At 43.5% G+C, this 144179-nt stretch overlaps 5 protein-coding genes across 11 annotated transcripts; 3 read left to right on the top strand and 2 right to left on the bottom strand.

The window, feature by feature from the left end:
- Positions 1-6683: 6683 nt before the first annotated feature.
- On the bottom strand, positions 6684-20468 carry LOC144607092 (zinc transporter ZIP3-like). Of its 7 annotated transcripts, none has more exons than XM_078423684.1 (3): positions 20290-20468; positions 17665-18069; positions 6684-11166 (listed from the first exon to the last, which is right to left on the bottom strand). In XM_078423684.1, the coding sequence occupies exons 2-3, from the start codon at positions 17869-17871 to the stop codon at positions 10429-10431; spliced, it is 945 nt and encodes a 314-aa protein (XP_078279810.1). In that variant the 5' UTR covers positions 17872-18069; positions 20290-20468; the 3' UTR covers positions 6684-10428. The 7 variants fall into 7 exon arrangements, with proteins under 7 accessions (XP_078279810.1, XP_078279809.1, XP_078279814.1 ...); XM_078423683.1 differs by having other exon boundaries at positions 20337-20468; XM_078423688.1 differs by having other exon boundaries at positions 17665-18064; positions 20337-20468.
- A 3807-nt stretch (positions 20469-24275) lies between these two features.
- LOC144607037 (small glutamine-rich tetratricopeptide repeat-containing protein alpha-like) lies at positions 24276-57434 on the bottom strand. The gene is made up of 12 exons (XM_078423597.1): positions 57343-57434; positions 45726-45861; positions 43828-43934; positions 42414-42498; positions 41523-41622; positions 39768-39872; positions 37236-37374; positions 33229-33291; positions 32772-32809; positions 32578-32676; positions 30737-30859; positions 24276-29530 (listed from the first exon to the last, which is right to left on the bottom strand). The coding sequence occupies exons 2-11, from the start codon at positions 45823-45825 to the stop codon at positions 30748-30750; spliced, it is 948 nt and encodes a 315-aa protein (XP_078279723.1). The 5' UTR covers positions 45826-45861; positions 57343-57434; the 3' UTR covers positions 24276-29530; positions 30737-30747.
- Positions 57435-58691: 1257 nt separating this feature from the next.
- On the top strand, positions 58692-81162 carry LOC144607122 (thimet oligopeptidase-like). The gene is made up of 12 exons (XM_078423737.1): positions 58692-59052; positions 64879-65027; positions 67015-67122; positions 70662-70764; positions 71035-71195; positions 72413-72548; positions 73739-74105; positions 74781-74982; positions 76493-76679; positions 77537-77671; positions 78023-78159; positions 79542-81162. The coding sequence occupies exons 1-12, from the start codon at positions 58830-58832 to the stop codon at positions 79704-79706; spliced, it is 2073 nt and encodes a 690-aa protein (XP_078279863.1). The 5' UTR covers positions 58692-58829; the 3' UTR covers positions 79707-81162.
- A 10569-nt stretch (positions 81163-91731) lies between these two features.
- Positions 91732-103452, top strand: LOC144607153 (zinc finger protein 367-like). The gene is made up of 5 exons (XM_078423793.1): positions 91732-91962; positions 98335-98485; positions 100683-100802; positions 102189-102330; positions 103180-103452. The coding sequence occupies exons 1-5, from the start codon at positions 91732-91734 to the stop codon at positions 103415-103417; spliced, it is 882 nt and encodes a 293-aa protein (XP_078279919.1). The 3' UTR covers positions 103418-103452.
- Positions 103453-126929: 23477 nt separating this feature from the next.
- Positions 126930-136526, top strand: s1pr4 (sphingosine-1-phosphate receptor 4). The gene is made up of 2 exons (XM_078423714.1): positions 126930-127004; positions 134800-136526. Exon 2 carries the CDS (start codon positions 134887-134889, stop codon positions 135988-135990), a length of 1104 nt encoding a protein of 367 aa, XP_078279840.1. The 5' UTR covers positions 126930-127004; positions 134800-134886; the 3' UTR covers positions 135991-136526.
- Positions 136527-144179: the final 7653 nt, after the last annotated feature.

Here is a 144179-nt window from a genome sequence, read left to right as displayed (position 1 = left end):
TACAGCATCTGGAGATATGCATTCAAATTTCTCTACAGAAGCTGGGGAATTTAGGCAGTTAATTAAAAGGATAATATCAGCAATGGCCATCAAGCCAAACAGATTCGCTAATGTGTCAAGGGAGGCAAACTTGCCGTCCTTCCCTGGCGTGGCTCACAGCAATGTAATTAACTTCTAAATGTCCTCTGAGGTGGCCTCGTAAGCCCCTTGGTTATAGCAAAGAACTATGTCTAGAAACAACAAGAACAAAATCAGGCAAATCATCCAACATTGAACTAAATAAAGAATTTGCATCTAGCCCGGTCAACTTTGACATTGTCAAGGTCTCACAATTAAAAACTTTGGATTGGTATCTACCTTGGTGACCAGAACCACAGACTACTCTAAACATCTATTATGTCAGTGATGCCAGGAGTTTAGTTAGCCATTGGTTTGTTCACCTTCCTTTAAGGGTTTGGGTAGATAGTGTCCCCATGCTTCTCTGATTGGAGTATTGTGAATAGTTTGGATCGCCCCTTAATAAGAAAGAAGTAAAGGCTTTGGAAAAGCTGCATAAGAGGTTTACCTGAATCTTGCCTGGTTTAGAAAGTATTAGTTATAGGAAAGATTAGACTTGGATTGTATTCTCTGGAACATTGGAGGTTGAGGGTAGACCTGAGTGAAACATATAAAATTACGGGAAGCATTGATATGGCAGATAGTTTGAATTTTTATCCCCAGGGTGGAAATGTCAAAAATTAGAGGGCATAGCCTTAAGATGAGAGGGCCAAAGTTTACAGGAGATGTGCAGGGCAAATCTTTCACACAGAGAGTGGTGGGGGCCTGGAACGCGTTGTCAGGAGGTAGGTACGATCGTAGCATTGTAGAGGATTCTGTATAGGCACGTGGATATGCAGGAAATGAAGAAACATGGACCACATGCAAGCAGAGGAGATCGGTTCAACTTGGCATCATGTTCTTATTGAGACTTGGCCTTACCATGTCCTATAAAGCTGAATCATGACTTACTGCTATGAGAGCAAGCATATCATATGCCTTCTTTACCACTCTATCTACTTGTGTTTCAGGGAGCCATGGACTTGGACTCCAAGACCACTCTCTACATCAATGCTGTTGAGTCATACGATTAATTGTATATTTTCCCCTTATATTTAACATCCCAAAGTGCAACACCTCACACTTGCAGACTAAATTTACGCCATGTGCCTTTTCTCTGCCCATATCTGTACCTGATCAATATCTCATTGTATACTTTAACAACCTTTCTCACAGTCCACAACCTCAGAAAACCTGGTGTCATCTGCAAACATACCAGCCATCCCGTCTATGTTTATGTCCAAGTGATTTATATGTATATCACAAACAGCAGAGGTCCCAGCAAAGATCTCTATGGAACTGCACTGGTTATAGACCTCCAGTCTGAATATAGTCCTTCCATCATAATCATCTGTCTTTTATCAGTAAGCCAGTTCTGAATCCATACAACCAAGTCACTGTTAATCCCCTGTATCTTAATCTTCTGGATCAGTTTACCACGGGGGACTTCATCAAATGCCTTACTAAAATCCATGTGGACAACATTCACCACTCTACCCTCATCACCTCCTCAAAAAACTCGATCAAGTTAGTATGAAACAACCCGCTGTCTACAAAACCATGCGGACTCTCCCTAATTGACCCATTCTCTTCCAAATGGAAGTAAATCCTATCCCAAAGAATCCTCGAAAAAACAAATGGGAGTAAATCCTATCCTGAATAATCCTCTCCAAGGGTGAAGATCGGAGGGGAGTAGATTTAGCCAGTTAGGCCTCTATGCAACTCCAGGCCCACAACAATAAAGTTGATTCTTAAATCCACTTTGAAATGGCTCAGCAAACTGGGATAATCAGGGATGGCAAATAAATACAGGCATTGTCAGTGATGCCATCTCCTGAAGAAGGGACCCAATCTGAAATGTCACCCATCCTTTTTTTTTAAACAGATATTGCTGAATTACTCCAGCACTTTGTGTCTATCTCCCGACTCTAAACATTGCCTGTCCATTTTCTCCTCAAATGCTGCCTGACCCACCGAATTACTCTCGCACTTTGTGTTTGCTGTAACAGACGCCACGAGGGGTCTGTTAAAGGTCGTTGTTTAATGCTGGAGAATTGGCCATCCTTCTTACGACCTTTGGCAAAAAGGTAGGTGGAATTTTTAGTAGAAATCATTTCACGCTTAATACAAGGATGCAGGCATTTATCTGTATTACAGTACAGAGCTTTGTTCCTCCACAGCAGGTTCATTCAGTAGTAATTACATCTTCTGAATTCAACCACCCTTCCCGTGGTCAAGGCAGGTGTTGGTTTGACATTTACTTATTACAGCATCACCAAGCTTGTTAACTCAGCACAATAGGTAAGCTCATATCCCACCATTTCCATGCCATCACGATGTGTGTGATTAAAAGCAATCCATATTTATGAAGTGCATCATAAAGTATTACGGTGCTAAGGGGGAAAGACAATAACTTCCCTGGAGATTCCTACGTGTGACCTGCAGCAGAATGACTAACTCATCCTTACACCGACACTGCAATTAACATCTGCAGCATCTAATTACAGCTGGCAACTCATAGATCTCCACCATTAAATCAGAGACCACACGTCACTTCAAAGCAATTCAAACGAGTGCCCCTTGAATAGAGGGTCTCAGCACTTAATATAGAAAAATGAACTGTAATTATCAATTTCCAGTTCTCTCCAATTAATAAGACATTAAAGTAGTTAAAGAATTTCTTTCCGATTCATGGTTTCGAAAATGACATCAGCGAGTAGCTCCAAATATCCCAACTCATTTGACTTTCACACTGTCTTTAATCGCTTAATTATCAATGTGCTGGCCATTGGGAGGCTTTATTCCTCTGAAGAGTTGGCGGAATGGTTTCATATTTTGCCCGCATTGCACGTGTCTCTTAATAAGAAAGTGATGGGTTTCATTTTTCACTTCAGAGACCCCAACATGAAATGTGGCTGCTTCTCCAGGGAGGGAGTGCTGCACTGTCAAAGGTGCCATCTTTTAAGTGAAGTTTTAAGTGTCTTAGATGATTGTAAACGATGTCACAGAAAGATACGAAGGGGCAGGGAGTTCAGCAAAACACCCACTCACAATCACAATATTGCGGGAACTTGCAGTTCACAAACAGTAGCTGTGTGATACTTGTACTGAACCGTATAAGGAGATGAATTTCACTGTACCTCAGTACATGTGGCAAATAAAATACCATTGACAGACATAAAAAGTTGAAGAAGCTGTAGAAGGCTCTTGACCGAAACATCATCTTTTCCTTTTCCTGAGATGCTGCCTGACCCGCTGAGTTACTCCAGCTTTGGAGTACCTGGGGACTGAGCGGAGTTTAGCGAAACGATCGCCGAGCCTGCGCTTGGTCTCACCAAGGTACATTCCCCTGCAACCACAGGAGATACCCATGTCCCTATACCTCCTCCCTCGACTCCGCCCAAGGACCCTGACAGTCTTTTCAGGTGAGGCAGAGGTTCACTTGCACCTCCTCCAACCTCATCTACTGTATCCGCTGTTCCAAGTGTGGACTCCTATATACTGATGAGACCAAGCACAGGCTCGGCGATCATTTCGCTGAACACATCCACTCAGTTCCCCAAAACCTACCTGATCTGGCGGTTGCTAAATACTTTAACTCCCCCTCCCATTCCCACATTGTCCTGGGCCTCCTCCATTGTCAGTGAGACCCAGCGCAAATTGGAGGAACATCACCTCATATTTCGCTGGGGCAGCTTACACCCCAGCGGTATGAATATTCGCTAACTTCAAGTAACCCCTGCTTTCCCTCTCTCTACATCCCTCCCCCTTCCCCAGTTCTCCGACCAGTCTGACTGTCCCCGATTCCATTTTATTTCTGCTTTGTTGTCATCTTCTCCTAGCCAACAATGATCTATTCTACCATGAACTTTATCTCTTTTGATGTCTCGTCTTTGCACACTTTACACTTCCTTATTTCTATCTCCCTCTCCCGACTCTCAGTCTGAAGGGTTTCGACCCGAAACATCACTCACTCCTATCCAGAGATGTTGCCTGTCCCGCTGAGTTACTTCAGCATTTTGTGTCTATCTTCTGTGTAAACCAGCATCTGCAGTTTCTTCATACATGCATTATAATAAATGCATTATTATTATTATTATACAGATATGGAGGGTTTGAGAGGCAGGTGGGTGGACATAGCCTGAGATGAAAAGGATGCCAGATAAGGAGAGGAGTGTAATGTAAAGCCAGAGAGATGGATATAGGTGGAAGGGAAAGAGGAAAAAAGGGAACAGCATACTGGGAGAAAAGTTTTGTGTCAGTAAAAATAGTGACCTCCAAATAAGGGTCAAGGGACAGACACATCAACTGTTTTTCTTTGAAGAGATATCCAGAAAGGTTGTTGAGAGCAAAGCAATTCACCTCGTCCATATGGACCTCAACAAGGCATTTGATAAGATTCTGCACAGTGGGCTGCTCTGAAAGGTAAGATTGCATGGGATCCAAGGGGAGCTGGGGCTTCACGGAAGGAAGCAGAAGGTTATGGTGGAAGGTTATGTTTCAGACTGGAGGCATGTGACTAGTGGTGTACCTCAGGAATAGTGCTGAGCCTATTGCTGTTTGGGGTTCATATCAATGATTTGGATGAGAATAAGGTCGGCATGATTAGCAAGTTCGTAGATGATATGAAAGTGTGTGGTATTGCAGTTAGCAAAGATGGTTACCAAAAATTACAGGACTTTGATCAGTTGGGCAAGTGGACTGAGGAATGGTCGATGGAGTTTAATGCAGATAAATGCTAGGTGTTGTATTTTGGTAAGTCAAACTAGGGCAGGGCCTTCCTAGTGAATGGCAGGGCCCTGGGGAGTGTTGTAGAGCAGAGGGATCTAGAAATGCTGGTACATAGTCCCTTGAAAGTGGTGTCACAGGTAGATAGGGTGATCAAGAAAACTTTCAGTACATTGGTCATTCAGTACATCAGTCGGTGTGTTGTGTACAGAAGGTAGGATGATTTTACAGTTATAGATGTCAGTGAGACCGCATTTGGAATATTGTGTTCAGTTGTGGTCAACCTGCTATAAGAAGGATGTTGTTAAGCTGCAGAGAAGATTTACGAGTATGTTATCAGGGCTTGAGGGTAATTTGGACAGGTATATGGATAGGACAGATTTAGAGGGATATAGGCCAAACGCAGGCAGGAGGGACTAGTGCAAATGTGGAATCTTGGTTGGCATGGTCAAGTTGGGACAGAGGGTCTGTCTTCCATAGTCTACAACTCTATTCATGCAAGCTGACATACCTGGGCATTTTCAGCACTGTGTGTTTTTTATTGACAATGGATTCTACTTTTTGCTTTTCAGTTTAAGGCCTTTTCTGTTGATATTTAGCCTGTGTGCCAACATTGTTCTTCTAAATTTATTCACATTAACTACTCTCCCACAGGTTCCTCCATCCAATGAAGGTGCAGGTAAGAAACACATGAAGTGTTTGAATAACCACAACTGAACTTTCAGGCCACACAACTTGTAAAACTGTTCAGTTTCCATTTCACTCGATTTTCAGTAGCATCGTAATTTTTTTTTAAACTTAGAGATACAGCGCGGAAACAGACCCTTTTGGCCCACCGGGTCCGCGCCGACCAGCGATCCACGCACATTAACACTATCCTATACTCACTAGGGACAATTTACCAAGCCAATTAACCTACAAACCTGTACGTCTTTGGAGTGTGGGAGGAAACCGAAGATCTTGGGGAAAACCCACGCAGGTAACAGAGAGAACGTACAAACTCCGTACAGATAGCACCCATAGTCAGGATTGAACCCGGGTCTCCGGCACTGCATTCGCTGTAAGGCAGCAACTCTACTGCTGCGCCACCGTGCCGCTGTAAATGCATAACATTTTCTTATTGCAGAGACAAACTGTACAATATGAATTTCTTTCAAAAGTGAACAATAGATAATGGAAAGATTTCCAGTGAGACACAAGGCTGGTAGATGCGCGTTAATCACTTCAACGGTATACGATGAAGAGCTCAATAACATTCAACATTATAATTTTACATGGATATTCATTGGCATCTGTGATAATCTGAGACCTGTGATAATGTTTACTGGCTAAAATTGCACTCTCAGTGCAGTACTTCTCTTCTGCTTGAGATAGCAGAGAAGAGGACAGTGCAAGTATCAGGCAGAGCCAGCATATGATTCACCACTAGCGGATCATTAGGTGCAAGGTTAGTGCATGACATCATGAGAGGGGAGCACAAAAGTAGGAGTGGCTGTGAAAGCAGGAGAAAAAGAAAAAACTCCAGATCAAATATAATTACTATAAAAATCACTAATATTAAAAGAGATCAAAGTTCACAAAATTTAAAATCAAGATATCAAAGGTATCAAATTTCTCTGGACACTAATGGATGTCTTGATTCGTGTGTCTGGGTTAAATTTTTCCTTTCACAAACTAGTATATCTGCATATTTTTAAAGTAATGGAGAATGTAGTTCAGAGCCATCCGGTTTTCCCATACCTGTTTCCTTCCAAAGGAGGATACAGAGAATAAAAATAACCCGAGTATAAATACAAAGATAAACAAATGAAAAATGCCATAATTGTATCACGCCATTGACAGATTAGGAGTGTTGGGAGAAAGAGCAACGCACTTTAATCCATTAAGAGTTAAGCAAACAGTACATTCACATCAAAACAGTCCCCTTGCCATTAAGACAACAAACGAAGGTATCTTACATTACAAATATGCTGAAGATACAAAGTGCATTTTTCTCTGTAGTTATCTGCAGCCTCATTACAGAGTCCCTGCTCAATCTGTTACTGAAAGCAGGTGGAATTGATTCCACACTTTAGTGTTGGCCTTTACACTCGACTGACACTCCATGATTAGTGTTTGCAATTTTGACTTTGTACTGACGTATTATTAAGATTCCTAGACTGGCAGAAAACTCATTAGATCCTGCTCTGAAGGTGCTGATTCCTGCTGGTTGTTGCTCTGAAGATGTCAGCTGCTTTTCAGTACATTACCAATATGACTATTTATATAAGCCTCTCAGCAGCAAAAACCTGTCGCAGTCAGTCCCATGGCTATCCACACTCAATGGCTCATAGGTGTAGAGTCAGCAACAAGGATCACTGATGGATATACATTTGGTTTTTTCCTACTTTGCTCAGGGAAAAATATTTTACTGTTGAATGTGTGCAAGAGAATACTGGTTACCTGTTCCATTAAACAAATGTGCAGTGGTATACAGAACCATCTAGCAATTCTCTTCCACATGCTAGCAATAGCAACTAAGAGAGGTTTCTCACCCTAAATACACAACTCTTAGATAAAGAAAAACACTGGGCCATGCTAAACCATACTGGTCTGGCACTTTTATCCTTAAATGGTGAGAAATCATACTATCTGTGGCCAAGTCAGTGCTTCTCCGCTGTTAGAGGGTTTCTCTACGAGACAGAACACAGTGTTGGAAAAAAGCACAAGTCTAAGAATCAGCATTATATGCTATTAAATAAACACAAGTTTCACTTTCTCCACTATGGAACAAAGAAATAACTAAATAGCAGTTCTTCATTGGGCATGAAGATGCTGCCAAACCTCCACTAGATGGCAAATCTATCAAAATCAAACTATTTAGGGGAGTCCAGAACAAGGGGCCACAGTTTAAGAATAAGGGGTAGGCCATTTAGAACGGAGATGAGGAAAAACGTTTTCAGTGAGAGTTGTGAATCTGTGGAATTTTCTGCCTCGGAAGGCAGTGGAGGCCAATTCGCTGAATGCATTCAAGAGCGAGCTAGATAGAGCTCTTAAGGATAGCGGAGTCAGGGGGTTTGGGGAGAAGGCAGGAACGGGGTACTGATTGACAATGATCAGCCATGATCACATTGAATGGCGGTGCTAGCTCGAAGGGCCGAATGGCCTACTCCTGCACCTATTGTCTATTGACAGTAAGTGTTCCCCAATGATCATGTATGAAAGTCTTGCATTGATACACACTTCATTGTCTTTCAAATGAAATGGTTCACAAAGAGGTTTCTTAGAATTGCAGTGTCTTTCAAGTGCATTTTAATATTGATAGTAGAATAGGTCAACATAGTAATTAAAAAACAAATCGGTTTCTCTCATTGAATTGACTAAAAGCACTGTTGAATGGTAATCCACAATTCCTCCAGATATAATTTCAGTCAGCACATGCCATTTAAACAGAGCTGGTTTCCATAATGTTTAGCTTCAGTACAAAATAAAGTTGTGCAAAAAAACTACAAAGCAGTAAGGGTTGCAGTAATTTCATTCCAGACACCTCTGTTATAGAGCTTCATATTTACATTCTCGTGACCCAGCTGCTTTAAAAGCATTCAAATCCTTCCTTATCAAATAGGCTACTGACGCACTATATCTATACCCACAAGCCGTGGATTGGTACAAGTTGTGAATCTGGTACAGGCTGTGCAACTCAGCTGCCTATATGTCAGCAACAGTCAGTGTCTTCAAGAAAACAACAGAGGAATTAAAAAACATCAGAAGTTTTTCCAAGCTGAGGATATTAGAGGAAATGGACTTGTTTCTAAATCACTTACTGAGATTTCTCAGAAAAGTTTCACATAGCAGCAGGCTGATTCTGTGAAGCATTGCACAGGCAACAGTGTTTTACCCCAGAGAGCAATTATACTCCACAGAGCTTCTGCCAATCCCTTCCACAGGAAAGAGTGTTCTTCCGTGCATTTGCAAACAATGCATGGAACTCCTGCCACATCTGCTGGGATTATGTCCTGTCCAGCTACCGTTTTGGAAAGCAAAAACCATCGCAAGAAAACGTATTTGAAAATAAGTTACCAGAAAACACTATAGACATTTTCTCTTCTAAAGCATCAATCATTAGTGTGGGTACTTTCACCAACTCCAGATGCCCTCCCAAGTGACTGCACTTTGATGGTTCATCTCTACAGTGCCAATTGATGTACTCTCTCAAAGGTGCTGTTTGCATCATAAGAGGAAAGCTTAAATCTGTTCTCACCTGCTGTGCGAATGTACGAAAGGGGTCACTGAACAGAACTGACTGCGGCCTGATCATCGCTGTGGGAAAAATAGTAAATACACAGCAGAATATGGAGGGCTTAATAATAAGTAGAAATGCTCGGCAAGGTCAATGATCACATCACAAAGGGTAATTTGAGCTAAATTACAAGAAGTACTCTGAACAAGGTCGTGCAAGTTAATTCATTCCTTTCACACTGCTGGTGTTAGTGATCCTCCTTGTCAGCCTCCCACAGCAAAGTCAATACGAAACTGGCTGCTTAAAACAAGTAACACATTTCAAAATAGGCCAGCAGAAAGCTGCAAGTCGTCCTCTCCCTGTCTTCCACTAGCAATCCTTCCAATTTTACTCCACCTTTATGCCATGCCGCCATTTTGCAGCTCCCAAGGTAATGACTGATGAAAGGCAAAGGAGAAGAGGAGAAGGGGAATCAGTCTGATCCCATTTTCTATTAGGCTGCAGGAGTCAGCAGTTTGTATCCAGGCAGATGTTCTCTCTCTCTCTCTCTCGTCCAAGGACACGGAGGCAAAAGGTCGCAGCTACAGCCCTGGCCGAGTTGAATCTGCTAACACGGCTCACCACAAACTGGAGGCAAGATACGAGACTATCCTGCTGTGTGATTAGTTGGGCAAGGTGGAAAATGAATCACTCCTGTAGGTTATCTTGCTTCCAATACTGGCGCACAGCCATAGTATTCAGCAGTACACTATTAGAAATGTCTCATTGGATATTTTATTTTATTTTTTTTAAAACACCCTGGAGTAGTTAAATATTTACAAATAGATTTTGTGCAGAAATGCTATTGAGTTCATAAAGAAATCAACATGCAGACTTTAAAAAAAAAAACCCTATTAATAACTTAAATCTCACAGTAAACATGCACCGTTATATTCAGCAGGCTGTCACTTGGGTTTTAGTAGTGTGATGTGCATGTGAAATCCCTGACTGAACTGTGAAAATTCCCAGCAGTGATAGCACCTGTCCAAAGGAACTACTTTGAGCGGTATAACTTTAGGCTTATCTACAGATGGAAGCAATTTTACATTAATTAAGAACACCACAGGAAAAGTACTAGCACATTATTATAGTGCAATAGCTTAAATATTTCTTTTACAATGCTTTCTGCTGATCTGCAATCAATACATTGATCCCAGTGACAAACTTACACAGTACGCTTGTAGTAAACACCAATCCAGTTAGATATTCACACTAGCAACAGTGGCATTACCAATAGATGGAACTATAGGTTAAAAGATAACACAACAGCAAGAGGAAATAACTAACCACTTGCCTAACCTGGGCACATGCCTTAATGAAACTGCAAACTGAACCAAGACAGATCGTCACCACTTTAGAAAGAAGAGCCCAGCCAGCAGTCCATAGCCCATGACCAGAGAAAGGACTTTCAGAAGGCGGTCATGCTTGTCTTCAAATTCTTTAACCAGAATTTCAAAGAAAGTGACAAACAGAAATGTTCCCGCGGCGAAGCCCTGCAGCAAAACTGACGCGATCTGGCTGCCGAGGCTGTCGGCACTCTGGATGCCCATCCCAATGCCTATCCCCATGGGTATCATTACACTAACCATTAGGGCTAGCTTCAGTGCGTCTTTCATCGGCAGCGCTCCCTTCGCCATGCTCACTCCCAGTGCCACAGCAGCCAGCGTCTCGTGCACAGCCACTCCGATGAAAAGGTTGATCACCTTTGCTGCTTTCTCCTGCAACCCCAGAGCCAAACCTTCAAACACAGAGTGTGCAGACAGGGCAAATACCAGGCCGATCAAGCGCAAGGGGCTAGAGTGGGGCATCTCGGATACATTCAAAGAATGACAGTGCGAATGTGATCTGCGACTATAGTTGGTTTGACCTCGTCCTGGTGAAATGAACGGGCTCTCATATTCTGAATCACTGCCGCCTTCCGATCCAGCATTGATCATCTCCAAGTCAATAAACGATGGCTTTTCCTTTCGAAATGTCAGAATCAACTGCTCAATAAAGATAGTCAAGAAGAAGCCCACCATCATTGTTGTCTCACTTATTGGGTAGTCAGTAGATATTTTTCCAACTGAAAGAACCTCTTGAACCTGCAACAGGAAATTAAAAGAATTTTCTTTGAAAAAAATGCAGAAAAAAGACAGAAAAAGCTGAAAACACTGGAGAAAATCTTCACTTTCTACAAATGCTGTCTGAATTGCTGAGTGTTTCCAGCGTTTTGTTTTCATTATAACAAATTAAGAGATTGGTACAAAATTTTAAACTGAGCAACAAACAAAATGATTTCCAATAATAAAAATAGAAAATAGAGGATATGCTCAGCCAGTTAACAAGAGGGGAAGATGATGTTTCACATCGTCGGCTTTTAAATCAGAACTGGAATAAGTGCTACAGATGTGGCCGACTTAGAGAAAAGTGGAATGAGAGAATAAGTAAAGGATGAAGGGTCTTAATAAAGGAGAGGGTCCAAAGGCAGGAGACTGAGAATGGATGATGGCTCTAAGCAAAACCAATGGAAACGTGTAAAGATGAGTCAAATGAAAAAGAATTACTACACACTTGCTGTCCTACAAACATTTGTGGTGTGATGCTGAACTGTAGTTCGTGCAATTTAACTTTAGTTTATCTTTTAGCAGCATGGCCAACATTTATCGAAACGTATAAAATTATTAAGGGGTTGGACACGTTAGAGGCAGGAAACATGTTCCCAGTGTTGGGGGAGTCCAGAACCAGGGGCCACAGTTTAAGAATAAGGGGTAGGCCATTTAGAACAGAGATGAGGAAAAACTTTTTTAGTCAGAGAGTTGTGAATCTGTGGAATTCTCTGCCTCAGAGGGCAGTGGAGGCCAATTCTCTGAATACATTCAAGAGAGAGCTGGATAGAGCTCTTAAGGATAGCGGAGTCAGGGGGTATGGGGAGAAGGCAGGAACGGGGTACTGATTGAGAATGATCAGCCATGATCACATTGAATGGCGGTGCTGGCTCGAAGGGCCGAATGGCCTTCTCCTGCACCTATTTTCTATTGTCTATTATTGCCTGCCCTCTAAATGACCGCTGAACTGTGGCTAGCTTGGCAATTTTAAAGGGTGTTTAAAGTCAATCACATTGGTGGGTCTGGAGTCACATGTGCATTGAAGGAGACTGAGCTGTTTCTCAGCAAGGACATTAGTTAACCCAAACCACCCCCTCCCCAGGTACTTTCCCCTGCAACAGCAGGAGATGCATCACCTGTCCCTTTACCTCTCCCCTCGACTCCATCCAAGGACCCAGTCTTTCCAGGTGAGGCAGAGGTTCACCTGCACCTCCTCCAACCTCATCTATTGTATCCGCTGTTCCAGATGTCAACTTCTCTACATCGGCGAGACCAAACGCAGGCTCGGCAATCGTTTCGCTCAACACCTTCGCTCAGTCCGCCTTAATCAACCTGATCTCCCGGTGGCTCAGTACTTCAACTCCCACTCCCAGTCTGACCTTTCTGTCATGGGCCTCCTCCTTTGTCATAGTGAGGCCCAGCGCAAATTGGAGGAACAGCATCTTATATTTCGCTTGGGCAGTTTACACCCCAGCGGTATGAACATTGACTTCTCCAACTTCAGATAGTTTCTCTGTCCCTCTCTTTCCCCTCCCCCTTCCCAGTTCTACCACTGGCTTCCTGTCTCCTACTACATCCTATCTTTGTCCCGCCCCCTCCCCTGACATCAGTTTGAAGAAAGGTCTCGACCCGAAACGTCACCCATTCCTTCTCTCCTGAGATGCTGCCTGACCCGCTGAGTTACTCCAGCATTTTGTGTCTACCTTCAATTTGAACCAACATCTGCAGTTATTTTCCTACACATTAGTTAATGTCGAAATGTAAAAAGAGAGGAGTTGCAGCATTTTGTGTCGTTTTGTTAATTATTGCCAATCTACTAGTTTCCTGGTCCCCGTTATTCATCCTAGCTTTGTAAATTCTAAATGTACTAATCTACTTGAATTTAAATTCCCCACCAACACAGTAATTTGAACCCATGCCTTTGGATAAGAACCCAGTAATTTAACTACTATGATAAAATGTGCTTATCTGCAGAAATGAAATATTCTGGTCTGCATGGATTACTGTACTCTCTGTACTCCAGAGTTGTCCAGGCGACCAGGTATGGACCTTTAGCAAGAAGGACCCAGAAGGTTATTATCGAAGATAGACACAAAATGCTGGAGTAACTCAGCGGGACAGGCAGCATCTCTGGAGAGAAGAAATGGGTGACGTTTTGGGGGTCGACACCCTTCTTCAGACTGATGTCAGGGGAGTGGGCAGTACAGAGATAAAATGTAGTCCGAGACAAAATGTATTCGGAGACAGTAAGACTGGTGGGAGAACTGGGATGGGGGAGGGGATGGAGAGAGAGGGAAAGCAAGGGCTACTTGAAGTTAGAGAAGTCAATATTCATTCCGCTGGGGTGTAAGCTGCCCAAGCGAAATATGAGGTGCTGTTCCTCCAATTTGCGCTGGGCCTAACTCTGACAATGGAGGTCCAGGACAGAAAGGTCAATATGGGAATGGGTTAAATGTTGAGCAATGGGGAGATCAAGTAGGTTTAGGCAGGAGGACGCCTACCTGATCTCCCAGTTGCTAAACACTTTAACTCCCCCTCCCATTCCCACACTGACCTTTCTGTCTTGGGCCTCCTCCATTGTCACCCCAGCGGTATGAATATTGACCTCTAACTTCAAGTAGCCCTTGCTTTCCCTCTCTCTCCATCTCCATCTCCTCCCCTTCCAAGTTCTCCAATACATTTTATCTCTGTACTGCCCACTCCCGACATCAGTCTGAATAAGGGTCTCGACCCGAAATGTTACCCATTCCTTCGCTCCAGAGATGCTGCCTGCCCCACTGAGTTACTTCAGCATTTTGTGTCTATCTTCAATTTAAACCAGCATCTGCAGTTCTTTCCGACACCAAAAGGTCGTTAGTTACATAGGCCATAAAACGTCCAGGTTTCTCCTCCTGCTAGGAGCTTTTTAGACTACATGGTTTAGATTTATTGTCACATGCACTGAGGTATAGTGGAAAGCTTTACTTTCCATGCTATCCAATTCAATCAGATAATACTATACACAAATACAATCAAAAGGTTAAACTCAAGTATAATAGGTAGAAGAAACGGGAAGATAGAGTGCAGAATATAGTTCTCAGTATTGTACCGCATCAGTTCCAGTGACAGTGTACTCAATATGGAATTATTTTAATCATCCTTAGTTTCCAGGTGACTAAGTATGGACCTTTTGCAAGGAGGTTGCAGAGGTTTGAATAGTTATATATTCCATAAACAGCCCAGGTCTCTCCCCCTACTAAAGGAGCTTGGTACCGATGGCATAGGGGTAAACGTTATGCGCAATAATGGACTTGGAAGTCATAACAAGATTTGCACCTCTTTAGATTGGCTTTTTGCCTAGTTCATGCTGTGCCTTGGATCACGAGGCAAGCTTATAAACCAACACCGATGGAAGTTTATCTCTCCTTGGAAAGAAATTGTAGGAGGGACGGACAAGCAAATTGCACTTGAATTTTCTTGTCAGTTCTGCACATCCAGAAATCTGACCTACTCTTCCATAGAATCACATGGAATATTCAGTATAAACAAGTTAAATCTGCTCACAAATACTTCTATTCATTATCCACCCCTCATGTGCTTATTTTGCTAAAATGAATCTCCTTGATTAAAGTGCCACATTCTTTGAGTAAAACTGCTGCAAATATGCAAGTCAAGCACCCTTCAGAAGATAGAAACAAAGAACTGCAGATGCTGGTTAATACACAAAAAGACACAGATTGCTGGAGTAACTCAGCAGGTCAGGCAGCATCTCTAGAGAACACAGATAAGCGAAGCTTTGGGGTCAGGACCCTACAATCAGTTTGAAGATGTGGGTTACGTAAAGTTGGAGATAGAGTTGGGAAGATGCCTAGAGGGATTTGAAAATAAGGATGAAATATTTAAAACACGAGTCCAATGAGCACGAGTGTAAACAACAAATAATTTGTTTGCCTTTCCAGGAAAAATGGCAGGACAATGTAAAAACTATAAATTAAAGAGCATAATACTTTCTAGAAAAGATACAAAATGTTGGCGTAACTCAGCGGGTCAGGCAGTATCTCTGGAGAACAGGGATAGCTAACATTTTGGGTCTGGATCCCAGGGTCCCGACCCACAACATCGCTTATCCATGTTTTCCAGGAATGCTGTCTGACCTGCTGCGTTACTCCAGCACTTTGTGTCTTTTTTTTGTAAATGAGCATCTGCAGTTCCTTGTGTCTACTTTCAAGAAAGTTTTAAATGGTCTGGGTAAAGAAGAAGGGGAAGTAGATGGCACAATAATCTTACAATGTTGATTGAACTTCATCCCAAACCCTCCAACAAACCAATAGCTTTATCACCCCTGTTATAGTTCAAATGGAAACCCCAAACTTATTTTAAAAACACACTGAAGACGGCCAAATTTAATTTCACTGATACGGAACAAGCAGTGTATCAGCCAAACCACTGTACCATGGGTTCATCCAGCTGAACCACCATGTTTCAGTGGTTTTTTCAAGAATTTAATAATATCAAATCTTATAGAATCCTGGAAGTAATGGAAGTATTCTAGTTCGCAGAAGATTCTGATCGATCTTTAGACTGAATTGGAAATTTATGACTTGCTTACTACCTTCCAGCACTTGTTTCATTGCCCTGCTGATTATTGTTCTTTCAAGTGCAAAATCAAATACTTTCTTTGCCCATGCCATCCGAGATGCCCCATCTCGACAAGTCCTACCTGCCTGCCTTCGGCCTAGATACCTCTAAACCTTTCTTATTCATGTACCTGTCCAAATGTAAATGGAACTACCCCCTCAGACAGCTCGTTCCATGTACCCACCATCCTCTGTGTGAAAAAGATGCCCCTCAGGTTCCTATTAAATCTTTCCCCTCTCACCTTAAACCACTTTCCTCCCCCTTCGTGAAGGCAGCCATAAAGTAATCATCAAAAATCTTGCCCACATAAGCTGTCTCTCCACAGGTTATCGAATTTGGTTCAATTTTTTTTCTTAATTATCCTCTTAATGTATTTTTGGATTTTCTTTGATTTGACTTGCTAATATTTGTATAATGACCTAAATGTGTTTCAATAATTTCCCATTGTATTTCTACATACACTAACTGTATAAAACTCTCACTCTCTGAAATAAAGTTCTGCTTTGCCTTACTATGCATTTAGTCATGCAAAGGGCTCCAGATTTGGAAGCCTCCTCCTTTTGCTTTGTTGACGTTTATCGTGACCTCTCAAGTGCCTCCCTTCATAGACAGTGATCTACCTTTGTATTTGTTTCTGGTCAACTTTTGCCACATCATTTCTCAGCCTGGTAAGTTTGATTCTACGTAGAAAAAAGGAACTGCAGATGCTGGTTTACAAAAGAAGATAGACACAAAATCCTGGAGTAACTCAGCGGGATAGGCAGTGTCTCTGGAGAGGAGGAATGGGTGACATTTTGGGTCGAGATCCTTCTTTGGACTGAAGTCAGGAGGGAGGGTGGTACATAGATAAGGAAGTACGAAGGTATGAAAACAGGGCAAAGGGAATGGAGATCAAGGAAAATGTAAAATAAACCATTGTTAGCTGGGAGAAGGTAACAACAAAGCAAACAGAGAAAAAATGTAGTCAGAGACAGTAAGACTGGCCAGAGAAGTGGGAAGAGGAGGGATGGAGAGAGAGGGAAAGCAAGGGTTACTTGAAGTTAGAGAAGTCAATGTTCGTACCGCTGGGGTGTAAGCTGTCCAAGCGAAATATGAGGTGCTAATCCTCCAATTTTCATTGGGCCTCACTCTGACAATGGAGGAGGCCCAGGACAGAAAGGTCAGTGTGGGAATGGGAGGGGGAGTTAGTGTCCAGTGACAAAAGAAGAGAGTGCTACAGCAGTTCAGTGACTGTAGAAGGATCCTGACCCAAAACATTGCCTATCCATGGTCTCCTGAGCTACCTTAGACTTTGGAGATACAGCGCAGAAACAGGCCCTTTGGCCCACCGAGTCCATGCCAACCAGCAATCACCCCATGCACTAACACTATCTTACACACTAGGGACAATTTTACAACATACCAATGCCAATTAACCTACAACCTATCGGTATTTTGTGTGGGAGGAAAACAGAGCACCCAGAGAAAGCCCATGCAGTCACCGGAAGAACATACAAACTCCGTACAGACAGCACCCGCAGTCAGGGACAAACCCGATTCTCTGGTGCTGTCAGGGGGTATGGGGAGAAGGCAGGAATGGGGTACTGATTGAGAATGATCAGCCATGATCACATTGAATGGTGGTGCTGGCTCGAAGGGCTGAATGGCCTACTCCTGCACCCATTGTCTATTGTAAGGCAGCAACTCTAACGCCGCACCACTGTGATGCCTCACCCACTGAGCTACTCCAGCACTGTATCTTCCTAAGTTTTATTCTAAATCTGGTAAGTTTGATCTTCACCCTAGTTGCAACCTTTTTTTTTTAAAGCTTTGCCCTTTCCTCTAAGCCCATTGCCAGAGGCATTGCTCTATCAATGACAAAAAGGTAAACAGTCTCACCTTTTCCCTTACAACTGGCAACAAAGCATTAAAGCAGGTAGCCAGAAATATTCCACCGCCAAATGAACTGCAGATTGACAGCAATTTCTTCGACTTCTGTAATTTCTCATGGTCGGCTTGGATGATCCGAACAGGCATCAGGGAACCCAGCATCATCAGGGTAAAAATCACAACCATGCAGAGAAGCTTAATTATCAAAATATTCATCTTTGAGCACAAGCAGCGATGTCTCAGCTGACAGGGAGTGGGCTCGGCAGTGAAGATAGTTGTTCTTGTACTTTTAAAAATGATTTAATTATGCTGTCATCTGTTGTCTTCTGCCATCGTTACTTTCATCAAGAGGGTAGAATAATTCCTTTAAAGGTCCTCTTCGATGCTTTGATAGCATTTCCAATTGCATCTTAACTAGATAAAAACAAAATTATGACAAAAAATATATTTTCTCCTCTTCTATACAATTTATGCTGGTACCGTAACACTCATGTGGGTAAAGTAACAAGAAGCTTTATTTTAAAATATCAGTAGCTGACATTACATTCCTTGTTTAGGTTATATTGGGCGGAGAGCAGTATGACTGGAAAAACATGAAATGTAATTACGAAATGGATTGGCAAGGTTACAGAAGGGAAAGATTTTAAGACAAGAGTCAGAAAAATGAGGAAGTAGTAAGTAATATACCCAAACTGTATTTCAGTTATCAACCATCAAATTAACACACAGGATAAAATCCAACAAGGAAAGTTACTCTTCACAAGATATTGCCTCATTCCTTTCTTGCTGGATGAAGGCTTCTCAGGGAAAGCTATAACAATCCAGGGCCTGGATGCAGTCAAAATGTGTAAGAAGGAACTGCAGATACTGGTTTACACCAAAGATAGACACAAAATGCTGGAATAACTCACTGGGTCAGATAGCATCACTGGAAAAAAGGAATAGGTGACATTTCGGGTTCCTATTTCTTTCCTCCAGAGAGGCTGCCTGAAGTTACTCCGGCATTTTGTGTCTATCCTAGTTACAGTCAGTTGGCTACATTGGACAAATCACAATGCTCATATGCTCAACATACTCCTGAAACAGGCATTGTATTCTGAACTCCACCATGGGGAAATATTACCAGGTAGGCAAAAGAAAAGATTAATGGATACGAAAACAACATCCGTGTTGACTCATGGACATCTTGGCCCCATGACCACTCAAAGCGTAGAGGGAACACTCGGGATGGTATTGATAACCACGAGGTAGCGCAGCGGTAGAGTTGCTGCTTTACAGCGAATGCAGCGCCGGAGACTCAGGTTCGATCCTGACTACGGGTGCTGCACTGTAAGGAGTTTGTACGTTCTCCCCGTGACCTGCGTGGGTTTTCTCCGAGATTGCCCTAGTGGGTGTAGGATAGTGTTAATCTACGGGGATCACTGGGCGGCACGGACTGTTTCCGGCTGTATATATATGATGATGGTGATATGAGCCCATGCACTTGCATGTTACTAAAGCCCTGTGTTAGCAGCAGGATGAGCTCACCAGCTCATCGCCTCCATCTGCCACCCCATTAGGCACCTCCTTCCCAATCTGTAGAGTCGTCTGCAGTTCCCATTTTGGCCATAAAGCCCTTTCAGAACACAGAAATTAGAGTGAAAGTAAGTCATCCTCAATTGCCTAAGAAATAGATAATAACAAGTGTCTCATGAGAGGAATAAAAGGAGTAAATGCAGTCTTTTACCCAGAGTAGTGAAATCATGAACAAGGACATATATTTAAGGCAAGGCAAGGAGGGAAGGATTTAATAGGAACCTGATGGGTAGTTTTTTTGTACACAAAGTGTGGTGGGTATATAGAACGGGCAGACCCCCTCTCTCCACAGCCCCCCCCCCCCCCCCCCCCTCCTCTCCAGTTTCTCTCCAGCACCCTCCCCCCAGACCCCCCTCCCCTCCAGTTCCCCCGCTCCTGGACAGACCCCTAGCCCCAGTTCCCTCCCCAGACTGATCCCGATCCCTTCCTCCTTCCCCACAGACCCTTCTCCTCCGTCCGTCCCCCGCCTACTGACCCATCTCCCCACGCAGCTTCCTCACTGACCTGCCTCTCCGCCACCGCCGCCAGCCCGGGTGAGTGCTCGGCTCCTGATTGGACGCTCTCCGCGCCCCCCACCCAACGTGGCAGCTGATTGCTCTGACCGCCCGTCAATCACCTGAGCGCCCGCACCCTTCCCCGGGATCGCGCTTGCTTCGCCCCCCTACCCGCTCGCGCCTCCCCCTACCCGCTCGCGCCTCCCCCTCCCCGCTCGCGCCTCCCCCTCCCCGATCGCGCCTCCCCCTCCCCGCTCGCGCCTCCCCCTCCCCGCTCGCGCCTCCCCCTCCCCGCTCGCGCCTCCCCCTCCCCGCTCGCGCCTCCCCCTCCCCGCTCGCGCCTCCCCCTCCCCGCTCGCGCCTCCCCCTCCCCGCTCGCGCCTCCCCCTCCCCGCTCGCGCCTCCCCCTCCCCGCTCGCGCCTCCCCCTCCCCGCTCGCGCCTCCCCCTCCCCGCTCGCGCCTCCCCCTCCCCGCTCGCGCCTCCCCCTCCCCGCTCGCGCCTCCCCCTCCCCGCTCGCGCCTCCCCCTCCCCGCTCGCGCCTCCCCCTCCCCGCTCGCGCCAACCTCAGGCGGCCGCGGCCACACAGCCTGGCACGGCTCCGAGCGCTAACCTCGATACGAAGCGCGGAAGGTCCGAGTCACGAAATTAGTTGTAAGACTTTCTCCCGACTTTCATCTGCGTTACTCAGCAGCTGACGGAGGTCTTTAAATTCCGGCGGTAGAACAGAGGGAACAGAAAATGGTTCCGGGCCATCTCATAACAGACCGTGTACATAAACCAGGCTCGGGACGACAGGGAATACTATTGAAGGAGTTCCACCTACTTGGATTTTTTCTTTGGGGGGGGGGGGGGGGGGCATAAATTATTTTACCTGACAGTTCTTTGTCTGTTGTCATAGTCACGTAGTTTGGTTTATTGTCACGTCTACCGAGATACAGTGAAAAGCTATCGTTGCGTGTTATTCATGATTACATTACATTATTGTAAGACTATACATGATTACAATTTAATCATCCACAGTGTAAACATGTGCAAGATAAAGCCCTGTGAAGTCCGATTAAAGATAGTCCAAGGGTCTCCAATGAGTTAGATAGTAGCCTGGGACCGCTCTCCAGTTGTTGGTAGATCGTTTAGTTGCCTGATAACTGGGAAGAAACTGTCCCCGAATCACATCTCTGTAGCTCTTACCTTGCCAATGCAATGTGAAGTGTAAATGGAGCCAATGTAAGTTCATCTTCCTTTAAAAGAGGCATACATATCCATATAAGGTAGGACCTTTCAGAATATCCAAGTGTGTTTTGTCGCTATTGAAGTATTTTTTGAAAAGTAGCTCACCTTTTACTTTGGCATTGCGTGTTTCTCCAAACGATAATTATGAAATAAATATTCACTTATAAGTTAAAATTTCTCCTCTCCTCTCCTCTTCCCCCAAATAGCATCATTTGATTTATTAATCCCACACCAGAAAGCCAAACAGGACTTAATATCTCAACTGAAAGATGGATTGGTAACTTAGGAGAACCGACAAGTTGCCAAATCTGGTTGGACACGTCATTAGATGTTTAATAATGTGACATTTTCTGTTTTGGAAGCAATGTATTCATTAAGAGAATCCAACTACTTTAAATTCATAAAATGTAAATGTACATTATGTTGGACTGGATAATTTGTAAAGTTAAAGTACGATTTGGACACCAAACCTTTGGAATTGTGTAACATAGAAATGGTGCAGCAAAAAGGGCAAAACTAAGGGCAAACCACTTGCAACTATGCAGTGAATACTTAGAATTACTTGGTTTAACCCAAACAAATAAGATTGTGTATGTGTTTACAATGCTTATAATAAAGCATTTTAAGTGTGGTAGCATTATGAAATAACTACACCACAGAAACAGCAAATTTCCAACATGGGCCCATGCTGCTGTTTATGCATCATTCAAACTGCCTCTCACTCTTTTTCATCTCACCCCTTAACACAGGCACAATTTTATGTTTCTTTCTCTTTTGTGCTTATCTCATATCCTTTTAACTACATCGAGGTTGCTTGGCTCCATAACATCTGGGTCTATGAGACTCCAATCCTACCCTGATTTCACTATCAATTCAACTCAATGTGGAAAATTACCATAGTTGTCCTTTTCACAAAAAGAAATAAAATGTGGTAAATTATCAACTAATCAGTTTACTCCCATTCACTGCAAAATGATAAAGGATGTCATCAACAGTGCTCCCACGTGGCACCCACCCATCACTAACTGTCTCACTGACACCCAGTTTTGTTTTGAGGACCAGTAGTCCACAGATCAAAGAGCTTAAGTTCAGAGATGTGATAGTTTCAGTTCAGTTTAGTTTATTGTCACATGTACCGAGGTATAGTGAAAAGCTTTTTGTTGCGTGCTTACCAGTCAGCAGAAAGACAATACATGATTACAATCGATCCTTTTACAGTGTATACTCAGTGTCTCAGGGAATAAGTGCAAGGTAAAGCCAGCAAGTGTGATTAAGAATAGTCCAAGGATCATCAAAGAGATAGATAGCAGTTCAGCACTGATCTCTGGTTGTGGTTGGATGATTCAGTTCCCTCATAAGAGCTGGGACAACTTTTGACCTTGAGATAGCATTCAACAGAATGTGGTATCAAAGAACTCGGGTAAAACATGTTATTGAACTGGAAAGAGTGCAGAGATATGTGGGGATGTAGCCAGGCTTGAGTTATAGGAAGAGGTTGGACTGGCTAGGACTTTATTCCTGCAACATAGGAGGATGAGTGACCTTATAGAGGTGTAGACGATCATGAGGGGGGTTGGGTAGATACACATTTTTTTTACCCCGAGTAGGGGAATCAAGAACTAGAGGACGTATGTTTAAGATGGGAGGGGAAAGATTTAATAGGAACCCAAGGGGCAACCTTTTCACTGTATGTATGGAATAAGCTGCCAGAGGAGGTAGTTGAGGTAGGTACTATAACTATATTTAAAACACATTTGGACAGGTACATAAATAGGAAAGGTTTTGCAGGGAGATGGGCCTGCTGAGTTACTCCAGCATTTTGTGCTGATCTTTGCTGTACACCAGCATCTGCAGTTCTTTGTTTCTACCCTTTTCTTTGTACACCGTGAACAGCTTAATCGTAATCAGGTATAGTCTTCTCTTTGACTGGATAGAACTAAACAAAAAACGCAGCAGGTGGGACGAATGTAAATGGGGCATCTTGATCAGCATAGGCAAGTTAAGCTGAAGGGACTGTTCCTGTCCTGTGGGACTCCAAGACCCCATGGGCAAAGAGAGGAAAATCTAATTTGAAGGAAAATAAATCCTTCCTTTATAAGAATGAGAGGGTATTTGCTGATGACTGCACAATATTCAATTTTATTTGCAAGATCTTGACACATTCAGGCATGGGGTGATGCAGCAGTGAATTTGCACCACGAAAGTATTAGACAATGACCATTCTGAACAATCCTTGAGGGTACACCTTTGATGAGCCCCATACTAGAGGGTACCATTGGCCAGAAACTCAAATGAAGCAGTAGCTGCAAAGGACAGGAACAGGCTGGATGTCATGTAATGAGTGGCTCAAGTAAATGACACTCTAAAACCTTTCCACCATTTATAAGGCAATAGTCTTAGATTGAGTGGATGTGGAGAGGATGTTTCCAGTAATGGGCACGTCTGGGACCAGAGGCAATAGTCTCAGAATAAAATGAGGTACATTTAGAATGCAGATGAGAAATTTCTATGGCAAGCGATGAATTTGTGGAATTCATTGCCACAGATAGTATTGGAGGCCAAGTCACTGAGTATTTTTAAAGCAGAGATTGATAGGTTCTTGATTAGTAAGGGCATCAAAGGTTATAGGCAGGAGAATGGGGTTGAGAGGGAAAATAGATCAGTCATGATCGAATGGCGGAGCAGACTTGATGGGTCAAATGGTCTAATTTTGTTCCTATGTCTTAAGGTCTAATGTAGCGTATGTTGGAATGCTCCCCACTTCTCTGAATGAATGCAGCTTCAGTAATCTTGACAAACCTAATCATCATCCAGGATAAAACAGTCTGCTTGAATGAATAAAACATGAATTGGGTATTAATCGGAGCAACATTCAATAATCATTAAAATTTAGCAGTCTGGCTCAACCAAAGTCTGAAGGTGCTGGATTATTGGAGTTTTACTGTAATGTACTGCAGCTGCATCTAAATTTAAAACTAGGTTATAAGTACTCAAACTTATTGGAGTGAAATTTCAACCGACACTTTCTGACTTGGAGGAGGAGGTAGTGCTACTGTTGATTCGACAATCACAAAGATATTGACAATAATATTGGCAATGCTCAGCAGGTCAGGCAGCATTTGCAGAAAGAGCAACATAATGTTTAAGGCTGGAGACCCCGAGTTTACAATGGTGGACACATTTTAATAAAAGTCTCTTTAAACCAATCCTGAATGTTGTGCAAGTAGCAGGGGCTGGGAGCTCCCTGTCAACAGCCTGCGTAAATAAAATTAAATAATTTTGCACCAAAAAGAGAAGAGCAAGGAATGACTTGACATATCTTTAATATTAAGACTTTGTTATGGTAAATGCGGAAATATTTCGACTTGTGCCTAAAACCAAAATTACGAGCAACAACTCAAAGCCATCAATAAACCTTAATGGCAATTCAGGAGAAACTTTTTCTTAGAGTGTGAAAATGTGGAAATCGCACCCATGGGAGGTGGTTGTGGATGCAGTTAATGTGAAGCTGTTTTTTGTATTCAAGGGAGAAATGAACAGAAGGTAAAACTGATGTGTGCGAATCCCAAATGGAACCTAAATTATACGATATCAGTAAAATTGTCAAATTATAACACATTTAAAGAACAACCAAAAACATAGTTTGTAATGCACTCAAACTATTTGAAAATGTTTTTCCAAAGTGAAATGCCAACTAATAGCACCACCCTGTGGTTACAAAATAATGTGCTTTCAATATTAAGTTAGACTGGTGGAAGGATGCAAGGAAATAAAGCTAAAGATTCAGTACTTCAAAAGTCAGTTCAGTCATCAATTGGACAAATCATGCGAGTTGGGTTAAAAAATTTCATTCCTTCATTGCGTTACAACTCCCTATCTGTAACATTCTTTTGCCCTTCTCCTTGGAGCTGTACGTGCGAGCTCTTTATGCCAGTAATTCTCATACCTGAGTTTAGGTTCCTAAACCTCTTAACCCCAAGTCTTTTTTGCCCAATCTCCTTCTCTATAACACACGTTAAAATACACACCTCTAACCAAAACTCCAGTAATATCTCCCAGGTAACTCAGTCACATTACCACTCCCTAGATCTCATTGGAATATTTTACTGTTGCACATGCCGCAGAAAAAGTTGTGTCAGAATGAACTGTACCTGAAGGACAAAGAAAATGTTTTAACTTCTGTCTATAAAGAACATCATCCCTTTGCCACATTTGCTCTCAATGAAGGTTTCCACTCTTTCTTCATACAGCTATACAGCACAGAAACAGGCCCTTCAGCCCTGCCGATCAAGTTGGCATATTGGGCAAGTCCATTTTGCATGCATTTGGCCCATAGCCTTCCAAAACCTTCCTATCTATATATCTGTCCAAATGTCTTTTAACTGAAGTAGTTGTATCTGCTTTAGAGATACAGCATGGAACAGGCCTTCGGCTCACTGAGTCCACGCCAACCAGCAATCAACCTGTACATTAGCACTATCCCACACACTAGGGACAATTTACAATTTTACCGAAGCCAATTAATCTATAAACCTCTACGTCTTTGGTGTGTGAGGAAACTGGAGCATCTGGAGAAAATCCACATGGTCACAGAACATACAAACTCCGTACAGACAGCACCCATAGTCAGGATGGAACCCGGATCTCTGGCGATGTAAGGCAGCAACTCTACCGCTGCGCCACTCCACTGTTTCTATAGCTTACTTTGGCAGCTCATTCCAGACATCAGATGTGGGCTGCCGCAAGTGAAAAAGTCACTTCAAGGTCCCTCTTAAATCTCTTCCCCTTCACCTTTAGCCTAGGTTCTCTACAAGAAAAGTCCCAGCCTATCCCCATAACTCAAACCTGCAAGTCCAGGAAACATGGCCATCACTTTCCAGTAGATGTGGATGGAGCCCTCGCCTGTGTCTCTTCTGTTCCCTGTAGTTCTGCTCTCGCTCCCCCACCACCCCACTCAAGGAAAATAGTGGTAAAGTTCCCCTGGCCCTTAACTTTTACCCCACAGCCAAATTGTTCTCCAACATTTCCGCTAACTTCAATGTGATCTCACCACCAGGTCACATCTTCCCCTCCCTCACCCCTTTTTACTCTCTACAAACCTCTCTCTCCGTAACTCTTAGGTTCTCTCATCTCTCCTGTTCATGAGCCAGAATGGTTTTATGACCACTGGTTTCATTATCACTTTAACTGAGATCTCAATTCATCACTTGACATCTATTACCTTGGTCTCATCTGGAAATATTAACAATCCTACTGTCTCAAACTCATCTATTTTGCTCTCCACAGCATTTTTGACTTGTACTATGGAAACTGTAGTTCAACTTTCAAAGGATTGTCTTGATCTTACTGCTGCAAGAAACATTCTATTTTCCAATACAGATGTAATACATACCAGAATATAGTCGGCCAAACATTTCCTCTTACAAATGTTTTATTTCCTGTATGCGCAATTTTGTATTTTTGAATGGCAACATATTCCTTTATTAGGTTTGCACTTTCATGCAGGAATCAACGTTCTACATTTATTAGAGCAATACACTAATTTTGACTTCAATTAAAAAGTAATTACATTAAAGTGCAAAACCAGCAGAGTCAAAATAGAAAATCAGGGCACTGTTAAAAATAAATGTTCTATAACCAAATTGAAAGGGTCCCAATAACTAATCTGCAAATTTTATAAAGCATTTGGGAATATCAGATGTCCCACATCCAGGATGGTGACTTTGCTTTCAACTTTACCACTTAACTTGTTGAATGTGTTCACAGTTTATTGCAAGCTGTTCATCAATTACCTGTAGTGCCAAAAGATTGCACTTTAAACACTGAAACCATCCCTAAACCATGCTCATCTTTTGGTGACCAGTGCAAGTCTGCAAATATGGAATTGTACATCCAAGTAATTAATATTTAAATAAAACTGGTGATTCAGTACCAACTTTAGGGATCACCACTATGTATTTTTTCCACTCCAAAGAAAGCTTTTTATCCATGCTGCCGGTGAAAGTTTTATGACACTGGCTTCAATTAATCCTTTCTTTCTGTGTCCAAATAATCAAATACATTGACCAATGTAACACTAATTAAATCACCCCGCAAAATCAAGGAAATAAATACCATTCTTGCAGTATGCCCATATTAATTTACACAGACCAAATGCACTGTACATATATTTTTTGTGGTGAATCTGGAAACACCTTTGAGGTGTTCTATCAAAAATTGAACAGAGCATTCCTGAAGAGGTCTGACTATAGCTCTGAACCACAACTGATTTACACACTTAAAATCTAATCTCTTCACTGCTTTCACTCTGGGAAATAACAGTGGATAATAATAGTACAAAAGAATTAGCCAAAATCCCTGTTTCCGACTTAGTGATGTTTGTGGTAAAGTTTATAGATTTTTACCATAGCAGAATATGATTGAGTTTTGAAAATGTTATGTGTGTGTTACTATAATGGGCCCAGAACACATTTTGAAAGGTGTTAAACTTGAAGGGAAAATGAGCAAGATTATTCATTTGTCATCTTGGGCCAGGATTCAAAGCTATGCATAAAACAAAAGGGCAACACTTTCGACATATAAACACAACACACAGAGTGAACTTCTGTATAGAACTTTATCTGTTATTGTACATAACAAGATCCTGACCGGTGACAGTTTGGTAGTACTGGATTTTTGTGTCGATTAAATGAACAATGCCGCTCCTAACTTTTTTATTTAAATAATACAATGTACAAAGATCCTGCACTTCAAATGTATTAAAAATGTTAAATTAGCACTCTATTCTGGGGGCAGCAGTGTATCATTGGCAAAGTACTGATTTTCATTATTATAAATGGGAGGACTACCAACTATCCGGCTTAAACCTTGCTTAAATATTCACTGTAGGTTGGCTAATAATAACTACTCATAATACCTCATATGTGAGGACTTACAAGTCAGTTTGTGCTGAATCATTTGCAAGTGCCAGGAATAACCTTTTTTTGGAAAAAGAGCATACAACCGTTGCAATTTATTTCTTCAAACATTTCAAATCAAAAAGGGGAGCCCTGACAATCAAAAACTCAATCTGAGTAACTCATGACATTTGTTTTAATGTTTTTCTCCTTTGTTGGTGTACTTTGGCATGGTACCGATATCGATTTGCAAGTAGGCGGGAAACTCACAAATAGAGTTATGGCAATTTCAATTTTCATGGCATATAATTCCAGGATTTTTTTGTTAAATCAGAATTATGTGGATTGCATTCTGCAATGCAGCAAATTGGTGTCTGAAAGCATCCAATTCATACAGGAATTTATCGGCTTTTTGGGTTGGATTCAGTCCACAAAATGGCAAAATTGGTGTCTTATCCACACTGCAAAGGCTGAATTTTATGTTGTCTTATCCACACTACCAAGGCTGAATTTATGCAGTCTTATTCACATTACAAAGGCTTAATTTATGAGCACAAACAGGACATCAAAACACTTACATGAATAGTGATTGTAGATTTTAAAATAAATGATTCCATAAAGGTATTGTAAAGAAATTAAGGGAAATGTTCAAATAATAGAAGAGGACCTTCATTTGTTTTATCCTTTTTACAAACAGGTTAAGAACAATGGCTACCCAAGAAACAGTGCACATGACATTGCTCACAATATGAGGTTTGTTTAGCCTTGGGAACAACAGTTGTAGTCATAAGTGGTTGAGATTACAGAACTGGGGCCTGAGCCACTGCCCATCCCCATTTCTCCTCCACAATCCCCGCGCCATTTGAATTATAAGAAAATTAATAACTTGTTACCTTTTTGTTGCATGCACTCGGGGCCAGACTGTGAAATTATTTCCTAAATTTATCAACTACAGAAAGGAAATTAATCTCAGTTCTGTCAAGCTGGTGATGTTAGTGATGTTTCAAACAATTGTCACAGGGCCAACTTAAGGTTCATGTCCATTTCTTGGTTTAAAAAGCTAATCACAAATCCATGTGACAGTTTCAGACAATTCTATGCACCATTAACGAAAACCTACATGAATGAAAAGCATGATGTTAATCATTCCAGATGCTATATTAGTTAAACACCGCTCCTGCTGGTCCATTCTTCTGAAATGCTGATAAATATTTCAGGCAACAACAAAAAAAATTAAGCTTTGCAAGTTAAACAGTACCAAATTATCAACGAAAATGCCAACTATTGAGAGAAGGTGAGGTATAAAAATCACTGCTCTTCGTTGTGTAGATATTTTTTTTCCAAAGAGACAAAGGAATCTTGCAGGATGACAGATGATGTGGTGATAGTGCAGCTGTGACATTCCTCTGTGACAATTCTGATTAAAAAAACTTGAGAATCACAGAAAGCTCAATACATGAATTCCACAAAAGGTTGATGAGATGCTTTTGCAAGCCCGAAAGCCCAGTTTTGTTTTAATTTCCTCATTTACAAGTTGTTGGCTCTTCGCCCTGAGTATCCACTTGAACATGCAAGTGACAGTAGAAATCATTACTTTGAGTTCCTGATGGCAAAGACAACCTCAACTTGCAGAAGAACTAGTGGTAGTGGTGGTAAGGGATGGACTGGACCATAGCTCCTGCAACATTAAAAACATCCAAAGATAAAATATAAGCAATCTAGATCAAACAAATTCAATTTAATAGAAACTTTGCAATAGTGCTAAAAACAAAGTGTTGGAGAAACTCAGTTGGTCAGGCAGCATCTGTGGTGTGAAATGTTCAGATACAGTTTTGGGTTGGAAACCTTCTTCAAACTGATGGAGTAGAGCGGAGAAAGCTGGTAAAGAGAGATAAGTAGGGGCAAAGAAGGCATGGTATAGGTGGATATAGATGGGAAGGGGTGAATGGCAGCTGGGTGGAGATAGTAACAAAGGCTACAGGTGAAATGGAGACAAAAGGATGCCTGATAAGGAAGGAGTGAATGTAAAGCCAGGGAGGGAGGGATATGGGCGGAAGGGGGCAGGGGAGAGGGCAAAGAGGCAGGGATAAAGGGGAAATAGGGAACTTGAAATAGAGGGAAGAGAGATGAGCGGATGGAAGAGTGGAACGGAACAAGGTGACGGAGACAGTGCAGTTGATGTAGTTCTAATTGAATTAGGCTCTTGCAAGAGGCATAAAAGTTGTTCACAAGCAAGACTAGAGTAGATAAAGCTATGGAGGGTGTTACTACAATGCCCAATGTGCATTTGTTCTAGCCGAGGGATGGTGTGCTGTTTGGGGTGAGAGGCACTGGATATCAATCAGGATCAAGATAGATGAACAGATAACAGATCTCTTAATGTCATCCTTAGCACAACTAGCTGGATCAGAATAGATGTGGGAATCAAAGCTAGAACTCAATCATTAAAAGCAAAATACTGGAAATGCAAGGGGAACCTGGTATCAGGGAACCTCAAAATTCCCAATTTGCAAACTCTGACTTTCCTATTGATTTTTTGAACATGTCACCAATTGCAAATTGCGGTGTTGCAGCCAGAAGAAATGGAAGGATGCAAGGAATAGCAGTTTCAGATAATAGATTTAAGAAGCTTTGTTTTGATTTGGCCTGTGTCTCATTTTAAGATGATTCTTCTGAAATAGATGTAACACCTCCAGTCACTAAATATATTTGCTTTCCTGTAAATCTGAACTTGCTTTACATTCATGTATTAAAAAAAATATATATAATTTCTCTGGCATCACAGTTATGAGAGAGAGGGGAAAAAACTCACTGCAAAACTTTGCAAACAAAATTGCTATCATATGTGTATACATCTCCAGCTAACTGACAAAACAACACTCACCTAGTCTTCTGTTAGGATTGTTCCTCATTGCTGGCACTGGGGGTTCGGCTCCTGATTTGGCTCCGTAACTGTTCAATTAGCTCTGGGTTTTGCTGCTGCATCTGTTGTGCAAACTGCTGCCCTCTGTGTACAAACAGAAATAAAAATAGTCGCATCAGAAATGAATAACGTTTGGTATGGATTTTGTTACCATTCAAATACTCAAGACAACCAAGGCCCCTTCGACTAACGCACTCCCCATCGAGATTTGGTACCAAGGGCAATATTCCCATCAATTTCTGACTTGCAAAGACAGAATTGTAATTTGGCATAAGTGTCCCAGAGATAGTAAAAATGACAACATCTGAACCTACACTATATGACATAAGTTGCTCAAGTTGGTAATGATGCATAATATCCCAAGGCTCCTAAACATGACAACGGGCCCAAAAAGCACAAGGATGGATGTCATCACAGAAACCAAAAGAGGAACTGATTGGAACATAAAGGATCTCAAGAATGTTTCTTTCACTGGGAGAATCTAGAACCAGGGGGTCTCTGTTTATAAATATGGAGCCATCAATTTAAAAGGAATGAATTGATTACTATTTTGTCTTTAGAATTCCCTTTCTCAAATGCTGGTGGTGGAAGCAGGTTTTTGATTATTTTTAGGGAGAGGTAGAAAGATACTTAAGCAAGGGTTGAAAGTTTACCATAGGCTGTCAGAAACTTGGAGTTGAGATTATGATTAGATCAGCCATGATTTTATTAAATGGTCGAGCAGGCTTATGGGGTGAAGTCTACTCCATTTGTAATTTATTCTACAATTAAGTATTTTTTTAAATTAATGACCCAAAATCTTATAGATTTTAAAAAACGTACATTTATACTGCAAATCTTTAGACAGGTCCAAAGCACTTCATATTTAATGAAATAATTTTAGTTTAGAGATGCAGTGTAAGATAGGCCCTTCTGCCCACTGAGTCCACGCCAACCAACGATCACTCTTCTGGTGTTCCAGTGTTCTGATCACTGGTTCTGTTATCCCAGTTTGGCATCCTACACATCAGGGGAAATTTAGAGAAGCCAATTAACTTGCAAGTCTTTGGAATGTGGGAGGAAGCTGGAGCACCCGGAGAAAACCCACACGGTCACAGGGAGAACATACAAATTGCGTACAGACAGCGTCATTGTCAGGATCAAACCCAGGTCTCTGGTGCTGCAAAGTACTAAATCTACTTCTGCACCACTGTGCCGCTCCAAATAATAGTGACTACACTACAAGAGATCACACAGCCAATATTTGTAAAGCAAGTTTCCTAAAATGACAGAAATTTTATTAGCATTGGTTATATGATAAGTGTTCATCAGAGAGCCCCCCAGATCATTTTCAAATATCATGCCCAGCTGAGGGAAAGGCAAGACAGTTTGTATTTCAGTCCAACAATTGCTCAGCATGGCACTGAAGTGTCTAAGAAGAGGGTGACGTCAATTGCTATTGGAGATACCTTAACCAACCTACATAGGATTCATTTATTAATGTGATAACTAGGAACTGCAGATGCTGGTTTATACCAAAGAAAGATACAAAATACTCAGCATTATTCCTGGAGAACATGGATAGGCGATGTTATGGGTAGGAAACCTTTGAACACTTCATAGGGTTCTGACCTGAAATACCGCCTTTCCATATTCTCAGGGATGCTGCCCGACCCGCTGAGTTACTCCAGCGTTTTGCGTCTTTCTTTAGGATTTTATTTTATTTAAGCCGTGGAATTTACCAAAGGACTTGACTGGGATTGAGAGATTAGCAAAAACAGTACCAGGAACCAGGGACATCATTAAGTACACAGAACACTCACGCTTGGATGAGGCCTGCAATGTCATTAGCTCCTGTCCCAGGTCCTGCTGCACTTCCGGACCCTACCGGCCCATAGGATCCCGACATCATTCCAGACACTCTAAACAATAGACAAAGAAAACAAAATCATTAACTGAATGTAGAAATCGTGGAAATAAAACAAGAGAAACCAATCAATGAAATATTGGTACTTACAACTGCTGTACTTGTGAATTCTGCATTAGATTAGATGCCTAAAAGGAAATCAGTGAGAAATTATACCGGTGTGTATTTTGTCGGTACACAATTAACTTATTTTCTATTTCTTGATTTTAAAAAAAAATGCATGTTAAATAATTGCTAAATATTAATTACATGTACATGTCATGCACAAATAAAGAACTCACCTTAAGGCACAACTTCCCTAAATATGAAAATAGCTTTCCAAAGAGCCATTGGCTCTTTATTCATCAATTCAGTGGTGCTGACGGGAGGCCAGCTGACTCGAGAAAGCGATCATATATTGCTTATCTCAACCAAATGGAACACAAATAAAACACTGATTGATCTCTGAACAGTTGTGGGTAAAGTTATTCTCCTATTGGGTTAAATTACATCCCTAGGTAAAGCACAGAGAGATTAATCAAAGCAATGAAAAAGCATGCAATATTACCATATTCATGAAGCCCGGATTATTCAGTAAACCTGCCAGATCAAATCCACCAGCGCCTCCTGTCTGGGGAAAGAAGAACAAATTCTCAGTCTTTTTTGTTAAAAGCCATAATAAAAAAGAAAGCATGTGTACCTCAAGGAACTTAAACTCCACTCAATTGCACGGAGAAACAATCCTGTTTCAGTACTTAGTCATTTACCGAGCTTAGTGCACAAGGTAGACTTATCCTCTGCTCACAATTACTACTATCCCATCTTGGATAAAAAGGACTGTAAACTCAGATTCAAAGAGGTACAAGGTAATTGAATTATATCGTCTCCTTAAATACTTCTATTTCACCTAACGCCAGGGTAACAACAAAATTTGCAAACTCTGCCCTGTATCCAACGGTAATTAAGACTGGAATGTTGCAGGCATTGTATTGTTTTGGAATTATAGAAAAAGGTGCTGCCCATTTTGGCGTGACATAGGCCTAGTACAATTTATGGATGCAATAGACTAGAAGTACTTTGGACATTTGCTCAGGGTCCTTCTTTATGTTTAGGTTAATTCGAGGTACAGCATGGAAACAGGCCCTTCGGCCTATCGAGTACATGCTGATCAACGATCACCCATTCACACCAGTTCTATGTTATCCCATTTTTTGATCCACTCCCTGCACAATGGAGGCAATTTACAGAGGCCAATTAACCTATAACCCAGGCATCTTTGGGATGTAGGAGGAAACCAGAAAAGCCAGAGGCACTGGAAACCAACACAGTCACAAAGAGAACATGCAAACTCAGCATAAATAGCACCCGAGATCAGGATCGAACCTGGGTCTCTGGCGCTGTGAGGAAGCAGTTCTACCAGCTGTGCTACTGTACATTTAGTAAGAAGTTTTAAAATACGCTAGAATATTGCATAACATTGAAAAACAATTTCTCAGCATTTCTACTGGAGGTAGGTGAAGGTGCAGGAGGAAGTAAATAAAATAGATCAACAAGGATAAAGCATCAGAAAAGGTAACCAATAGCAAAATAGGACCGCAGAACATAAGTATTGATACATGTTCATAAGGTCATAAGGAATACGAGTAGAATTAGACCATTCGGCCCATCAAGTCCATGCCATTCAATCATGTCTGATCTATCTCTCCCTCCTAACCCCATTCTCCTGCCTTCTCCCTATAACCTCTGACACCTATACTAATCAAGAATCTATCTATCTCTGCCTTATAAATATCCACTGACGGCCTCCACAGCCTTCTGTGGCAAAGAATTCCATAGATTCACCACCCTCTGACTAAAGAAATTTCTCATCTCCTTCCTGTAAGAACGTCCTTTAATTCTGAGGCTATGATCTCTAGTCCTAGACTCTCCCACTAGTGGAAACATCCACTTCACATCCGCTCTATCCAAGCCATTCACTATTCTGTATGTTAAAATTAGGTCCCCCTTCTTTCTTCTAAACTCAAGCAAGTACAGGCCCAGTGCCGACAAACGCTCATCATAGGTTAACCTACTCATTCATGGGATCATTCTTCTAAGCCTCCTCTGGATCATCCCCAGAGCCAGCATATCCTTCCTCGGATATGGTGTCCAAAATTGCTCACAATATTCCAAATGCGTCATGAGAAGCGGTTATGGGGAGGCTTCGAGAGTTTTAGCATTAGCATGGGTGATTTGTACTAAATGATCTTTCCTTTGATACCTGCTGTATCTCATTATTTTCAGCAGCAGGCAAGGATTAAATAGCAGTTTTAGCATTATTCCATTTTTGGAAGCAAGTATGCAAGCCCTCTTGAAATAAATGTTAAACATTTAGGGAGATTGAGAAGGTAGATGCTGCAAGCAGCTTCCATTGGCTGCATTGTCTTGGGTTGGAGGCACAGTGACAGGATCGGGAACAAGCTATCAAAGGGTTAAGGCAAGGACACATTTCTTTACTCAGGTGCCTGTGCCTATCTGGAATTATCTGCTGCAGAGACGATGGCTGCTCAGATGCTGAGTGTACTCAACACTGGTAAAAAGGTATTTTGAGCATTAAAGGAATGCAAGGGTTAGGGGATAGAGTGGGAACTTGGTATAAAGTTAATCTATAAACTTCCTGATAGTGTAAGAAAATAACTGCAGATGCTGGTACAAATCGAAGGTATTTATTCACAAAATGCTGGAGTCACTCAGCAGGTCAGGCAGCATCTCAGGAGAGAAGGAATGGGTGATGTTTCGGGTCGAGACCCTTCTACAGACTGATGTCAGGGGGGTGGGACAAAGGAAGGATATAGGTGGAGACAGGAAGACAGTGGGAGATCTGGGAAAGGGGAGGGGAAGAGAGGGACAGAGGAACTATCTAAAGTTGGAGAAGTCAATGTTCATTCCTCTGGGCTGCAAGCTGCCCAGGTAAAATATGAGGTGCTGTTCCTCCAATTTCCGGTGGACCTCACTATGGCACTGGAGGAGGCCCATGACAGAAAGGTCAGACTGGGAGTGGAAGGGGGAGTTGAAGTGCTCAGCCACCGAGAGATCAAGTTGGTTAAGACGGACTGAGCAAAGGTGTTGAGCGAAGTGAACTTCCTGAAGTGAAGAGCAGGTTTGAAAGACCATATTGATTAATTCGGTACCTAATTATTATTTTAGTGGGTTGAGGTGGAGGAAAGGTAGAAGTATTTTCACAAATATTTCCAGAGTCTGTGCAGCAGTTTAAAAGCTCTCACAAATAGTATGGCAACAAGAATTCAGATCAAATAAAATCTACCGTTAAATGTTCACTGCAATCAATGTTACCAAATTTCTAATGACATCCGTAAAAAAATGGAATAATGCTAAAACTGCTATTTAATCCTTGCCTGCTGCTGAAAATAATGAGATACAGCAGGTATCAAAGGAAAGATAATTTAGTACAAATCACCCATGCTAATGCTTAAACTCTCGAAGCCGCCCCATAACCGCTTCTCATGACGTGATATATTACACATTTGAAATACACTATACACTAGAATTAAAGTTCTATCGTATCGTACATACTGAAAATCTGAAATAAAAAACAAAAAATGCTGGAGATATTGATTGGGTCAGAGAATGTTTGTGTAGCTTTCAGGTGAATTTCATCGATTCAAAACAATGACACTAATATGCTCAGATTGTGGTTGACGTGCTGAGTATCTCCAGTATTTTCTATTTTAACCCATATTCCTGTTTCCCCATGTACTCAACATGCAAATCCATCTGTCTCAACGACTCTGGGTAAGAATAATTAGCTCCCTTTGTGTACAGAATGTCTTGTAAAACCATTGATTGAACTAGTAGTTATCATGTATTCATTCCCCCTTGTTCAGGAGTGTGTCAGGTGGAAACAAATCTTTTAAACCTGGCTAAAATGAAATTATAACCACAACCAAGTCGTTCAAGCCAACTTCTCATTAAGAAAGCAGCAAGGATACAAAATCTTTCAGGAAGAAAACTGTCTTTAAAAAGAGAATAATATTCTTAAACAAAAATTATTTTCGAATGTAGAAGAGGAATATTTTTACCCCCAGAAACATTCTTCAATTTATCTCAAATTCAAATTGCTGAATTTATTATACAACATTATCTATATACTAAAACTCTCGTTTGTTATCTTGTTTGTGACTGAACTTCAGCCAAAACGGTACACGATAGCGCGACAATTGTAGGCCCACCTTACTCACCATTGTCACTTTAGTGCAAGTAGTTTTATTGAAATCGGTGTTATATTTTTAAGGTTATTCACATTTTTAAGTTTAAAAGGAGGGGAGGGGGAGGGGAGGAGGGAGGATGGGGGGGAAGGGGGAAGAAGGGAGGGGGGGGGGTTAAGGAGAGGGGAGAAGGGGAGGACAGGGTGCTGCACCAATGCAGGAGAGGTTTGGGCCCAATGGGTCCACTTGGTCTAGTAACAAATACCCTTGAAATGTTTAACAAAATACTGTTATTATGTGAACTTTACAAAATCTTGCATTGTCACAGAATGAAACCATAATACATGCAGATATTTATTTTAGCACTTACTGGACTTGGCGCATCTTTAATCTTCTGTTCTGCGACACAGAGGTTCGCTTTGTATGATTCATTGTCAGGATCCAGCTCCAGAGCCTTTTTATAGTAATTAACTGCTTCATCGTATTTATTTAGACTAGCCAGGGCCAACCTGAAATAAATCACATCAATAGCTGTTTCTACTCAGAAAAAACATTTGGTAACTGTTAAATTCAGCACAATCTCTGAAAAACATTATAGGCGTTAAATGCTGCAATTAAGTTTTGGGCAATCTAAGATTTTACACAAAATTAAAGAGCAATTGAATTTGCATGGTACTTCATCAAACCCTGAGCAGCTTGTAGGCAATGGAAAATCTGTGGAGACACAAAGGACTTCAGATGTTGGAATCTTGGGCAAAACATTAAGTGTTGGAGGAACTCAGCGGGTCAGGCAGCATCTGTGTAGGGAAACAGATAAAAAACATTTCGGAGACACAGAATGCTGGAGTAACTCAGCAGGACAGGCAGCGTCTCTGGAGAGAAGGAATGGTGCCGTTTCGGGTTGCGACCCTTCTTCAGACTGAGAGTCAGGGGAGAAGGAAACTGGAGATATGGATGGGCACAAAGAGAAAGTAAGGTGTGAAATCAACAGATCAAAGCAGACTATGGTCAAGGAAATATAGAATGGTTCATTGTTGGCTGAGGGGAAGGTGACAACAAGACGTTCAAACAGTAAAATTAATCAGGACAGTGAAACTAGAGAGAATTAAGGTGGGGGAGGGACAGAAAGCATGGGTTACTTGAAGTTAGAGAAATCAATATTCATACCACTGGCTTGTAAGCAGCCCAAGCGAAATACGAGGTGCTGTTCCTCCAATTTGCATTTGGCCTCACTCTGACAGTGGAGGCCCAGGACAGAAAGGTCAGTATGGAAATGGGAAGGAGAGTTAAAGTGTTTAGCAACCGGTGGAATTGTGTAGACTTAGGCAGACTGAACGAAGGTGTTCAGCGAAATGATTCAGTGTTAGTCAGGAGAATGTACACCGATCAGCCAAAACATTATGACCACTGACTGGTGAAGTGAATAATATTGATTATCTTGTTACAATGGCACCAGTCAAGGGGTGGGATATATTAGGCAGCAAGTGAACGGTCAGTTCTTGAAGTTGATGTGTTGAATGCAGGAAAAAATGTGCAGGGGTAAAGTCCTGAGCGACTTTGACAAGGGTCAAATTGTTATGGCCAGGCGACTGGGTCAGAGCATCTCTGAAATAGCAAGGCTTGTGGGGTGCTCCCGGTCAGCAGTGGCGAGTGCCTACCGACAGTGGTCCAAGGAGGGGCAAACCACAAACCGGCGACAGTTTGGGCGCCCAAGACTCATCGATGCGCGAGGGCAACGAAGGCTATCCCGTCTGGTCCAAACCGACAGAAGGTCTACTGTGGCACAAGTCACAGAAAATTTTAATGGTGGTCAAGGGAGGAATGTGTCACAATACACAGTGCATCGCACCCTGCTGCGAATTTGGCTGCACACGGAGGACCAACAGCATATTAGGCAGGTGGTCATAATGTCTTGGCACATCAGGTCATAATGTTTTGGCTGATCAGTGGAGAATTACCGATAGTTTTCTTGCCAGTAAACTTGAAAGGTGAACTCAAGTATGCCTATGACGCTCTCCCACATTTGAATGATCTACTAATATTTAATATTTGGACTGATCAGTGAATTTTGCACTTGAGAAATATCTTGCCCAGAATAACCCTTCGTATAAACTTTGAGCGACCAACAAGAAGAAACTTAGGAAAGAAGATCCAACAGGATCCCACTACTGGCCACATCTTCCCATCTCCACCCCTTTCTGCTTTCCGCAGAGGCCGTTCCATCCGAAACTCCCTGGCCAACTCATCCGTTCCCACCCAAACTACCCCCTTCCCAGGTACTTACCCCTGCAATCGCAGGAGATGCAACACCTATCCCTTTACCTCCCCCCTCGACTCCATCCAAGGAACCAAACAGTTTTTCCAGATGAGGCAGAGATTCACTTATACCTCATCCAACCTCATCTACTGTTCCAGGTGTCAACTTCTCTTCATCGGCGAGAACAAGCGCAGGCTCGGTGATCATTTCGCTGAACACCTCTGCTCAGTCCGTCTTAACCTACTTGATCTTCCAGTGGCTCAGCACTTCAACTCCCCCTCCCATTCCCAACCTGACCTTTCTGTCCTGGGCCTCCTCCATTGCCAGAGTGAGGCCCAGCACTAATTGGAGGAACAGCACCTCATATTTCACTTGGGTAGTTTACACCCCAGTGGTATGAACATTGACTTCTCTAACTTCAGATAGCCCTCCCCCTTCCCAGTTCTCCCACTAGTCTTACTGTCTCCGACTACATTCTATCTTTGTCCCGCCCCCTCCCCTGACATCAGTCTGAAGAAGGGTCTCGACCCGAAACGTCACCCATTCCTTCTCTCCAGAAATGCTGCATGACCCGCTGAGTTACTCCAGCATTTTGTGTCTACCTGAGGAAAGAAGAGTATGAAAATAAAACAAAAATCTAGTCACCCCATTCTGCCGTAGGCTTTGCTGTAGCATGGGTCAAATGCTATTGCCTTTTCACAGTCTTCTACTGCTCCAGTGTAGTTTCCTAGCTTACTGTATGCTGCTGCCCTGCAAAAGAACCGAATTGGTATTCAGGTGAAATGCAGTTAATCTTCCAGAAGTAAATTTGGAGCAAGGCTTTGCATTCTGCTGTAATTAAGCAAATCAGATATATCTGTACCGTCTTATGCTTACAATGTGAAATAAAACTATAGAATTTCAGATATAACCCAATAATTACTCAACATTAACAGTTTCAATATTGCTGTCTTTGCAAAATCAACTCAAATGCAAGCCTGGCCTTTATTTCACCAGCTTTTTGTCAAGTTAAGCAACAATCAATTGGTGATGAAATCTTTTCACTTTTCTCAAACTTGGCTTAGGTTTCAATTTGATAGTATTTTCTTCTTCTCAAATCTGACATTCACAAATTAGAAATGGAAGAGGGAAGAAATTTAATTGCTTCATTATATCATGTGCTAACTTCTAAAATCATTCCAAATCATTGCTTTTGTGATTCTGTCAGTTGTGGTTGTCCGATGCTGGAGGATGCAAGTTAGGAATTGAGGTTCTCTGTAGACGGACCAACCACTCAAGTGTAGAATTAGTTTTTAGTTTGTCCCATATTTTATAAAACTTATTGCACAACAGAAAACCATACAGCCCACCTCAGTATGCTAATAGTGCAATTATTCTATTATAGCCCCAACAGCTTCAAAAAAGTTTTGAGTAACATCCAACATTAACCTTCCCCAAGTAGGCCCAAAGACCAAATGCTGCCCATTTCAAAGTGTTTTTAATAAGCGAGAATTTTTCCCCCCCATTCATGGAAACTTTTTGCCCAGCTCACAATATGCATACATTTAATGCGTTCAAATATTTTCAAATTACTGACACTGCATGGATAATTGAAGTTTGATTCAAGACTCCAAAAGGGAACAGCAAATCCCTTTCTAAATCTCTATGCATTCCCATGCAGTGATAGGCTTAAATTTGTACATCTCACTCCAGTAGAAACCTTGGCCGCCTTTTGAATGTCAATGGCTTGCATTTTTTCAAAATTCAACCCATTAGGTGTTGAATTAGTTTCTTGCTTTTCTCTATGCCATTTTCTACGCTACCATGATTACAGATGCTGGAATACAATGCAAGAAAGAGAACAATAAATTGTTGTACCTACAAAATGCCCACATACCCAAATTACGTTACAGCCAATAAAGTCCTTTCTGAAGCGCAAGGACTCTTCAAATGGAGGAAATCTACCATGTGCTTTTCAGACTTCTAGCTCTCAAAATAAAACAAAGGCCATATAATCTATTTTAATGCTATTAGTTGAATAATAAATATTAGCCAGGGAACACAAGGAACACTAAAACATGCCATCACTTCAAAATAATGCCATAGAAACTTTGGCTTCCACCAAGACTGTGCAGTTATAGAGGTCTTTCTAGGTTAATAAACAATAATTTGAACAAAGGAGATATAGATCATAACTGCTCAACAGGTAGTCTTCAAGTGGTATCAGAAAGTCGAAAGATCAAAAACAAAATGCTATCTGGTGCACAAGAGACCAGTGCTCATTGATACATACACCTCTCAACCCAAGGTTTTCTTCTTACTAAAGATCATAAGCTCATACGAGTGGCTTTCTATATGTGACGCCCAAAATTTGACAGACACAACTGCAACACAAAGTAAACAAACTGGTTTCCATCATACCTGTTGCAAAAATAAACTGCATTGTTAGGATTCAATTCAATAGCTTCCGTGTAGAACTCCACTGCACTCTCATAATTTTCTACTTTCATCTGTTCATTTCCTGAATGATGAAAAGAAAACAAGAATCAGCGACATGCAGACAAAGGAAACATACTTTCTCTCAAGGCCAACATAAATAATTGCGTAGATTCTGTTTTTTAGTATATATATATGTCCACTCTTTTTTTGCATTATACCCAACATTCAGTAAATCAAAGATTGGATCTTTTTGTATAATAGAGAAACTAATTTTAGGATTATAGCCATATGAAAATTAAAAGCTGAAAATTGAGATCAAGATAATTGGGTGACAACAATTAAAAGTGTATACCAGTAATTAAATACTGTCAAATTCAGGGTGGCATGTTGCTTGCGTCCAGAAAAAATAATTCTTGCACCTATTGCACAAGTTTAATTTCACAATGGGACTAGCAGTAAGGCACCAGAGTCCTGCAAGACTGGTTTAATTAGAAGCAGGATCATTTGGCCCATGTTTGTGCAATCTATTTGTGCTACAAATTGGTCCCATTGCCTTGTCTTTCCTCATAACTTTGTAATTTCCTGCTCAAATTTGTACTTAAGTATCTGCTGCAAAAATACCTGTTAACTAAAGTAAAACAAAACTCTTAATAATTTATGTATTGTTATGGCACACATTTCCTACTAACAGCTCTGTTAGGCAGAAAGTGAAAATTTTAGTCAGCCAATTTAAGATATTTATTCAGACACTAAAAGGTGGCATCCTACTTCAGTGAGAACTTTGCAAAGAATTCTTGGCCAAAAGCCATTGTTTAATCCAGTGAATAAATTAGCAATGAGATGATGCAACACGCAGCAAATTATTATTTTTACCTTCAGTTTTCAATAGTTCAGCTTTTGAGAGATCTTCAACAGTTGGAGACTCCAATGCAGAGTCCACGACCACATCAGGTATCTCCTGTAAACAAACATGGAAAAGGTTCATTGGAAATCTTGATTTTACCTTCAATGATCAAGTGATTATAATATTTTTGGAAGGGATACAAAAGAAAGATCTCATTTTTTTAAAAACCCATATTTAGCAAGTTTTCAACTTAGACATAAAATGTGACGGAAAATTCAAGATTCACGTTAAGGTTTTGTGGTACTTGAATGTTACAGTTGAACAGAGATGCACCCAGTTAGGAAATAAATGGAGAACATAGGTTTCATTTGGTTTCAAATAACCTCTATTTTACAGATGCATTCTTCTCATGTACCAAGTCAGTTATCAACTAAGCAACAGAATGAGAAAAATATAACAAAGAAAAAAGATGAAAGAATGAAATACTGGTAATTTTAAAGGGAATAATGGAGACGTGCAAACATAAAAAGGCAGCTTTTGAAAATTGCTACATGGGGTCATATCTAAAGTAATGGTACTGTAAAGCTAATTGCATTAAGTTCATTCAATTACTAGTATTACTAGTATTTTTAACACATACATATATAACAAATTATTAATTTTAGAATAGGGTACAATCAGCAATATGGAAGTTGATTAAATAATAAATAATATTTTTGTTGGAGAATACATTTCATCTTTCCCCCTTTTCTACTGTTCCAATTGTTAAAACCAAGCATTATTGCCATCAGTCCAGTACATCTTAAGTTGGGAAGATGCTGCCTTTTTTAAAACGAACATAACTTCTGAATTATTAATGGAAATAATGGATGGAAATGTCAAACAGTGAAGGCATAAGGTGAAAGGGGGAAAGGTTTAAAAGAGATGTGCAGGGCATGCGTGGAGGGTAGCTGGAACACTGCAAGGGGTGGTGGTGGAGGCAGATATGATAATAGCATTTAAGAGGTTTTTAGATAGTCACATAGGATATGCAAGGAATGGAGGGCAATGGATCATGTGTAGGCTGATGAGATTAGTTTATCTTGGCATTATGTTTAGCGCAAACTTAGTGGGCTCAAGGGCCTGTTCAAAGGGCTGTACTTTTCTGTGTTCTATGTTCAATAACAGTGTTTGAACTCCCAGCCACCTGTAAAAGGGAATGGGGAATCAACTCGCAATTCTTGATTTCAGTTTGTACTTTAAGACTAGTGCATCAAATGGAACAGATTCTAGGAAGGTTATACTTCAGAACATGTACGTATTGAGTCATGACGAGGACAGATCTTTTCACAAAAAATCTTGCCAGGGTAAACCAATTTCAGAAGCATAATCAAACTGCTTCACAGATAAATAAACAAAACTGCACACTTACAGCTACGTTTCCTCAACAAGTTCTGCTCTTACCTCATTACCTACAGCAGCTGTAAAAATCTCTGGGAGTGTCCGAGACACCGCAAGTTCTTCATTAACCACCGAGATGCCAAATGCCGTCTCCAAACACTGAACTGCAACTGTGGTCAAGACCATTGATATATATTTAAAATTGATATATATTTAAAATGTAATCATACAGTTGTCCAGGTTTTACCCCTTGCATGTTTCCACTTATCACCCATAAGCTTCTGTCTTAAGGTTCCCCCCTCCCCACCTGGCCCAATCTGCCTATCATCCTCACCTCACTTGATTCCACCTTTCACTTACTATGATAGACTCAAAGTGCTGGAGTAGCTTAGCACTTGAAGCACTTGGCAGCATCTCTGCAGCCAATGAATGGGTGACGTTTCGGGTCAAGGGCCTTCCTCAGACGGAAGGGTCTGTGGTTTAAACCAGCATCTGCAGTTCCTTCCTACAGATCCTATCACTTACTCTGCCCAGTCAAATGCATCCCTCTCATCTTTATACTGGCACTCATTCCTGTTGCAAGATCTCTACCAGAAATGTTGACCTTCCCTTTGATCTTCACATTTGCTGCTTGACCCACTGAGTTCCTCCAGCAGTTTATTTTTAATTTTATTTCCGATTCCAGCATATGCTGTCACTTATTATTGTGCATTTAGCAGACAAAACACAATAGCTTTTGTTTCACTCTTGTTCCTCTAATCTCAAATAAAAAAAACTTTTGTAAAAAACTTGAAGAGCAGGAATGGGCTATCAGGCCCATCAAGCTGAACCCGCCATTTAATAAGATCATGGCTAATCTCTGCTAGCCTCCATTCTTCTTTTCTGCCATTTCTCCATATCCCTCTATTCCTCAATCTATCAAATAGTTATCCACCTCCACTTTAAGTACTTTAAATTGATGCAGCTTCCATCACCCCACAAAATCCCAAGTTTCACCACCTTCTATGAGAATAAATTTATACAGTTTTAAATCATCAGCTCCTTATATTGTAGTTATGTCTCCTTGTTCAAGACTATCCCACTAGTGAAAACTTCTCAACATCTAACCTGTCAAGTCCCCTTTGTTTGGATAATCTCCAAGGAATACATGCCCAAACTATTTAGTCTCTAATTCCCAGGAATTAGCCTGGTGAATCTCTTATAATGCTGCTGTAACTTTTGTTTAAATGTAAAGGGACCAAGAACAAACTCAGTGTTACAGGCAAGGCCTCACCAACACCCTGTGCATTTACAACAAAACCTCTTTTTAGACTCTGATCCCTTTGCAATAAAGGCCAAAATGCAATTTGCTTTCTCAACTACCCATTGGAACTGCTTGCTAGCTTTTATGATTTATGCATTAGGACACCCAGGTCCCTCTGTACTTAATTCAATTGGAATCTCTCTCCAATTAGATAGTAATCAACCTTTTGAGTTCTCTTACCAAAATGCACGATCTCCCACATTAAACTCAGTTTCTCAATCTTTTGCCCAATCATTCACCTATTTATATCCCGTTGCAGAATCTCAGTATCCTTATCATAACATGTCCTTCCGATATATTGTGTCCCATTGGCAAATTTGGAAACGTTACATACTGTTCCTTCCTCCAAGTAACTAAACAACAGTGAACAACTGAGGCCAAGAATTGATCTGTGTAATACTCGACTAGTTTCCATTTTCCAGTCTGAAAAGGACTGTTATTCCAACTCTGTTTTCAATCCATTCTGACACACTTTTGATGCCATGGTCTTTTATGCGTCAACTCCCAAGTGGCAACTTGTCAATTTCCTTTGGAAATCTCAATATATTACATCAGCAGGTTCCCCTCTCAATTCTCTCTGCTACATTTGAGTTATAAAGCTTAATTACAGACTTTTCAGTTTATCACACTCATTGCCTCTCCCCAAATAATCACTTACCCTCTAAGCTTTCCTGCGCATCTGAAGTCAGATCCCCAGACTGAAGCTGATCACGTAAAAACTGAATGATGGAATAGGCGAGGCGTTTATTGTCCGTCATTATGGGTTTCTATGCTAAATTTGTCAGATCGATGCACTAACAGAAACAAATACTTCAATTAGTCAAATTACTTAAAAACTTCAATATGTTAAAATGATGAACTAACATGCTTCACCTTCATGGGATGTTTAACATTTGTAGTCACATTGTCGTATTTGAACAGCTATACAATCTGTCAGTCACACTGTTGTACACCTTAATGTGACAAAATCATGGTTTTGTTTAAATAGGATGCTGTTTAATTTTCATCTTTGATTTAATGTTAGCATTCAAATGCTAGCATATTCAGAGAAATTTGAATGTACAAACATAGAATGAGTCAGTCATATTGAGTAAATGATAACTTATAGCTGCAATGTCTCTACAACTTGGAGGAAAATTTGCCAGTGGCAGTGCATGGGGTAGGATGATATCAAGGAATTGTGTGCGGCTTTCTCATCAAATCCATCATTATCACATTTATCTGAAAATGGAAAGCTCAATTCCTCCTAACTTGAGGAAGGACATCCTTGCTATGAGGCAGTAAGTTCACGAGGTTAATCCCCGGGATGGCGGGACTGTCATATGAGGAAAGATTGGAAAGACTGGGCTTCTATTCACTGGAATTTAGAAGGATGAGAGGGGATCTTATAGAAACGTATAAAATTATAAAAGGACTGGACAAGCTAGATGTAAGAAAAATGTTCCCAAATTTGGGGAGTCCAGAACCAGGGGCCACAGTCTAAGAATAAAGAGGCCATTTAAAACTGAGATGAGAAAAAACTTTTTCACCCAGAGTTGTGTATTTGTGGAATTCTCTGCCACAGAAAGCAGTGCAGGCCAATTCACTGGATGAATTTAAAAGATAGTTAGATAGAGCTCTAGATGCTAGTGGAATAAAGGGATATGGGGAGAAGGCAGACACAGGTTACTGATTGTGGATGATCAGCCATGATTCACTGGAGGGGCCACAGTCTTAGAATAAAGGGGAGGCCATTTAAAATTGAGGTGAGAAAAAACTTTTTCACCCAGAGAGTTGTGAATTTGTGGAATTCTCTGCCACAGAGGGCAGTGGAAGCTAAATCACTGGATGGATTTAAGAGAGAGTTAGATAGAGCTCTAGGGGCTAGTGGAATCAAGGGATATGGGGAGAAGACAGGCACGGGTTGTTGATTAGGGATGATCAGCCATGATCACAATGAATGGTGGTGCTGGCTCGAAGGGCCGAATGGCCTCCTCCTGCACCTATTTTCTATGTTTCTATGTCTTTGTTTCTATCACAATGAATGGCGGTTCTGGATCGAAGGGCCAAATGGCCTCCTCCTGCACCTATTTTCTATGTTTCTATGTTTCAAGGCCACTGGGAACGATCACAACAAAACCTTTTTTATGTATAGATTCATTTCATGCCAAACTATTTCCCGAGTGACGTGATTTCCAATATCTTTGAAAGCATAAATGGGTTATGTGGATACAGAATAATGGGGAAGTTATGAATTGTGATACATAGGTGACAAACACCTTAGGATGTTGCAAAGTGACACAGTAATTTTGCAAATGAAGACCAGGCACCAAATTGTTTACTCCCATTAACTCTTCAGATGAAAGAATTGTATCTATATACTAAAACTCTCATTTGTTATCTTGTTTGTGACTGAACTTCAGCCAAAACGGTACACGATAGCGCAACAATTTTAGGCCCACCTTACTCACCATTGTCACTTTAGTGATAATGCAAGTACTTTTATTGAAATTGGTGTTATATTTTTTAAGTTGTTCACATTTTAAAGTTTAAACAGAGGGGAGCGGAGGAGGGAGGGGGGGAAAGGGGGAGAAGGGAGAGGGAAAGGGGGGTTGAGGAGAGAGGGGAGGGCGGACAGGGTGCTGCACCAACGCAGGAGAGGTTTGGGCCCAACGGGTCCACTTTGTCTAGTAATCACTAAAATACTATTTTATGCCATCAGAAAATCCATTTAACGTGGTTATGGAGAGCACATCTCTTCTATTCTGAATAGAGTTCAACAAAAAATTGCTGATGCTGGAAAACTGAAAGAAAACAGAAAATGTTAGAACAAGCAGCATCTGTGGAAAGAAACAATTAATATTTTTTGCTTTGTAAACTGTTGTTGACCATCGCTCCCTGCACACATGCCTTTTGGCCCAAGTGCTAACATTGCTGATTATATAATACAAAACAAAAACTGGTCATTGATGTTACATGTTTGTGAATAATTGAATGTTATGGAGACTATCGCATAGTCTGTTTACCAAATTAGAGGAAAGATGTGAGAGCACTGGAGAGGGTGCATAGTAGATTCACCGGGATGTTGCCTGAGATAGAGCTTTTCAGTTTACAAGGAGGGACTAGGTCTATTTTCTCTGATGCGGAGAAGGTTAAGAGGGTAGACTACTGAGGTAAATAAAATTCTACATAGATTGGGCTGCAGGAAACTTCCCCTTATCAGTGGTATATAAAACTAGAGGATATAGATTTAAGCTAAGCAGTAGGGGATGTAGAAGGGATCTGTGGGGAACCGTCACCATTCAAAGAGTGACAAGTACCTAGAATGCAATGCTTGGGACAGTCATGGAAACAGAACTGTTAGCAGCATTTTAAGAAGCTTCTAATCAGAACATGAATAGTCTACACATAGAAACATAGAAAATAGGTGCAGGAGTAGGCCATTTGGCCCTTCGAGCCTGCACCGCCATTCAATATGATCATGGCTGATCATTCAACTCAGTATCCCGTACCTGCCTTCTCTCCGTACCCCCTGATCCCTTTAGCCACAAGGGCCACATCTAACTCCCTCTTAAATATAGCCAATGAACTGGCCTCAACTACCTTCTGTGGCAGAGAATTCCACAGATACACCACTCTCTGTGTGAAAAAAAAACTTTCTCATCTCTGTCCTAAAAGACTTCCCCTTATCCTTAAACTGTGACCCCTTGTTCTGGACTTCCTCAACATCGGGAACAATCTTCCTGCATCTAGCCTGTCCAACCCCTCAAGAATTTTGTAAGTTTCTATAAGATCCCCCTCAATCTTCTAAATTCCAGCGAGTACAAGCCGAGTCTATCCAGTCTTTCTTCATATGAAAGTCCTGCCATCCCAGGAATCAATCTGGTGAACCTTCTCTGTACTCCCTCTATGGCAAGAATGTCTTTCCTCAGATTAGGAGACCAAAACTGTACGCAATACTCCAGGTGTGGTCTCACCAATGCCATAGATGGCTATGGGATAAATGCTGGAATACGAGATTAATATGAGCGGTACCCATTGGCCAGATTGGTGTAGTGGGACGAATGGTCAATTTCTATGCTGCTCCATGACGTTATAAATAATTGAAATCAAGATGTTTTGCTAATTACACAGAAAGCACAGCAGAGAAATACAAAACCCTCCTACACTGGTCCTCCACAGGAGCTGCTTCGCTATTCTTCAAACCTTCTCAGCATAATTGTTTAGTCTGAAAAGATCTAGCTTTTCTTAAATGCTTCAATAACCTTTACAATAGACAATAGACAATAGACAATAGACAATAGGTGCAGGAGTAGGCCATTCAGCCCTTCGAGCCAGCACCGCCATTCAATGCGATCATGGCTGATCACTATCAATCAGTACCCCGTTCCTGCCTTCTCCCCATACCCCCTCACTCCGCTATCCTTAAGAGCTCTATCCAGCTCTCTCTTGAAAGCATCCAACGAACTGGCCTCCACTGCCTTCTGAGGCAGAGAATTCCACACCTTCACCACCCTCTGACTGAAAAAGTTCTTCCTCATCTCCGTTCTAAATGGCCTACCCCTTATTCTCAAACTGTGGCCCCTTGTTCTGGACTCCCCCAACATTGGGAACATGTTATCTGCCTCTAATGTGTCCAATCCCCTAATTATCTTATATGTTTCAATAAGATCCCCCCTCATCCTTCTAAATTCCAGTGTATACAAGCCCAATCGCTCCAGCCTTTCAACATACGACAGTCCCGCCATTCCGGGAATTAATCTAGTGAACCTACGCTGCACACCCTCCATAGCAAGAATATCCTTCCTCAAATTTGGAGACCAAAACTGCACACAGTACTCCAGGTGCGGTCTCACCAGGGCCCGGTACAACTGTAGAAGGACCTCTTTGCTCCTATACTCAACTCCTCTTGTTACGAAGGCCAACATTCCATTGGCTTTCTTCACTGCCTGCTGAACCTGCATGCTTCCTTTCATTGACTGATGCACTAGGACACCCAGATCTCGTTGAACTCCCCCTCCTCCTAACTTGACACCATTCAGATAATAATCTGCCTTTCTATTCTTACTTCCAAAGTGAATAACCTCACACTTATCTACATTAAACTGCATCTGCCATGTATCCGCCCACTCACACAACCTGTCCAGGTCACCCTGCAGCCTTATTGCATCTTCCTCACAATTCACACTACCCCCCAACTTAGTATCATCTGCAAATTTGCTAATGGTACTTTTAATCCCTTCGTCTAAGTCATTAATGTATATCGTAAATAGCTGGGGTCCCAGCACCGAACCTTGCGGTACCCCACTGGTCACTGCCTGCCATTCCGAAAGGGACCCATTTATCCCCACTCTTTGCTTTCTGTCTGTTAACCAATTTTCTATCCATGTCAGTACCCTACCCCCAATACCATGTGCCCTAATTTTGCCCACTAATCTCCTATGTGGGACCTTGTCGAAGGCTTTCTGAAAGTCGAGGTACACCACATCCACTGACTCTCCCTTGTCAATTTTCCTAGTTACATCCTCAAAAAATTCCAGTAGATTTGTCAAGCATGATTTCCCCTTCGTAAATCCATGCTGACTCGGAACGATCCCGTTACTGCTATCCAAATGCTCAGCAATTTCGTCTTTTATAATTGACTCCAGCATTTTCCCCACCACTGATGTCAGACTAACTGGTCTATAATTACCCGTTTTCTCTCTCCCTCCTTTCTTAAAAAGTGGGATAACATTTGCTATCCTCCAATCCACAGGAACTGATCCTGAATCTATAGAACATTGAAAAATGATCTCCAATGCTTCCACTATTTCTAGAGCCACCTCCTTAAGTACTCTGGGATGCAGACCATCAGGCCCTGGGGATTTATCAGCCTTCAGTCCCATCAGTCTACCCAAAACCATTTCCTGCCTAATGTGGATTTCCTTCAGTTCCTCCATCACCCTAGGTTCTCCAGCCCCTAGAACATTTGGGAGATTGTGTGTATCTTCCTCAGTGAAGACAGATCCAAAGTAACGGTTTAACTCGTCTGCCATTTCTTTGTTCCCCATAATAAATTCCCCTGCTTCTGTCTTCAAGGGACCCACATTTGCCTTGACTATTTTTTTCCTCTTCACGTACCTAAAAAAACTTTTGCTATCCTCCTTTATATTATTGGCTAGTTTACCCTCGTACCTCATCTTTTCTCCTCGTATTGCCTTTTTAGTTAACTTCAAATACCTTTCGTGGTAGATATTTTCTACTTTGATAGGTTTCAGGAAAGGAAAAGTACATATGCAAGCAATCGCAGTTGATTTTGCAACGTGTGGAAAAGACAGGGATATAGCAGCAAATAAAAAGCTGAATCAAAAGAGAACAAGGAAAGAAAATACGTATTTTTCTGATCTAGGCTCATATAAAGAACAAACATGGTTGAAGATTTATTGTTTCTTTGCATTAGATCCAGATCTGAAATCACCCCCCAGATGTTTACATGGCTGATCCAAGAGGATTTGAGAGGGGGGTAATTGTAGCGAATGCTGTTGACCTTTGCCGATTGATTTGATCACACTCTGGAAGAATTACGTTATAGTTGGAGGGAAGCAATTCTTCTGGCTGTCAAAGGAACTATGTTGACCTCCAGATTTTCTCTCTGCCAACAAATACACCTGCAAGCAGTAGAAACAAGGAACTGCAGATGCTAGTTTACCAAGGAAAGACACAAAATGCTGGAGTAACTCCGTGGATCAAGCATTCCTGGAGAACATTGACAGGTAACTTTTTGGGTCAGAACTGGCACTCGTGTATTTCCCATCGCTGCACCTCTTAGGCTGGTACAAGAACAATCCAGATGGCCCTCGAGTAAGATAGCAATGTCACAGCAGAGACCAGGTATCGGGCAGCAAGTGGTCAGCTCTTTGCCTTCGGTCTATCAAGGATTTTAATGATTTTTTGTATGTTTTATTTAGAAACATTTACAGACTATCAGAATTGAAGCAAGTGACAACAAAATTAAAAACTAAAGACACAAAAGTACTAAGAAATAATGTATGACATTAAATTAAACTAATGATTAAGAATTATTTTCCTTCCCCTTTGCCTTCTAATCTGCAGGCCAAGAATACCATCGATATAGTCCACTTTCATATCCCATGCAAAGTGTGAGCAGCCATCAGACGCCAGTGGCACTTTCCCAGCCTAATGCTGAAGTGTCGCAGTCACGTTCAGCTTTAACACAGGGACTTATGGAATCCAACGTTGGGACAAAATGACAGATAAAGCACATCTGTCAATCAGCAAGTCCATAACTTCCACATTCGACAGAACCTGCGGAAGCTCAAGACTTAATTTTCAGAGGCTGACAACTTACTATTCTGAATGTATGTGCCGATTACAGTCAATCTTTGCTCCAGTATTCTTCTGCGATGGAAGGATGACAAAAATGCCATGTTCTTTTTAAAATGGTGACATCTAATAGCGACGTCAATGGAACCCTAGGGAAGTCATCCGACCTGAGATGTTAACTCTGTCCTATCTTCACATATGCTGCTTGAACGGTTTGATATTTCCAGCATTTTGTGTTTTATTTATTTCAAATTGTTTGTTTCTTGGCAAGGAAACCGCAAAATGTAATTTGCCTGTCACTGTAATTTGTTTTTCATTTTATAAGGTCATAAGTGATAGTAGCAGAATAAGGCCATTTGGCCCAAGTCTATTCTACCATTCAATAATGGTTGATCTTTCGCTCCCTCCTAACCCCATACTCCTGCCTTCTCCCCATAACCCCTGACACCCGTACCATTCAAGAATCTATCTATATCTAGTTTTAAAATATCCATTGACTTGGCCTCCACAGCCTTCTGTGGCAAAGAATTCCACAGATTCACCAATCTGTGACTAAAGAAATTCCTTCTCATTGCCTTCTTAAAAAACATCCTTTAATTCTGAGGCTATGACCTCTAGTCCTAGACTCTCCCACTAGTGGAAACATCCTCTCCACATCCACACTATCCAAGCCTTTCACTATTCGGTACGTTTCAATAAGGTCCCGACTCATTCTTCTAACCTCCAATGAGTACAGGCCCAGTGCCGTCAAATGCTCATCATAAGCTAACCCACTCATTCCTGGCATAATTCTTGTAAACCTCTGCTGGTCCTCTCCAGGGCCAGCACATTCATCCTCAGATATGGTGCCCAAAATTGCTCACAATACTCCAAATGTGGCCTGACCAGCACCTTATAGTGCCTCAGCAGTACATCTGTTTTTTTAAATTCTAGCCCTCTTGAAATAAATGTTTTGGTATTTCATCACAGAAAGGCCCAGTATATTATAACTGTTAGTTAAAACAGCTTAAAGTTAAATTAATATCACAATGTGATAACGAAACAAGTTATCGGCATAATATTTGATATTTATCAATAATGTTATAATGGTACACAGAACTGATTCAGATAAAGCCCAAGGTCATTTGGTATAAAGTCACAGCAGGAATGACAGCTGACTGAACCTTTGTAAAATCATAGATAAAGTATTATAATAATGAACACCACAAATAAATGGTAATGTAAATGCAAATAGAAAAGCTTGATTTATTGTGGCAACTACATTGAATGCTCAAATGTAGTATGCAAGTATAGAACTAGCATATAATACCAAAGAAAATGCTCTCCCTTGAGCAGGCTCCTCTATTCAATAAGTTGAGTGATTTAACTTCATAAGACACATCAATTGAGTTTCATAACAAGCATAAAAAAAGCTAATGGCATGTTGGCCATCATAACGAGAGGATTTGAATACAGGAGCAAAGAAGTCCTTCTGCAGTTGTATAGGGCCCTGGTGAGACCACATCCTGGAGTATTGTGTGCAGTTTTGGTCTCCTAATTTGAGGAAGGACGTTCTTGCTATTGAGGCAGTGCAGCGTAGGTTCACAAGGTTAATCCCTGGGATGGAGGGACTGTCATATGAGGAAAGATTGGAAGGACTAGGCTTATATTCACTGGAGTTTAGAAGGATGAAAGGGGATCCTATAGAAACGTATAAAATTATAAAAGGACTAGACAAGCTAGATGCAGGAAAAATGTTCCCAATGTTGGGGAGTCCAGAACCAGGGGACACAGTCTCAGAATAAAGGGGAGGCCATTTAAAACTGAGGTGAGAAGAAACTTTTTCGCCCAGAGTTGTGAATTTGTGGAATTCTCTGCCACAGAAGGCAGTGGAAGCCAATTCACTGGATGAAGTTAAAAGAGAGTTAGATAGAGCTCTAGGGGCTAGTGGAATCAAGAGATATGGGGAGAAGGCAGGCACAGGTTAATGATTGTAGATGATCAGCCATGTTCACAATGAATGGCAGTGCTGGCTCAAAGGGCCAAATGGCCTCCTCCTGCACCTATTTTCTATGTTTACTTTAGAGCAGCAAGAATTGGGCAAGCAATCCCTCAAGGTATTCAATAAAATCATGTCTAATCCCTAATCTGAAGCCTATTTTCTTTCCACACCGTCATGTTTCAAGATAACCTTTAAAAACGAAACTTTATTTCAGCCTTGAATATATTCAAGGCTTGCCGATTCAGATTCCTCTAAGATAGCGAATTTCAAGGTACCACAACTCATTAGTAAAGACATTTCTCATCTTAGAAACAATGTGAATAAAACAGAGAATCAATGAAATATTTGACAGACCAGGCAGCACTTGCAGTGAGATAAAGAGAATTAATGTTTCAGGTAGTTGACACCTTGGTGAGCAACAAGATTTCAATATTACAAGACGGGATCTGGTCAAACATATCATGCTGGAGTAACTCAGCAAGTTAGGCAGCATCTCTGGGGGACATGGATGGGTGACATTTCAGATTAAGGTCCTTCTTTAGATGGAAGACCCTTCTTGAGTCTGAAGAAGGATCCCGACTTAAAATGTCACCATCCATGCCCTTCAGAGATGCTGCCTAACCTGCTGAATCACTCCAGCACTTCGTGTTTTACCAGATCCCGTCTTTTAACGGTAGGTTTTTAAACTGGGGATGGCTGACTTCAACAGCATAAGAGAAAATTTGTCAAAAGAGGATTGGGAACAGCTGCTGCGGCTAAAATGACAGCTGAGAAGTGGGAGTCTTTCAAAAAAGAGTTACGAAGAGTTCAGGGACAGAACGTTCTAGTAAGGGTGAAAGGAAAGACATCAGGATTAGTGGACTTCAAATAACAAAGGATATTGAAGGTTTTGTCAGGGAAAAATAAAGCATATGTCAGGTAGAGGCAAAGGCAAGTAGAATTGAGGGTGTATATTACAGAACATTAAGGAGAGAAATGAATAACGAAATTAGGGCAGTAAAGAAAATTTAATGAGAATTACAAGACACTCCCACTCTCTGCAACAACTCGATAGCCAGGGAATGATTGGGTCTCCTTATGGACCAAAGCAGTGATCTATGTGTAGCATCAGGTAATATAGGCAACATCCTAAATTAATATTTACCAGAAAGTTGAGGAATGCATTCTGGATGGGATATGCACAACGAAGATTATAATCTAAAGTGACTCAGTGTTAAGGAAGGTGTTAAAGGTCGTGGGTTGATAAAACCCTAAGGACAGATAAGATCTAGCCCAGGTCACTATGAGAAGCAATGGATGAGATAGTTGGACCCCACCATAAAAAAATTCCATCTACTTTAGCCACAGATGAGATGCCAGAAGACTAGAGAACAGCTAATGTTCCTTTAAGAATGGCAGCAGGTACAAGTCAGGTAACCACAGGCTAGTGAGCTGAATGTCAGAGGTAGAGAAATTGTTGGAGATCCTTAGGGATAGGATTTACATACATTCAGAAAGGCAGGGGTTCTTCACTGACAGTCTGCATAACATTGCGCAGAGGAAATCCCTCCTCAATTTGGCCGAGTTCTGAGGTGGTAATTAAGAACATTTAAGGCAGGATGGTAGATGTTGTCGAAATGGACTTTACAACATTTGACAACATCCTACACAAAGGTCCAAACAGTTCTGGCACATGGGTTCCTAAGTGAACTGACTCAGAGTAGTACGTTTACATATTCTGTTGTGCTGAATATGTAAACAAATTCACTGTTCTGTTTGTGTCTGAAGAAGGGTCTCGACCCGAAACGTCACCCATTCCTTCACTCCAGAGATACTGCCTGTCCCATTGAGTTACTCCAGCATTTTCTGTCTATCTTCTGGGACAAACACTCTCTTGACTAATTGGATCAAAATTGGCTTGGTGATAGGAGGTAAAGGATTGATGTGGAAGGATCCTTTTATGATTGGAAGTCTGTGACCAGTGGTGTATTGCAATGTTCTGTGCTGGAACCAATGTTGCTCATAGATATTAAAGTAACCAGTTTATGGAATACATGAAGGCTGGTGGTGTAGATAACAGGGGAGGTTTTTAAGACTCCAACACTATATACATCAGATTAAAAATTGGGTAGAACATTGGTAGCTGGAATTTAATCCCAAGTGCAAGGTGATGCATTTTGGGAGGCCGTTGAGGGTTAGTAAATGGTAGGGCAAAAATAAATGTTAATAAATACTTGGACCTTGGAGTTCAAGTCTCCAATTCCCTAAAAATAGCAAAACAGGTTGATAACGTGATGAAGAATGCACGTAACATACTTGTCTTCATAGGTTAGAGCATAAAAAATTGCCATCCAAATAGTTTTATGTTAGGTATCAAATAACACGATTTTCATTTTGTCAAATAAATAGAAATGCAGTCAAGTGTTACTAACTCTTTCAATTATGAAATATTCTAAGTATTTACAGCATTGCCTATCTATTCCTTCACATTTCCAATATCAACTGTATTTTTCGATTGCTCGTCTTTCAAAGCCTGTTGCACTTGAAGAGAACATTTTTTTTCCCAAAACACTCATAGTTACAGGTCTGTTTACGGTGAGCGAAGGAGACCGTGAACAAAATCGACATTTCGTGAAACCTCCTTATGCTAAAGTAGAACCACGACACTAAGAATCCTGTTGAATTATTAAATCCCATTCCTACTTTCGAGGGGTCTGACGATGGAGCAGCTGTGTAAAGGCATCGGCAAGGAATGTGCCAGCTATTACCACATAAATAATCACACAGGCAATACTGGGGCAGAACATTCCAGTTTCGGCCTACCATGTCCCAGAGCCTCCTCAGCTGTAAGTACCAATATAGCCATCGGGGAATAACGCTCCTCGTAGCAGCTCAACTGTAATGTGAAAGTGTGGAACAATCTCCCCCAGGGGCACGCGGCACTTTGCTGGCGGTCCTGCATGTTCCCATTATAAGAATAGTCGCTTAAACTCACCTTTTCCCTGACACTTACCAACACGGACACTTCCACCACCAACACGGCACCTCACTACGCAGGCGCCGGCCGCTGACGCTCAGGAGCGCATGCGCAACCCCTCCGCGTCGCTTCAGCAACGGCGCATGCGCAGCCAACTCATCGCTTCAGCAACGGCACCGCGTTGGCGCAGCGGTCGAGTTGCTGCCTTGCAGCGCCGGAGTACCGGGTTCGATCCCGACTCCGGTTGCTGTCTGTCCGGAGTTTCTACGTTCTCCCCGTGATCAGCATGGGCTTGCTCCGAGATCTTCGGTTTGCTCCTACACTGCAAAGACTTGGTATAAGTGTAAATTGCCCCCAAATGTGTGAACTCAACGACGTATGCACTGCCAACGCATCGCTTCAGCAGCGGCGTGGGCTAGGTGACAACGATTTATACAGACAATGAAACTCAAGAGTGAAACTAGAACGTTGACTAGGATGGGAGAGGGACCGAGAGAGAGAGGGGATGCAAGGGTTACTTGAAGCGAGAACTCAATATTCATACTGCTGGGTTGCAAGCTGCACAAGTGAAATATGAGGTGCTATTACCTATCCCATAGCCAACAATGGACCATTGTTGGTTCCACCTTTCCTTGATCATCGTTACTTTTTGCATATCTTTCATTCATTTGTTCTATATCTCTCTATATCACTGTCTACATCTCGTTTCCCTTTCCCCTGACGCTCTTGTCTGAAGATGGGTCTCGTCCTGAAATATCACCTATTCCTTTTCTCCAGGGATGCTGCCTGACCCGCTGAGTTACACCAGCTTTTTGTGTCTATCTTCGGTTTAACCCAACACCTGCAGTTCCTTCCTAAACATTGCACCTGCAGTTCCTGGTTTTTACAGTACCAGCAGGACAATTTTGTTTAGCCTTTCACTAATTTTTTTTTATTGAACTTTTTTGGTGCTTGTTTTATGTATGTTATCTATTGACTATTGTGTTTACAGACCTGTTGTGCTGCTACAAGTAAGAATTTCATTGTTCCATTTTGGTACATATGATAATATGTACATAAGGCATTATTATTGTTTGTTTTTATTTGGATATGTGTGTGTGTATATATATCTAGATAGCCGAGACTGCGCTGACCAGTGACCCCTTTAACACGATCCTAAACACACTAAGGACAATTTGCAATTTTACCAAAGCCAATTAGCCTATAAACCTGTACACCTTTGGGAAAGACCTTCCACTCTGCCAAAGGGGCGGTGAAATGGCTCTTAGTTCCGTTCAATTGGTCGACGCGAGTGTCAATCACCGCCACCGCGCTCCCTTCTCTGACGACACGTGGACGTGGAGCCAATGAGGAGAGGGGGCGGGACTTGGCGGGCGTCGGTTGGGGCGAGTCCACGTTTGAATCGCCAACGTGCCGCTTGCCGAGCGAGTGTCAGTCAAGCGGGTCGGCGACTCCAAACCCGTCGCGGTACAGCCTCTAATCCGTTCGTGCGTTCGACGACACCGAGCTAGTAGAGAAGCAGCATGTCTCCCACCGGCAAGTTGTTGATCGGCGGCGGGACGGGGGAGACCGCGGAGCCGAACCGCCTGCACTGGAACCTGAGCAAGCAGCAAATCGAGGAGGAGGCCCAGGCCCTGATGTGCAAGACCAGGCGGGTGTACGATCGCGTCGGCTCCCTCGCCCTGGCCGAGGTGACCTACGAGAACACGCTGAAGGAGCTGGCCGACATCGAGGTGGAATACACGGGTAAGGAGGGCGGGTGGCGGCTTGGGGAGGTCAAGGCTTCCGAAGAAGGGTCTCCACCCTTCCTCTCCATTGATGCTGTCTGACCCGCTGAATTACTTCAGCTTTTTTTTGTGTCTATCTTCGGTTTAAACCAGTATTTGCAGTTCCTTGCTGCCCGAGGCTCTCTGTGGGGGTGGAGGTGTGGTGGGTGAGGCAACGACCTCCTGGGGGAATTAACTATCCATTAACTCACCCATTAATTTTGCTTCATATTCGACATCATCATTGGAAACAAAACATCACCAGGAAAACAGCTGGACAGATGTGCACATCAGTCTTTAACGCATCTAAAACACAAAGTGCTGGAGTTACTCAGCGGGTCAGGCAACATCTGTGGAGAGAAATGGGCAGACGATCCATTCCTTCCACAGATGCTGCCTGACCCGTTGATTTACTCCCGCACTTTGTGTTTTACTCAAGATTACAGTCTTTGTAGTTTCATAGGTCCCGATTTATTTAGGCGATGTTGCATACTTAAATGCTAGTTTTTTTTTAGGACAACCCTTGCCGTGATCTGGACACGCTGACTACAAGGCTTGGAGTATTTACTGTACATTCTGGTGGAATCCTGAAGGGTATATTCGGAAAATATATTTTCTGGAATTAGTGCAACTCGTGTAGTGTAGTTATACTCCAGTGAATTGAGTGGAAAATCTGCGTCATTATTAGAGTTGTATTCTCCTGGATCATAAGGATCTGCCTATGCTTGCCTACATACGTAAAATAACCTATGAAACTAATTTTGAAGGCAAATAGGTGTGTCTCTTGTGACCCTGATCACAGCTGGGTTGAAAATAGCTTTGCTGTCTCACAACTTGGTTCTCTCCATAATTACTATCGGTGTAAAGTTTGTACATTTCCCCCGTGATTGTTAGCATTTCCACCAAGTACACAGGTCCCCACCCTGCACAATCTTCCAGGGTGTGCAGATTCCTGCAAATTACTCTTTGATATCAACATGTGGCAATAAAGCAAAGGGGATTTGATGTGTTGTATGAGAGAGTAAATTGCAGTACAAGAGGGACATGAAGGGAATGGGACTGATGAGATTGTTCTGCTGGGAGCTGGTATGGACCTCCATAGACTTCCCATCTTGTGACAAGTATTTATCACTCGGTCAATATTGCAATGACAGGTTTTGAAGTATGATGGAGACACAAGAGATGCTGTGATTCAACCCTGATGTGGAGTCTTGACCTGAACCTCTGACCACCCCTTTGCTTCCACAGATGCGGCCTGACCTGCTGAGTTTCTTTAGTGTTTTGTTTCTGTTTTGAAGTGTGATCTTGATGAATAGAAGAGCAGCCACAAAGGATTGAATGGGTTGCTTCTATTTCTTCTGTTCTTGTCACATTGCAGTCTATGGGATCCTGCTGTATTTTGACCAACTTATGACAATGATTACACCTTAAAAATATTTAACAAGCTGTAAAGGAGTTTGGGAATACTGGGGGCTATGAAAAATGAATATCCTCCAAATTAGATTGCCCTGCAAAGAGCTATATAGGATGAAAGGCTGAATGGCCTCCTTAGCTGCTTTAAGGCTCTGGCTAATTGAAATTGAAAAACAGTTGTTGGGGTAGAGAGAACTGGCTGATGGGATTACTTTTAGATTGTCCATCTCAAGAGCCAATGTAACTTAAGTGGACTTAAAGACCTAGTTATATAAGAAGATAACTGCAGATGCTGGTACAAATCGAAGGTATTTATTCACAAAATGCTGGAGTAACTCAGCAGGCCAGGCAGCAATTCGGGAGAGAAGGAATGGGTGACGTTTCGAGTCGAGACCCTTCTTCAGTCTGAAGAAGGGTCTCGACTCGAAACGTCACCCATTCCTTCTCTCCCGAGATGCTGCCTGACCTGCTGAGTTACTCCAGCATTTTGTGAATAAATAAAGACCTAGTTATGTATTGTAAATTTTAAGAAGTCAGTTGCTTGGATTTCATTGAGCTTATTGTGTCAAGACCTCCCAAAGGATGCCCTTCAGTAAAAAGTTTTCAAGAAGTCTTTAGAGTTAAAGATCAATTAGACTGGATTCAGATACGGGTTCAAAGTTAGTAAATCATTGCTAATTTGGTTGTTTTGTGTGCACATTCATAAATTTCTACCTCAGCTTGGGAAAGAAACCAAACCTAAGGCATACTGTCCATCGTGTCAACCATGACTGATATGCCTCATAAAATGATATCAGATTCTGTGAAAGAAAAAGAAAACTCTCCTGTTGAATTGGCTGAATTCACTTAGACGCTAGTTGGAGTATTACATTCCATTGAATCATACAGCACAGAAGAAACTAGTTTGTGACTGTACCAACTCTTTGACATAGTTCTCAATTTGCTCCCAATCACCTGCTCTTATCTCGTATCCCTGTTTTCCTTTTCAAGTACACAAAATCAAGTTACTACAAAATATGTTTTCATCATCTATTCAGGTATTGAATTGCAGATCATAACAATGCAGCATTGGAAGCAGTCTTCTCATCCATTGCATACATTTCCAACGATTTTACATTTGAGTTCTCCAACAATTTGATAACACTTTTTCCTTGACTGATGCACTAGGACACCCAGATCTCGTTGTACGTCCCCTTTTCCTAACGACACCATTTAGATAATAATCTGCTTTCCTATTCTTACCACCAAACTTTAACTTACCACATGAACTTTAAATTCTTGCAGACATAACCACTGATTTATAATGGTTTAGATTTTTGGGTAACTTTTACTTCTACGTACAAATGTAGTATCTAGGATGGATATTTAACAGCCTTGTTAACCTAGATGCCACCGTCAGAGATTTGTGTGTGAATATCTATGTTTCTGTTTATACACGTATTTAAATTTGTTCTGATTCCTTTATATTGTCTAAATCTTGTGACTACAACAAAATGTATCACTTTGCATATTTTTCCATTAACTTTCATCTGCTGACTACTATATTTCACCAGTCTTCCATCCTGATGTCTACCACACTCCACTCACAAGTTTTGAAGTTGTGCTTGCTGTAACAAAGTGTAGGTCATTAAAAAAAGCTGAGTGCTTAATATTTTACATAACTGTTTACTTTCCTCCAGCCTGGAAAAACAACTGTTTACCACTAATCTCTGATTTCTTAGGAATTGTGTATTCATGCTAGTGCTCTCCTTTAATCCAATGGACTTCAATTTTTCAAAAACAAATCACTAATCGGGTACATTATCAAATTTTATTTGAACATCTCTGCATAATTCCTCATCAAATGTCTTAACTACCTCATTGATCAGCTTGCTCACACATGATGAACATAATTTGGAATTTACATATCGCTGTTGTTTATCATTTTGCAGCGAATTGTGGATGCAGCCCAGACCATCACACAAACCAACCTTCCTTCTATTGACTCTATTTATAGCTCGTGCTGTCTGGCAAGGCCAGCAGCATAATCAAGGATGAGCTGTATCCTGGTCACTCCCTCTTCTCTCCACTCCCATCAGGCAAAAGGTATAGGAGTGTGAAAACGCACACCTCCAGATTCAGGGACAGTTTCTTCCCAGCTGTTATGGGGCAACTGAAATCATCCTACCACATCCAGAGAGCAGTGCTAAACTGTTATCTACCTCTTTGGTGACCCTCAGACTATCCTTGATCGGACTTTGCAGGCTTTACCTTGCACTAAACGATTTACCTTTATTATGTATCTCCACTGTAAATGACCCGATTGTAATCATGTATTGTTTTTCTGCTGACTGGATAGCACGCAACAAAAGCCTTTTACTTTACGTCAGTACACCTGACAATAAACTGAACTAAACCATTTTCTTCCAAGTTACAAATGCATATTTGCGATATTCTGGGTTCTGAAGGTTTTGTCACCACTCAGGACTTGTTGCCCAGCATCTGGAGTGGAAATTGAAAATCCAATAGAAATCATTTCTTAAATAATGGGTGAAATTGCACTTATTATGCAATAGTAGCTTTTGATTTGCGCCATTTTATACTACGGTCCTTCCTAAATTGAAATAGTGTATATTTTTACCTGGGCAGGTGATCTAAAAGTTCACTTATGATTTTTAAGTCATGATCTTAGACCGTGCTAGAGATGAAAATAACAATACAGCAAGTTCTTATGGGAATACTTTAAAAAAGAAGATGAGATATTTATGACACACTGTACTGAATTTACTACCACCTGTGTCTCAGTAGTGAATGCACCTGTGCACACCTGACATCTTTCATGTTGTTCAGACTTGTACCCAAACCAATGTGCATGGAATTAAATATCAGAAAATATATCACATTGATGAAGGGGAAAAGATGTCTGCTGAATATATCCAGGCTTTGACTATTGTGACTGCACTTGAACTAATTGATATTTTCATTCAGCGTTCCAGGTGTCTGGTTATTGCAATAAATCCCCTTTTATTTTAGCCTCAATCCATGGTATTCTAATTGCAAACTAATGCACGCACATTGTGAATAAGAAAACTCCTCTGTTGGTAGCTAAAACATAATTATTTATTCTGAATAGGGTGAACTTTCTCACTTTTGATTTGTACTGTCAATAGCATAAAGACATTTCAATGGTGACCCATCAAATTGATTGATGTCATATCTAGAAAGTACTGCTCAGAGATTTTCGTATTGTGGAAAAAAAAACCTTTGTAAGCAGATGTAAGCAATAGATGAAACATTCAACTGTTTTGTGTGGGAATAGCTGCTGACAGGAGATTTTACCCTTGTCTCTCCATGGCTTTGTTAGACAAATAGATTGGATGTTATATCAGTTTTCACAATATATAGTAGAACCTAGAAGTCACACATCAAATTTAGGAACTGTCCAATCACTTAAATACGGTGTGAATTATAACTGAGTTTTAATTGTGTCACTTTTTTTAAAAAAGTAAGTCAAATTTCAGCATGCATTTTCCTAATGATTGCATTTAGTACCTCAGTAAATGAAGAAGTCCATGATTTTGTGCAGTAATATACAGACAGCATTCAAGCATGGGGTGATAAGTGGCAAATGACATTTGCACTGCAGTTGATGGGTCAAAAGACTGGGACATTGAATGTGTGGGTCGCACAGCTGTCTCGTGGTTGCAGTGATGCATGTTTGATTGTGGCTGTCAACATGGACTTTTCATATTCTCGCTGTGACTGCATCAGGTACTTGGGTTTCCCTCCACATTCGTAAAAGGCATGCTGGTTGTTTGGTCAATCAGCAATTTGGGAATGGCAATAAATGCTGGTCTTGACATCTTCAGAAGTGGGCAATATAGTTAATGAGCTAGAAGTACCAGTTTAGTTTTTTAGTTTAGAGATACAGCGTGGAAACACATCCTTCGAGCTAGCAAGTCTGTGCCGACCTTCAATTGATCACCCATATGCTACTTCTATCCTACACTATCAATTCTATCATGAATTCATTTTACAATGAGGACAAAGCATTGAAAAGGAAAACACACGGTTATGATTTCATTTCTCTGAGACTATCCTAGTTGCTATCCACTTATCCAAGTTGGAGAGGGTATGCTTGTGGATGTCAGGTGAGAAATAGAGTAGGTTATGTTGGTGGCAATCTTCCTACTATCTCTAAGTCCATGTCCTTTTAGTTCAGGTGAATGGATTTCTTGGAATGAGAAGCAGCAATTCCAAAATGTGGAAATTGGGAGCTGTAAAACCACCCTTCCTAATAAACTATACCAAATACATAATAATGGGTCTATTCTTAATATCTGTATTGTATAATGGAAGATTGATCTGTTGAATGTTTTGGAACTAATGTGAAACTTATTGTTTGATATTTCAGTTCAGCGTAATAATCTAGACTTCCCACAGCATGTTTCTCCAAGCAAAGAAGTTCGGGCCGCCAGCACCGAGGCAGATAAGCTGTTGTCTGAATTTGACGTGGAGATGAGCATGAGAGAAGATGTCTACCAGAAGATTGTGGCTCTGCAGGTGAGAATTGATGAGTAAATGGTAGAGGTGCTGGTGTGACAAGAGGAATATTTTTAGGCCACTTTTATCCTGCAAGATTCTGTTGTGATAGTTCTACAACGTTGGTTTCAAAACTATGGTGAGAGCACCATTACATTATTGAATTTGGATTTCTCCCCATGATCCTGCTCAATGGGCTAAGGAGCAAAGAGACACTCAGAATTCCTGCTGCTGATGATAGCTCAAGCATTTTGAGTTGAGAGGTTTTGAAAATATTTTCTGTTGAGAGTTGGGTTCTCCACATATGCAGAGTTTACTTAGATATTTAAGTGCAGGAATTGAGTAAATTTAATAGCCAAGTATGTATACACACAAGGAATTTGGCTTGGAACTTTGCTCGCAAATAACAACACGACCTACAGTAAACAATTAAGAATAAAACATTATAATTTAAACATGTGAAGAATGAAATAAAATACCAGAGCAAAAGGAGGCTACAGACTCCTTGTTGAGTAGAGCTACTGCTCGTGGAAAAAAAGTTGTTTTTGTGTCTGGCTGTGGCAGCTTTGACAGTCCGGAGTCACCTTCCAGAGGGATGTGCTTCAAAGAGTTTGTGGCGAGGGTGAGAAGGGTCAGAGATGATCTTACCCGCTCACTTCCTGGCCCTTGCAGTGTACAGTTCGTCAAAGGGGGGAAGGTTGCAGCCAACAACCTCCTCGGCTGGTTGAACGATGTGCTGCAGCCGCCAGATGTTATGCTTGGTGGCTGAGCCAAACAGACCATGATGGAGAAGCTGAGGACAGACTCTATGATGGCAGTATAAAACTGGACCTTCATTGCCTGTGGCAGATTGTGTTTTCTCAGCAGCTGCAGGAAGTACATCCTCTGTTGGGCCTTTTTGACTGTGGAGTCGATGGTGGCCTCCCATTTAAGGTCCCTGGAGATGATGGTTCCAAGGAACTTAAATAACTCCACAGTTGTGACTGTGGTGTTGTTGATGACGAGTGGGGAAAGTGGAGGGGGAGCTCTCCTGAAAACAACAGTGAAATACCTCAGTTTCTTCAGCATGATCCAGCTTGCATTTAGTTCAGATGATGAGAATCTTTGTTTGTTTTGAGCATGGGATTTAAGTGTTCCCATATTGGGTGCTATAATTGCTCTCTCTTTTTTGAGATCATGAAAAATCGTCCTCACAGGACGATTTGAACTAATTGGTGCACTTCAGTCCCAACAAATTGAAAATCATTTGACAACAAAGGTAGACCCAAAATGCTGGAGTAACTCAGCGGGACAGGCAGCATCTTTGGAGAGAAGGAATGGGTGACATTTTAGGTCGAGACCCTTCTTCCTCACTGCTCCCCCTCTGTTGTCCGCTCCTCCAAATCATTTAACAATATGACTACTTTGATTGCTTCTGCATCAGAGGGTTATTCCTTTTTGCTGCCATATAGGGCATAATCTAGACTGGCGTTGCATTGCAATATTTGAGGGAATGCTACATTGTTGGAGGTGTCGTTCATTAAATATATTAAACTGAAGTTCTCCCTGCTGAGATGAAAAGATGAATGTGAATGATCTGAGTCAAAATATTTAGTTACAGCTTGATTATTACTCCTCCATCATTCCATAGAACCAAAAATAGATTAATTGTTCTTTTACATGATTCCATTGGCACTCCAGGTCTTTGCATATTTTTCCTGACAGATTGTGTAAGTATTTGTCAATATAATAGTAATAAGTGAACCCATTGTTAATTACGCGAGCAAAAGATTTACTCGGGACTGTGTTGTGAAATTATTTATCTTGCAGCTGCCTTCAGAGCAAAATGTTGCTATGTTTGAATGTAGGCAGCTGTTCTAGCTAACAAAACAGTCTAGAGTACTACAAGTTACGCTTGGGTGAAAGACAAATTTTGTTTGCATGTAGCGTATTTATTGGATTTCATGGAGAAGAAACAAATACATTTATGATTATTCCTTGCTCCTCATCACTCTGGTGTTTTTTTTAGAATAAATGTCAAGCTGAAGAACTACGTCCGGAAGCTAAGCGATACTTGGATAGGCTGCTGAAATTAGGGAAAAGAGATGGACTTCATCTGTGTAAAGAGAAGCAAGAGGTGAAGCGCAGTGAAACATGGCATTTGTAGATAAGTTCGTTTAATTTAGTTTATTACTGTCCTGTGTACCAAAATGCTGTGAAAAACATTGTTTTACATGCTATTTGGTGACATCATACATTATGTAAGTACAGATATACACGTGTGTGTTTGACGTCACAATGGGAACCCAACGCATCCGCTCCTGCGCATTTGGGGCCCATTGATCCAATACTTGTGTGTTCATTTTGCATCACAACGGTAAGATGGCCGCCGGTTCCATGCGTGCGCAGTTAGGGGGGTTGACCTTCCACCCATGTTGCAGCGCGGACCTTCCTCCCGTGGTGCAGAGCGACGTCGGGGAGAAGGCAAAAGAAGATGGCCGCCGGCAGGACGAACACACCGCTGCGCCTTGTGGCCACTCTCCTGCAGCTGGCCGCCCGGGGCCTTGGTGAGTGCCTCCCTCTCCCCTTTCGAGACGAGGAAGACGGTCATCGTCATCTCATCGCTTCCCGCTCCTGCCCGGACCATCACTGGACTACCAGCTGGCAACTTCTTCTCCTCTCGCGTCTCCTCCAGCGCCCGCTTCAACCGACGGCGTCGTCGATGACTCGAACAACAATGGCGGCCGCTCTCCCTCTATTCCTGCTCCTCCCGCTCCGCCGTCTTGTGTGTGCTTCCCGCTGCTCGCTGGGAGATGTAGTACCCACTCCTGCCCGGCCCCAGCGCCACGGACATTCACCGGAATACAACCCCCCAGTGGGCAGCGCGGCGCACACGCACACATACACATCCAGAGTACCAATAAAAATAATAATGACATATAATAATGCTTAAAATATAATAATGTAAGAATATAAAATGTTATATATATCTTTTAATATATATTAATCTCTTGCAGGGGAGGGGGATGTGGGGGTCTGACTGATGCCCGGGTAGAGGGGGGACAAGGGGAGGGGGGATGGACTGGGTGAGTGGGGGGGAGGGGAGTGTGCTAGACCAATGCAGGAGAGCTTTGGGGGAGTATTAAGGGGGCTTGAGGAGGGGATGGAGTGGGTGGGGGAGGTGAGGAGTGGAGGGGGGATGGAGTGGGGGGGGGGGGGGTGAGTGGAGGGGAGGGTGCTAAACTAATGCAAAAAAACCCCATTTATTTTAAAGAAAAAACACGGTTTTCATTGAGATTTATTTCATTCTTTTTTTTAAAAAACATTTATTTTAAAGAAAATTTTTGATTTTCCCACATCACAAATGGGAACCCAATGAGGTTTGGGCCCAACTTGTAGAGCATATAACATAAAACAGCACAGGAGCAGACCCTTTGGTCTACACTATCTGCACTGAACATGGTGCCAAGACTAACCCTTATCTGCCTGTACATAATCTACATCCCTCCATTCTATGCACTTATCCAAAAGTATTTAAATGCCACTATCGTATCTGCCTCCACCATCATCCCCCAGCAACACATTCCAGGTACTTACTGCCCTTTTTGTGTAAAAAAAAGACTTGCCCCGCGCATCTCCTCACCCCTTATAGCCGTGCCCTAAGATATTTCCATCCTATGCCTCTCATAATTTTATACCCTTCTATCGGGTCTCCCTGCATCCTCTGGCGTTCCAGAAAAAAATAATCTGTCTATCCAACCATCCCACAACTTGTACCTTCTAATACATGCGCCATTCTAGCAAACTATCTGCACCCTTTCCAAAGCCTCCGCATCTTGCCAGTAATGGGGCAATCAGAACTGCACGCACTACTCCAAATGTGGCCTACCCAAAGTTCTATAAAGTTGCATCGTGACTTCCTGATTCTTGTATGCCCCGACAAATGAAGGCAAACATACCATATGCTTTCTTTACTACTCTATCTACTTGTGTTGCCACTTTCAGAGTGTTATGAATTTGGGCCCCAAAATCTTTCTGTGCATCAATGCTGTTAAGTGTCATGCCATTAATCGTATATGTTCCCCTTACATTCGACCTCCCAAAGTGCAACAACTCACATGTGTTTGGATTAAACTCCATATACTGTTTCTCCACCCATTTCAGTAGCTGATCTATATTCCGCTGGAAACTTTGACAGGTTTCCTCAGTCTGCAACCATAGCAATCTTGGTGTCATCTGCAAACCTACCCATCCAAGTTATTTACATATATCACAAACAACAGAAAATCCAGCACAGATCCCTACGGACCTCCACTGGTCACAGACCTCCAGTCTGAATATTGTCTTTCCACCACAACCCTCTGTCTTCTATCAGTAGGCCAGTTATGAATCCATACAACCAAGTCACAAGTCTCTGAAAAGTCTGATATTGGCCTTGGGAGCTATGCTATTTCATATTTTCTCACCTTAAGACCCGGTGTCCTGGCGACACTGGATTGATGGTGTGGGGGTCGGCAGGTCTCAGCGCGACACTGCCAATTCCTTTCACTGACACACCACTCAGCTGTCACAGGCTACACTTGATCTGCTCGCTCATCCAGCTGCTGCCTCCATTAAATCATGATTTGTGGTCAGCGCCTTCTGTCGTCTCCCATATCTGCCCCCACTATTCCACAAGCTGAGGTCGCCATGTCCCGCTTCCCAAACTGGCCACAAAACTTTAGGGCATTCCCGACGATATGTGAGGTGAATCTGTAAACCGATACACAACCAATAACCTTCCCCTTCACCTTCCACTGCCGTCATCTTTCAGATGACTTATTCAATCAAAATGAGAATGCTAGAAAATTAAAGTGCGATTAATATTAACCTCCTTAAAACTTTAAAATTAAAAACAGGAGAACATATCATCATCACATATGCACCAGATGCCGTTTTTGGAGAGATGAGTGGACTCAATTTCATACGTGATACATTCCGAACAAGAAATTTGAAATTGAAATAATGTGTGCAATATGTTAGCAATTCCTGGTGACTAGGAAGAGCTGATGTGGTCTCCAAGCCCCAAAGTCAAATAATGAGCTTCTCTGTGCTTTAGTCAACTGCCAATCTCTGGCATTCCCTGTTATCAGCCACCTAAGCCCCAACCTTTCCTGTCCTGTCTGCATATTCCCCCTCCTCTCACCCTATCACAACCTTCCACCTATATGGATGAGTGTTTACTGATGTTACTGACTCAGTTAAAGAGTAGCAGGATTTACAGGCAAACAGTACACTTTTATAGGAAATTGAACTAGGTCTAGGTACCCAGAAAATAAACTAATATCGACTTAAGAAGTATATTAAGAAATATCCTCTATAATGGCAACAAACAGACGTGTTGTATAAAATCAACCCAAGTCATTTGCAGTAGCTGATACATCAGCTAACTATTAATTGAACATAGAAGAGATATAGGATCTTGGACATTCTGGTTCCATTGCCAGAGTATCATTTTGCTTGGATTTTCCCACTAGATCCCCAGGGAATTTCAGCTCTTTATTCTGTACTTTGTGAATAGTAGTTTAGTTAAGACTGATCCTTACTGTAGTACCTAATACTTTATTCTGGAACGGTAAAAAAATTCCTAAAACTTTGTATTGAATAGCTGGTTAAAGGACTTAATTTGTGCTTCAGGAGATCAAAACTATCAAGAAGAGAATCAGCACTTTAAGCATAGACTTCAGCAAAAACTTGAATGAAAATACCACGTTCCTAGAGTTTACACAGGATGAACTGGGTAAGAAGATTTTTACTTTTTAGATGGAAATAGGATTAGAATTTATGACAAATGAAAGTATATTCGTATAGGTGGTTCTGCTATAATGCGTGTTTCCAAGAAATTATTTGGATATAACATGAATGGTGAATTAAGTATGAAGTATGAATTATATCAATTGTCTGATCTTTCTTTTTCCATGGAGTAAATAGATGAAATAATTTAGATTTATCATATCAAAGTGATTTATGTGCCTTTGATGGTGATAATATTATTGTATTGTGCTTCCAGGTGGTCTCCCTGATGACTTTATCAATAGTTTGGAGAAAATGGAAAATGGGAAGTTGAAGGTGACGCTAAAATATCCCCACTATTTTCCCTTAATGAAGAAATGTTATGTCCCAGAAACCAGGAAGAAGATGGAGCAAGCTTTTAACTCCCGCTGCATGGAGGTAGGCTAGGCTGTACTTGGTGATCTCTTCTTTAACAGAGAATTCACAGGAAAGAAGCTGCAACTTTATCTCCTCAATATCGGTGTTTATTTGCTTCACCTCCAGTTCATAGTTAGTTTCCACATAAATACAACTATGTCATTAGCCTCAGCCAATGTACCCATGACACTTTCCAATTAACGACCATTCTGTTAAATATAACGTTGCGTCCTGAACTTCTGTATAATCTAAATGTCATTTTCTTTTATCATCAGTATTTGTAATCTTCAATTAAACCCATCTTCCTTTGAAATCCTTAACTATTGTTGTATCTATTTCAATGATGTGTAACATTTGCAAGATTTTCTTTCTTGGATAATTATTACTGTTCATCTTGAATGTCCAAAGATGTACTTGAAACAATGCAAAATTAAGGGCATTCAGTTCCCTGGATCTATGCCATTTCCCAGTATTCCTGCAACTTATTCTCTCTCATACGTGCCCATTCAATTCCTTTAATTCCTTATGCCATTAATCTAAACTAAGAACAAATTTCTGGTTGCCAATTAATTCTTCAGCATGTCTTTGAGGCATGGGAGGTAATCAAAACACCTGGAGAAAACCAAAGCAGTCAAGGGGGAACATACAACTCTGCACGGATAGCAACTGTGTTCCCGGAGATATATGCCAGCAGTCCCTGTTTGAGGAAAGCGTAATTCCCTATCCAGTTTTATTCTTTATTTTGGACACCGTAGTAAAATTATCACAGGAATAGAATCCATTTAAGGATTGCAACTGCACTTGAAATGCTGTGTTTTCCAGCCAGAGTCTCTGAATTGTGACTAACGGGAGCCCAGTCTGATTTTTTTTTAATCCCATCTTCTTATCCCATTGTAATTGTAATGCAGGACCTTCTGTTCTTTATGACATGGTATGACAGCGTCTGAAGGATCCAGGTACTGGCGATTCAGTAAATAGTTTCAAATCATAATTGGAGACAGCAAGGACGTTTGTGGAAGAGCATATCAGAAAAATGATTCTGAAGAGTATAGGCCGGAAAAGTCATCTGTCCCTTTCCCTTCAGAGATGCTGCCTGGGCTGCCGAGTTCCTCCAGCACTTCTATTTTTTTTCTCAAGATTCCTGCAGTTTCTTGTGTCTTCAGAAAAAAATGTTTTTTTACTTGCATTACTTGGTGTTTAAATATGATTCATTTAAAAAAATCCTTTTATCAATCTAGGACAATGCACAGATCCTTAAAGAACTGGTGGCACTTCGTAAAAAGAAATCTGATCTCCTGAACTTCAAGACTCACTCGGATTTTGTGCTAGAAATGAACATGGCTAAGAACAGCAAGAATGTCACTGTCTTTCTCGGTAATAAATGTCTATGAAATATAGATACATTTGTCTCAAGGATGCAGGTTTGTCATTATTGTTGGGTGTTGTGGAGAAAGCCTCTACATCTAGTGGGTGGAGGCACTCGATCTGATTCAATTTGTAATGAGGCCGATACTGCACATAGAACTGCCCATAACTCGGCAGTTTCATACAGTGGGATTGCTGCAACGGCAAAAATAAAGTTATTTATCCTGTTGAAATTTGGAGACCTCTTGCTGCTTTCCAGCAGTATTGCATCAAATTCTGAATCCTGGAATGATCCTGCCTAAAATCTGGACTGCTATTTTGCAAAAGGCGAGTTGAACAGGAAAGAAATTATGTAAAAAATAGACTCAAAGTGCTGGAATAACTCCATAGGCTTACTGGGCAATGCCCTGCCTGAGGTCATTTGTGGCAGGCCCTGGTCGGTCCTGGTCTTTTCTCACCTCCAGCAATTCACCCCTGTACTTTCAGTCTGATGAAGGGTCCCAACCCGAAGCCTCACTCATCCTTTTACTTCAGAGGTGCTGCCTGACCTGAGTTACTCCAGTGCATTATGTCTATCTTGGGTATAAACTGGCACCTGCAGTTTCTTGTCTCTACTTTCTCCTTCTGAAGAAATTATGTTTACAATTTAGGCTACCTTCCCAGTTGGAATGAGTCATCGGCACCATGAAGGATGGGAATTCACTTTCTGTCACGTTCCCATCTACAGATTTTTATCCGTATCATTTGGTCAATTGCTAAATTGAACTATCCCAAGGTCAATAATCGGGCGCAAACTCCTTACTAACGTTTTTTTTAAAATTCTTAATCTTTTGTAAATTTTGTGCACCAGGAGGACCATCTGAACGGTTGCTATTTATCTACATTGACAACAACAAGCAATGAATCAAAGGGTTTTTATTAATTATCTGTTCACAGGGTGTGGTTGCCCCAGTCAAGGCCTATAATTATTTTTCATCCTTGATTGTCCCTGTACCTAAACGGCAAATAAGTGTCAATCCAATTGATGACTCTGGAATCGTGTGTGGCCATGACTGGGTTGGGAGGGCAGATTTTCGTACTTGTGAATGCTGGAACATCTTGCAGCTCAGCAAGGGAAAGTAGAAAAAAGTGGAAAGGCCATTTCTGTTAATCGGACGATAGCATCAATACACCTAAATCTTTTCAATATCACATTTCAGATGAACTAGCACGCAAACTAAAACCACTTGGTGAAGAAGAGAGGGCAGTTATCATTGATCTGAAGAAGGAAGAATGTGCAAAGCGAGGCTTTGATTTTGATGGTATTATAAATGCCTGGGATCTACGATACTACATGAACCAGGTGGAGGAGGTGAAGTATTTTGTGGATCAGAACCTGCTGAAGGAATATTTTCCGATGGAAGTGGTAACAGCTGGCCTATTGGATATCTATCAAGAATTGCTCGGATTGACCTTCAAACTCATTGAGAATAAACCTGTGTGGCATGAGGATGTAAAGATGTACTCTGTGAAAGATGCAGCATCTGGAGAGTTGCTGGGACAATTCTACTTGGACTTGTATCCAAGGTGATTTTTGAATACACTTGTTTAGAGTATTTTAAATTACAGTTCATTCAGGTGACATTATTATCACTGAGTAATTATTATCACTAAATTTAGCTAGGTGAAGTGCCATGCCAATTTTGAGATGCCAATAAAAAATATTAGGTTTGTCTCTGATCTGTACTGAGTGAAGGAAGCAAAGTTTAGATTAACTTAGTGGTTTTTTTTAAGGATAAGTTGTTGAACATAAGGAGATGTGGAATTGCATAATATTGACATCCCAGGTCAAAATAGAATTATTAGAAATTGTGTGATTTAAAAAAAGATTTATTCAGAGTGGAGTTGTAGGAATAATGTGGTGTATGCAATTCTGAAGAAGAATTGAAAGATCAGGGAATTCCCCATTATAGAACAGCATCAAAAAATTAGAGCAGGATAAAAAATAGAGTTGGGGGTCTTTACAGATCAACAATTAGAAAAAAACTAATATTTATCCTTTAATAGGGAAAAGAAGCAATAAGAATTTTGTGATTTGGAGTTGTTCAAGAGTCAGATCACTATATATTAAACTTTTAATCTTAGACAAATCCTACTCAAGTCTATTGGGTGACACTCAAGTAACAGGTATGTTTATTTATACTGGGCAATCTTAACTATCCAAGAAAATAGTAGACAATGCAAATCTGTGTGTTTTCACAGGGAAGGAAAGTATGGACATGCTGCATGCTTTGGCCTTCAACCAGGCTGCTTGTTGCCAGACAAGACAAGGCAAATTACAGTGGCTAGTATGGTGGCAAACTTTACCAAGCCAACTTCCAGTGCTCCGTCATTACTTCAGCATGATGAGGTTGAGACCTACTTCCATGAGTTTGGTCATGTGATGCATCAGATTTGCTCCCAGGTAAGATCTCGTGTTCCCCACACTGGCATTGCTGCATTTCACAGCAATATCAAAGGCATTCTCTCTCAATTTGCTCTCTGCCAATTTGCTATGCATCAGGCGTGGGGCCAGATTATATTCATTGCCAGTTTACTCGATATTTGGATCATGCCGCTTGAATCCGCTTATACACAGTGTTCACTGATATGCTTTCCAATTAAGGCTAATGGATTACAATACAGAATTACACTATGTCTTTATTATTGAAGGTAGACACACAATGCTGTAGTAACTCAGCGGGTCATGCAGCATCTCGGTAGAGAAGGAATGGGTGACGTTTCGAGTTGAGACCCTTCTTCAGACCCGAAATGTCACCCATTCCTTCTCTCCTGAGATGCTGCATGACCCGCTGAGTTACTCCAGCATTGTGTGTCTACCTTCAATGTTAACCAGCATTTGCAGGTTTTTTCCCTATCTATATCTATTATTATTAAACACCGAATCTAGAAATAATATGTGTACTTTACCTCTTTAGCTATAAGCCTTTGCTGCACTCATGGCCAGGTAATCCCAAACTTGAGCAGATTGTGAAATATTCTACCACTTTCATGTCTAAGAGCAATTTCGACACAGAATTCAGCCAATTTAATCCATGCTGGCTCTCCGGAGAGCATTCCAATCAGCATTCCTACTCCCCACCCCCATCCTCATCAAATTTATTCCCTTCAAGTGCCTACCTGATTTAAATTTGAATTGATTGTTCTGTATACATTACAATCAGGCAATAAGTTACAGATTATCACAATTCTTTGGGGGGGAAAAACAACGTCCTCACAAAATCTTGGCTTTTCTCCGAGTGCTCAGGTTTCCTCCCACATCCCAAAGACGTGCAGGTTTGTAGGTTAATTGGCTTTAGTAAAGTGTCTTTAGTTTGAAGGATAGAACTAGTGTATGGGTGGGTGATCGATCGCTGGTTGGTGTGGACTTGGTGGACCAAAAGGCCTGTTTCCACAATGTATCTCTAACTTAAACTAAACTTTTCATATAAATTATCTTGGCCTGTGGCCTATGCCTACATAAATGACATAATGTAGGCATAGATAGGGTAGACAGATTTAGATGGTTACATAGAAGTGTAGGCAATTGAGGGATATGGATCTTGTACAGGCAGAAGAGTTCAGTTCAACTTGGCATCATGTTCAGCACAAACATTGTGGGCTCGTTCCTTTGGGGACTATAATCACTATACTACTAAATCCTGAGGAACCAATTCTGATGTGTAACCATCAGCCTTAAAGATTTACTCCCCATTTCTCTCTCCACAGATGCTGCCTGACCTGGCTATTTGCAACATTTTCAGATCTTTTTTACATTTAGATTTAAAGGAGTCCACAGTGTTTTTCCTTTTGTACTGCCAAACCTTGTTTGCTATGTGCTGCAGAAAAATATCAACAATAGTGACATTACTCGTATCTTCTATATGCTCCCTCCACCAAACACTATCCATTCAAATGTGGCATTTGTTTGACAGGCTGAATTTGCCATGTTCAGTGGGACACATGTTGAGCGAGATTTTGTGGAGGCCCCCTCTCAGATGTTGGAAAACTGGGTTTGGGAGAAGGAACCCTTGCTCCGAATGTCTAAGCACTACAAAGACCAGAGCATGATTCCACAAGATCTCATGGAAAAGCTCCTTAAATCCAGGCTTGCTAACACTGGTAGGTATTAATGCCATGCTTCACACTTGTGTAGTCCTACAGTACATGATCTTAAGAGCTCAGATGGGGTCTGCTCTTCCACACTGTCTAGGCATTCCAATGTAATACATAACATTTTTCTGAATCATAGGAAGTATACATCTCCTAACACACGCTTGTCAAAAAAAGGCATGGAATGTTCTGGCAGGGAAATTTTCAGAAAGGCATAACATACTCCATTTTAATCATCTTTTAACAGTCAGTAAGAGTATCTTGTTAGTCAGGGAAGCTGCATAGAGAAGATCTGCCATAAATGCACGTCGTTGCGAGGGATACTATTCCTGCAATTACATTTCAGTCTGAGGTGAGGTCAACTCAGTGCACATATTCTGCGTCCAATATTATGCTGCCTTTAACACTCCTCCAATGTCGTCTATTGTATTTGATGCTCTCGATTCCCAGGAATACCAAAGGCTGCAGAGAAATCTGACTGCTGTTTATAAAATTATGAGAATGTAGATAGTGAAGAAAGTCAGAAACTTTTTCTCAGGATGGAAAAACCAAATATTAGAGGCATCACTTGATAGGGATGATAGGAGCAAAGTTTAAAGGAGATGTGCGGGGTTTTTTTACACCGAGGGGTGGTGAGTGCCTGGAATGTGCTGACAGAGTTGCTGGTTGAGGCAGATTCAACGGGCTTTTAAGAGGCTTTTGGGTAGGCATATGGATATGCAGGGAACGGAGTAATATGGATCATGTGCAGTTAGATAAGGGATGGTTTTTGGCATCATGTTCGCAACAAACATTGTGAGCTATATGGCCTGTTCTTCAACTGTACTGTTCTATGTAAATCTCTCTCCCATGTTGTTTGTGTACAGGTCTCTTTAACTTAAGACAAATAATTTTGGCAAAGGTTGATCAAACACTACACACAAGCTTGAATGCAGATACTGATGCCAAGGAAGAATATGCCAGACAATGCAAAGAGATACTGGGAGTTCCAGCATCACCAGGTACCTGAAAATAAATAATATTTTTCTGCCATTGATACAAACGGTGAATGTGTGTTCCTCAGCATGGAATAGCCACCCATGCACTGTACCATTCCTGCTGCTGGATTGTCTGTGATACACTACCTCAACATAGATAGGATCATATCTGGGACCCTGCTAGTTGAAATGATTTCAACAATGGCAACCCTTTGCTCATTGATATTAATATATAGTGCTGAGCAAGGTTAATAACTTGTATGCAACCAAGCTAACCTAACAAACTTAACTGGATCTCACCAATAAAAATGTAATAAATAGAAATAATATTATATTATAAAGTACTGACCTGAAGAGATAATACTTATTTTCCAGGAACTAATATGCCGGCCACATTTGGACACCTAGCTGGGGGATATGATGCCCAGTATTACGGTTATCTCTGGAGTGAGGTCTACTCCATGGACATGTTCTACACCCGGTTTCGGCAAGAAGGCATCATGAGCTCAAAGGTATTGACTATTCAGAGTACAGTTTAGGGAGGAAAAACTGATACCTCACATAGAAACATAGAAAATAGGTGCAGGAATAGGCCTTTCGGCCCTTCGAGCCTGCACCGCCATTCAATATGATCATGGCTGATCATCCAGCTCAGTAACCTGTACCTGCCTTCTTTCCATACCCCCTGATCCCTTTAGCCACAAGGGCCACATCTAACTCCCTCTTAAATATAGCCAATGAACTGGCCTCAACTACCTTCTGTGGCAGAGAATTCCACAGACTCGCCACTCTCTGTGTGAAGAAATGTTTTCTCATCTCGGTCCTAAAAGACTTCCCCCTTATCCTTAAGTTGTGACCCCTAGTTCTGGACTTCCCCAACATCGGGAACAATCTTCCTGCATCTAGCCTCTCCAACCCCTTAAGAATTTTATATGTTTCAATAAGATCCCCCCTCAGTCTTCTAAATTCCAGCGAGTATAAGCCTAGTCTATCCAGTCTTTCTTCATATGAAAGTCCTGCCATCCCAGGGTTCAATCTGGTAATGTGATAAATGTAACCACACAGTTGTCTATTATTTAACGAGGCAGGTTATTAATAGTTATTGGAAGCATTTTCCCTCCCTAATGTTGACTGCATTATCCCAAAGGTTGGCAAAAGGACCAGGATAGGTATATGTCCCCGGAGGGAAGAATGCCAATTTGGCCCATCAAACTTGTCCATCTCTTTACTGGAGTAATTCGGAAACAACCTCTGCCCCCAAAATCTTGCATTTTTCTATACTTAAATGTATCCAATATTCTTGTAAAATAACCTACTCTGTCAAAGTATTTGATACTCGTCAAACCTGTATGTGTGGAAATAGCTTTTCATCTTTCTCCTCCCTCTGTGGAAACCATGAACCTTGTGACTGACTCGCCAGCCAGAATATTCCTCCATTCACTCTTTCAAATACAACTTAATTTTCAACTTTTTCTCTTTTATCTTTGTTTAACCTTTAGTTAGTTGCTGTTAATAACACCAAGTTGGTGAACTTCGTTCCTTGTACACTACCTCATTTTCATCTCATTAACATTTCCTTCTCCCTCATGAACTCATTCAGCTCTCTGATAAATTAACCTGTTTACTGCGACCACTCCGTATGTTCTGAGAAACCTGCTGGCAGCCTGTCTAACCCAACATGGGATTTGCTAGTTGCATCTCCCACAGTACAGCTACCATTCCCCACGTACAATATAATTAGAGGCAAGCTCTGATTTTTTTTTCCCATTGTTGTCTATTCTAGTTGTAAGCTTTCTTAATGAAGAAACATGTAGTAAAACAGTACTTAATGGCATTACATGCTGTTCAGTTGTTAAAAAATCTCCCAACCTCATTTTGTGCTTGTCTCCTACAGGTTGGAGTAGATTATCGAAACTCTATTCTTAAACCGGGCGGTTCACTGGATGCTGAGGAGATGCTCAAATGTTTTTTGGGCCGAGAGCCAAAACAGGAAGCCTTTCTTCTCAGCAAAGGGCTGACAGTAGATCAAGATAAACAGTCCACCCCTTCGGCCTGTTGAGGAGGCTTGTTTTAACTGTATATCATGTGTAGCTTTCCACCATGGCACAGTAATCTCTCCTTGTAATACTGATGAACAGCTTTCCAGATGGATTTTGTTTTCAAGCATTAGTGTATTGTTCAACTGCAACAGGCTAATGGGTGAACCATAACTTGTAAAGTTTGAGCAAAACACTTCTGTTAAACCCATTGAACAAGACAAATGATAACTCAAGTGAGATCTTTACAACTGTAATCACGTTGCAATTAATAAGGAGAACCAGGAAACAAGCTCTTTTTACATAAATAACTCTGTCATGCAGTAGATGGAGTGCGGTAATCTCCACTTGTATCACTAGAAAGGGAAAAAATGGCTGAAGTTGCTGCTCTTGATCAGTGATTCAATTGTGTGAGGGTACTGAACATGAATAAGTAAGTCTAGGTTTGGTTGTATTTAGCTATCAGATTACCGTCAGATAGCTGATTGCTATTGCTTTCTATCTAACACACAATGACCAGTTCAGCAAGAAGTACAAATATTGCTAATACTCCAAGGAAAAAATGCCATCTTCCAGTGAAGTGTTGGATGTAAGGTCCACATGTTGTTAATAATAATCAGTTATCTTTTTTAAAGAAAAAATTTTTTTTGAGCATATGTTCTGAACAAACAAATGGCTTCTAATCTGATTATCGGTCTTATTACGGCAAAGAAGAATTGTTTATGGCAATGTGCTTGTTTTCTGAAGTTTTTTTTCTATGGTTATTGACACAAATGACAAGGGTGTGGGATGGGTATCACAAGATTCGGGAAGTTCCAGTTTGGACTCTGTTAACTGATGCTGGACTATTTGGTTTGCACATTTGATTTAAAGAAAAGCAGAGAGGTATGAGGTCACCCTGGCTCTCTAAAGCTGGCCAATAATCTTACATGAAGAATTGTTCCATAAGTAACGGGAGGAGAGGCTCTGCCATCTGGAATTGTATCAGGCTAACAAAATTAGAACATTAAAGAATGGACAAAATTTGGTTTAGTTGTCATATTCTTTTTTGCTTTGGTCCCAGTGCCTCTGTTGCTGGGATAATTAAGTATCATCTGCGCTTTGTAGGGTGATTATTGCTATTACTGGAGTGTGGACATCTCTCTGTTTTCTTTGGGGACATTTCCCAAGCTCTTTATGAAAAGGGCCTCTATGAATAAGTTAATTGCATCCCATTCAAACAATGCTTCTTTCCTGTGTTCACTTGGGAGATGAAAGCTATGGATGTTGACTAGGGAAATCTCCCCGCAGGACTTGTTCTTCTTGCTATTCATTCCTGTTGCTCATCAGGCACGATCTCTTGGCCCCCAGGTTTCCACGGAGACGCAAGGAACTGCAGATGCCGAGATCTTGAGCAAAACACAGTGGTTGAGAAACTCAGTGGGTCAGGTAGCATTGTAGAGGGAATGGACAGGTGACATTTTGGATCGGCACCCTTCAGACATTGTAGGGGGGAGAAAGCTGGAATGAGAAGCTGGGTGGGGGGGGCGGGAAACAAAGCTTGGCAAGTGATGGGTGGATACAGGTGAGGGAAGGTTTGACTGGCAGAAGTGTCCAGATCCCAATGCTGCTCTTTATCCAGCAATAGCCATTGCCTTCAGTTGGACGGGTTGTCCAAAATGCCACACACCATGTCATAGTCTATGCACCTGCTTTCCTATAATGATTCTGGCTCTTCTTCCAGCAGAGCAGTGTGATGTGATGGTGGATGGAAAGTTTGTATCCATGCAATCTTGCCATTTGTGATGTTGATGCTGTTTGCAAATATCCCTGTCAGTTAACATTTTTATAACATTATCTGCAACATTTTCTTGCTAAGGTGAGGTGGAGGAGGTGGATCAATGTTAAATCCATACATTAATGAGATCTCCCAGCTAATGTACCGCATGCAGGGAAGTTCCAATGTAGAGGGGCCTGGATAATCATTATGGCAGAATTGAGTACCAGTGCTGTGCAGTGTAAAGAATAGTAATTACTGTGAAATCAGATGAAAAAGATTTCATGTGCAAGCTGGCTCTACAGCAGGAAAGTGTTTTCTTCAGTAAATTTGAGATTGGTTTTTGACAATGGAAATTTGTTAATGTTTGCTGAAGGGGTGTGGATCAGATTATATTTTCCGTAGGAAAGATGGTCAAAGGATGATATCTTTATTGCATATCATGGTTGCCCTTGATTTACTTCAGCAACTCATTCTGCCCAAACCCTCGCCTTAAAAGACCACATCTGTCTCTCCATCACACACACACATGGTTCTACTCTAAATTATGACATTATGGTTTAACCCCATGATTTTTGAGCACTTCTGAAATATAGAAAATATATATTTTTTAATGGTGTGACAGTCATAAAGAGTCTAAATGACTTGCCGTGTATTAAAAGATGACTGAAAAGCTCAAGACCTGTACACAAAGTAAAACATTCAACTGGATAATTGGCTAAAGGTTTCACACAACTTTTATATTGCTGTTTAGTGTGTTGATTTAAGTTGATACCTATGACCTCTTATAACATAATACTGATGCTGTTGGAGGGCTACAGTTGGATGGGTTGTACAACAATTGTGCCCTCAATTCAATACTGTCAATTTTGATACAATATTAAGATCACACAAGGTGTTACAAGGTGTTTAAACATTACACGGTGTTTAAATGTGCACAATGGGAAATACATAATGCATACAGAAACGAAGATTGGTATCATTCAATAAATGCATTCACAGTCCTTTTTGGGTGGTGTGGAGTTTGCTGCGCATTTTGTGGAGCATATCCTTATGTGAAAGATAATCAGGGTTTCCTTAATATATGACTGCTCCCAGAAATGGTTCATACAGTTTGGAATTCAATTTAATAAAACTGGATAATTTTTTGTGTTATTGCTTTTATTTTAATTTGCAGAATAAGGACTTCGCTGCTCGGGTCAAATTGTATTAACCCTCCCATAGTTGACCTTGAGAATATTGTGTGGTGATGTGCTGACTGCTGAACTGCCTCCAGTCTCAACTCATGATCGTTGAAGCAATGGATCTCCGCCCAGCCTCCTTTGTTTAAGCCTCGGTAAACTTGAAGTCACGCAAATCTCATCTGTACGTCTTGTACCATCCTTTTCACACCATCCCTCTCCCTAGCACCACTCGACTCCAACAATTCTTATGTGATCTTATAACCCGTCTATGTCCTGACCCTTTAATCTGTTCAGCTGCCATCCACAAACCCATGTCCTGGAATGAATATCTCTGTGCCTTATCATTCAGGATCTCTTCAAATGAATTTATTTGTCCAAGTACTGTATATGATCGTACCAACAAATGTTGCTTTCCCTGGCTCATCATTTCTTTATCTTCAATTAGGTTTATTATTGTCTAGTGAGAAGCTTTAGTATACATGCTATCAAAATATCAGATATATCATACATAGATACAATCAGTTCAAACTCATGTACAATGGGTAGAGCAAAGAGAAAGATAGAGTGCAGAATATGGTTCTCAGCATTGTAGCGCATAAGTTCTTTAGGCAAAGGCCAATGTCCTCAATGGGGTAGAGGTGAATCGCACAATAGCTTAGCATATGGATGGACTATTCAGAAGCCTGACACCAGGGCAAGAAGCTGCTTCTGGGCCTGGTGGTGTGCACTTTCAACTTCTGTTGGACAGAAGTGGGGAAAAAGAAGGAAAGACTGGGGTGGGACAAGTCTTTAATTATGTTGCTTGCATGAGGTGTAGAGTCAATAGTTGGAAATCTGGTCTGTGTGATGGACTCGGCTACGTACACAACTCTGCAATTTGCTGCGGTCTCGGGCCGTCACAGTGCAGCTATAGTGAAGCATCTCTGAGTAATTAGCAACATTAAACACACCACATAAATGTAAATTGCTGTTGGCATTTTGTGTTAATGCTATACTTCAGTCTTTCAGCAGAGGGAGTCAATTTGTGATTTAAGGGTAATTCAAGAATCTAAAACTGCCAATGCTGGAGACCTGAGATTTTTTTTTAAATTATGTAAAGCCTCTGCAGATTAGTTAGGATTAGTCATGTCTCATTTTATGTGGGGACTATGTTCTTAAAAAGCAGCGTGTATCTCAAATATTTGGGGATTTTTACCATAGGAATCGGGTCGTCTGCAGAGCGCAGAAGATCATTGTGACAAGCTGCCAGCCCTGGAGGACATCTACAACGCACGCTGCCTCAGGAAAGCCACCAGCATCTACAAGGACTCCACACACCCATGCCACCCTCTGAACTACTCCCATCTGGCAGACGTTACAAAGCCTTCTACCCCCGCACCACCATACTAAGGAACAGCTTTATCATGAGAGCTATAGCTGCTCTGAATCAGTCCTGCTGAGAGCCCGCCATGATCTGTCTCTGCCCCCAGGGTCATCTGGCACAACTGACCCCTGCATGAACCTTTTTTTGCACTTTACCTTGTTCCCCTTTTTCTTTTTCCTTCCCCCCCACCTTTTAATTGTTTCCATTTTTGCCGTGATTTATTTATATATTTGATTTGGGAGCATGGATATGGTACTTGTACAATGACAATAAAGGATATTGTATATGTATTGTGTATAAATGGTACAGGTTAGGGGAAAGATCATACAACTATTTCACACAAGAAAAGGTTCATTTATGACTGATATTATTCTTTTGTCCTTATCAGACAAATAAAGAAAAAAGTTAATAAAGAAAAAAAACAACATTAAGGGCACCTTAAATATTGTTTTATTTTAAATCTATTTTAACATTAACATACTTGGCGTGGGTGGAGGGTTGAGGAGAGATGCTACTGTGAGTGGGGGTCCTCCACATTAGCTGATGATATTGGAGACAGAGATGAGGGTTATGATTGAGGCAGTGGTTTGGTTTACTTTAGTTTATTATTGTCATGTGTACCAAGGTACAGCAAAAGGCTTTTTGGTGCGGGCTATCCTGTCAACGAAGACAGCAAGATTACGATCAAGCCTTCCACAGTGTACAGCAGATAAAGGATACAGGGTGCAATACGTAGTGCAAGATATCCACAGTATACGGCAGATAAAGGGTACAGGGTGCAAGATAAAGTCCCATTAAAGATACAGTAATTTAAATGGCTCCAATGAGGAAGATGGGAGGTCAGGACCACACTCTAGCTGTTCAGTTGCCTGATAACAGCTGGGAATAAACTGCCCCTGAATATGGAGTTTTCAAACTTCTGCACCTCTTGCCTGAGGGGAGAAGAGGGAGTGACCAGGGTGAAACTGGTCCTTGGTTATGCTGGTGGCCTTGCCGAGACAGTGTGAAGTGTAGATTGAGTCAATGGAAGGCCAGTTGGTTTGCGTGATGGTCTGTGCTAAGTCCACATCTCTGCAGTTTGTTGCCTAGACTGAAGTCTGGAGATAGTAGACGTTGATAGTAGACCGAAGAAGGGTCTTATCTTGAAATATCATCTGTGCAATCGCCCTTCCACAGATGTTGCCTGATCTGTTTTCCTCCACCTCTTTGTGTTTTGCTCCAAATTCCAGTATTTGAATTCCTTGTATCTCCATTTTTCTGCTCTTGGTCTACGTGCAGAAGTCTTCATTTCCTGGTTTGTTGGTTTAATTTCCTGGATCACGGGGCAGCAACAGTAAACAGGAATTTATTCACAAAATGCTGGAGTAACTCAGCAGGTCAGGCAGGCATCTCGGGAGAGAAGGAATGGGTGTGTCCCAAGAAAGCAGATGTGGCTGTGGTAGCGAGTCTGGGTCAAGATGTGGTCGTAGAGTAGGAGGGCAGGAGAAATCACAGAGGGGGAGCAGCGAGAGAGCATATTGCTAAACTCTCATCGAAGAGAGGAGGAGAACTTCAAAGTGGACATAGCTTGAAGAGAAATCGCAGTGGAGCAACAAATAGTATAAGAAAATAACTGCAGATGCTGGTACAAATCGATTTATTCACAAAATGCTGGAGTAACTCAGCAGGTCAGGCAGCATCTCGGGAGAGAAGGAATGGAACAGTAAACAGGAACTTGTGCTCTTCTTTTCTTGTCAAGTTAATTTGAGACGTGGTGATCCAGGGCATTTAATTTAAAAATGGGAATGGGGAAAAATGTAGCAAATGTGAAAATTGCCGCTCTACAGCAGTTTAAATGTCTCCAATGAGGAAGATGGAAGGTCAGGACCACACTCTAACTGTTCAGTTGCATGATAACAGCTGGGAACTGTGGAGATACAAGGAATTTAAATGCTGGAATTTGGAGCAAAACACAAAGAGGTGGAGGAAAACAGATCAGGCAACATCTGCGGGAGGGCGATTGCACAGATGATATTTCAAGTTGGGACCCTTCTTCGGTCTGCCCATTCCCTCCACAGATACTGCCTCTAGCTCTTGCTGGTTTGTCCAAGAAGATAATAACTTGTCTCAGTAAAGAAATTGCGCATTGTTCATTGCACTCATACGGAAAGAATGAATACTTCCTCAAGAATTCATCGTTCGATATGCGTCATGATTAGTGGTAGACTGGTATCTGAATCAAATGACTGTGTGTTCAAATCTATATAGAAGGAATTTGTATTAGTTGGTTGACAAACTACTGGGGTATTTCAGGTTCAGCTATTTGGGGTGGGGGGAGGAAGGGAATACTGAATGCAATACACCCTAGTTTGCTGGAAATACAGAACCAGATAATGCATTGTGGGAAGGAATCTGGGAGTGGCTGAAGGACTAGTCTGCATTTGGAGCTCACTGGGAGTGATTGATGTGACGAGTATAGAAGCATTGATAGGAAACTACAACCCTGTCGGGGAGACTCCACCTGCTGGAGTAACTCAGCGGGTCAGGCAGCATCACTGGAGAAACTGGATTTCTACACATGTCGGGTAAATGGCAATAGGTTTAGGTGAGGAAGATACCGCACAGTGGCACAGCTGGTAGAGCTACCGTCTCAGAGTGCCAGAGGCACGGTTTCAATCCTGACCTCAGGTGCCAGCTGTGTGGAGTCTGCACATTCTCACTGTGACCGTGTAGGTTTCCTCCATGGATTTCCTCTCACATCCAAAAGGTTAATTGGCCCTCTGTAAATTGCCCGCAGTGAAAAGAGAGTGGATGAGAAAGTAAAACAATGCATGAATGTGATTGATGGTCAGCCAGCATGGACTTGGTGGGCCAAAGGGCCTGTTTCCATGCTCTATCTCTAAACTAAAGTGGTTTGGTAATGGTGCACTATGGACCAGTTGGCTGAAATGGCCTGTTTTTTTCTCCCAGAAATCCTTTGTAATCCTCTGAAACCAGTTACAGTGTTAGGGAAAAAAACAGGGTGAGCTCATCCCCAGCAGCGACCCGCTAAATGGCTACGATCCACCACCAGGAACATCTGCTTCATCCAATTTGGCAACTTGTGGGTACCACCAATGCAATCCAGTCCAATAACTCGTTGATACTTCCACCAGCACTGCCACCCACTGACAGGAATAACAAGCACTTGGGGATACTGTCATCTCCAACGACCACGTGTTAACCCAGACCCGTTACCACAGCTACGTTTGTTTTCTTGGTACTTGCCTGCGCCTCCATCTTTTACCTTGTGAATTCCAGCTCCAGTTCATTTTGCCGCTGCCATCTATATATATATTCTACTGGAGGAACAGCACCTCATATTTTGCCTGGGCAGCTTGCAGCCCAGTGGTATGAACATTGACTTCTCCAACTTTAGATAGTTCCTCTGTCCCTCTCTTCCCCTCCCCCTTCCCAGATCTCCCTTTATCTGCCTACAGACAGGAAGTGACACGGCTGGCGTCCTGGTGCCATCGTAACAACCTGGAGCTCAATGCTCTCAAGACGGTGGAATTCATTGTAGACTTTGAAAGAGCTCCCCCTCCCCTCCCCCCCACTCACCATCCACAACACCACACAACAGTTACATCTGTGGAGTCATTTAAGTTCCTTGGAACCATCATCTCCAGGGACCTTAAATGGGAGGCCACCATCAATTCCACAGTCAAAAAGGCCCAACAGAGGCTACTGAGAAAACACAATCTGCCACAGGCAATGATGGTCCAATTTTATACTGCCATCATAGAGTCTGTCCTCACCTTCTCCATCATGGTCTGGTTTGGCTCAGCCACCAAGCACGACATCCGGAGGCTGCAGCGCATCGTTCGATCAGCCAAGAAGGTTGTTGGCTGCAACCTTCCCCCCATCGATGAACTGTACACTGCAAGGGCCAGGAAGCGAGCGGGCAAGATCATCTCTGACCCCTCTCACCCTGGCCACAAACTCTTTGAAGCACTTCCCTCTGGAAGGCAACTCCGGACTGTCAAAGCCGTCACAGCCAGACATAAAAACAGGTTTTTTTCCATGAGCAGTAGCTCTACTCAACAGCCAAAAGTCTGAAGTCTCTTTTTGCTCTGGTATTTTATTTCATTCTTCACATGTTTAAATTATAATGTTTTATTTTTAATTGTCTACTGTATATCGTGTTGTTACTTGCGAGCAAAGCACCAAGGCAAATTCCTTGTATGTATACATATTTGGCTAATAACATTTATTCAATTCAATTTAATTTAATTAAATTACTCTCTATTTCACACATATTTGAAGATGTGTCACCATCCTAGCATGTAGTGCCTCAAAATCCTGTCATTCCAATCAGCAATTGCACTGTGGAGCATTCCCATGGTCTTTCTGAGATGCATTGTAGATGGTGGAGACATTTGGAAGAATCAGGAGATAATCAATCCACTTACTGCAGAATACCCAGTCTTTGAGCTATACTCAATGCACAGAGTCTTTTACCCAGAGTGGGCGAATCAAAACCTGAGAACATCGTTTTCAGGTGGGGTGGAGGATATTTAATAGGAACCTGAGGGGCAACTTTTTTACACAAAGGATGGTAGGTATATGGAATGAGCTGATGGAGGAGGTAGTTGAGGCAGGTAATGCCATAATGTTTAAAAAAACATTTAGATAGGTATATGGATTAGATAGGTTTAGAAATATATGGGCCACATGCAAGCAGGTGGAACTAGTGGAGATGGGGCATCTTGATTGGTGTTGGCAAGTTGGGCCGAAGGGCCTGATTCCATGCTGTATGACACTATGACGCTACCTGTAGCCACGGCCTTTGAAAGGCTGATCCAATTAACTTTCTGTTCTGTGGGTAATTTCTACAGAAAGTGAATGAGGATTTGGTTTTCAGAAGGGCATGTGCGCCTTTGTACATGTATCAGAGAAAATTAGGAAAATAGTTAGTTAGCTTTTATTACGAGGGGATTAACATCTAGGAGAAAAGATTGCCTTGGGGAAATCATGCGGGGTCTTGTTAAGGTTGCCTTGAAAGAACTGTGCATACTTTTGGTCTCGTCTGAACTTCGGTTCACTGGAACAAATCCGGGGATGGGTTTGATTACTCCATGAGGAAAGATCATGATTGAGTTTTCCTAAAATATAGAAGTGATTTTAGAAGGTTAATTGGCCTCTGTAAATTGCCCTCTGTAAATTGCCCCTAGTATGTAAGGAGTGGATGCGAAAGTGGGATAACATGGAACTAGTATGAACGGGTGATTGAGGGTGGATGTGCATTCGGTGGGGCGAAAGGGTTGTATCTTTCAAGCAATCAAAAATTTGATAAACCTACAAGCCCACACAGCCACAGGGAGAACGTGCAAACTCCACACAGACAGCACCCAAGATCAGGATCGAACTCGCGTCTCTAGCTCTGATGCAGCAGCTTTACCAGCTGTGCCACTGTGCTGCCCAACCAGGACAATATATTGAAAGGTTAGTTAAATATATTTATCTTCTATTAAGAAGGTAAAAAAACAGCCCCGATTTTACTGAATCTGTCCCAATTTGTATTTTTGTGAAGGAAGGAACTGCAGATGCTGGTTTAAACCGAAGATACACTCAAAAAGCTGAAGTGTGAACTGTGAGGAAGATGCTATGAGGTTGCAAGGTGACTTGGACAGGTTGTGTGAGTGGGCGGATGCATGGCAGATGCAGTTTAATGTGGATAAGTATGAGGTTATCCACTTTGGTGGGAGGAATAGGAAGGCTGATTATTATCTGAATGGTGTCAAGTTAGGAAAAGGGGACGTACAACGAGATCTGGGTGTCCTAGTGCATCAGTCACTGAAAGGAAGCATGCAGGTACAGCAGGCAGTGAAGAAAGCCAATGGAATGTTGGCCTGCATAACAAGAGGAGTTGAGTATAGGAGCAAAGAGGTCCTTCTGCAGTTGTACAGGGCCCTAGTGAGACCGCACCTGGAGTATCGTGTGTAGTTTTGGTGTCCAAATTTGAGGAAGGATATTCTTGCTATTGAGGGCGTGCAGCGTAGTTTTACTAGGATAATTACCGGAATGGCGGGACTGTCATATGTTGAAAGACTGGAGCGCCTAGGCTTGTATACATTGGAATTTAGAAGGATGAGAGGGGATCTTATCGAAACGTATAAGAATATTAAGGGGTTGGACATGTTAGAGGCAGGAAACATGTTCCCAATGTTGGGCGAGTCCAGAACCAGGGGCCAGTTTAAGAATAAGGGGTAGGCCATTTAGAACGGAGATGAGGAAAAACTTTTTCAGTCAGAGAGTTATGAATCTGTGGAATTCTCTGCCTCAGAAGGCAGTGGAGGCCAATTCTCTGAATGCATTCAAGAGAGAGCTCTTAAGGATAGCAGAGTCATGGGGTATGAGGAGAAGGCAGGAATGGGGTACTGATTGAGAGTGATCAGCCATGATCACATTGAATGACGGTGCTGGCTCGAAGGGCCGAATGGCCTACTCCTGCACCTATTGTCTATTGTAACTCAACGGAACAGGCAGCATTTCTGGAGAGAAGTGCTCTCCAGAAATGGTGTCAAGTTAGGAAAAGGGGACGTACAACGTCAAGTTAGGAAAAGGGGATGTACAACGAGATCTGGGTGTCCTAGTGACATGTCAGGTCAAGACCCTTCTTCAGACTGCAAGTCATGGGAAAGGGAAACGAGAAATATAGACGTAGAGAGATGTAGAACAATGAATGAAAGATATGCAAAAAAGTAACGATGATGCAGAAAACAGACCATTGTTAGCTATTGGATGAGAACGAGAAGCTGATATGACTTGGTTGGGGGAAGGATGGAGAGAGAGGGAATGCAGGGGTTACTTGAAGTTAGAGAAATCAATATTCATACCACTGAGTTCTAAGCTGCCCAAGCGAAAGAGGAGATCTTATCGAAACGTATAAGATTATTAAGGGGTTGGACACTTTAGAGGCAGGAAACATGTTCCCAATGTTGGGGAAGTCCAGAACAAGAGGCCACAGTTTAAGAATAAGGGGTAGGCCATTTAGAACCGAGATGAGGAAAAACTTTTTCAGTCAGAGTTGTGAATCTGTGGAATCTGTGGAGGCCAATTCTCTGAATGCATTCAAGAGAGAGCTGGATAGAGCTCTTAAGGATAACGGTGTCAGGGGGTATGGGGAGAAGGCAGGAACGGGGTACTGATTGAGAATGATCAGCCATGATCACATTGAATGGCGGTGCTGGCTCGAAGGGCCGAATGGCCTCCTCCTGCACCTATTGTCTATTGACTTGGGGGGTGGGGGGGGGGGAGGCAAGGGCGTAGCTGAGGAGATACGTGTGAGGGCAATTCGTATTTTGCCGAGTTACATACAGAATATTGATGAGAGGTCACTGCCACTTTGAACTGAAAATGTAATGTATTCCAGATCCTTCAATATTACTGTATGTTAACTGTAAATGATTCTGCTATTTAAGAGCATACTTTCCTTATTACTAATCATCGGGGTGATGCGATGCTTCCGCATTAACCTCGCCAGTGCCTGACTCATTTGGAGAGGTTTTTAAAGGCGCTCTCAACTTTAAAAAAATCAGTTTAAATGCCATCTTTGACACACCAATTCACCAGCTGATTGGGCGAAAAGCGCGGGGACTCCCTCCTCTCACTGGACCGATTGGTTAACGAGATTTCCCAGCAGCCAAAATTACGCGGGAGAGACAAGGGAGTCTTTGCAAGAACTGGACTTACTTTAAAAATAATTTAAACGGGGGGGAAAATCAATGTATATCATCATGTCTGGAGCTGCGGGTTACGATTCGCCCAAGCGAATGGTCGTCTCTGTAATCAAATCCGCGTGCAATGCAGAGGAGGTAAATCTGGGTCAGTTGTCAATGTATTTACAATGCCAATGGCCAGAAAACTCCAACAGCATGAGTCTCAGCCCGACTCCCAGCATCGGATCGACAGGGTCCACCTCGCCCGGAGAGAGCCCTGACTTCCCCGCCTTCAAGGTAACAATTCCCGTCTCGTATTGAATTAATCCCCCCGAGAGATGTTGCAGAAACAAGGGTGTCTGTCAGGGTTTAAATTCCGTACGTGGGGAAATAGCCGTGCCAGAATGAGAAGGACATTTCGCAAATAACCTGTGTTTGTAGTAGACTGATTCGATCCCTTGTATCTGCATTTTAAAATTGTTATAAATGTTTTTTATGTTAGCAACAAACAAAAAAAGTGCTTCCCGCACTTGATGTACGTTTGGTCGGCGGCTAAGCAAATCTGGTGGAATCTTTTGGTTTCACTTCCTCCCCCCCCGAGAACAATGTGCTTTTCAGATGTTTTTTAAAAAGAAAAGGGTAATTGCGTTTCCACGTCTGTCTGTTAACTTAGAAATCTTATTTTGTTGTTTAAAAAAAAAAATGAACGTCTGCAAGTTCGCAGTTTTGTAGAGTCTCTTTATTCTTTATTATCCGATCGTGGCTGTAATTATTGTCAGTGATTTAAAGAGTTTATTTAAAAAAACAAAAACAAACATAAGATTGTCCCTGGATGTTGAGCGGTGGCGCTTTGATCTTGTTTTGTTTTTTGTGAATGACCTGAAGTTGCAAATATCACAGAACCCGCCAAAAATGTAGCAGGCGCCAACATTCTATCGCCATGGAGACGCGTGGCCCCGCCCACGGCCGGATGCCTGTCTGATTGGCTACCGTGGGAGCGCCAAGTTCAAGGCACTGTCAACCTAAAGGAAATCCCGGGACTTTCTGCTGTGTTTTGCTGCAATAAACTTGCTGGCCTCTTTGTATTTTCATTAATTCTAGATGTTAGTAATGGGAAAGCTTCAGTAATATCCACAATCTGATCCCTCCCAATGTACTGAAATAACAATAGTCAATAGACAATAGGTACAGGAGTAGACCATTCGGCTCTTCGAGCCAGCACCACCATTCAATGTGATCATGGCTGATCATTCTCAATCAGCCTGCCTTTTCCCCATACCCCCTGACTCCGCTATCCTGAAGAGCTCTATCTAGCTCTCTCTTGAATGCATTCATAATAAGAATAAGGGGTAGTGTGAACTGTGAGGAAGATGCTATGAGGTTGCAGGGTGACTTGGACAGGTGGTGTGAGTGGGCGGATGCATGGCAGATGCAGTTTAATGTGGATAAGTGTGAGGTTATCCACTTTGGTGGTAAGAATAGGAAGGCAGAGTATTATCTGAATGGTGTCAAGTTACGAACAGGGGGACATACAACAAGATCTGGGTGTCCTAGTGCATCAGTCACTGAAAGGAAGCATGCAGGTACAGCAGGCAGTGAAGAAAGCCAATGGAATGTTGGCCTTCATAACAAGAAGAGTTGAGTATAGGAGCAAAGAGGTCCTGCAGTTGTACAGGGCCCTAGTGAAACCGCACCTGGAGTACTGTGTGCAGTTTTGGTCTCCAAATTTGAGGAAGGATATTCTTGCTATTGAGGGCGTGCAGTTTAGGTTTACTAGGTTAATTCCCGGAATGGCGGGACTATCATATGTTGAAAGACTGGAGCGACTAGACTTGTATACACTGGAATTAGAAGGATGAGAGGAGATCTTATTGAAACGTATAAGATTATTAAGGGGTTGGACACGTTAGAGGCAGGAAACATGTTCCCAATGTTGGGGGAGTCCAGAACAAGGGGCTACAGTTTAAGAATAAGGGGTAGACCATTTAGAACTGAGGAAAAACTTTTTCAGTCAGAGAGTTGTGAATCTGTGAAATTCTCTGCCTCGGAAGGCAGTGGAGGCCAATTCTCTGAATGCATTCAAGAGAGAGCTGGATGGAGCTCTTAAGGATAGCGGAGTCAGGGGGTATGGGGAGAAGGCAGGAACGGGGTACTGATTGAGAAAGATCAGCCATGATCACATTGAATGGCGGTGCTGGCTCGAAGGGCCGAATGGCCTCCTCCTGCACCTATTGTCTATTCAGAGAATTGGCCTCCACTGCCTTCTGAGGCAGAGAATTCCACAGATTTACAACTCTCTGACTGAAAAGATTTTTCCTCATCACCGTTCTAAATGGCCTACCCCTTATTCTTAAACTGTGGCCCCTGGTTCTGGACTCCCCCAACATCAGGAACATGATTCCTGCCTCTAACATGTCCAACCACTTAATAATCTTATATGTTTCGATAAGATCCTCTCTCATCCTTCTAAATTCCAGTGTATACATTCCAAATCCCCCAGAAATTCCACCCTGCAGACCTGCTGTTACGACAGCGGCTAAAAGAAATTGCATTTACTCATATATACACACATCCTCAGCCGATGACTTTAAAACAAAACACATTCACTCGAGTAAATATAACCAGCAACTTGTCCTTCCTGGACTAGCCATATTGAAGCAATGGCCAGGAAAGCACACCATCAGAAGGCTTAGGAAATTTGTAATGCCCCCAACAACTCTCACCAACCTCTGCAGATGTACCCTAGAAAGCATTTTATCGGGATGCATCGCAGCATGGCTTTGGAACAGCTCCATCCATGACCGCAGGAAATTGCACAGAATTGTGTAGGCAGCTCAGGTCATCACACAAAATCAACCTCCCTTCCATTGACTTAATTTATACCTCACCCTGCATCTGTAAAGCCGCCAGCATAATCAAGGACGAGTCTCACCCTCTTCTCCTCTCTCCCATCAGGCAAGAGGTAAAGCACATTTGACACTTTGACATTTCCACCCTGGGATAAAGTTTCCAACTGAAGATAGACACAAAAAGCTGGGAGGGGCAGCATCTCTGGAGTGAAGGAATAGGTGATATTTCAGGTTGAGACCCTTCTTCAACTGTCCACCCTGAAAACACTTTTTTCTCAGAACGTTGAAAAGAATGTGCCTCCACTACCTTCAAGGGTCTCTACCTGAAACGTCACCCGTCCATTTTCTCCAGAGATGCTGCCTGACCCGTTCAGTTACTCAAGCATTTTGTGTCAATCTTTAGTGTAAACCAGCATCTGCGGTTCTTTTTTATAATCCCTAATCATTTGCTGTGCAAAAAAAAACCTAATAGAAAGGAACATAAATGCCAGGCTTGCCATAGCAATGTTATTGTTTTATTCTGCAAGAGTATTTTATTGTCATTCTAGACCAAGTGGACTCGTTGGACCCAAACCTCTCCTGCATTGGTGCAGCACCCTCTCCTGCCCCCCACCTCTTCTCCCCCATCCCCCCATCTCCCCTATCATGTACCGTTTTGGCTGTAGTTCAGGGACAAACATACAAACAAACAAGAGTTTTAGTATATAGACGTCCTGAAACAGAACAATGAAATTCTATCTTGCAGTGAATCTACATCAAGTGAATGTTTATTCACTACATCTAGTTTAGTGTCATGTATGCAAAGGTACTGTGAAAAGTTTTTTTTGGTTGCGTGCTTTCCAATCAGCTGAAAGACCATACATGATTACAATCAAGCCATCCACAGTGTACAGATACAGGATAAAGGGAAAGGTAAAGTCCGATTAAAGGTCCAGATTCAGGGGCAGTTTATTCCCAGCTGTGATTAGACAATGGAACCATCCTATCACCAACTACAATACAATACAATATATCTTTATTGTCATTGTACCCAGGGGTACAACGAGATTGGGAATGCGCCTCCCATTCGATGCAATAATTTAAGTAATTAACAGCAACCCAACGAAACGAAACAATTGTAACAGTTTTTAGACAGGGTAAAGTGCAAGTTGATCTATGCGTTGTGGCCATCCGGCTCAGCAGGACCGGTTCATAGCAGCTATGGCCCTGAGGATGAAGCTGTTCCTGAGTCTGGAGGTGCGGGCGTAGAAGGCCTTGTATCGTCTGCCCGATGGAAGGAGTTCGAACAGACTGTTGCAGGGGTGTGAAGAGTCTTTGTGGATGCTGGTGGCTTTTCTGAGGCATCGTGTGTTGTAGATGCCCTCCAAGTCTGGTAGCTGTGTTCCGATGGCCCTCTGAGCTCTATGGACTACCCGCTGTAGAGCTTTCCTTTCTGCCTCCGTGCAGCTGAGGTACCACACAGGGATGCCATGCGTTAGGATGCTCTCTATGGTGCAGCGGTAGAAGGTCGTTAGTAGCTGTTGGGGTAGACCAGACTTTTTCAGTGTTCTTAAGTAGAACAGTCTTTGTTGTGCCTTCTTGACCAGCGCAGCAGTGTTATTGGACCATGTTAGGTCCTCCGAAATGTGAGTGCCCAGAAACTTGAAGCTGGACACTCTCTCCACACTGTCCCCGTTGATAGAGATCGGGGCATATTCCCCGTTATGTGACCTACGGAAGTTGATGATCAGCTCCTTGGTCTTGGTGGTATTTAGGGACAGGTTGTTATCCGAGCACCAGTCCGCCAGGTTCTGCACCTCCGCTCTATAGTTTGTTTCATCCCCGTTGGTGATAAGCCCGATCACCGTTGTGTCGTCTGCAAACTTGACAATGGTGTTGGTGTCGAATGCAGGAACACAGTCGTGTGTGAAGAGGGAGTAGAGAACTAGAGAGCGGTCCTGAGCATCTACCTATTGGTGACCCTCGGGATATCTTTAATCGGTCTTTTCTGGACTTTATCTTTCCCTTTACCCTGTATCTGCACAGTGTGGCTGGCTTGATTGTAATCATGTATAGACTGCACGATTCAGTAGTGTTGAAGCCAATTGAATATTCCAGCCATGTCATCCTTCCTGGTTCACTGTTACCTACTTTATCTCTTTCATGTTTTCAATTTGTTTCAAGGATTGCAAGCCATATCAAGTCGAGTTTATTGTCAAATGCACAAATGCAGTGAGGTGCAAGTACAATGAGGAATCTTGCCTGACATTGAGTAAGGATGAGCAGAAATATCCTCCAACTAAATATTGTGAAAATATGAAGCTCTTGCCTTTGAACTTTGTGACAAATTTTGTTCCCTGCATACTGATTCCATTCCTCTTCTGGGAATTGTTTAAAACTAATCCAGACTGTTTACATCCTGTGTGACATATTTGATCCTGAGCTAAGGTTAGGACCATATATATCAGGATTATTACCAAGATTGGGTGCATCAGGAAGTCATGATGCAGCTTTATAGGACTTCGGTTTGGTCGCATTTGGAGTATTGCTTGCAGTTCTGGTCATCCCGATTACAGGAAAGATGTGGAGGCTTAGGAGAGGGAGCAGAGGAGGTTTACCAGAACAAAGCCTGGATTAGGGGGTATTAGCTGCAGGGAACAGTTGGACAGACTTGGATCGTTTTCTCTGGAATGCCGAAGGTTGGGCGGAGACCTGAAAGTATATAAAATTACGAGAGGCATAGATGGGGTAGACAGTCAGAATCTTTTTCCCCAGGACGGTGAAATCAAATAGTAGAGGGCATAGTGTTCAGGTGAGAGGGGCAAAGTTTAAAGGCCATTTGCGGAACGAGTTTTGTTCACACAGAGAGTGGTGGGTGCCTGTGGTGTTGTTAGAGGCAGACATGATAGTGGTATTTAAGAGCCTTGTGCATAGGCACATGGATATGAAGGAAGTGGAAGGATATGGATCACTTGCAGGCAGAGTCGATCAGCTTAACTTGGCATGTTCGGCACAGACATTGTGGGCCAAAGGGCCTGTTCCTGACCTGTACTGTTCAATGTTCTCTGGGATGTCTGGCCTACTCTCAACAATCCCTCATAAATTAATCCAAAATCAATGGCCTTGCCTTCAGCTGCCAAGGTTCAAAGCTCTAAAATTCCATCCTTAACTCCCTTGGTCTCATTAGCTCTGTCGTTTTTTTGATCGTATTCCCTAAAACATTTCTCCATGTTGAGTTTAGAGATGCAGCTTGGATCCGGGCCCTTTGGCTCACTACAACCATTGGAGTCCACGCCAACCATTGGAGTCCACGCCAACCATTGATCACCCAGCCAACAGTTCTATGCTGTTTCACCTTTGCATCCTACACACTAGGGGCAATTTTACAGAGGCCAACTGGCCGACAAAACCACATGTCTTTGGGATGTGGGAAGGAATTCGGATCACCCGGAGGAAAGCTACGCATTAAGAGGGAGAACGTGCAAACTCCGCACAGACAGCACCCGAGGTCAGGGTCCAACCCAGATCACTGGCACTGTGAGGCAGCAGGTTTACCGCTGCGCCACTTGTTTTATGTTGCCCCCGAGCGGTATTTTGGGATGGAGAGCACTGCACAAATGGAGATCAATGTGACGCCCCTCGCTTTGTCCAAGCCTGGTGTGTAACCGGGTGACGATGGAGTCAGGGGGTATGGGGAGAAGGCAGGAACGGGGTACTGATTGAGAATGATCAGCCATGATCACATTGAATGGCGGTGCTGGCTCGAAGGGCTGAATGGCCTCCTCCTGCACCTATTGTCTATCGTCTCTCGTCGGTGACGGCCTGCGGTTGTGTGTTGCAGGACGGGACGCGGCGAGGCCGCCCAAGAGCAGAGATAGTCCGAGATCTGATCACCGAAGGCACTCAGTCCACCAGCCGCATCCGCTGTCACATCTGCAATCGGGTGTTCCCGCGGGAAAAGTCGCTACAAGCTCACAAAAGGACACACACTGGTAAGAAAGAGGGGAGAGCACAGGTAACTCATTGCTCCCGATCAATTAGCTTTCAATGTACGTCGTGATTGTATTGATTGCATTTACCACATCACCGTACCAGCTTCTCGAATGCCATTATTGATCGTTGTCAACCATGCCTTCTTTTTGTCATCTACTTGCATTCATAAACGTCTTGGCATGTAATTGAAATCGTACTATATTGCTTCAAAGACACTAAAGGGTGGAGTAACTCAGAGAACGTGGATAGGCAATGTTTCAGGCTGGGTTCTTCTTTCGATAGGTTTCATGGACACAGGCCCTTCCACCCACCGAGTCCATGCCAACCATCGATCATCTGTTCACACTAGTTCTACGTTATGCCAATTTACCATCCACTCCTTACACATTAGGGTCGATTTTACAGAGGCTAATTAACCAACAAGTCCACCTGTCTTTGGGATGTGGGAAGGAACTAGAGCACCTGCAGGAAATTATGCAGTCACAGGGAGAATGTGCAAACTCCACGCAGACTGCGCCCACGGTCAGGATCAAACCCAGGTCCCTGGCACTGTGTGGCGGCAGCCCGACATTTGTACAGCCCTACCTGATGTATTCAAGAGAGAGTTAGATATCGCTCTTAGGGCTAATATGGGGAGAAAGCAGGAACAGGGTGCTGATTTTGGATGATTAGCCATGATCATATTGAATCAGGGGGTATGGGGAGAAGGCAGGAACGGGGTACTGATTGAGAATGATCAGCCATGATCACATTGAATGGCGGTGCTGGCTCGAAGGGCCGAATGGCCTCCTCCTGCACCTATTGTCTATTGAATGGTGGTACTGGGTCGATGCCCTACCCCTGCACCTATTTCTATCTTATACTTTGTTTTCATCTTAGCTTCTGTTTCAAAGGACATCGTGCCTGTGGAGCAAATATTTGCACCCTGAAGCAGTGTCCTGACCAGAAATGACAGAGAAATATCTATATTTCTATATCTATATCTATATTCTATCGTGATGCTGCCGGAGCCGCTGAGTTACTGCAGTACTTTGTGCCCTTTAAAATGTTGATGTTTGTTCATAAGTTCATGTGATAGCAGAATTAGGCCATTCGGCCCATCGAGTACTCCAACCATGGCCGATCTATCTTTCCCTCTCAAACCCATTCTTCTGAGGATTTGAGTATAGGGGTAAAGAGGTCCTTCTGCAGTTGTACGGGGCACTGGTGAGACCACATCTGGAGTATTGTGTGCAGTTTTGGTCTCCTAATTTGAGAAAGGACATCCTTGCTATTGAGGCAGTGCAGCGTATGTTCACGAGGTTAATCCCCGGGATGGCGGGACTGTCATATGAGGAAAGATTGGAAAGACTGGGCTTGTATTCACTGGAATTTACAAGGATGAGAGGGGATCTTATAGAAACATATATAAATTATAAAAGGACTGGACAAGCTAGATGCAGGAAAAATGTTCCCAATGTTGGGGGAGTACAGACCCAGGGGCCACAGTCTAAGAATAAAGGGGAGACCATTTAAAACTAAGATGAGAAATAACTTTTTCACCCAGAGGGTTGTGAATTTGTGGAATTCTCTGCCACAGAAGGCAGTAGAGGCCAATTCACTGGATGAATTTAGAAGAGAGTTAGATGGAGCTCTGGGGGCTAGTGGAATCAAGGGATATGGGGAGAAGGCAGGCACAGGTTACTGATTGTGGATGATCAGCCATGATCACAATGAATGGCAGTGCTGGCTCGAAGGGCCAAATGGCCTCCTCCTGCACCTAGTTTTTATGTTTCTGCCTTCTCCCCATAACCCCTGACAATATTACTAATCAAGAATCTATCAATCTCTGCCGTAAAAAACATCCATTGATTTGGCCTCCACAGCCTTCTGTGGCAATAAATTCCACATATTTATTACCCTGTGACTGAAGAAATTCCACCTCATCTTCCTAAAGGAACGTCCTTTTATTCTGAGGCTACGACCTCTGGTCATAGACTCCCACTGGTGGAAACATTCTCTCCACATCCACTCTATCCAGGCCTTTCACTATTTGGTAAGATTCAATGGGGTTCCCCCCCTCAGCCTTCTAAACTCCATTCTAAATGTTTGTTCTCGTACCAAGTGCCGCAGTGATTGTTGTTAGATTGTGTAATCTTGCTTTAACGTCCCTTTCTTTATCTCCCTCCCCCCCACTCTCTTTCCGTGCGGCACTAGGTGAGAGGCCATACGTATGTGACTATCCGAGCTGTGGGAAGGCCTTTGTGCAGAGCGGGCAGCTGAAGACACACCAACGCCTGCACACTGGCGAGAAGCCCTTCATCTGCTCCGAGCCAGGTGAGCGATGGTCAGGCAGGGGATGCGGGTGAGGATTTTATCGGGTTGCATCATCCCATGGTTCGGGAACAGCTCCATCCAAGACCGCAAGAAATTGCAGACAAATGTGGACGTAGCCCAGATCGTCACACAAAAGCAACCTCCCTCCCTTCCATTGACTCCGTTGACACTTCATACTGATACGGCAAGGCCAGCAGCATAATCAAGGACCAGTCTCAGCCCGCCCGGTCATTCCCTCTTCTCCCCTCTCCCAACAGGCAAGAGGTACAATGGTGTCAAAATGCCCACCTCCAGATTCAGGGACAGTTTCTTCCCATCCGTTATCAGGCAACTGAACCGTCCTATCACCAACCTGAGTGCGGTCCTGAGCTCCCATCTCCCTCAGACTATCTTTAATCCGACTTTACTGGAATTTATCTTGCCCTGATTGTTAATCCCTTCATCCTGTGCACTGTGGACGGCCTGATGGTAATCATGTGTAGTCTTTTCATCAGCCGGAGAGCATGCAAACAAAAGCTTTTCATTGTACCTCGGTACACGTGATAATAATAAACTGAGTTAAAAGAAGATAGAACAGTAGAGCACAGGAACAGTACCTTTGGTCCATGATGTCTGTGTTGAATATGATGTCAAGACCAACTGGTTTAGCTTTCTTTAGAGATACAGCATGGAAACAGGTGCTCCGGCCCACCGGGCCAACACCGATCATGGATCACATGCGTGTGTCCATGCGTGTGTCTTGCAAGGTTCATGTACTCTAGAAGTCGGAGAATTAGAGTGGAGCACGGACATGAGGCACACAGCCGCCATGATCTGATGGGAATGGCAGATACATTCTTCAGGAACGTTCTGGCCTTCTCTTCCTGCTTGTGTTCTTATTGAACTTCACCCACGGCCAATTTTCTTTCCTTTCCGTGACCCTTCTACAGTTTGGAGGTCTCTGGGACCTGTGTGTGGGGAGAAGGCAGGAGATTGGGGTTGAGCGGGAAAGATGGAGCAGCCATGATTGAATGGCGGAGAAGATTCGATGGGCCGAATGGCCTAATTCTGCTCCTTTGACGTCTGGATCCCAAAAGTAACCCCTTGTCCATCCAACCACTGGTGTACACCCCACCAGCCAGAGCCATAAAACCTTCCAAGATTTTGGCCACTGGTCCTAACCTATCCATTGATTCACGTTGAATGCATGCGTGGCACCACTCCTCGGGATGCCCTGGTGCAATGCTGTATATTTGCTGGTCGCGACAAGGCAAGAGGCACCAAAGGAAGTGCTCTCAGTTTCACCCCCGGATGACAAAACTTGACGAAAAACGAGAAAAAAAATCTCATTAATTGAACTTGTGTGTGGCGACGCCGGAAGATTTTACTTCTAACGATTCCCGCCAGGTTGCGGCACTAAGTTTGCCCATGCCAACCGGCACTGCGCCAAGCACCCGTACGCTAGGCTGAGGCGACAGGAGGGTGTGACAAATCACAACTGTGCCCCGGTGACCGAAGAGGATAAGGCGGTGGCGGCCTGGCTTGCAAGGTACGTGGCTGAGGTCTCTGCCCTCTCGTAAACCTCACCATCCGGTGTGACCGTGCCCACTCACTCTCTTTGCATTGTCCTCCAGTTGCTGCCATCCCACCCTCTCTACAATTCACTGCGGTGGCCCATTTACGGGTTGGTGAGGTCTTTGGCTATGGGAGGGTTTGGCTAGCACTCCCAGATGGAACATGGAATGTAGAACAGTACAGCACTCCACCCCCACAATGTTTGTGCCGAACATAGAGTCATAGATTTAATACAGTGTGGACACAGGCCCTTCGGCCCAACTCCCCCCCACTGGCCAACAATGTCCCGGCTACCCTAGTCCCTGCGCTTGGTCCATAACCCTCCAAACCTGTCCTATCCATGTACCTGTCCAACTGTTTCTTAAATGATGGGATAGTCCCAGCCTCAACTGCCTCCTCTGGCAGCTTGTTCCATAAACCCACCACCCTTTGTGTGAAAAGGTTACCCCTTCAGATTCCTATTAAATCTTTTCCCCTTCACCTTGAACCTGTGCCCTCTGGTCCTCGATTCCCCTACTCTGGGCAAGAGATGTTGCGCATCTACCCGATCTATTCCTCTCATGATTTTATATACCTCTATAAGATCACCCCTCATCCTCCTGCGCTCCCAGTCTACTCAACCTCTCCCTGTAGCTCAGACCCTCTAGTCCTGGCAACATCCTCGTAAATCCTCTTTGAACACTTTCAAGCTTGACAATATCATTCCTATGGCACGGCGCCCAGAACTGAACACTGTACTCTAAATGCGGTCTCACCAACGTCTTGCACACCTGCAACATGACCTCCCAGCTTGACGTTCCTCTTCGCCGTGTGACTCCCTCAGGTACTGGCAGAGCCGGGAGCAGAGGCTGAACCCCATGAAGGAAGAGACGGCTTTCCAGAAATCTGACCAGGAGCTGAAGAAGTCGGCGGGCGGTCGCCCACGGACGGGGGAGGGGGAGGAGGAGGAGGAGGATTTGCAGCCCCATTCCGGTCGCCAGTTGCAAGAGCAGAAGGAACGCTGGCACGGAGCCCTGGCACTTATCCAACTGGCCAACCTCTGCTCGGCACGGCCACTGTGAACACTTTTTTACCTCCTCCCCTCCTCTTGCTCGCTCGCTCGCTCGCTCAACTTCCCCTCCCAATTCCCATCCCCTCATCTTCCCCCCCCCTCCCTCCCCCCCCCCATCAATGCGATACTGCCTGCAATTACCCCAGCTCCTCCCGACCCATACATTCATCCCTGCCTCCGACCATCCTCATTCCTACTTGACACCTGCAGTGCCCACTCATTTCCCTTGGCCATCCTCCTGCCATCCCCCTTCTCCATTATCAACTCCTTGAGGGTTCGCAATGAGGGAGGGCTTCCTGAGGGTGTCACAGGGAAAAGCAGCACATGACTCCAGCATGTAGTGTTTTATGTGTGGTCTATCCCCTCTGGTTCGTTCTCGTGATTATTCTGGCCCACCCGCGTCCCCACTAAACTCTCCCCTCAAAGCCCAGATTCCTGTTTGAGTTACTCGTGTATCTTGCGTATGACAGAAATCCAGCAAGCGATCCCATTCCTGGTGTTCCCCACCGAGTCTCAAACAAGTTTCAATTGGGGCTACACGGGTGAAATTTAAAACAACTACTTTTTAGTTTAAAAAGAGAATTTGACAACGTGTGTAATGATGTCATTTCTCTATACCTGCTCCCATTTGCTCCTTAAACCATGAAACTCATGCCCACCACAGCTTGAGTTACCAGGCTATCTGTCTGTTTCCCCTCTTCTCCGAACCTCTCATTTGGACAGCACTTTCATGACTTCAAGTTCTCTTGTTGTGAAGCTCTTTTGCAGAGAAAGGCCACTGTTGTAATCTAGGAAATAAGAAAGACTGTTTGTGCATGACAAGTTCTCTTGGTTGACAATAGCTAATGACCAGATGATCTGTTTTAATAATGTTCATTGGTGGCTAACTACTGTCTAGGGTGCTGGGGAGAACTCTGATCCTCAAAATAATGTCCTCAAAATAGAGCAGCTCTAATCGCTACCTGGAAAAAAAGCAGGGGAGGTCTCTCTAAACCCATTTCCCCCCCTCCTTGCTTTACCTTCTGTCTTTTGAAGTGAAACTCAAGCCCATATAATTTCACTAGGGCTTGAGGGATCCATAAACTAGATGTAACTCTGAGAGGCAAGAGTTTGCGGGAGGAGGGAGTGGGGGGTTGGGGGGGAGATTGTGAAGCAGGGAACTGAGGGGAAGTTGAAATGGGGCAAGGAGGAGGTGTGAAGGTAGAAAAGGGGAGAGTGGGGCAGTGAGGAGGGAGAGTGGCTGGGGAGAGAGGAGTTGGGAGTGGGGAGAGCAAGTGAGTGGGGTCACAGTGTCCGAGACAGGCAGAAGCGGAGGACTAATAAAGAGGGAATAGGATGATGAGGGAAAGCTCTCTAGAATAAGAGGTGATTCTGGACACTGCTGATTTTCCCCCCTGTACATTTGTTTATGATCATGATTATGGCGATATCTATATCTGTCGAACAGCAAGACAGCACTTTTAAAATTAGAAGTTACACCAGTAGATCGGATGAATTTTAATGACAAGACTCGACACAACAGTGGGTTTATTGACAATTTAATTGTAATTCCAGCCAAGCTCATGACGATGTGACTTGCACGGTGAATCACACTTACTGGAACAGCAGTGAGATTTAAGTTCCAAATACTGTGGCCGTGGCAATCATTTTAATGCGTTCGGCCACCGCATTGCTTTGCCTGCTGAACGGTGCACGGTATCTGAGCGGCAAGTCCCTTCGGCCAAGTGGCTGCAATGGAAATGGAACCAAGATTTCAACATCCTTGTAGAAACAAGGAACAGCAGATACTGGTGTCTATTTTTTTGTTTTTAGAAGGCGACACAATGTGCTGGAGTAACTCAGCAAGTCAGGCAGCATCTCTAGAGAATGTGGAGAGGTGACGTTTCAGGTCGGGAACCTGCCTCGGACTGTAGGAGTGTCCCGACCCAAAACGTCACCTATCCATCTTCACCAGAGATGCTGCCTGGCCCACTGAGTAAGTCCAACACTCTGTGTCTATTTCTGCATCGATCCTTGTGTTCGATGGGGATAGAAGAGACTAGTGCAGCTCTTCAGTTAGACTGAAGGCTGCAATCTGGCACTTCATGTTTTGTGTACAACACTTTGTTTTATCTTTGAGAAAGATTATTTAGTGAATAGGGGTAAAGAATTGCCAATTTATCCTGAATCTCTATAAACTGTACATAAATTTTCAACTGTACATTTTAAAAATATATATTCGGCATGGTGAAGACTGGATCAAGCAACCAGTGCTGAAATGAAGCTCTTTAAAATATATACGGTTCAATTCCGTGCCGATTTTAGAAATCAAAGGATTTAACACTTGACAGATTTTACTGCATCAGGATTTGCATTAAAATGTTTAGGATGAGCAGAGCTGAAAGGTTTTAAATAATTGAGAGAAGCTTCCAAAGCATTAATGTGCTAAATCTAACTCATTTTACATTCTGAAGATACGCGGGCAGTGATACATGGGACGTTGCTTCTATGAATGTGTAATTAGTTCTTTTTTTAAAAGAAAGTGGTTTTGAAAAGATGTCTGTAGTTTAATTGCACTGTACATAAACTATTTAATGAATGGGAAAAAAAGAAATATAATAAAATTATCTTTTTAGTTGAAGGCGATTGTCTTGTTCCTCCTTCCTTAGAACACAGTACAGCATGGGAACATGACGAACATGAAGCCAAGTTGACCTGATCTCATCTGCCTGTACATGATCCATATCCTGTCATTCCCACCACTTCAATATGCCTATCCCGAAGTCTCTTAAACACCACTATCGTATCTGCCTCCTCCGCCACCAGCACCCCTGGAAGTGCATTCTAGGCCCACAAATCCGTGTAAATAAAACCTACATCTCCTTTAAACTTTCCCCCTCTCACATTACAACTATGCCCTCTAGTGTTGGACAACTCCAAAGACATTCAGGTATGTAGGTTAATTGGCTTGGTAGATGTAAAAATTGTCCCTAGTGGGTATAGTGCTAATGTGCGGGGATCGCTGGTCGGCTAACACCCGGTGGGCCGAAAGGGCCTGTTTCCGCACTGTATCTCTAAACTAAACTAAAAAGGATCCGACTGTCTACCTTATCTATGCCTCATAATCTTGTACACAAATTCACCAAATAGACAATAGGTGCAGGAGGAGGCCATTTGGCCCTTCGAGCCAGCACCGCCATTCAATGTGATCATGGCTGATCATTCTCAATCAGTACCCCGTTCCTGCCTTCTCCCCATACCCCCTGACTCCGCTATCCTTAAGAGCTCTATCTAGCTCTCTCTTGAATGCATTCAGAGAATTGGCCTGCACTGCCTTCTGAGGCAGAGAATTCCACAGATTCACAACTCTCTGACTGAAAAAGTCTTTCCTCACCTCCGTTCTAAATGGCCTACCCCTTATTCTTAAACTGTGGCCCCTGGTTCTGGACTTCCCCCAACATTGGGAACATGTTTCCTGCCTCTAACGTGTCCAACCCCTTAATAATCTTATATGTTTCAATAAGATCCCCTCTCATCCTTCTATATTCCAGCGTACACTACCCTACACACTAGGGACAATTTACAGAACCCAATTAGCCTACAAACCTGCGCGTCTTTGGAGTGTGGGAGGAAACCGGAGCACCCGGAGAGAAATGGTTACAACAAAGTAAGCATTTTAAGTCTGAGCTAGCTCAATGTAAGAGTGCTCCAGGTTGGCGATTCCTTCCTTATTTATCCAGCTCCTAGTCAACATTACAATAGAATCTGCTTGAATGAGAAGTTTCTCGTCAGTTGTTCGTATCCTCAGACTCTGCCGCTGGTTTACAAGTCAAACTAATCTGCTCTGCCTGCATGTGATCCATACCCCTCCATTCCCTGCATGTCCATGTGGCTGTTTAAAAGCCTCTTCAATGTTACTATTGCATCTGTCTCCACCAACATGCCCCTGGCAGCACGTTCTAATCACTTGCTGCTCTGTATACAAAAAAAAACTTGGCCCACGCAACTCCTTTAAACTTTGCCCGTCTCACTTTAAAGCAAAATGCCCTCTAGTCTTTGGCATGGAATTAGCAAGAGGACTGTAAATCTCATAAATAAGGGATGCAGCTCACAGTCCTGCTCCTTGAGATTATCGTCGATCGCGTGCTTGCAACGTCTTGTTATCATCTTCCCCGAAGTAGATACTTGCGGCTGAAGTGAGTGGATAAACAAACTTGGCAGCTTCACACGTTCTTCAGCGCAAGGAGGCGACTCGTGATCAGACGCTTACATGACATAACTGTCTGTGGTAGTGGGTTCCACCCAAGATAGGATCTAACTAGCGGCAACAATTGAGAAGCAGAGATGGGGGTAGGGGGAATTGAGCAACGGTTTTGAAGTTATGTTGCTGTAGATTACGGGAACATTTATGGGAAGTGTGTCCCAGGTATAGCACGAGACTAACGTTTCTAGGAAGAGTGTCCCAGATATAGGCTGCACGGTGGTGCAGTGGTAGAGTTGCTGCCTGACAACGCCAGACACCCGGGTTCAATCCTGACTATGGGTGCTGTCCGTACGGAGTTTGTACGTTCTCCCTGTGACCATGTGGGTTTTCTCCAGGTGCTCAGGTTTCCTCCCACACTCAAGACGTGCAGGTTTGTAGGTTAATTGGCTTCTGTAAATTGACCCTCGTGTGTAGGGTCGAACTAGTGTACAGATGATCACTGGTCGATGCGGACTCAGTGGGCTGAAGGGCCTGTTTCCACGCTGTATCTCTAAACTGAACTAAACTAAACTAAATCTAACACGACAGGAACATTTAATTTCTATTTCAGTATGAATGACCACAAAAGAGTGATAACAAAAATCCAGTGGCTACTTCAGATTAATGTTTGTTTGTATTTATTAAAAAGGCATTTTATAGACAATAGACAATAGGTGCAGGAGTAGGCCATTCGGCCCTTCGAGCCAGCACCACCATTCAATGTGATCATGGCTGATCATTCTCAATCAGTACCCGTTCCTGCCTTCTCCCCATACCCCCTGACTCCGCTATCCTAAAGAGCTCTATCTAGCTCTCTCTTGCATGCATTCAGGGAATTGGCCTCCACTGCCTTATTTAAATACAATTAAATTCTAAAGCTGTTTAAACTAATTTCTCAGGATTTTAGACCAGTCCTCTGGATTACTAAACTGGCAATTTGACATCTTTACCATCACTGAAAGGATTATAATGTAGAATATAGAAAATCGAACAGTACAGCCCACAATATTTGTGCCGAACACAATGCCAGGTTAAACTGCCTGCACATGATCAATATCCCTCGATTCCCTGCATGTGTGTATGCCTATCTAAGAGCCTTTTAAGTGCCCCTTATCGTATCTGCCTCCACCACCGCCCGTTCCAGGCACCCATCAGTCTCTAAAAAAACATGCCCTGTACATCTCCTTGGAACTTTGCTGCAGCTATTTACAATATACACTAATGACTTGGATGAAGGGATTAAAAGTACCATTAGCAAATTTGCAGATGATACAAAGCTGGGTGGTAGTGTGAACTGTGAGGATGATGCTATGAGGTTGCAGGGTGACTTGGACAGGTTGTGTGAGTGGGCGGATGCATGGCAGATGCAGTTTAATGTGGATAAGTGTGAGGTTATCCACTTTGGTGGTATGAATAGGAAGGCAGAGTATTATCTGAATGGTGTCAAGTTAGGAAAAGGGGACGTACAACGAGATCTGGGTGTCCTAGTGCATCAGTCACTGAAGGGAAGCATGCAGGTACAGCAGGCAGTAAAGAAAGCCAATGGAATGTTGGCCTTCATAACAAGAGGAGTTGAGTATAGGAGCAAAGAGGTCCTTCTGCAGTTGTACAGGGCCCTAGTGAGACCGCACCTGGAGTACTGTGTGCAGTTTTGGTCTCCAAATTTGAGGAAGCATATTCTTGCTATTGAGGGCGTGCAGCGTAGATTTACTAGGTTAATTCCCGGAATGGCGGGACTGTCGTATGTTGATAGACTGGATCGACTAGGCTTGTATACACTGGAATTTAGAAGGATGAGAGGAGATCTTATCGAAACGTATAAGATTATTGAGGGGTTGGACACGTTAGAGGCAGGAAACATGTTCCCAATGTTGGGGGAGTCCAGAACCAGGGGCCACAGTTTAAGAATAAGGGGTAGGCCATTTAGAACTGAGATGAGGAAAAACCTTTTCAGTCAGAGAGTTGTAAATCTGTGGAATTCTCTGCCTCAGAAGGCAGTGGAGGCCAATTCTCTGATAGAGCTCTTAAAGATAGCGGAGTCAGGGGGTATGGGGAGAAAGCAGGAACGGGGTACTGATTGAGAATGATCAGCCATGATCACATTGAATGACGGTGCTGGCTCGAAGGGCCTCCTCCTGTACCTATTGTCTATTGTCTATTGTCACCTTCAAACTCTGCTTTTCGGTCCCCGACACTTCCATCCTGGGTAAAAGGTTCTGACTCTTCACCTTAAAATACACATGACATTCTGTTACCTAAAACGGTAAGCAGGAGACCTCGATAATGTGGAAAGCTGAGTGACGTCAGTTTGGATTTTAAAACAGGAAGAGGTGGTGACGTTGGAATTTTAAAGCCTCGTAAAGGAGGATCTGGTTTGGAGACCAGATCGAGTTTAGTTTAGAGAAACATCGCGGACACAGGCCCTTCGGCCCCACCGATCCCGCGCTGACCAGCGATCCCCGCACATTAACACTATCCGACACACCAGGGACAATTTACAATTTATAGACGCCAATTAACCAACAAACCTGTACGTCTTTGGAGTGCGAGAGGAAGCCAGAGCTCCTGGAGAAAACCCACGCGGGTCATGGGGTGAACGTGCAAACTCTGTACTCTAATTCTTCCAATGTTGTCATTAAACGCGTGCTTCGTTGAACGATGACTCCTGAGGTAAATGCTCAAATTTTCTTCAAGTTAAAGTTTGACCGCTCAATAATATTAAAATTGTTTGACTTTTTTTCCCATCAACCGCCGTCACAACGGGAACCCAACGGGTCCATGGACGGTCTCATCACAAATAAAAGCAGATAAGATTATTTACACAGAAAGTGATGAGAATACAGAAGTCACTACTGCATGGACCTGTGGAGATGACTACTGTTGATACATTTAAAGGTACATATGAGAAATGCACACAGGAGAAAATAATTTGAATGCTGAACAGGTTTAGAGGGCCAAATGCAGGCCTAGTGTAGCTGGGACATGTTGGCCCGTGTGGGCAAGTTGGGCCGAAGGGCCTGTTTCCACGCTGTATGACTATGTGACGCTGTTTAAAAGCCTCTTAAACACAACCATCGCCAGCCCACAGGTTCCAGGCACCCAAGACCAAAGACAAATGTGGATGCAAGAACTTTAACAGTGAGATAGTGTGAGACACGGCCAATGCCCTATAAATTCTGGTCCATTGAGAGTGTTAGAGGAAGCGCCAACATCCCAGGCAGCTGCTGAAGACATTTAAAGTTTGGCAGAAAGTTGCTCGTGTGTTATTGTCAAAAACAGGAAGTTCGTCAAGTATGACGTTGGAGGGTTCTCATTTACACAAGAGTTTGCATCGGTAAACAAGTTGTGTGCAAGCGAGAAACATGAATCAGACATTTATCTCTGAAGATTTGGCGAGTTATCTCTCTCGACTCTTCACCGCTGGTATTGCTTCACCCTTTGGCTGACGTCCACTTGAGTTTCAGAGGCCAAGTTGAAAAAAGGGATAAGGTAGAGCTAAAAAGGAGTGGGGTGTGGTGACACACATCCTCTTTAATCGCTGCAAGGGGAGCATCTCCGGATGAGGCAGTCGCCCACCTCTTCGCAGAGTGTGGATTTGCGAAGAGGCTCCGGAGAATGATGCCAGGAACAAACAGCTGGCGTGGCAGTAGAGTTGCGTAGAGACCCGGGTTCGATCCTGACCACGGGGTGCTGTCTGTACGGAGTTCGTACGTTCTCCCTGTGACCGCATGGGTTTTCTCCGGGTGCCCCGGTTTCAATAGACAATAGACAATAGGTGCAGGAGTAGGCCATTCGGCCCTTCGAGCCAGCACCGCCATTTAATGTGATCATGGCTGATCATTCTCAATCAGTACCCCGTTCCTGCTTTCTCCCCATACCCCCTGACTCCGCTATCCTTAAGAGCTCTATTTAGCTCTCTCTTGAATGTATTCAGAGAATTGGCCTCCACTGCCCTCTGAGGCAGAGAATTCCACAGATTCACAACTCTCTGACTAAAAAAGTTTTTCCTCATCTCTGTTCTAAATGGCCTACCCCTTATTCTTAAACTGTGGCCCCTGGTTCTGGACTCCCCCAACATTGGGAACATGTTTCCTGCCTCTAACATGTCCAACCCCTTAATAATCTTATACGTTTCGATAAGATCCCCTCTCATCCTTCTAAATCCTTCTGGTTTCCTCCCACGCTCCAGGTTTGTAGGTTAATTGGCTTTGGTAAAACTGTAAATTGTCCCTAGTGTGTGTAGGATAGAGCTAGTGTGAATGGGTGATCGCTGGTCGGTACGGAGTCGGTGGGCCGAAGGTCCTGTTTCCTCGCTGCATCCCTACAGTCTAAAGTCTAATTATGCCTGGAACATGCTGCCAGGAGTGGTGGTGGAGATGGTGGCATTTAAGAGGCTTTTAAGTAGGCATATGAGGCGATAGGGATCATGGGCCGGCAGTGGAGATTAGTTTATCTTGGCATTATATTCAGCACAGACATTGTGGGCTGAAGGGCCTGTTCCTGTGCTGTACTGTTCTACGTTCTACGCTACATGTTCTAATCAAGGGATATGAAACTAGTATAGGGAACAGAAACTGAGGTCAAAGATCAGGTAGCATCTTACTGATTGATGGAGCAGGCATTGAGGGGCCGAATGGCCTACTCTTGCTTGTGATTCTTATGTTCTTATATGCAAGCAATATCACGAAACCAAACTGCCCCCATAGTCCGCCCTGCCCCTGAACTCCACCCTTAACCGTCTCTTCCTGTTGTGGGTGACTGGTTTCGATTTGTGCTATTTATAGCGCAACTTCATTGAGTCCTATTTTGAGAATTCTTCTCAGATTAAGCCAATAACAAAAAAATGCCTTACAAATGTTTTTGCCCCTCTGGTTTATTAGGGGAGTGCCTTCGAGGTCCTTTGCTCCTTACAGTCAAGTCAAGTCAAGTCAAGTCAAGTCAAGTCAAGTCAATTTTATTTGAGTATAGCACATTTAAAAACAACCCACGTTGACCAAAGTGCTGTACATCAGAGTCAAGAGTCAGAAGCGTTTAATTATGCCGACAATGGAATAATTAAATTCTCACTTACTGCACCATAGCGGGCCAGAAACCACAACACATGGTCACAGGGATGAACGTACAAACTCCGCTCAGACAGCACCCATAGTCAGGATCGAACCTGGGTCTCTGGCGCTGTAAGGTAGCAGCTCTACCACTGCTCTCCGCCCCTATTCCAGCACTTTGTGTCTATTTTTTTGATATGGCATCCTTGCCTTAGATATAGATATAGAGTTAGGACATTATGTTGCACATTTACTAAACACTGCTTCAGCCACAGTATTGGAGTACAAGTATTGGATTACTGTATTATTCGATTTATTCACAAAATGCTGGAGTAACTCAGCAGGTCAGGCAGCATCTTGGGAGAGAAGGAATGGGTGACGTTTCGGGTCGAGATAGCCCTGTGAATATGCAAAACTTTCTGCAGAAATGTAACCTCTGGTTTAAATGACGATCAGAGAAATTTACTGGGCGCAGAAATAACTACGAATGACATTGAAGAGGTCATTAAGTCCTTGAAAAATGGGAAGACTCCTGGTCCTGATGGCTTAAATAATGAATTTTATTAAAAAAATTAGTGACTTGATCTCCCCACGCTTAGAAACTGTATATAGTTACGCCTTTAAACAACAGATATTACCACAAACTTTGACTGAATCAACAATAATACTTATCTCTAAAAAAGATAAGGATTCTGAAGATCCTGGTTCGTATAGAGCCATAGCTCTTTTAAATACTGATCAGAAGATATTAGCTAAAGTTTTAGCCCACAGATTAAGTTTAGTTATTGATAAATTAATACACCCTGACCAATCAGGCTTTATATCTAAACGATATTCTTTCTATAACCTAAGACGCTTGTTCAATATAATATACTCAAATAGAATATTAAACGAAAACTTAGCAATCATTTCGCTAGATTATTTCACTCCAAAGACGTACAGGTATGTAGGTTAATTGACTGGGTAAATGTAAAAAATTGTCCCTAGTGGGTGTAGGATAGTGTTAATGTGCGGGGATCGCCTGGCGGCGCGGACTTGGTGGGCCGAAAAGGCCTGTTTCCGCGCTGTATATATATATGATATGATATGATGATAGATGCTGAAAAAGCATTTGATCAAGTGGAATGGCCCTATCTTTTTTCCGTGATGGAAAAATTCCAACTCGGTGAAAACTTTTGCTCATGGGTGAAACTTTTATATAAAACTCCAACAGCTAGAATATTGACAAACCAAATGTTGTCACCAAAATTTCACTTATCCAGAGGTTGTAGACAAGGATGTCCATTATCTCCGCTCTTATTTGCCCTCGTTATAGAACCACTCGCCGAGAGTATCAGATCACACCCAGACATTCACGGCTATAACACTAAACATACAATTAACAAAATTTCCTTATATGCGGATGATGTACTATAAAACATCACAAATCCTGAAATTAGCATTCCGAATTTACTAAATCTCATAACTCAATTTGGCTCATTCTCCGGATATAGAATTAATTGGTACAAAAGCGAAATCATGCCAATTACGGAACAAAATCCGGCTATACTTCAGCAATTCCCTTTTAAAATTGCCTATGAAAAGTTCAAATACCTTGGAATCTACGTGACTAGGAAATATACTTCTTTATTTAAATCAAAATTTCCTTCTTTAGTTACTAAATTACATAGAAATATCCAATTTTGGAAAACACTCCCCATTTCACTAGCTGGTCGAATTAATGCTATAAAGATGATCTTCCTCCCACAGCTACTATACTTATTTCAAGCAATCCCGATACACCTTCCATAAAAAATGGATTCAATTATTACTAATTTTATTTGGGATTATAAGACCCATAGAATAAATAAAATACATTTATGCAAGTCTAAAACTAATGGAGGATTCGCTTTACCAAACTTCCTATTTTATTACTGGGCGGTTAATATTAAAAATATAACCTTCTGGCTGGACGACATTGATCGGCAACCAGATTGGTTAAAGTTGGAGAAGGAGGATTGCTTACCATTTGACATTGGTGCGATCTTATTCGCCCCAATAACTTTGAATAAAAAAACATATGGAGGAAATCCGATTATACATAATGTTATCCGTATTTGGAAACAATTAAAACTCACTTTAAAATTGAGTAATTTATCTTTCTTCCTACCCATTGCAAATAACCCTTCTTTCAAACCGTCTGTCTCAGATAGAGGATTCATTCAATGGAAAAGTTATGGAATTAAAATGGTGGGAGACCTCTATCATAAGGGAACTTTTCTCTCTTTTCAGGAATTACAACAGAAGTATGGATTACATGCTAATAATTTTTTTAGATATTTACAACTCACAGATTATGTAAAATCACATACGCAAGAATATAGATTTAGAGGCCCAGGAATTATTGATGAATGCTTGAACCGTCACTACAATACAAATAAATTATTATCTTATATTTATAACACTCTTTTAGATACTGACATTCCGTCATCAGAATCATATAGACGAGGATGGGAGGACGAATTGGCTCAACCCATACCGCAAGACATATGGGACGAAAGTTTACAACACATACATCAATGCTCGTTAAACACTAGACACTCATTACAATTTAAAATATTACACAGACTACATTATTCAAAGACAAAATTAAACAGGATCTTCCCAAGTATCTCTCCTATTTGTGATAAATGTCAATTTCAAGAAGCCAATTTAACTCACACTTTTGTGACTTGTACAAATATGCAAAATTTTTGGATCGATATTTTAAAAATAATTTCCAAAGTTATCGATAACCAACTGGATTTAGATCCAAAATTAATAATTTTAGGATTATCAGAACACATTACAAACTTTAAGTTAAGTCAGAGACGTTTTCTCGACTACAGTTTAATAACTGCGAAAAAATTAATACTTAAATTTTGCAAAAAAACAGTAACCCCCACAACTAAAATGTGGATTACGGAAATGACCGAGACCTTGCATTTGGAAAAAATAAGGTTTGCCTTAATTGACAAACCAGATCTATTTTTTAAAATATGGTCTCCATTTATTGAATTTTTAAAAAAGTAAATGGGTTTGTCACAAAACTAAAATTTAAAACTAAAGTTAAAACTTGAGTTTAGGGTTGGATGTACAACTATACTCACTAACTCCCGGATCTATCCCCATAATTTTTATGTTTGTAATTCTCTTTTTTCTTTGCTTTCTCTCTATTAGTTTATAGTCTTTTTTTTTTTTTCAGTCTCTTTTCATCTTTATTTTTTCTTTAAAAATTTAAAATTGAAGCTATGTAAGAACTCTATAACCAGTTTGTCGTTTATTATTATTTGTACATATGCTTTAAAAAATTAAAAATAAAAAAAAACAACAAAAAAAACAAAGCTCTTCATTGTACCTCGGTACATGTGACAATAATAAACTTAAACCTAAACCCGTTTAGTTTTTAGTTTTAATTTGAAGATTCAAGATTCAAAATTCAAGATTCAATTTATTGTCACAGGTACCAATTAAAGTACAGTGAAATTTGAGTTACCATACAGCCATACTAAGTAAAAAGCAACAAGACACACAGCCACATGAAATAAAATTTAACATTCCTCACTGTGATGGAAGGTAATAAAGTTCAATCATTTTCCTCTTTGTTCACCCGCGGTCGGGGCTGTTGAACCTTCCGCAGTCGCCGCTGCCGACTGTCCAAGCCCTCACGTCGGGGTGATCGAAACTCCGGCGTCGGGACGGTTGAAACAATCTCCGCGGCTTGGAGCTCCCGAGTCGGCCTCTTCTCACAAGAGACCGCGGGCTTCACGGTGTTAAAGTCCACAGGCCCCACAGTTGGAGGTCTCCACAGTCGATCCTCGGCAAAGGATCGCAGCTCCCGATGTTAAAGTCCGCGCCGCGCCCGCGGCTTGAAGCGCCGGGCCGGTCTCCAGGAAAGCCCGCACCACTCCACGATGTTAGGCTGCAGAGAAAAATCGCATCTCCCTCGAGGTAAGAGATTGAAAAAAAGATTGAAAGAAACACTAAGACATACTTCAACACACACTTAAAATAATTTAAAAACAGTAGAAAGGACAGACAGACGGTTGGCGAGGCAGCCAGTGCTCGTGGCGCCACCTGGTGGTTCAGTGATGTAGTGTGGATGCCAATTAACCACCAAACCTGCACATTTTGGGAAGCTGGAAGGAAACTGGATGCTGGTTTACAACAAAAAAAAAGACAAAGTGCTGGAGTAACTCAGTGGGTCAGGCGGCATCTGTAGAGAACAAGGATAGATGACGTTTTAGGTCGGGATCTTTCTTCAGACTGATTATAGGGGAGATAGCAGGAAGAGTGGTGAGGGCAGGAGGATTCTTCGCGAGTGATAGGTGGATACAGATGAGTAGGGTTTTGATAGGCTTTGGTTAGACAATGGCCAGAGATAAAAAAAGACAAAAGATGTGAAATTAGGGCAGAAGAGTTATGAATTGTAAAGCCAGAGAAAGAAATATAGATGGAAGAGGGTTGGAGGGGAAGGGGAGAAATGGTTGTGAGTCCAGGTGGGGCACAGGGAAGAGAAGGGCGAGGGGAGAGATTTAGCTAAAATTGTAGAAATCAATGTTCATACTATTAGTGTTGGAAAGAACTGCAGATGCTAGTTTAAAGTGAAGATAGACACAAAAAGCTGGAGTAACCCAGCGGGTCAGGCAGCATCTCTGGAGAAAAGGAATAGGTGATGTTTCGGGTCGAGACCCTTCTTCAGACTATTAGGTTGTAAGCCATCCAAGCACAATATGAGGTGTTGTTTCTCCAGTTTACGTGTGGTCTCATCCTGGCAATGGAGGAGGCCCATCTCCTCCTCTATCTCAGCCAGCTTTTTATTGTTGTCCTTCATTGTTACAAAAAGAGGAAATACCTGTTTATCACAAAACACTGATAGAGTCTTACAAGAGGAGTTCACTTTCCTTATTCTTAGTATTTTAACGTGGTTCTAAGAAACATTTGACCACATCTTGATCAAATCCTCCAAAACAATTTGTGAGAAGTGGCTGATTCTGAGATAAAGGCATATTTATACAACATGTCGTGGGGGGGGGGGGGGGGAGGATAGGACAATGGAGGTCCCGGCATGGGGGGGACCGTTGTGAGGGAGATGGGGGGAGAACAATGGAGGACCTGGCGTGGGGGGAACCACCGACAGGGGGGAGGGGAAGAACAAAGGAGGACCTGGCGTGGGGGGACATCCATGATGCGGGAGGGGATAAACAATGGACAATTGGGGAGGGGGGAGAACAAAGGACATGGGGATCCCCGCTGCAGGGGGGGGGACAAAAGGGGGAACCGGCGTGCTTTGTAACTTTGGAGGGATACGGACCAAGAGCAGGCAGGTGGGACTAGTGCAGCTGGGACATGTTGGCCGGTGTGGGCAAGTTGGGCCGAAGGGCCTGTTTCCACGCTGTATCACTCTATGACTCTATGTTAGATGCAAAGTGCTGGTGATACCCAAAATGGCGGCGCTGCCATAGCAGCTGCGGCTTACCTGCGGTCCATTTGTCTTTGTGTTTTGTTGTTTTTTTGTGTCTTAATTGTCGATGTGATGTGGTGTTTTTGTGTTTGTGTACTATGTGTGGGTGTGGGGGGGAGGGGGGGAACTGTAAAATTGTAAATATGTGTCCCTTCCGAACGGAGACCCGACCTTTGTTTTCTGGGTGTTGTCTCCGTTCCTGCTGTGGCCTACCATCGGCCCAACTCCTGGAGCTGTCAGCCCCCAGGGCTCTGGTTCGCAGAGGCCGCTGATCGGACTTACCATCAGCGGAGCCGGCCGTCTTCGGAGGCTGCGGGAGCGGCTGCGACTCGCCTTAGGCTCGGGCTGCGTGGATGCCGACATCGGGAGCTCCGGCAGCGGCAGCGTGTTCACCCGCCCCGGGTCGCGGGGCTTGGGTCGCGGACATTTCACCGTCCGGCGCGGCCTAAAATAGGCCGTGGGATTTTTCTCTGCTGGGCGGGGGCTTCAATGTCGGGAGGCAAGACCGCCCCGACGTGCAGCAACAGCGGCAGCGTGTTCGCCCGCCCCGGATCGCGGGGCTTGGGTCGGCCCGCTGCGGACCGTCCGGCGCGGCCTGCAACCACAACAACCTGACCGCGGGAGAAGACGGCAGGGGAAGGGAAAAGACATTGTGGCCTTCCATCACAGTGAGGAGAGGACTGGAGGAGACTCACTGTGATGGATGTTTCTTTTTTTTTGGTGTGTTTTTGGGGTTGTGTAATTTGCCTATTTTAATGCTTTATTGTGTAATCTGCCTATTTTAATGCTTTTATTGTTGGACTGTGGGTGACTGAATTTGTTGGACTGGGGATGACAAATAAAGCTATCTTGAATCTTGAATCTTGAATCTGGAATCTTGACTCAGCGGGTCAGGCAGCATCTCTGGAGAAAAAAGATAGATGACGTTTCGGGTTCTCTTTGGCGGTAGAGAGTGCAGGTTTGGGGGGTTCGCTCAGTGTGCGCTGGGAGTATCTGAGAGAAAGCGCAGGAGATAGTGCAGCACTCCCTCAGAATTTAATGAGTGTGCTTCATTAATGACTTGGATGAAGGGATTAAAAGTACCATTAGCAAATTTGCAGATGATACTAAGCTGGGTGGTAGTGTGAACTGTGAGGAAGATGCTATGAGGTTGCAGGGTGACTTGGACAGGTTGTGTGAGTGGGCGGATGCATGGCAGATGCAGTTTAATGTGGATAAGTGTGAGGTTATTCACTTTGGTGGTAAGAATAGGAAGGCAGAGTATTATCTGAATGGTGTCAAGTTAGGAAAAGGGGACGTACAACGAGATCTGGGTGTCCTAGTGCATCAGTCACTGAAAGCCAATGGAATGTTGGCCTTCATAACAAGAGGAGTTGAGTATAGGAGCAAAGAGGTCCTTCTGCAGTTGTATAGGGCCCTAGTGAGACTGCACCGGGAGTACTGTGTGCAGTTTTGGTCTCCAAATTTCAGGAAGGATATTCTTGCTATTGAGGGCGTGCAGCGTAGGTTTACTAGGTTAATTCCCGGAATGGCAGGACTGTCATATATTGATAGACTGGAGCGACTAGGCTTGTATACATTGGAATTTAGAAGGATGAGAGGAGATCTTATCGAAATGTATAAGATTATTAAGGGGTTGGACACGTTAGAGGCAGGAAACGTTCCCAATGTTGGGGGAGTCCAGAACAAGGGGCCACAGTTTAAGAATAAGGGGTAGGCCATTTAGAACTGAGATGAGGAAAAACTTTTTCAGTCAGAGAGTTGTGAATCTGTGGAATCTGTGGCAGTGGAGGCCAATTCTCTGAATGCATTCAAGAGAGAGCTAGATAGAGCTCTTAAGGATAGCGGAGTCAGTAGGTATGGGGAGAAGGCAGGAACGGGGTACTGATTGAGAATGATCAGCCATGATCACATTGAATGGCGGTGCTGGCTCGAAGGGCCGAATGGCCTCCTCCTGCACCTATTGTCTGTTGTCTATTGTTTATTGTCATTTCCTGGAGATAGAGTTCAAAGCCACTATCAGAGAATTTTTTAACCAATTGAGACAAGCACTTAAAAATCTACTCTCTTAAAAATCCACCTCTTGCACATGGACTTGTTTTTCTTGCAAACATCACCCTTAGTGCACCAACTCCCAAGTCGTCTTGCCCTCGTAACTCCTCTTGTTCCTCTATTTTTGCACTAATGCCTTGCTTTCTTTTTCCAGTCTTTTCCTTCCCTCTCTCTTGAGGAACTAATATGTAATTTATGTATAATAAATGCAAAATGTACGTTTCTCTGTGATTGTCCCTGTGCCTGTGTTGCCTCTGCAAGTAGCAATTTCATTTCACCTCAACTGTACCATACTTGTGCTTAAAACACAGAGGAGCGGGCAGCATCTGTGGAGGGAATGGACAACGCCTGCACATCGTCTTTGCACTCCCTCCACAGATGCTGCCCGACCATTGAGTCACTCCAGCACCTTGTGTTTTACTCAGGATTCCAGCATCTGCAGTTCCTTGTGTCTCGACTTGACTTGACTTCATGATCAGAAAAAATCGTCAGTTTCACTGAGAGTCAAGGCAAATAAATGCTTGTAGGAAGACGGTAAGTTGTTGCAATACTTACTTGTAAGGGTGTGTGTAATCTGTTAAAGGGAAATTTATGTCGAAATGTCAGGTCGGTAATACTGTTTACCAACTGAAGGTACAATTTCACCCGTGTACTGTAGGTATTGCGAAATGTTCTGGGCAAATGCCCTGAAAAGATGGAACATGGAGTCAGCATTCTCAGCACACTTTTGTTTCCAATTTTAGTTCCTCTTCTATGCTGGATGAGTTGTCCATCACAAAGGAACATTTCGTCAACATGACCGGTAATGTTGGGGCAGTACGGTGGCGCAAGAGTGGAGTTGCTGCCTTACAGCACCAGGGACCCGGGTTCGATCCTGACTACATGTGCTGTCTGTATAGAGTTTGCACATTGTCCCTGAGGACGTGCAGGAAGGAACTGCAAATGCTGGTTTAAACCGAAGATAGGCACAAAAAGCCGGAGGAATTCAGCGGGTAGTGTAAGAAATTAACTACAGATGCTGGTACAAATCGAAGGTATTTATTCCCAAAATGATGGAGTCACTCAGCAGGTCAGGCAGCATCTCAGGAGAGAAGGAATGGTTGACGTTTCGGGTCGAGACTCTTCTTCAGACTGATGTCAGGGGGGCGGGACAAAGGAAGGATATAGGTGGAGACAGGAAGATAGAGGGAGAACTGGGAAGGGGGAGAGGAAGAGAGGGACAGAGGAACTATCTAAAGTTGGAGAAGTCAATGTTCATACCACTGGGCTGCAAGCTGCCCAAGCGAAATATGAGATGCTGTTCCTCCAATTTCCGGTGGGCCTCACTATGGCACTGGAGGAGGCCCATGACAGAAAGGTCAGACTGGGAGTGGGAGGGGGAGTTGAAGTGCTCAGCCACCGGGAGATCAGGTTGGTTAAGGCGGACTGAGCGAAGGCGTTGAGCGAAACGATCGCCAAGCCTGCATTTGGTTTCGCCGATGTAAAGAAGTTGACATCTAGAGCAGCGGATGCAATAGATGAGGTTGGAGGAGGTGCAGGTGAACCTCTGTCTAGATGAGGTTGGACAGTATTTCTGGAGAAAAGGTATAGGTGACGTTTCGGGTCGCGACCCTTCTTCAGACCCTTCTTCAAAGTATAGATGGTCACTTGATACCTATTCTCCAAACCTCTGAACTACCAAGAGTACTCCTCTCTAGAAGAGATTCATTAATGTTAGCATCCCGATCCTACCCTTACACAGACCTGTGGTTGTCAAACTTTGTAAACCTCCCCCCCTCTCCCTCCAGTGTATTAGGCACTATCATTTTGAACTCAACAAGGTACAATCATATCATATATATATATATCATATATCATATATATATACAGCCGGAAACAGGCCTTTTCGGCCCTCCAAGTCCGTGCCGCCCAGCGATCCCCGCACATTAACACTATCCTACACCCACTAGGGACAATTTTTACATTTACCCAGCCAATTAACCTACATACCTGTACGTCTTTGGAGTGTGGGAGGAAACCGAAGATCTCGGAGAAAACCCACGCAGGTCACGGGGAGAACGTACAAACTCCTTACAGTGCAGCACCCGTAGTCAGGATCGAACCTGAGTCTCCGGCGCTGCATTCGCTGTAAAGCAGCAACTCTACCGCTGCGCTACCGTGCCGCCTGTATAGGAAAATACAATGTATAGGAAAAAAAACTGCAGATGCTGGTTTAAATCAAAGGTGGACACAAAATGCTGGAGTAACTCAGCGGGTCAAGCAGCACCTCGGGAGAGAAGGAATGGGTGATGTTTCAGGTCGAGACCCTTCAAGGGTCTCGATCCGAAACATCACCCATTCCTTCTCTCCTGAGATACTGCCTGACCCGCTGAGTTACTCCAGCATTTTGTGTTTACCCATGATACAATGTCTGGTCAATTGCATCCAAGGCTCTTCCATCTAGAAGAGTACAGTTTGTTTAAGGAACAAAGGGAGATGAACGAAGGGCAAAAGGTGGAGAACCATATCCCAGTGAATGTGGGTTAACTTCCACAGAAAAAATACAGTGTGTGAAAGATGGTTAGTCTGGACTTTAGAGATTCAGTTGCTATTGAGGGCGTGCATTGCTATTGAGGGCGTGCAGCGTAGGTTTACTAGGTTAATTCCCGGAATGGCGGGACTATCATATGTTGAAAGACTGGAGCGACTAGGCTTGTATACACTGGAATTTAGAAGGATGGGAGGAGATCTTATCGAAACGTATAAGATTATTAAGGGGTTGGACATGTTAGAGGCAGGAAACATGTTCCCAATGTTGGGGGAGTCCAGAACAAGGGGCCACAGTTTAAGAATAAGGGGTAGGCCATTTAGAACTGAGATGAAGAAAATCTTTTTCAGTCAGAGAGTTGTGAATCTGTGGAATTCTCTGCCTCAGAAGGCAGTGGAGGCCAATTCTCTGAATGCATTCAAGGGAGAGCTAGATAGAGCTCTTAAGGATAGCGGAGTCAGTGGGTATGGGGAGAAGGCAGGAATGGGGTACTGATTGAGAATGATCAGCCATGATCACACTGAATGGCGGTGCTGGCTCGAAGGGCCGAATGGCCTCCTCCTGCACCTATTGTCTATTGAAACAGGCCCTTCGGCTTCCTGAGTCCACGATGACCGGTGATCATTCTGTACACTAGCATTATACTACACACCAGGGACAATTTGCAATTTTACAGAAGCCAATTAACCTACAAACCTGTACGTCTCTGGAGGGTGGGAGGGAACCGGAGTTCCCAGAGAAAACCAACATGGTCACAGGGAAAACGCACAAATTCCGTACAGACAGCACCCATTATCGAGATCGAACCTGGGTGTCTGGCGCTGAAAGGCAGCAAGTCTACTGCTATGCCACTGTGCCGCCACAGTTACATGCAGTGTTTGTAACAATATGTGTGTCCAGAATGCTCGGGAGCTATCCAACCACGCCTCTGTGCTGGGGATAGGATCAATATAAACTTACATCTAGTTTATTTTAATCATCTTTTTTTTGTCTGGAACCTCTGAGGTTGAGTGGAGACCTGATGGAAGTATATAAAATGATGAGAGACGCAGATAGGGGTAGACAGACAGCTCCCATTTTTCCCCAGGGTGGAAATGTCAAAGACTAGACAGCATAGCTTTAAGGTGAGAGGCTTTTACTTTACATTTGACTTTAGAGATACTGTGCAGAAACAAGCCCTTCGGCCCACTGAGCCCGCACCAACCAGCAACCACCCCATACACCAACACTATCCTGCACACTCACTAGGGACAATTTACAAATTTTACCGAAGCCAATTAGCCTGCATGTCTTTGGAGTGTGGGAGGAAACCGGAGCATCCGGAGAAAACCCCACGCAGGTCACAGAGAGAACTTACAAACTCTGTACAGACAGCACACCTGGTCAGGATCGAACCTTGGTCTCTGGCGCTGTGAGGCAGCAACTCTACCGCTGCGACAATGCGCTGTCCACGAGAGGCAAAGTTTAAATGAGACGTGCGGGACAATTATTTTTACACAGAGAATGTTGGGTGCTTGGAACATGCTGCCAAGTGTGGTGGTGGGGACTGTTATGATAGTGGGATTTAAGAGGCGTTTAGATAAGCACATGGATATTCATGGAATGGAGGGATATGGGTCATGTGCGGGCAGTGGAGATTAACTTATCACCATGTTCGACATAGACATTGTGGGCTAAAGTGCCAGTACCTGGGCTGTGTTCTATGTTCTATCAAATGCTGTGGTGGCACAGGGGTATACACATTTTAGAGTCATGGAGTCATATAGTCTTAAAGCGCAGAAACAGGCCCTTCGGTTCAACCTGCCAACACCAAACAACATGTCCCATCTACACTACTCCCACGTGCCTGCATTTGGCCTATATCCCTCTAAACCTGCCCTGTCCATGTACCATGTCTGGGGAGGGGTCTCGACCCGAGGCGTCGCCCATTCCTTCTCTCCCGAGATGCTGCCTGACCTGCTGAGTTGCTCCAGCATTTTGTGAATAAATTGATTTGTACCAGCATCTGCCGTTATTTTCTTATACTGTCCATGTACCTGTTTAGTTTAGATTAGAGATAGAGCGGAAACAGGCCCTTCGGCCCACAGAGTCCGTGCCGACTAGCGATCCCCGCACACATTAACACTACTACCCTGCACACAATTTACATTTATACTAAGTCAATTAACCCACAAACCTGTACGTGTCTGGAGTGTGGGAGGAAACTGAAGATCTTGGGGAAAGTCACGGGGAGAACGTACAAAGTCCCGATAGACAGCAGCGCCCGTAGTCGGGATCGAACCCGGGTCTCTGGCGCTGGAATCGCTGTAAGGCAGCAACTCTACCTCTGCGCCCACTTTCTTAAACTTTGCGATAATACCCTGCCTCATCAACCACCTCCTCTGGCAGCTCGTTCCAAACACCCACCACCCCTTTGTGTGAAAATGTTACTAACTGAAAAAGTTTTCTAATCTAATGTTTTCTTGAGGGAAATGTGAGTGGGGATGGGGAGCATGAGGGGGGAGGGTGGAGAGAGGGGCTGGAACAGTTCATCTGTCGGCAAAACAAGGCATCAAGGATCAATATCTGCACCCCTTCACCGACTGAGTGTGAAAGGCGTAAACAGGAAGATCTCAAAGCAGCTTATCATCTGCATTTTCTCCTTGCACAAGAGGCGTTGGTGGTGCAATAATGGTGTTGTTTGCTAGAAGCAGTCTCGGAATACCAGCAGTCCCTTACATTCACCATTCAGTACTTATGTTTTAAACAACCATCTGCATTTTCTTTGCTCCCCCCCCCCCCCCTCCCCATCTCAGTTAAATTCATCTGCGAGCACCTTTTCACAGGGCAGAGTGCAAGCTGAACGTTTGCCAAGGTGCTGTTTATCTGTGACTCACTGTTCAAAACAAAAATCAAACTGTTTAGTTTTGATTTAGTTTCGAGATACAGCGCGGAAACAGGCCCTTCGGCCCACCGAGTCCGTGCCGACCAGCGATCATTAGATTTTACAAACTTTTTCACACCAAGGGTGGAGGGTGTATGGAACGAGCTGTTGGAGGAAGTGGTTGAGGCAGGCACTATCGCAAAGTTTAAAAAAGTGGGAGGCACGGTGGAACAGCAGTAGAGTTGTTGCCTTACAGCGCTTACAACGCCAGAACCATTAACACTACTCTACACAAACTAGGGACAAATTGACATTTTATGTCAAGCCAATTAACCTACAAACCTGTACGTCTTTAGAGTGTGGGAGGAATCTGAAGTTCTTGGAGGAAACCAACATAGGTCACGGGGAGAACGTACAAACTCCGTACTGACAAGCACCTGCAGTCAGGATTAAACCCAGTGCTGTAAGGTAGTAGCTCTACTGCTACACCACTATGTCCTCTGGTTCTTGATTCCCCTACTCTGGGCAAGAGACTAGTAATCCTACACAAATCTTTCATATGAAGAAAGACTGGATAGACTAGGCTTGTACTCGCTGGAATTTAGAAGACTGAGGGGGGGGGGATCTTAGAACAGTCGTTGCTGTGCCTTCTTGACCAGCGCAGCAGTGTTATTGGACCATGTTAGGTCCTCCGAAATGTGAGTGCCCAGAAACCTGAAGCTGGACACTCTCTCCACACTGTCCCCATTGATAAAGATCGGGGCATATTCCCCGTTGTGTGACCTATGGAAGTTGATGATCAGCTCCTTGGTCTTGGTGGTATTTAGGGACAGGTTGTTATCAGAGCACCAGTCCAGCAGGTTCTGCACCTCCGCTCTGTATTTTGTTTCATCACCGTTGGTGATAAGCCCTATCACCGTTGTGTCGTCTGCAAACTTGACAATGGTGTTGGTGTCGAATGCAGGAACACAGTTGTGTGTGAATAGGGAGTAGAGCATGGGGCTCAGAACACAGCCCTGTGCATCCGTAAGTGCAGATGATTTATCTCTGATGCATTGGATCGCCACACTGTATATTTAATGGTGTCTCGGAGAAATGCCTGGAGGGTAGAGATAGCAAGCTCTCTAGTTAAAGCCGGCAGCCAACAGATTAAGACAGGGGTACTTTCTAGCCACGAACCGTGCAGCTGCACGAAATTAGTATGCAAGGACGACAGAGTCTTATCAGCGCGTTTGGTCTGTCATGTCATCCTGGGTGGAGCAGAAACGATCACAATAAGTCGGCTTGCAACTTCTGTAATTTGTAGAGACCATGTGCCCAGTCGGGGCAGCTGGGACGAGTGGTAGCTGCTGAAACATCGGCACAGAGCAAACAGCAGATGAAATAAAGCACACCACTCTGTCATGGTAAGTTCAGCCGTCCACATCACTGCCCTCGAAACCTATGGGCAGGAGTGTTGCTGTCTTAACTCTGTCTCATTGCACCAGTCAAGTAGAACGTGAGTTAAAGTGAACCACTGGCTATTATCTGACTGTTTGCATTGATAAGCACAGGTGACATTGAGATTATGCCTGCATCCAATGCTGAGGGAAATATTATTTAGCGTGCATATTTTTTAATTTAATTAATGCTTTTAATATGCATCTGTTGTCACGATTATGGGGCTTTTGTAAACCTGCCTTTGGAAATACTGTGTGGTAATATATCAGGATGGAGAAACACTGTTCGAAAGGAGGACTTGCTGTTCGAGAGGTTTTTATGCAAAATGTAAACGCGTGACTGTACTTTACAGCCACTTCTACATGTGTGCCCGGTGCTGGAAACACACCGGGCAATCAATGTTTACCAAACCCCATGCACTCCAGTGTGATCATGGCTAGATCAGCTGCTTTCAGGTTTTGATTGAGATTGTCATTGACCGAAGCTATTGAGATAACTTCTCTGCTCTACTTTCAAAACACTGCCACAAGGGTCTTTCACATCCACCTGAGAGTGAAGGCATTAGTTTAGTTTAGTTTATTGTCACGTGTACCGAGGTACAGTGAAAAGCTTTTCTGTTACTCCACTATCCACTCGGTGGAAAGACCACTACATGATTACAATTCAGCCGTCCACAGTATACAGATACAGGATTAAGGGAATAATGTTTAGGGAAAGATACAGTCCAGTAAAGTTCAATTAAAGATAATTCAAGGATCTCCAATGAGATAGATGGTAGGTCAGGACCACTCTCTAGTTGGTGATAGGATGGTCCAGTTAGAACCATAGAAAAATAGGTGCAGGAGTAGTCCATTCGGCCCTTCGAGCCAGCACCGCCATTCAATATGATCATGGCTGATCATCTAAAATCAGTACCCCGTTCCTGCTTTTTCCACATATCTATTGATTCCTTTAGCCCTAAGAACTAAATCTAACTCTCTCTTGAAAACATCCAGTGAATTGGCCTCCACTGCCTTCTGTGGCAGAGAATTCCACAGATTCACAACTCTCTGGGTGAAGACTTTTTTCCTCATCTCAGTCCTAAATGGCCTACCCCTTATTCTTAAACTGTGACCCCTGGTTCTGGGCTCCTCCAACATGGGGAACATTTTCCTGCATCTAGCCTTATATGTCTTATATAACATCTTATATGTTTCTATAAGATCCCCTCTCATCCGTCTAAATTCCAGTGACTACAAGCCCAGTCGACCCATTCTTTCATCATACGTCAGTCCCGCCATCCCGGGAATTAACCTGGTGAACCTACGCTGCACTCCCTCACTAGTAATGATGTGCTTCCTCAAATTAGGAGACCAAAATTGCACACAATACTCCAGGTGTGGTCTCACCAGGGCCCTGTACAACTGCAGTAGGACCTCCTTGCTCCTAAACTCAAATCCTCTCGCAATGAAGGCCAACATGCCATTAGCTTTCTTCACTGCCTGCTGTACCTGTATGCTTACTTTCAGTGACTGATGTACGAGCACGCCCAGGTCTCGTTGCACTTCCCTTTTCGTAACCTGACACCTTTCAGATAATAATCTGCCTTCCTGTTTTTGCCACCAACGTGGATAACCTCACATTTATCCACATTGTACTGCATCTGCCATGCATCTGCCCACTCACCCAACCTATCCAAGTCACCCTGCAGCCTCATAGCATCCTCATTGCAGCTCACACTGCCACTCATCTTTGTGTCATCTGCAAACTTGGAGATGTCACATTCCTGTGACCACGCAGGCTTTCTCCGGGCGCTCCGGTTTCCTCACACATTCCGTAGATGTGCAGGTTTGTAGGTAATTGGCTTCTGTAAATTGTATCTACTGTGCAAGATAGAACTAGTGTATGGGTGATCATTAGTCGGCGTGGACTCAGTGGGCCGATGGTCCTGTTTCAATGCTGCATCTCCAAACTAAAAACAACTATTTATTCTCTGTGTTCACTCCTTTCTTTTTCCATACCATTTTTATTTCTTCCCTTTGTCCCATCCTTTTCTTATTTCTCTGATCTCGTATCCCTCTCTCCATTATAATCTCCTGTGCTCCTCCCTCTCTCCCCTTCCTCCCCCAATCTACCCCTGTGGAATTCATCGCCACAGAAGGCTGTGGAGGCCAAGTCAATGGATATTTTTTAAGGCAGAGACAGATAGATTCTTCATTAGTACGGGTGTCAGTGATTTTTGGGGGGAAGCCAAGAGAATGGGGTTAGGAGGGAAAGATAGATCAGCCATGATTGAATGGTGGAGTGGACTTGATGGGCCGAATGGCCTAATCCTGCTCCAACCACTTATCAACCTATGAATTTACACCACCTCACGAAGGCAGGCAGGTGGGACTAGTGTAGCTGGGACATGTTGGCCGATGTGGGCAAGTTGGGCCAAAGAGCCTGATCCCACGCTGTATAACTCTATGACTCTACGACCACCACCCTCTCCACACTCCGTACACACATGCACTGTCCCATTCTATGCAACCTCCCTGTACAGGGTGTTAGGAATTTTGTTGTCGATAAAGAATTTAGTGCAAGATGGCAGGAGAGAAGATAAGGTTTGTCAACAAGTAGAGGTGGTGATAAACCAGATAGATGAAGAGATTAAGAGAGTGAGACATTTACGCCCAGTGCCACTGAAGATGCCAGGATAGAACTAGCATATTGGTGAGAGATGGTCGCCTTGCACTTGGTGGGCTGAAGGGCCTGTTTCCACAATGTATCTTTTTTTTTTAATGAAAATACTCCGAAGATGTACAGGTTTGCAGGCTAATTGGCTTGATATAATTGTAAATTATCCCTAGTGTGTGTAGGTTGGCATTAGTGTGCGGGGATCGCTGGTCGGCGATCCGTAATGTATCTCTTAAACTAAGCAAAACTACTGTGTTAATGCAAGCTCTTTAACTTCAGTAGATGGACACTGAAAAGCCTTGCACTGTAATGCAAGTAGAGGGAACGTAGGGGGAACAGAGAGAGAGAGAACTTCCCTTCCCTTGGTCTGATTTCCAATGACCAGCCAAAGATGCATAGATGAGCGAGGTTTGTCTTCCCCTGACACTGGGCGTACAGTAAACATCCCCCGTGCAGGGCGTGTAGAGTCCACAGGTCAGGTGATCGGAGCTAGTGTAGCAAGTTACAGCTGACTGTAGAAGAGGAAGTTGGCTTGTGCAATGAAACCTTTGACTGACTCTATTCCCAGTCTGCCGGTCACAACTGCATCACATAAAAATGTTTTGGCAGCCACTTGTTTTTGCGAGAGCTCACTGCTGAACCAAACCTTCGTCAGTCTGTTCCCCAGCAGTTGCAACACTTCTCTGCTTGGCAGCTCTCAGACGGAACAGAGGTTCACCTGCACCTCCTCCAACCTCATCTATTGTATCCGCTGCTCTAGATGTCAACTTATTTACATCGGCGAAACAAAGCGCAGGCTCGGCGATCGTTTCGTTCAACACCTTCGCTCAGTCCGCCTCAACCAACCTGATCTCCCGGTGGCTGAGCACTTCAGCTCCTCCTCCCACTCCCAGTCTGACCTTTCTGTCATGGGCCTCCTCCAGTGCCATAGTGAGGCCCACCGGAAATTGGAGGAACAGCACCTCATATTTCGCTTGGGCAGCTTGCAGCCCAGCGGTGTGAACATTGACTTCTCCAACTTTAGATAGTTCCTCTGTCCCTCTCTTCCCCTCCCCCTTCCCAGTTCTCCACCTTCCTGTCTCCACCTATATCCTTCCTTTGTCCCGCCCCCCTGACATCAGTCTGAAGAAGGGTCTCGACCCGAAACGTCGCCCATTCCTTCTCTCCTGAGATGCTGCCTGACCTGCTGAGTTACTCCAGCATTTTGAGAAATAAATACCTTCGATTTATACCAGCATCTGCAGTTATTTTCTTACTCAGACGGAACGATATCAGGATGTGGAAGTCTTACCTGGACTTGCAGCAGTTGGTGTCATTTGGTGACCCACCCACGCTGGTGCACAAGATGGTGGGTTTAAACCCCACTGCCGAGACATGAGGCACAACCTAACACAGGGGATAGATGTAGCTGCCCAGGTAACCCCAGGGAAAGATGGCGCCCAACCCAGGCGACAATGTGTGTGCTAGTCACTGAAGTGGATCTGCAATCGCACGTTAGTTCTGTTCAGTTTAGTTTATTGTCACGTGTACCGAGGTACAGTGAAAAGCTTTCGCTGCCTGCTAACCTGTCAGCCGAAAGACAACACATGATTACAATCGAGCCATTTACAGTCTACAGATCCATGATAAGGGAATAACGTTTAGTGCAAGGTAAAGCCTGTAAGGTCCGATGAAAGATAGTCCGATGGTCTCCAAAGAGGTAGATAGTAGTTCAGGACTGCTCTCTAGTTATGGTAGGATGGCCCAATTGCCTGATAACAGCTGGGAAGAAACTATCCCTGAATCTGGAGATGTGCTTGTTCACACTTCTATATCTTTTGTCCGGTGGGAGAGGGGAGAAGTGGGAGCGGCCAGGGTGGACTCATCCTTGATTGTGTTGCTGGCCTTGCCGAGGCAGCGTGAGGTGTAAATGGAGTCAATGGAAGGGAGGTTGGTCTGTGTGATGGTCTGAGCTGCGTTACATTGCACTGTGGCTACGAGACAATCACTCCACACTTTAAAATCTATACACCTACAGCAACATGTCTTACTTTAACTATGATAAACGTTATTCCCGTATCATGTATCTGTACACTGTGAAAGGCTCGATTGTAATCATGCGTTGTCTTTCCGCTGACTGGATGGCACGCAACAAAAGCTTTACACTGTACCTCGGTACACGTGGCAATAAACTGAACTGAAACGGAGGTGCTGTGTGGATTCAGGGCTCAGACTGATCACGTTTGGCCTACTGAAGTAATTGAGGCAGGAAAGTGGCATCTAGGTCAAAAGTCAGCCACGATCGAACTGAATAGTGGGGCAGAGAGGAGGGGTACAATAACTTTCAGTCCCCTTACACATGGGCTGCTGTAAAAGGTTTTAAAAACAAGGCTAGGGAGAGCACTGTACAAAAGTAAGGCGTTGCTTTCTTATGTCGGCGCCTCTCTCATTAATCTTGTTTGGTATCTCTCCGTTACAGGAATCAGTTTGGTAACACCCTTTCACTAGGTCAAGATCACACAGCAACCTAACTTTGCAACATCTTCAAACAAACAGATGTTCCAGTTTCCTAGAATTCAAGCTTGTTTTGTGGGTTTTATTTAACAACGGTGCAATTGAATTGCAGGCAAATTCAAGTTCATAACATCATAAGCTCATAAGTGATGGGAGCAGAATTGGCCATTCGGCCCATCAGGTTTACTCCGCCATTCAATCATGGCTGATCTATCTTCCCCTCCCAACCCCATTCTCCTGTCTTCTCCTGTCATAACCCCCGAGTCTCTGCATTAAAGTGAACATCACTTTTCGAGCAAACGGTGCTGGCTCGAAGGGCCGAATGGCCTACTCCTGCACCTGTTGTCTATTGCCCAAAAAGAGCAGTTTAGAGTTACAGCGCGGAAATAGTCCCTTCTTGCGCCGACCAGCTACCCCCCTACACCTTTAACACTGAAGCCAAATTAACCTGCAAACCTGTACGTCTTCGAGTGGAATCCGAAGCACCCGGAGAAAACCCACGCGGTCACGGGAGAACGTGCAAACTCCGCACAGACAGCACCCGCAGTCAGCATCGAGCCTGGGTCTCTGGCGTTGTAGGACAGCAACTCTACCGCTCCGGCAGTTAATGATAATTTGACCACCCCAGACATAACGAGGAGAAAAGGTACCACTGCAGGAAAGATTCTGCATTCCTATAGCCCCTTTCACCATACTCCAAAGCAGTTTACAGCTGGCGATGCACTGTTGAAGTGGCATCACTTTTGCACAGTAGCAAGGTTTGTGCACAGCATGTGAGGCGGCACAGTGGCGTAGCTGGTAGAGGGGTTGCCTCACGGCAGCCTCAGAGGCCCAGGTTCGATCCCGACATCGGGTTCAGTCTGTATGGACTTTGCACGTTCTCCTTGTGACCGCGTTGGTTTCTTCCGGGTGCTCCGGTTTCCTCCCACACTCCAAAGATGCACAGGTTTGTAGGTTAATTGACTTCAGTAAAAATTGTAAATTGGCCCTGGTGTGTAGGATGTAGGATGGTGTTTGTTTGCGTGGTGTAGGATTGTACTAGTTTGTAGGGATCGGAATTGGTGGATTCCGTGGGCCTGTTTCTGCGCTGCATCTCGAAACTATACTAAAACTTACTAATCCCTCAATCCACCTCAACCTCTTTTCAAAATGCCTTAAAGCTCCATCTTTGCCCACACGTTTGCCCAGCTGACATCTCCTTATTTGATCACAAAATGCTGGAGTAACTCAGCAGGTCAGGCAGCATCTCGGGAGAGAAGGAATGGGTGACGTTTCGGGTCGAGACCCTTCTCCAGACTGATGTCAGGGGGGCGGGACAAAGGAAGGATATAGGTGGAGACAGGAAGATAGAGGGAGATCTGGGAAGGAGGAGGGGAAGGGAGGGACAGAGGAACTATCTAAAGTTGGAGAAGTCGATGTTCATACCACTGGGCTGCAAACTGCCCAGGCGAAATATGAGGTGCTGTTGATGTTCATACATGTTGATGTCATGGGCCTCCTCCAGTGCCATAGTGAGGCCCAAAACACTAGGGCTTCCGAGATGTCCTCGTTTTTCAGGAAACGGGGCTTCCCCTCCTCCATTATAGATGAGGCTCTCACTAGGGTCTCTTCTACATCCCGCAGCTCCGCTCTTGCTCCCCCCCCCCCCCCACTCGCAACAAGGACAGGATCCCCCTCGTTCTCACCTTCCACCCCACAAGCCAGCGGATCCAACATATCATCCACCAACATTTCCGTCACCTACAACGGGACCCCACCACTGGCCATATCTTCCCATCCCCTCCCCTCCCCTCTCTGCGTTTCGCAGAGTCCGTTCCCTCCGTAACTCCCTGGCCTCAACTACCCTCAGTGGCAAAGAATTCCACAGATTCACCACTCTCTGTGTGGAAAAAAAAATTCTCATCTCGGTCCTAAAAGACTTCCCCCTTATCCTTAAACTGTGACCCCTTGTTCTGGACTTCCCCAACATCGGGAACAATCTTCCTGCATCTAGCCTGTCCAACCCCTTAAGAATTTTGTAAGTTTCTATAAGATCCCCCCTCAATCTTCTAAATTCCAGCGAGTACAAGCCGAGTCTATCCAGTCTTTCTTCATATGAAAGTCCTGCCATCCCAGGAATCAATCTGGTGAACCTTCTCTGTACTCCCTCTATGGCAAGAATGTCTTTCCTCAGATTAGGAGACCAAAACTGTACGCAATACTCCAGGTGTGGTCTCACCAAGGCCCTGTACAACTGCAGCAGAACCTCCCTGCTCCTACATTCAAATCCCCTCGCTATGAATGGCAACATACCATTCGCTTTCTTCACTGACTGCTGCACCTGCATGCCTACTTTCAATGACTGGTGTACCACGACACCCAGGTCTCGTTGCATCTCCCCTTCTCCTAATCGGCCACCATTCAGGTAATAGTCTGCTTTCCTGTTCTTGCCACCAAAGTGGATAACCTCACATTTATCCACATCATACTGCATCTGCCATGCATTTGCCCACTCGCCTAACCTATCCAAGTCACGTTACAGCCTCCTAGCATCCTCCTCACATCTAACACTGCCACCCTCTATTTTTAGAGCTGAGGCTTGGGTGTAATATCCTTCATTTTTGCTCGCAGATTGTCCGAGGTTGAAGCCAAAGAGACCACAGTTCTGTTGATATTCGCGGGCGACCACAGAGAGTCCTCCTCGCCCATTCCAACAACATGATCAATATCAGCGAGTGCCTGGCGTCGTTTGCCAGGCAGGAGTCCAGCATCATCCTGCTGCACTACAACCACACTGGCAAGTTGGCGAACAGGCGGGCGGCCGGAGAGGGCATGGGGCCGCTCAAGATCATCTTCATCGCGGTGAGTTGCGTGGTGGTGGTGGAGAACCTGCTGGTCTTCGTGGCCATCCTGCACAACAGGCGCTTCAGGAGCTGGGTGTACTACTGCATCGCCAACATCACCCTGTGCGACCTGTTGACCGGCATCGCCTACGTGGTCAACCTGTGCCTGTCTGGGGAGCAGACGTTCCGCATCTCGCCCACCGTCTGGTTCCTCAGGGAGGGGGTCCTGTTCTTCGCCCTGGCCGCCTCCACCTTCAGCCTGCTGATCACCGCCATGGAGAGGTACGCCACCATGGTCAACCCCTTCCCTTACGCGACGGCCAACAAGACCTACCGGGTGTACTGCCTGATCGGTGTGTGCTGGCTACTGGCCACCCTGGTCGGCCTTCTCCCGCTCCTGGGCTGGAACTGCGTCTGCCACCTGGACCAGTGCTCCACCCTGCTGCCCCTCTACTCCAAGAGCTACATCCTCTTCTGCGTGGTGATGTTCAGCGTCATCATCGTCGGCATCGTGGCCCTGTACGGCGGCATCTACCACCTGGTCAACACCAGCGCCAGGTCGGCGTCGAGCAGCAGGAGCCGCCTGAAGTCGGTGCGGCTGCTCAAGACGGTCTTCCTGATCGTGGCCGCCTTCGTGGTCTGCTGGAGCCCCCTGTTCGTGCTCCTCCTCCTGGACTTCTTCTGCGACTCGCCCCTGTGCGTCAGGCTGCACGCCATGGAGTGGACCATCACCCTGGCCGTGGTCAACTCGGCCATCAACCCGGTCATCTACTCCTTCGGCAGCGAGGAAGTGCGCAGGGCCATCCTCCGCATCCTGTGCTTCTGCCTGGTCAAGGCCGGCACCCCCTTGCCCTTCCTGGCCCGAAGCGAGTCCGTCCTCAGCGGCTCCACCGACAGCTCCTACAGGATGAGGGAGAGCTTCCGAAATTCGAAGCTGCTGAGCCCCAAGAAGACCCTGCCCAAGTCGGAAGAGCTATGAGTCCCCCCGGGAAACCCCCCTCGTTAGTCTCACCTCCACGACAGCCTCGTTAGTCTGGGTTGGAGGAACCGCCAAAGCCTACCCCCCCCCCCAAAACCGTTTCCCAAACGCACCAAGTGCCCGAGTAACTCAGTGGGTCAGGCAGCATCTCTGGAGGACATGGATGGGCGGCAGGTTTGGGTCGGGACCTTTCTTCAGACTGGATCATAGTGGGAACAGCACTTCACACACTGGGGTTGAGTAGCTTAGAAACCAACGCTATCGACATTGAATTCTCCAATCTTCGCCAAACATATAAAATTCTTAAGGGGCTGGAGAGGCTAGATGCGGGGAGATTGTTCCCGATGTTGGGGAAGTCCAGAACCAGGGGTCACAGCTTAAGGATAAGGGGGAAGTCTTTTAGGACCGAGATGAGAAAACGTTTCTTCACACAGAGAGTGGCGAGTCTGTGGAATTCTCTGCCACAGGAGGTAGTTGAGGCCAGTTCATTGGCTATATTCAAGAGGGAGTTAGATGTGGCCCTTGTGGCTAAAGGGATCAGGGGGTATGGAGAGAAGGCAGGTACAGGTTACTGAGCTGGATGATCAGCCATGATCATATTGAATGGCGGTGCAGGCTCGAAGGGCCGAATGGCCTACTCCTGCACCTATTTTCTATGTTTCTAACCAACAACCCCCTTCCGTCTTCTCTGTACCACTTCTGGATGTGCACCCATTTCTCCCACTCTCCTGCCTCCCTTCCTCCCCCTCCCTCTCCACTCCCACCCCCACTGTCTCCGTCCCCATCCCCGTCTCCCGTCCCCTCCCACCAACATCTTTCCCTCTGGCCTCACACTTCTCCTTATCTCACACCATTTTGTCTCCTTTTCACATCTGGCCTTTGTCCACCCATCTGCCGATCAAACAACCTTCTCTTGCATCCACCCATCACTTGTGAAGGAAGGCACAACAGATACTGGTTTACACCAAAGAGAGTTCTTTGTGCCTATCTTCCATCCATCACTTGCCAGGTTTTCTACCGCCCCTGCCTCTCTTCCAACTTCCTCTCCCCCTCTACTAAAACAAGTCTGAATAGACAATAGACAATAGGTGCAGGAGTAGGCCATTCGGCCCTTCGAGTCAGCACCGCCATTCAATGTGATCATGGCTGATCATTCTCAATCAGTACCCCGTTCCTGCCTTCTCCCCGTACCCCCTGACTCCGCTATCCTTAAGAGCTCTATCTAGCTCTTTCTTGAATGCATTCAGAGAATTGGCCTCCACTGCCTTCTGAGGCAGAGAATTCCACAGATTCACAACTCTCTGACTGAAAAAGCTTTTCCTCAGATAGGCCCCGACCTGAAATGTGGCCAGTCCATGCCCTCCAGAGATGCTGCCTGACCCTTTTGAGTTACAGTCCAGTGCAGTATTGAAGGAGCACAGCCCAGGGAGAGGAGCCACCTTTCTTTGATATCAGGCATGGGACAAGTGGCATGGTGCTGCTTTGGGGAAAGGATGTGGAAATGTTGCCTGGTGATGCCACCGTGAAGTGTTTTGAGACTTTTTTTTGCTGACTATATTTTCACGATTGGATGAATCCAGGGCAATTCTCTCAGTAAAAAATTGAGACTGCAGATGCTGGAATCTGAAACGAAACAGTGGTGAATTCTGGAAGAACTCAGTCGGTTAACAGCGTCGAAGGAAAGCGACCCAGTTATGGTGTCGGTGGCCAGGCAAACTTCCTCAGAATTATTGGTATCTGAGGCTGGCTCTGTCAGTTGCTCTGTTAATCTTATCACCCAGTTTGCAGAAGGGTCGGTGCTGGCTCGAAGGGCCGAATGGCCTCCTCCTGCACCTATTGTCTATTGTCCCAATCCGAAATGTTGTAAAAACATTGAAACATAGAAAATAGGTGCAGGGGTAGGCCATTCGGCCCTCCGAGCCAGCACCACCATTCAATATGATCCTGGCTGATCATCCAAAATCAGCACCCCATTCCCTGCTTTCTCCCCATGTCCCTTGATTCCGTTAGCCCTAAGAGCTATATCAAACTCTCTCTTGAAAACATCCAGTGAATCGGCCTCCACTGCCTTCTGTGGCAGAGAATTCCTCAGATTCACAACTCTCTGGGTGAAAAAGTTTTTCTTCATCTCAGTCCTAAATGGCCTACCCCTTATTCTTAAACTGTGACCCCCTGGTTCTGGACTCCTCCAACGTCGGGAACATTTTTCCTGTCTATTCGAGAGATGTTGCCTGACCCGTTGAGTTACTCCAACACTTTGTTGTTCTAGGCAAGGTTCCAGCACCTGCAGTTAGTTCCTCGTGCCTCGGTCTGTTAATCTCGCTGTTTTGCACAATTCTGCTGCGTGGAAATGAACCACGTTTCTTTTTCTCAGCATTTGGGAGCAGCAGCAAATCGACTTTATTGAACTGGACTGCTGGTGTTTTGGCTTGGGTACCTCGAAATGGACTTTTGATACTTTTTTTTAACGGGTAGAATTATATTTTCATTTGGTTTTATCTCAAGTTGTCGAACAATATTGCTTCCATAAACCAACATAAACCATAGTCAAGCATCATCACTGGCCACGGCACTCAATTGCTTTGGAATATCTTACTAAAGCATTCAAGAAAATCGGCAGTGGATGGAGCCGAGAAGTCACAAGAATACTCTTGTTCCTGTTTTTAAAAAAAAATCTTGTTATATGTATGTATCAAACAGTATTGCAATTGGAGAGAAGAAGTGTACATTGCAGACATTTTCATTGTAACATAGAGACAATAAGAAACTATTTACTCTTGAAGCCTCCAGTATCATCCCTGTCAATCGATGGCTGAGCCATAACCCGTGATCCCCAACCAAATCCAATTGATTGGTGAATGGAAAGCTCAAACTGTTGAACAGTTTGCCTGGACTTTTCATCACTGCTGCGAATGTTGCAATCTTGCTCGTACTTTCATTGTGTGTTTTGACACGGTAAATGTATTAGTGCACTTGGTCGAGAGTCAGAGTCATAGAAACAATGTTGTACAATGTCCAGGTATCAGGGGTTTATTAGGAGAAGGCCGAAGAATGGGGTTAGGAGGGAGAGATAGATCAGCCATGGTTGAATGGGCTGAATGGCCTAATTCTGCTCCTATCACTTATGAATGGGGTTAGGAAGGAGAGATAGATCAGCCATGGTTGAATGGGCTGAATGGCCTAATTCTGCTCCTATCACTTATGACAATAGGGAAACAGGCCCTTTAGTCCAACTCATCCGTGCCAACCAAGATGTCTTCCTGAGCTAGTCCCATCTGACCGCAATTTACCCATATCCCTCTCAACCTTTCCTGTCCAATTGTATTTTAAACGTTGTAACTGTTTTTTGCAAATTTCTACCACTTCCTCGCGTAGCTTATTCCATTTACCTACCGAACTCTCTGTGGAAAAACGTTAAACTCCCCTTTAAATCTTCCCCCTCTCATTTGAAACCCACGCCCTCTAGTTTTAGACTCCCTTCTCCGGGAAGATACTGTGACGGTCCATCCTTTGTGGAGAAAGTCGAGAAGCTCTTTCAAAGCAAAAGGAAAGTTGCATTTATGAACAGCAGGGGGAAATTACTGGAGAACATAGGCAAAAAATGTTAGGCATTAATGACTAATTGCCTTCTTATGCTTCTGAGGACTGCCCGAATACCATGCAGCCTCTGAAGGGGAAAATTAGTCTTTGGTTGTCATTGCAAAAACGGTAGTAAGATAAGACGGGTGCAAGGAGTTGTAATCACTTCCCACACTGAATGCACCAGAACTAGGGCAGGTGGATAGGACAGGTTTGGAGGGATATGGACCAAATGCTGGCAGGTGGGACTAGGGTAGAGGGGACATGTTGGCCGGTGTGGGCAAGTTGGGCCAAATGGCCTGTTACCACACTATATCACTCTATGAGGTGAATACAAACCATGGCTGATACACGGAGATATATTTTTCACTCACCCCAAAGCCATTTTGTTTTAAAGATGGGTTCATTAAGTACCTATTTGCTGCGATGGGAATACCAAATACTAGAGGGACGTAGGTTTAAGGTGATGGGGGCAAAGTTTAACGGAGACGTGTGGAGCAAGTGTTCTTACACAAAGGGTGGTGAGTGCCTGGAGTGGTGATGGTGGCAGATATGATAGTGGAGTTTAAAAGGCTTCTGCATCGCCACACGTATACATGCGGGGAATGGAGGAATATGGATTATGTGCAGGTAGTAAAAAGGTTGGTCTTTTCATCATGTTCGGCAGAGACATTGTGGGCTGATTGATGGTTCCTGTGCTGCACTGTTCTATGTTCTATGGGTCGCTGTAATAGTTGAACCACCTTTAATCGCTGTAAACAGTCGGCCTTAACAGTGAATGATTCATCAGTTGCACAGGGATCTGGGAAGAGAGCACGAATCTACAGTGTTTGCAATCCAATAAGCACCGTGTGTCTCCCTTAAACAGGGACTGGAGACCCGAGTTCAACGGTCCCCAGGGCAGAAAAATGTTAACAATCAGGGGGAAATTGGTAAACTGGAATGGGGTGGAGGATGTGCCACAGGCTAAGGTTGGGGTGGAGGATGTGCGTGGGATGAGGTTTGTGTGGAACATAAACCTCTGTGGAGTTCAGTTGGGCTAACAGCAAATTCTACACAACGCTATCCCATGTGTTCATTTAAAGGGCATGGCTGCTATAAAATTATATTGGTGTAAGGCGTAAGATTTTTTCCAAATTTGAGTAGTACAAAATGAAGCGCCTTGAGGCTAGTCAATATATTTGTAAGTGGGACAGATATTAAAATATAAATCCTTAAATCATTTGTAGTAACAAGTGTGGAAATGGCACTAGTACACATCACGAGTAAACGTTGCCGAGTTAAAATCATAATGGCTCAGCTGATAGAGTCGCTGCCTCACAGCGCCAGAGACCCAGGTTCCATCCTGACCTTGGCTACTGTCTGTGTGGAGTTTGCAGGTTCTTCCTGTGACCACGTGGATTTTATCCGGTTGCCCCGGGTCCCTCCCACATCCCAAAGACTTGCGGGTTTGTAAGCATAGAAACATAGAAAATAGGTGCAGGAGGAGGCCATCAGGCCCTACGAGCCAGCACCGCCATTAATTGTGATCATGGCTGATCATCCACAAACAGTAACCCGTGCCTGCCTTCTCCCCTTACCCCTTGATTCCGCTAGCCCCAAGAGCTCTATCTAACTCTCTTTTAAATTCATCCAGTGAATTGGCCTCCACTGCCTTCTGTGGCAGAGAATTCCACAAATTCACAACTCTTTGTGTAGGTTGTTGGTTGATTGGCCTCTGTGAATTACCTCTAGTGTGCAGGGAGCGGATGAGAAGGTGGGACATCATAGAACTAGTGTGAACGGGTGAACCATGGTCAGGATGGACTCGGTGGGCCGAAGGGCCTGTTTCCATGCTGTACCTTCCAAAACAAAATCCATTTTGGCAGAACTATGGCAGCAAGTCTGCCTTAGCAGTTCGAGGCAGCAGCGTTTCATCATTGGAAACTGTGAATAGGCTATTAAATGCCAGCCTTCTGCATCCAGACAGTGAACCGTTTTCAAAAAGACACTCCTACAAGATTTTACAATTTCCAAATTGACCCTTCACCCAAGGATGTGCTAATATGATTGTTTACACAGTTGCTGTACCACAGTGCTGTTCAAGCCTCTGTTTAATGTATAGCCACACAACTTAACATAATCGACACTGAAGTGACATTTCCCCCATAAAGAGTTTCACACATGTGCTCGAGCTATCCCTTGTGATATGAACTGGGTGGATGAGTTGTTGATGGTCTCTGAAGTGGTGGCTGTGTAAATAAAAGTCTTAAAGGATTACCACAAAGTATCTCTGGAATGTATTTCTTCAGCATATAAAATGATTGCACAACAAAGCTGTTTTAAACCATCTCATACTGCATTGCAATTGTTACCTACTTTGTAAATATTTTTGAATTGAATAAAAAGAAAACGTGATTGTATAATTCACCTTGCCTGTGTGAGTTACTGCCATCGCTGGGTGGAGTTCAAGGGTTTTGTTGACATTCACAGGTGATCAGAATATGTGTTGGACTTCAGAGCAGAAGGATAGTCCAATAAGGAGAAATGAGGAGGAACTGCAGATGCTGATTTACCACAAAGATAGCTTTTTGTGCCTATCTTCCACCCATCACTTGCCAGGTTTAGTACCGCCCCTACCTCGCTTCCATCTTTCTTCCCCCCTCCTCTACTAAAACCAGTCTGAAGAAGGGCCCCGACCCGAAATATCCCCGATCCATGTCCTCCAGAGATGCTTAGGAGGCCAGCACAAATTGGAGGAACAGCACCTCATATTTTGCTTGGGCAGTTTACACCCCAGCGGTATGAACTTTGGCTTCTCTAACTTCAGATAGTCCCTGCTTTCCCTCTCTACCCCCCCCCCCTTCCCAGTTCTCCCACGAGTCTTCCTGTCTGCGACTACATTCTATCTTTGTCCTGCCCCCTCCCCTGACATCAGTCTGAAGAAGGGTCTCGACCCGAAACGTCACCCATCCCTTCTCTCCTGAGATGCTGCCTGACCCGCTGAGTTCCTCCAGCTCTTTGTGTGCTATTAATGAGCAATACTTGCTGTTGGTCTCAAGGACGGATGTGCTAATGGCGGGAGAGCGTGGGGGCGATCGTGATCAAGTAACAAGACCTCCCTTGATGCCTCTAGCAGTTTCATCGACTCCAGGACACTGTTTCCTCAGGACACACCTTTCAGAAGCGAAGAAGGACACAAAGTGCTGGAGTAATGCAACATCTCGGGCAGACATGGATAGGTGACGTTTCGGGTCGAGATCTTCTTTCTGCACTTCAGAAGCAGAGATTGGCCCAAACCTTCAGAGATTTGCCTCCAAAACTCTTGCAGCAGCTTTTACCGAGGAGCATCTCGGACAACACAGCTCACCACCTCCATGACACACTGGTCAACTTGAGGAGCACCTTCAGCAACAGGCTGGTTCCACCAAGATGCAGCACAGAACTTCACAGGAGATCCTTCTTCCCCGTGGCTATCAAACTGTACAACTCCTCCCACTTCTGTCGTGGGGTAGACTGACTCCCCTCCCCCTCCCGCCCCCTCCCCCCTCTCCAATCCTTTCCACCTGTCACTTTAATTTCATGCTTCGTGTATTTTGTGTTTTATGACTGTTGGCAGATCAATTTCCCTCCTGGGACAAATCAAGTTCTATGGTATCGTATCATACATCGCCCATTTCTTTCTCTCCTGAGATACTGCCTGACCTGCTGAGTTACTCCAGCATTTTGTGAATAAATACCTTCGATTTGTACCAGCATCTGCAGTTATTTTCTTACATCAACCTGAATACAATCACTTTGCTTTACTCTTAAGATTTCCCCCTCATTCTCTGTAATGACCAGGGATGACCAGCAGAGGGACCTTATCTCAGCCCTGGAGCTTATGGCTGCTTGGAGCTTTAAACTTCAGTTTGTTATCGTTTTATTGTTTAGAAGAAAAACTTCTATTCCTGAAGCCCTGGCTCATTTTGGAGTACAGCTACATGTTACCCAAATGGCTCTTCTTCACATACAAGACTTAACAGAAATTTCAAAAGTACATCTTAGGCAATCCATAGACATAAAAAGCTGGAGTAACTCAGTGGTTCAGGCAACAAGAGGTGACATTTCGGGTCAAGACCCTTCTCCAGACTCCAGTCTGAAACGTCACCTATTCCTTTTCTCCAAGGACGCTGTCTGACACGCTGAGTTACTCCAGCACTTTGTGTCCATCTTTGGTGTAAACCAACATCTGCAGTTCCTTTCTTCACATCTTAGACAATCCCTTGGGATTCAACATCACCTGCTATCATTCAAGTAGAAGCAAGGAACTGCAGACGCTGGTTTTTTACACAAAAGGACACAAAGCGCTGGAGTAACTCAGAAAGCATGGACGGGCGACGTTTCGGTGGGTCTGAACAAGAGTCCCAAACCAAAACGTCTACTGTCCATGTTCTCCCGAGATGTTGCCTGACCTGCTGAGTTACTCCAGCACTTTGTGCCCTGCTACCATTCCTGTTCTGTGGGTTCTGAGGAGGCCAAAGTGGGAGTAACTGACTTAGATGGAGCAGGTGGTAGCTGGTCGGGTGGGTGGGTAGTTCATCATGTGGTCCACTCCTGTGTTAACATGGGGCTTCCATGTGCTCTTAAAG

This window comes from Rhinoraja longicauda, chromosome 28 (assembly GCF_053455715.1).
Source record: "Rhinoraja longicauda isolate Sanriku21f chromosome 28, sRhiLon1.1, whole genome shotgun sequence".
NCBI classification, from domain to species: Eukaryota; Metazoa; Chordata; class Chondrichthyes; order Rajiformes; family Arhynchobatidae; genus Rhinoraja; species Rhinoraja longicauda.
Note: the sequence above shows the minus strand (reverse complement) of the source record. Positions and strands in the feature narration are given on the sequence as shown.

What these genes read in the sequence shown, in the direction of transcription:
- LOC144607037 (XM_078423597.1), bottom strand. Translation starts at nt 45,825, where the DNA reads ATGACGGACAATAAACGCCTCGCCTATTCCATCATTCAGTTTTTACGT. An exon ending in TGCGCAGGAAAGCTTAGAGG is followed by an intron (nt 43,935 to 45,725) that starts GTAAGTGATTAT and finishes TCTTGACCACAG; the next exon opens with TTGCAGTTCAGTGTTTGGAG. An exon ending in TGAACTATTGAAAACTGAAG is followed by an intron (nt 41,623 to 42,413) that starts GTAAAAATAATA and finishes TTCATCATTCAG; the next exon opens with GAAATGAACAGATGAAAGTA.
- LOC144607153 (XM_078423793.1), top strand. Translation starts at nt 91,732, where the DNA reads ATGTATATCATCATGTCTGGAGCTGCGGGTTACGATTCGCCCAAGCGA. An exon ending in CTGACTTCCCCGCCTTCAAG is followed by an intron (nt 91,963 to 98,334) that starts GTAACAATTCCC and finishes TGTGTGTTGCAG; the next exon opens with GACGGGACGCGGCGAGGCCG. An exon ending in TCACAAAAGGACACACACTG is followed by an intron (nt 98,486 to 100,682) that starts GTAAGAAAGAGG and finishes GTGCGGCACTAG; the next exon opens with GTGAGAGGCCATACGTATGT.
- s1pr4 (XM_078423714.1), top strand. Translation starts at nt 134,887, where the DNA reads ATGATCAATATCAGCGAGTGCCTGGCGTCGTTTGCCAGGCAGGAGTCC.
- LOC144607092 (XM_078423684.1), bottom strand. Translation starts at nt 17,871, where the DNA reads ATGAATATTTTGATAATTAAGCTTCTCTGCATGGTTGTGATTTTTACC. An exon ending in TGCCAGTTGTAAGGGAAAAG is followed by an intron (nt 11,167 to 17,664) that starts GTGAGACTGTTT and finishes TTCCTGTTGCAG; the next exon opens with GTTCAAGAGGTTCTTTCAGT.
- LOC144607122 (XM_078423737.1), top strand. Translation starts at nt 58,830, where the DNA reads ATGTCTCCCACCGGCAAGTTGTTGATCGGCGGCGGGACGGGGGAGACC. An exon ending in GTTTACACAGGATGAACTGG is followed by an intron (nt 70,765 to 71,034) that starts GTAAGAAGATTT and finishes TTGTGCTTCCAG; the next exon opens with GTGGTCTCCCTGATGACTTT. An exon ending in TTAACTCCCGCTGCATGGAG is followed by an intron (nt 71,196 to 72,412) that starts GTAGGCTAGGCT and finishes TTATCAATCTAG; the next exon opens with GACAATGCACAGATCCTTAA.